Raw genomic sequence first — 130,018 nt, 5'->3', positions numbered from 1 at the left:
TGCTCCTAGCTCCGCGCTCTGAGTGTGAGCTGGTCAGCCGTCCAAGGAGCAGCAGGTGCCTTGCACTGGAGTCCAAGGAGGTGCAGAGCTCACCTCTAGCACCCAGTTCCTAGCTGTCGGTTGAGTTCCTGAGCCCTTCCTTGCCTGCATCCACCCGCCCTGCAAGGGCACCTCCAACGGGGGCCCAGCAAGCCCCTCCCCTGCCCGCCAGCACTTCTGCCTCCACCCTCCCAGCCCTCCTGTAACTGGTTTATTTCTTCACTCAGGGCATCTCAGCTCGTCCCTTTCTGATTCTGCTCTCAATTCTAGGCCGTTAGAGCCAAGGGCTCTGCATTCCTGGCCGCAGTGTCTACCTCGTGCCCTCCAGACTTGGACTGGTCCTCCTTGGCCATGCAGCATTCTCTCAGACATGCCCCTGCACCCGACCGCTGGTTAGGGCACTCAGCTCTTCGGGAGAGGTGTGGCTTCACTACCCACATCCTCCTGGGCGCCAACGCTGGGCTCCAGCCCTAGAGAACAGGGGTCAGATCCAGGGCCTTGAAGACAGTGAAGGAGTCTCAAGGAGGCAGCTTGAGTCCTTGATAATTGTGTCTGGGCCACATTTGGGGTGCACAACTCCACGTCAAGCCCCTGCTGCTAAGGGCCCTACCCAGTCAGGGGGAAAGAAAGGGTGAATCACACAGAAAAGCTGCATGGCAAGTCCAACTCAGATGCTATTGAGATGGGCTTGAAAAGTCAGAAAGACTTTAACATTGTTTTCCATGATTCTAAAAATAATCCATATTTGAAGTATATGTGAAAAACAGAGGAAAGCAAAATGAAGAAAATAAAAATTATCCATAGTTGTATCACGCAGAGGCAACTGCCAATTTACTTCACGTCTTTCTGGTGAGGCATATTTTTTAAAAGAATTGAGTTCATTCTCAATTTTATTTCCCACATAAAATCTTCTGAAGGTTTTTAAAGCCAATTAGCATTCTTATACTTTAATGAGAACAGCCAGTTCCTCACAATTCACACTAATAGATGAGAAGACATTCAATGTCCTTCTAAAAACCACAGCTGGTTTGAAAAAAATCACCTGCTTTGGTTTTTGAGTTGCTTACACATTTGTTGATGAATGTGAATGTATCTCATGTTCTGGGAATTCACTTTATCCAGAAAAAATATAATAATAATAATAATAATAATAATAATAATAATAATAATAATAATATAAAGCTTCTCTGTGCAAGCTCATTCCTGGAGGATCTGGGAAACGGCCCAAAAATAATTTATATTTTCATTCAGCGCCCTCTTGACTTGGCCCTGTCTGGGTCTGGTCCCAGTTCGGTACGTGAGGTTTCTCTCTACCACCGAGCAATTCTCCAGGACCAGTGGGTGCCCCACAATTCACCTCCACTCTGTTATATGTGCCTGAGATAGCGGTGGGTGCTCGGGGTAAGGGTTCAGTCCACAGGACTGCCCCCCACGCCCGTCCTCAGACGCCACCCTCAAGCCCAGGGCATCACCTGTGCTTCTGACCTGTAGATCAGCGGTTCCCACAACCCCTCCTCAGGTTCAATTAATTCGCTAGAGTGGCTCACTGAACTCAGAGAGACATTTTACTTTCTAGATCCCTGGTTTATTTTAAGAGGATAGAATTCAGGAACAGCCAGAAGGAAGAGATGGGTAGGGCCAGGTATGGGGAAAGGGTGAGGAACTCCCATGCCAGCTCCAGGCACACCGATCTCCCCAAATCTCTAAGTCTTCCCCAACCTGGAAGCTCTCTGAATCCCATCCTTTTGGGTTTTTATGGAGGACTCGTTACAGAGGTATAGTTGATGAAATCACTGGCCATTGGTGATTGAAAATCTCCAGCCCCTCTTCCCTCCCAGAGGTCTGGGGGTAGGAATGCCAAGTTCCAACCTTCAGATTGCAGGGTTGTCTCCCTTGGCAACCAGCCAGCATCCTGAGGGCTTTTCCCAAGTCACCTTATTAACATAACAAAATCCACTTTTATTGCTCTCACCACTTAGGAAATTCCAAGGGTTTCAGGAGTTCTGTGCCAGGAAGTGGAACAAAGACCAAGTGCACATCTCTTATTATAAATCACAGTATCACACCCTGAGACCCCCTTAGCTCCTTGACTGAATAGACTGACCTCTAATCAGTGTTCTCTCTTGGGGTTTGGGTTGTAACCAACTTCCTGAGAACTCTTTCATGCAAGGAAGTAGTTACTGAGGAGTCAGAAAACCAGAGAATTTGTGAAGTTGGAGCCATGTCTTTTCAGGAGGGATGACTTATTGCTCCTTACCTCGTAAGTCAGAGATGTCACGTTTTCCAGGAAGCCTAACAGATGGTAAGCATTCAAGTGTTGTCCGAACTGACCTGACGAGCTCAGGCCGCCATGATAAACGACCACAGAGACTGTGTTTCTTACAGCTCTGCAGGGTGGAAATCCAAGATCAAGGTGCTGGCAGATCTGGTTCCGGGTGTTAAAAAAAAAAGGAAACATCAAGCCTTAAATGGAGGCATTTGGCCCCAGCACAGCAAACAAGATTGAAGGATAGCTCCAGCCTCTCCCTGGAACGTGGCCTTTTAAAAGCCCTTATGAAAGGTCCTGATCAGGTCTGGTGAGGCCATCTGCAGGATAAAACCCTGCTGTTGATTCTTCCCCCAAAAGAAGGTGTGCTGGGCTGAAACAAGCCTTTCTTCCGCTGCTAGCTTCTTGCCCACCGTCCTTCCTGCAAACACCTTCCACTGCGTATGGCTGCCGGAGGGGCTCTCCACTCGCTAAAAGGGTTACTACCTGAATTATGAATCACTTAATAAAGCCAATTTGATCTTCAAATTTACTGTCGAACCTTGTTTTTTTAACCCGGGTAATAATTCCCACTGGCCTGTCCTCACGTGATGGAGACCGCCATTCTTGGCCTCTGGGTTCCTCGACCGATGTCAGAATCAAGGTGAGGGAGAGAGCCGTTCCCTTCTCCTTCCCAACTGCAGGAGACCCAGCCTCCACACCCGTCTAAAGGTTTGTTTTGTTGTTTATTTATGTTAAGCTGGGGAACCTTCTCTTGATAGTTAGACATGGTGAATGTGTGTCTTCTTTTGGGGAAATGGGGTCTGTCCTTACCCGGTGGTCCTGGTGAGGAGGGAGCGGGAGGCATGCTGAGGACACTCCACAACCCCCACCCCCGAGCTCCGGGATGGGACACGTGTGACATTCCCCAGGCGGGCGCCCCAAAACTAAGGGAAGGAAAAAACAAATGGTTAACTGATAAAGATCACAGTCCTGCAGGACAGGAGTCCCCATCAGTGTACCGATGCCTTAGTGAGATGTCTTAGTGATTTACAAGGAAAAAGCATTCTTATCTATAGCCTAACTTCCAGAGATCCATAGCTCAATTTCCTGGAGCCCTAACATCACCCTCCCCTCCACAATGCTGTGGGCAGCAGAGGCAAAAGGGAATGTAAATAAAATCAAATGCCCTTATGACCTGCAGCCCATTGACAAGGATCTGTGATAGGCAGAGTGTAACATTCCTTAATGCTTTGTTAGAAGGAAAAACTACCTTGGCTTGACAGTAGCCACGCCCCCAGCATCCCGGGAGTCTTCTGGAGCATATGAAAGTCCTTTTGGACACCACCCTTTTTTCTTACCTGCCCCAACCCCCAAGTGTATCCTCAGCCATTCCTCACAAGCCCATTGCAGCCGCTCTTTCTGCTCACGGGTCCTGTCCTCCTGCACTAATAAAACCAGCTTTTTGTACCGGAGATGTCTCAAGAATCCTTTCTTGGCCATGGGCTCCAGACCTCACCAGCATCCCCAAACTACATCATTGGGATAAGAATAAGTTCTTGGAAACACAGCCCAGTAGGTCCAACATTCATGCCTAGATATGAGATGGGGCAGGGGGAGGGGAAGGTGGGTGGCTAGATCTTCAGAGGCTCATCGAATGGGGAAGGAAAGAAGGTGCCTTCTTCATCCTAACTTTGCACTCAGCCCCATCCAGTGCCAGACACGCAGATGACATGAAGAGGTCACAGAAGTGCAGGGAGCGCAAAACTGATTGAAGCATCCAAAGGGGGGGGGGGTGCCTGAGCGGCTCACTAGATTGTGTCTGCCTTGGGCTCAGGTCATGATCCCAGGGTCCTGGAATCCAGCCCCACATTGGGCTCCCTGCTTGCTGGGGAGCTTGCTTCTCCCTCTCACCTGCTTGTGTTCTCTCACTCTCTCTCTCAAATAAATAAGTAAAATCTTTTTTAAAAAAAAGCATCCAAAGGAGTCATGGAGGTGTTACCAAAGGCATCAGTAGGGAACTGAGGTCTGAAGTATTAGGAGAGGTTTGCCAGGCTGCCAAGCGTTAGGGAATTCATGTGTGTGTATGTTGCCATGTTGGTGGTGATGGTGGGGTGTGTGTGTATGCGGAGGGAGAGAGAAAGAAAGGTTTTATGAATTGTCTGTATTTTAAGGAGATTGAATAATCCAAGACTAGCACATTGAAAATCACAGCAGAATACGTTAAATACAAACAAAACAGTTCTTAGAAAGAAACAAAAACAGAAACAGGGCACCTGGGTGGCTCTGTCGGTTAAGCGTCTGCCTTCGGCTCAGGTCATGATCTCAGGGTCCTGGGATCGAACCCCACATCGGGGTCCCTGCTCAGCGGAGTGTATGCTTCTCCCTCTCACTCTCCCTCTGTGCTCTCTCTCAAATAAATAAAATCTTAAAAAAAGAAAAAAAACAGGAAAGAAAGAAAGAAAGAAAGAAAGAAAGAAAGAAAGAGAAAGAAAACAGTTTCTAAAGAACTCTCTACATCTGTTTAGACCCAGAAAAGGTCTGCATAGACCCAATTCTATTCTTACTCTCCACGGTCCCCCCAGACCTTTCCATTCCCAGGCCCAAGCTCAGCTGCCACCTTCATTTCTAAGAGACAAACCCTCTGTTCTGTCGAACCAGACAATCTATCCTGGGGAAGGTGCCATCTGATTTTCCCCATTGCAGTGGCTGGAACTCTTCCCCGGTCCTCACTTACAGTGGTCGGGGCCCCCAGGAAGCATGCTCCGGGTCCCCAGGAAGCACGCTCCGGGTGGCTGTTTGCTGGCTGGAGATGCTGTCAGGACTGGCACCTGTAGAGAGTGGTGAGCAGAGGGTCTGGGATATACTTGCCGTGGACCCTCCTTGGACGGATCTGTGGGCTGGGACCCTTCAGGACTGGCCGGGCTTTAACTCTGCACGACAGACCAGTTATTGGAAGGAGCTGCCTCCAGAAAGGGGGTGTAAATTTGGTGCCGCAGCTCCCTTTGGGAGAGGATAATTCCTGGGAGGTGAGCTGCTGGCCTCCCACACGCCCAGCGGCTGGGGGAGCGAGTGCCTAGGTTCTGCGGATGGGTCTGCACGAGGCACTGTAGCATTTATTACACCTGTGAGATCTCACCCAAACCCCGGTCGGTGGACGCAGGGCCACGCCTGCCCTCCCCATCCTATATGCCTCTAACACAGGATACCGTGTGGCCACACCCACGAGGAATGTGCTCTGGGCTCCCCACCTCCTGTCCTGACACACTCCTGGTTTCCATGCTGTGTTTCCTTTCTGCTCAACTGATACGGGAATTCTTTCCAGGTTCCCTTATCTTCCAGGCTCTTTGCTACCTGCCTCAGACGAGCTCTCACGCCTAACACTTGGCAACCTGTTCTTCTTACTTGGTGATGCACTTTGACTCTCTTTAAGACACAGTATGATGAATTAATGCTACTCGAAACCCATCTAAAATGAACTCATTAGTTGGTTTAGACTAGACGAAGCTGCAGTAAGAAATACACCCTAAAGTTCGGTAGCTCAACACATGGGACTTTATATTCTCCTGGGAGTTGAGCTACGGGGAGACAACTCAGAGGTCCAGGCTGATTGCATTTTGTGACCCGATCATAAGAGGTGGCTCTGTGATCAGTCCGAGAGGGGTGGGCGGGTTAGAGGTCTTGGAAATCTCCTTTGTCTCAGCCCCAAAAGGACACCCCCACCCACAGTCTATTGAACAAAATGAGTCTTATATCGCTGCCTGACTGCAAAGGAGTTTGGAAATGTGGAGACACACGTGGATATTTAGTGAGCGTGCAATGTCTGCCCACAACTACGTCCCCCTCATGTTGAATATAATTTAATCACTCCTTCAGAACGGAAGAAGGCTTTTTAAATTCTGTTGAGCCACAAGGGCCATATTCTATTGATCACTATAGAAAAGCAGTGTAATAAAATGTCGAAAGAAGTCTGAATCTGCCAGGAGCCTTGAGTAATAGCACCGTTTCTGCCCCAAGCTCGCGGTGCTCTTGGGATTGTCAGAGGCCACTTTAAAACTCGGTGTTTCTACGTGTGTGATGAAAAGATCAGACTCAGCCTTCTCTCTGGTCTAAGTGTCTATTCGGAATCTATGGCATTTGCTTCTGAGCCACATAGAAGTACTAGTTAGCGAGAGTCGTAGAAGACGCGATTCATTTACTTCAACAAATCCTCACTGAGTGCCCAGAACTTGTCCGTCTTGAGCTGAGCGTGGTGGTGAGCGGGGCAGAAAATGTCTGTACCTTCTGGAAAGATGCCAAGGAAAAAAGTCTTACTTTGTTATTGGCATAGTAACCTTCTTCTTTATGATAGTGAATCTTAAAAATAAAGCTCCCAGTGATTTCACCTGCAAAAATGAGTTTATTCAGGAAGAGCAGAGAACTGCGATCTGGGACAAGCAGGCTATGGAAAAAACCATAGGCGAGTCCAGCAAACAAAGGAGAGGAATACTTTTACGAAGGAAACCGGGAAGGTGGGGAGGCCGTTATACACGGAAAGTCCACTGGGGAAACTGGGAGCTGGAACACAATGGCCCCTCCTTGGCTGAGCGGTGACAGCTGGAACACAATGGCCCCTCCTTGGCTGAGCGGTGACAGTTTCTCGCTGGCTCGGCTGCTGTCCTAGAGGAGGGGAGCCTTCCTCCCTCCTGTGCGCGTAGTAAAGTAACATCCGCCTGCAAGGTCCCGCTCTTCCTGCCGGATTTACGACTGACCAGGGGTGAAAGGGCCTGAGAGCTCCCTCTGCCAACCTCCTGACGCCCCTTCGGTGAGGTGTCCCCTTATTAATGTGCACACTACTGTTTATTTTACGACCTTCGTATATGGCATTTTTATTTTTGTCATGACACTAAGGCTCTGCACTGTGGTCAGACGTGGGCACCTTTTCGCTGCATGTATCAGTCTGCTAGAGCAGCCGAAACAAAATACCAGGGGCTGGAGGCCTCAGACCACAGAAATGGATCATCTCACAGCTCTGGAGCCAGAAGTCTGAGATTAAGGGGTTGGCAGGGTTGGCTCCTTCTGAGGCTAGGAGAATCTTTCCCAGCCTTCTCCTAGCTTCTGGAACTTGGCTGGCAACCTTTGTCGAGATTCAGTTGGTGGAAGCATCACCCAACCTCTGCCTTTGCGCTCACAGAGCATCCTCCTTATATGTGTGTCTGTCTTCAAACCTATTCTTCTTATAAGTCACACTGGATTAGGGCCCGCTGCCCTCCAGTATGACTTCATCTGAACTGAGGGCGTCGGCAGCAACCTTATTTCCATAGAAGGTCATACCATGAGGTAGTGGTGGTTAGAACTTCACCATAAGAATTTGGAGGCTCGCAAGTCAATCTACAGCAGTGCTCTTAAGTGACAGCAGGGCTGAATTTTTGTCTCCGCCTGTATTCTCTTCTTTGAAGTTTTGTTTTTCTTCCTCAAGCTATTATTCTTCTTGTTTTGACCACTTATTTCATGTGATAGTAATGTAAGCTTGCTTTTTTGCATCTTCCTCCAGCCTGCCTGGGAAAATCGCTGGAGTCTCGCATTTTTTTCTAGCTCCAAGGGTGCTTGCAGGGCTGGGGGCAGGGCCGCCTGAGGACAGCCCCTCTGCATCCTGTCTTATGTGGACGTTCTGTGCAAGGATGGGGTTATTTGGGATATGTAAGCTGGGGAAAAAAGAGGAGGCCTTTAATTTTTTAAAATATTTTATTTATTTATTCATGAGAAACAGCAAGAGAGAGAGAGAGAGAGAGAGAGAGAGGCAGAGGGAGAAGTAGGCTCCCCACTGAGCAGGGAGCCCGATGCGGGACTTGATTCCGGGACCCTGAGACCATGACCTGAGCCAAAGGCAGACGCCCAACCAACTGAGCCACCCAGGCGTCCTGGGGAGGCCTTTAAGAGGCAGGAGGCAGGAGTGCAGACGAGGGAGCTTTCCCAAGAAGCCCTGAGAGTGGCAAAGACTTGGCATTGCCCTGTGCCTCTCAGGCCACCTGGGCCACCTGGGGAGCTGAGCCTGTGAACGAGAAACTGTGGCCAGCCTGCTCAAAAGGGATAGCGTGGCTTGGAGGAGGCTGTCAGAGGACCTGGCCACATGTTGAGGATGAATACAGGTCACATCCCACATCCCCAGAACCATGAAACCCTCCTGATTCTTACGTATCCCAGCCAAGAGAGTCAGTGGCTGGCTACTCTCTGGCAACAAGGAATTGCATCTGAGTTGATTTTATTTTATTTTTGTAAAAAGATTTTAGTTATCCATTTTGAGAGAGAAAGAGGGAGAGAGAGAGGGAGCAGGAGCAGGGGGGAGGAACAGAGGGAGAGGGAGAAGCAGACTCCCCGCTGAGCAGGAAGCCCAGCTGGGGCTCCACCCCAGGACTCTGGGATCAGGAGCGGAGGCAGATGCTTAATTGACTGAATCATCCAGGTGCCCTCAATTGATTTTAAAAATTAAAGAAATGGTGCATTTTCTGTACTTATAGAATGTGTGATTGCAAATTCATACGAACTGTCTAAAATGTTTTTATTTTAAATCATGTGAATCTTGAGCTGCCCCTAATTTCATGTCGAGAGGAGAAACGTGAGAATGGAATTCCATTTCTCCAGTCTCTGGACCACGTATGGTGGCAGCCTGTTCACTGCCCAGCACAGAACCTTGCCTATAGTAGGTCATCAAAACGACACTTGTTCCACGAGCGACTGATGAGTCAAAAACACTTAGGAACAATAGGTATCTTCTAAAATGGGCTTGACATGACAGACCCTTGGGGGGAGACGGCCCCAGGTCATGACCTGTGAAGGCACTGCACTGATGAGTGGACATGACCTTGAGAGACACAGGCGGCTTGTCACTGGAGAGAACTAGGATGGTCGCTCCAAGGCAAAGCTCAGAGGAGATGATTTCACTCTTTATTGGGTGCTTAGCATGCCCAAGGCTGTACGGAGGAAACATAGACAAATGACTTCATCGCTATCCTACGGAATCTTAAGATCTAACAACCAGACAGTAAGTATCCACAACACAAAGTGTGACAGATGCCGTGATCAACACAGAAACACAAGCTCAATGTTCGACAAGTTCAGAGTTCTGGGGATAGGGGAAGAGGCCACGGATTGGGAAGACTTTATAGAAAACACTTGTGTTTGAGATGCATTGGATGCAAATTACATTATCACTGATGGCGTCCTCGTTCCCTGACAATCTCATTAACGAAGACAGAGTGGGAATGAAGTCGTTCCCACAGGTCACTACGGAAGCACGCACCCATCTCGGTTACACACTTGGCAGAGAGCACGGTTCTGCTCCTCAGCACCCTCCCTGCCAGACGCTTCTTCCCAGCTCCTCTGACATGATATCTACGTCCCTGTTTGCCATAGAAATGGTACCCAGTACGGACCATCCAGCACGGAGTACATGGGCTCATTACCATTCCTGGCGGATTTGCAGACATCCATCTATCTGCCCACTCATCCGTAAGTCCTGTCACACCGGGTCCTGCCTCGTGCCACCACCAAAGTCCAGGAGGGGTGCATACATGTTCTGTGAGGCTCTGACCCTACGCAGAGCCACTCTCATCTCCTGTGGGGAGCTTGGAGTAACCAAGTGTCAGGGTTCTTCTCATGTGCCTATTTCTTTCTTTCTTTTTAAAGGATATTTTTATTTATTTGAGAGAGAGAGAGAGTGAGAGCGTGAGCTGGGGTGGGGGGTGGAGAAGTGTGAAGCAGACTCCCTCCTGAGCAGGGAGCCCGATGAGGGACTGGATCCCAGGACCCTGAGATCATGACCTGAGCCGGAGGCAGACACCTCACCAACTGAGCCATCCAGGTCCCCCTCACTGTGCCTTTTTTTGGAATAATGACACTTCTATTAAGAATTTGAGAGGCCTCAGAGGTCAAGTGCCTGTTCATATCTTTGAGGAGGGGAAATATTTACCAGAATAACTTCTCAATGTAGATGAGACAGATTTATGCTTAAAAAAAAAGATGCTACATTGAGAATCTTGTGTAATTGTTTGAAGGAAATGGGAGAAATAAAAGCTAAACACTATGAAGTCCTTATAGTTTGGCGAATCAGTTATTTTGATACCCCTTTGTGCATAATTGACCTATTTAATCTCTCCCAAGATCGTTAGGACACAGGTACTATTATCACCTGCATTTTCCAGCCTCCCCCCCGCCCCCAAATGGAAGCACAAAGAAGTAACTGGTTAAGCGGGTCTGGTAGTTGAAGGCATTAGAATTCAGAGCCCACAGAGGAGGGAATGGTGTTAAGGAAGCTCTCATGGCAGGTTTTTCCATAATTCTGGAGAAAAGAGTCTATGCATTGAAGAAGGCATTGTTTCATACACACCAACAAGTTTTGTTCAGCTATGCGTGCCTGTCAGGCATATAATTTAACACTTGGCGAACTTGTAGCTACTAAAGGGAGTGGCAAAAATAAATCTTGCAGGAATTCTGCCTTCAACGGTCTTCGACTGCAAGGAGCCAGAAACTCTAAGAATAGGAGGTGGATTGCTATGCCTGGATCTCGGGTATCCGACCGTCCAGGTTGGCTCTCCTCCATCCATCAAAGCAACCAGGTAGTGGGATGGAAAGACATCGCCGTGACGCCTTGACAGCAAGGTCCTCAGACGGCAGGGATAGGGCTGAGCTTGTGCGGGCTCCGGTCTGGCCTGGGGCCGCCTGGGACTCGAGCCCGGGCCGGGCTGCCCAGCCCAGGGCTCTCCCATCACCCGGCTGAGGCTCCAGGGGGTCACCCGCTTCCTTCCCAGCTGGCTGACGCTTCCCCAACCCCGAGGTCGGCGGGGTGGAGTTCCGGCGGCCGCAGGCGAGGCGGGACCCCACAGTTCCCGGGGAGCCGCGGGTAGAGGCGCCGCCCAGGGCGGGCGGAGGGCGGAGGGCGGGCACGCGGCGGGCGGCAGGGGGCGCTGCGCGGCGGGCGGGGGCGCGGGCCGAGGCTGGGCGCCCGCGTCTTTGTGCGGCTCGCCGCCGCCCACTCTCCCCCCGCCGGCGGTGCGCCCCGCTGGAGGGCGGGCAGGGGATAAAGGGCGGCTCAGGCGGGCGCGGGCACGGGAGAGCGCACCCCGCACGCGGCCCCGGACACCCGGCCTGGGCGCAGCGCTCGGAGCCCCGCCCGCGGCCAAACGGGAGCGGAGGCCCCCGGAGCCCCGGCCGCGCGGGACCAGGTGGGTGACGCGCGTCGCTTTGTGTCGGCATCGCGGGAGCGGGGCGCGGCCGAGGGGGACGGAGGGATGTGGCCGCGCGGGGCGGGCCCGGCCGGGGTCCCGGGCGCTGGGGTCGGGGCGGGGACGCGCCGGCTCCCAGCCGAGGGCGCCACCCCGGCCCGGCCCTGCCCCTCGGTGGCCCCAGCGGCGCGGCCACTTGGGAAGCTCGGGTCCCGCGCCGCCCCCGGGCCGGGAGCCGCTCTGCAGCGGTGCGTCCCTGGAGCCCCGGCCGGGCGGGCGGGGGCGTCTCTCGGGCGGGGGGCGGCCGCAGGCCGCGGGCCCCTGGGTCTGGCGAGCGCGAACCGCCTGGGCGCGGGAGGCGGCGGGAAGGTCAGCCGCGGGAGGCGGCCGGGTGCCGCGCGTCCCCCGCTTTCCCCGTCCCCGCACCCGGGTGGCCGCGGCCGCTGCCCTCCTTCGGAGCCCTCCGCTCCTGGGGGTATCGGCACTCCGCCCTCCGGCCGTGGCTCCCCAGTGCCCCGGCACCGTCCTGGGCGCCGAGCTCTGGTCACTTAGGCAAGGCTCTGGTCACGGGGAGGAAGGGGCTACTTATTGTACCTTAATGACCTCCATAGTCAGGTCTAGGATGGTCACTTCGAAAGTTCTCTCTGCCTTTCTTTCCAGTGAATAAAAAAAATTGTCCAACAAATACCCTGTGCTTGTTTTGTGCCAGGCGGAAGTCTGGGTAACGGAATAGGGTTAGAGAAAGCCCCCTGAGAATATCCGGAGCAGGGGCTGCTGCCCTGGGGGAGGGGTGTCTGGCCCCTGCACTGGGAAGACCGCTGACTTGGACACATTGCAGTCAACTGTTCTGGCAAGGAAGCTGTTTCGTGGGAGTGGGGCCTGGGGAGCGGTAAGGACACATTGTAGTGAATGGGGTGGGGTGTGCGGGGTGCCCCCGGGGAGACATGAGCGCGTGGAGGAGCTGTGTTCTGAAGTCAAGGGTAGGGCACAAAGTAAATTCTTGCAGATGCCTGTGGAGCAGGAGTCCCCTGGAGGGAGAGGAGGGTCCGGGCTGCTTTGTGAGGGAGGGCTGTTGAGTCAAAGCTGGAAGGTGGGGCAGGTGCCGTGTGCTGGAAAGGGCATGTGGTGGGAGGGACCTGCTTGGCCGAGCAAGGGGATGGGAGCACAAGGTGTGTGCAGGCCGGAGACCTTACCCGTGGGACTGAGCTTCCCTTCCCCAGTACTGAGATGAGGGACCTGGTCCTTTGTGGTTTTCTAGTGACTTTATAATTTTGGTTTTATTATTTTGTAAAGAGTGCGTAGGAAATCTGAGTGGAGAGGTTAGATGGGGACAAATCATGGTCTTTGAACTGCAGCCGAGTTCGGTCTTGATCCAATGGCAGTGGGAGCCCTTGATGGTTTTGGAGGAGGAGGAGACTGAGTGAGTGAATCCTGCTTTGTGTCATGAAGGAGTTGTTGTGCACTGTGCTGAGTGCTACCTCTAGAATCCGACCCCCATCCCCCACCGCCCACCTACTGGGACATGAGTGTCCCCCTGTACCACTTATCAGAGGTCAGGCATGGCTTGCACACCTCAAGAGAAAATGGGATGCAAATAACCTAATTTTAATGGGATGGGAATTTTCCAGATCCAGCACAATTGGAGTTAGGAAGTTTACATGTTTTAAGGGGCCCTGATTCTAATGCCAGTAGCCCCAGAGAACTAAGGAACGAGGGGTGAACTCAGATGCTGGGGGGTGGGGCTGTACCCACAGGCGGTACATGGATGGAAGAGCGCTTTGAGGTACGTGTGTTTTATAAGCATATTCAGTGCCCCTGGTTTGACAGGGTGTCATTCCTGCATCCAGATCCGCACTAGAGCACGGTGCTTCTCTTGTGGACTTGCTGTGGTTTGGGACTTGGAAGGGACCCCACACACTCTTCCGTTGAAGCTGCTGACGTTTAGCGGGTGAACTTGGGGCTCAGCCAGAAGCTGGGAGCCACGTCGCTTGTTTTTCCCATTGTGGTTCATAATTTGGCCCTGCTGCCTTCTTTTGTTCAAATCTCTCCTCCTCTTGAGAGCCTTTCTCTCTGGTGGTAGAGACAGGAGGAGGCCTGTCCTTGCAGACTGAGAATCCCAGGGCTAGATGATCGCTGCACATTCCTAGCCCAGCTGCTCATTGGGACTCGGAGAGGAGAGAGGTCAGGGACCCCAGCCTGGGGACCGCCACACGGGGCTGTGGCTGGCTGGGCCCGGCATCAACGCAACTGCCTGCTGTTCTGTCTCCTGCTCTGCACTTGGGCCAGGGAGAATGGGGACACGTCAGCTGCTCTAGGGATCGGGTGGTCTGGAGCCACTCAGGGGGATACTGAGGCCTCCGACGCTTAGCAGGGCATCTGACCAAGCAAGGACCACCCCTGCCCCCGGATCTCTGGGCATGGCGTATCAGAGGGAGCCAAGAGGCTCGAGCAGAATGGATTGCTTCTGAGGATGATGGACCCTCTCCGTAGTCACTTGGGAGGCTTCCTACTGTGGCGATCCAAGAACTAAGTTGAAGGTGTCTTTCCTTAGGACTAGGAAAGTCATTTAGGGTAATCAGTCTCACACCAGCTTCCCCAGTCCTTTGTTTCTGCGTTGCTGACACACATGAATAGCTTTTCTTAATTAGCTGAAGACATTAAATTGCACCGACTGTTCACCTACCTGCTGGGGACGAGTCCGGAAGGACAGAGCTTGTACCACCTCCTGCCCCAGCTGTGTGACTGAGGGCAAGGGTCTTGGCGTTCTCACGTGGCCCCAGTTCCTTCCACTGTAAAACTCAGGTGTGGGCCGAGATGATTTCCAAGATCCAGAAATAACAATGTCCGCCTTAAAGGTGATTTCCGGGAGAAGCCGCACTGCGGGATAACTCACCAAACACTACCGATTTTAAGGATTTTTTTGAGAAGAATGGCTTTGCCTACAAAGGATGTGTTGAGAGATAGGCTTTGGAGGGGGTGGTTCTCGGCGACGAGAGTGTCCATCTTCCTTCACTCCTGGAATCTGAAACCTGAATTGGCACGTAGTTCCTCAGTGGCCTGGACCCGGAGAGCAGGGCTTCCTCTGAGGAGTAAGTTGACAGGTGGATGAGATGTTGCAGAGAAAAATCAGCCCCCTGCATGGCGGGAAGTAGTGTGTCAGCCAGCATTTTAGAGTTCACCGGGTGTGTGCCGCAGGAGAGAGCGGACACAGTGGTCAGTCAGGTAGCAGGCCCTGTGGCCCGATGGGGCCCTAGCCGTGGACCCAGTTCTCCAGGACAGGCCCTGCTACTGTCCCCACCGTGCAGAGGACGGAGGTGAAGCAGGCAGTGGTTGGGTTGTCCACGGCCATGCACATGGTAAATATTGAAGCCCGTGCAGGACTCTGAGTCCTCAGAAAAGGATATATTCTGTGACCTTGGGGCCGCCACAGTCTGGGGGTGGAAGCCAGCATGCTTGCAGACTGTTCTAACAGTGGGGTTGGTGTGCTGAGTGCAGCGGGGCGTGGGGAGGGGTGTGCCTGTTGGAGCCGGCGATGCCAGGGACTTGAAGGATGAATCCAGTTAGCCGGGCCACATTGGAGGGTCAAGGTCAGATTCTGGGCCTGGGAATAGCAAGCAATGGCCGGGGTGGGCTGGGAGCTTAGAGCCGGTTGTGCTGCTAGGGTCCTGTTCTCCAGGAGGCTAGCTGCCTCTGAACGCTGTTCAAACCAAGATTCCCGGGTGTAGACAGTTGCTTTTGTGGCTGGTGTCTTTTAGAAGTGTGGGATTTTCCTTGTTTCGTTTTGCAGCCTCTGTGCCTCCATTTCCCTCCCCCCCCCCCCCCCCCCAGTCTGCTTGCTGGAGGAGATTTGCTTCAGAGAAGGTGAGCAGAGCGATGGCAGCAGCCATCGTTTTTACAATCCAGGAACCTGCCCTCTTGTCTTCAGGGCCCCCTGAGCAAGGCCGCTGTGATTGCCCTGGTCGTTCGCGGCCTGTGGCCTGCTGTTGAGAACCTCGGAGCTGGGAGTCAGCCGCAGCAGAGGACGGGGCAGCTGCAGGCTCCCGTAGCTTCTGCCCCAACTGGTACAGCTCTGTGGGCGGGAGCCTGCGCCCAGACCCAGTAGAACAGAGGGGAGCTTCGAGACCCACAAAGTTCGTATTGGCCGTGTCTCTAGTAGGGTTATTGGTTAAGCAGGGTTTTGTGTCTGTGTTCGGAATGCCTCCTACTTAGTGATTTTCTTTGGACCTTTTTGGCTGCCAAAGGGTCAGTTTCCAAGCAGTTTTGACTTTGGGGAAGGCTGCATTTTAAGGTTTTCTGGAGGGAGGTGGGCCTGTGCAGGCTGCATCAACCATGGAGAGAATGCCTCCCGGACTCTACTGACCTCCCGCTGGCCTGTGCACAGTGAGGGAGCCCTTCCTCCATGGTCTGTGTGCCTCTGGACATGAGTTAACCAGCTAGTGATGGGGTGGGCTGTGAGCCTCCCTACCTGCCCTCAGTGGCTGGCTTGTCGGCAGGCAGGCTCTCCTCCTCCCATCACTTGCCCTTCCCCGCCGCCCCCTTCCCCGTCAGGCTTGCCTGTGTCCTCTGCAGGAAGGACAACCTGCTGGTCGGAGAGGCTCTCCCTCTCCCCCGGCTTGTGGGTGATGGGAAGTGTCCCCTTCCCAGAAACGTGCAGACCTCTGCGTAAGGCACCTGCTTCTTCCTTGAGGTAAAATGTTCTCTTAAACAGGTGTTCTGAAGCTAGATTCAACACAGGAATTTTTTTACTTTCTTGGGAAGCTTTGTGTCGACCCCACTGGGGTCCCTCATCATCTCTCCATGGACCTCTTGTCACTTGGCTGCTGGGACACCCTCAGCTACCCTATTGCTTGTTGAGTAATGAGTGTGCCCCTTGGTTGAGCCCTTGGGATTCTTCACCGCTTGGCCCCAGCCCGTCTCTCCAGGGCTGTTCTCCCAGCAGCCTCCAGACAGGGGCCCTGGGGCATTCTCCTGCCGTCTCCACGTGCCCCCTTCCTAGCGGTCCTTCCAGGTGCAGAACACGTATTGCTTTCTTCTGAAAGATGTAGAATCATTAACGTGGGGATTGTGGGGGGTCCACTTCCCAGATGCTGGCATCTTGCAGATGGGACACTGGAGGTATACAGAGCACAGGACCAAAGTGCAGGCCCCTTCCCTCCAAGCCCTGGCTCACTCTCTCCTGTCTGCAGGCCAAAACGTTCTCTCCTCCAGCTCCTTCCTTGGCAACTTTTCCTTCAGAATCTGAGATTGCACTTAAACTCTGTCATCTGATCTTAAGTGATGTATGTCACTGTCTGATTTCCTCTGCTAAATCATGAGCCCTATAAGGTAAGAAGTTACTCATTTCTGCATTACCTTAGCGCGTATTGTGCACTTTCTAAGCACATTTCTGTTAAGTGATTGAATACAAGATCGAGAAAGCTGGCTTACAAGGGAAACGAAGAAATGGGATTCCAGTTTACGTTCTGTCCTCCAGCGTGATCCGAGCAAATTGAGAGATCTGGGTTTTCTCCTTTGGGGGGTGAGTCCACTGAGCAGCGCACCGCAGGACTGTAAGACGCTGAGCACAGAGCTGGTGGGAGGGTCCGTTTGGGTTGGAGGCTGCAGGCTGGAGCGCAGCCCTGTGGGTCAGGGGTGCAGGGCAGAAGGCCCTGCCAGTCCCGGGCCCCGTGGTTGTGTGGGCAGCAGACCTCGTCAGTTCCAGGGTCAGACAAGAGCTTTGGGCTGCCTGGAGGCGGCCGTGTACCCTGGGGCACTCTGTGATGCTGGGGGAAGATGAGGCCCAAGTGGGCCTTGCTCTTCCGATGTGCACAAGGACCATGGTGTGCGACTCCTAGTGTGTGTAACGGGAACTCTGGAGATGGGCGTGAATAAGTACAGACTTGCAGGGCCTGGATAGCGTTGAAGAGGCAGCTCTGGGCTGGCGTGCCAGGAGGCCCAAGATACGGGGCCAAGTGGGATCTGTGCTTGAGGATACGGAGTCCGGGCTGTTGGTCAGGCCCTGCCGGGCAGGAGAGGGAGGTGAGTTCCATCGGCCTTAGGAGTTTGGATTTTTCCAGCGGGAGACTGAGGTGCTCTGGGTAAAGAGGTGGTTGGGGTTCCTAGAAAGAGTGTTTGTCAGGTAGACGCACTTTGCCCATTGATGCACATGGTTCTTCCCACTGAGGAACTGAAGCGTGTCAGCTGCAAAGATCTTAGAGCGTGTGTGCGGAATAACTCATAGGATCCAGAGTATTCTCTGTTTCTTGAGTGCCTTACGCTCTCCTTTGGTCTGTGGTTCCAGTTTCCATTGAAAAGCATCACACAGGGTGTGTGTTCCAGAAGGAAGCTTTGCTTCGTGAAGTGTGAAGTCTTGGGGGGCCCCCGGGGGCCCCTGTTTGTGAAACAAACAGTCCCGGAAAGTAATTTTTCCTGACGCCCCCATTGCCGCACAGTACCCCTAGGTAGCACACACAGCGGTGGGCGGGAGTCCTAGGACAATGGAATAGAAAGGGCTTCCAGAAGACTTTCAGAGCTGGCACCTTGGGATGGGAATTTTTTGGCTACAACCGTGTCTCCTTCTCCCTAATCGCTTGGCAGGCACGGCGGTCCCAGTGCCTGGTGTGGATGAGACAGAGCTGGCGCTCTGCTGAGATCACAGTCACTTCTTTCTTCTTTATGTCTCAATGAAGCGTTAGCCACAGGCCCTGGGAACCGAGACAGTGCGGTTATGGGAGGCCACGGCGTGGCGGATAGGGCCGACGGAGCAGAGAAAAGAAGAGAAAAGGTGTCTGTATTCCCTCAGCTTATGGGGCCCTAAGAACCCGCCTCTGTGTCGGGGTGTGGTCTCCTCCTGCCAGGCCTGGGCACTGACGTCTTCCTGACTCCCCTCTGTCCACGTGCATGGGGGCTGTGTCTACACTAGCGGGCGTCCCCCAAACCTCATCCCCAGTGTGATGTGTGAGGAGGTGGGGCCTTCGGGAGGCGCTTAGGTCATGAGTGGGGAGCACTCATGAATGGGATCAGTGCCCTAACAAACAGACCCCAGAGAGCCCCCCGGCCCCTGCTGCCGTGAGGACACAGTGAGTGCATGGCTGACTGGACCTGTCAGCACCTTGATCTGGGCCTGCCGGCCTCCGCCACTGTGAGAAATCCATGTGTGTTGTTTTCAGGCCACCCGTCTCTGGGACTGGGACTGTGGTGGTTGGAATGCACGAAGGTGGGCAGCCGCGGCTAGTCACCGGTCCGCCGGGGTTGGGCCTACTCTGTCGGCACACGTTCTCGTGATCGCCTACAAAGACCCTGAGGCGGTTGCATTCACAGATGCGGGGGTTAGGAGGCCAGCTTATCTTTTGGGGACGCAGTTCGACCTGTATAACACATTAATTGTATGTCTTTTTCCCGTATGTTTGGCTCACGAGCAAGGACTTAGAGAAGCGGGTTCCTGTTTCCTCCGCGGCGAAGGGAGGGGTGGTTGGTGGCACAGGCGCTGTCCTGCTCTGTGCTGCTCACGAGAACCAGGTTCTGCTCTTTGGCTTCTCTGTCCTCGGCATGTCGCCCTCTGTCCTGCTGGGCGCCCCGGGGTCCTGATGGCTCAGCACCGCTGCCAGCTCCCTTTCCGTGTTTAGGTGGCGGGAGAGGTGGGACAGTTGGGCTGCATCTGTCCTTTCTGTCCCAGAAGAGCGGGCTTTTCAGAAAGCACGGCGGCTGCCTCTCTGCGTGTCCCGGTGAACCGGGCTGCCCAGCACTCGGGGAAGCTGGGGAAGCGAGAGGCCGCGGGGGCCAGGAGGACCGTCCTTGAGCGGACTGGACAGCACAGGGCACGAAGCCCGCTGCCCGTGTGGTGCGTGGCCAGACTGTGCTGCCGTCAACTGCCCTTGCTCGTCTCACCCGCTCTTCTTGGAAAGGCAGGAGTCCAACAGGCTGAGGTCCGGACCGGTGCGCACATGGCTTCGTGGTCTGGGTGTCTTACCAACGTGGCACGAGCGCATCGGAGCCTTGCCTGAATGTTGGCCGTGTCGGGCGTGGCGGGAGCAGGAAATCACTGACTGTCGTGTTCATCTCTGTGCCCCTTAGCGGCTGGCCCGGAGTAGGTGCTCCATAAGTATTTGTTGAACTGAATAGGCCTCTTTTCCCTTCAGAGACACTTGGGTCCAGAAGCAGTCTCGTCCGATCCTCCATTCCTTCTTTTGTTCTTTTGCCCATTCATCCGGCAAACCTCCTTGGTTCCAAGACAGATGAAGGGATGCGCAGTGAGGGCCAGGACAAGGCTTGAGGGAGGGAAGGGGGCTGGGGAGGCCTTTCCAGAACAAGACAGGGTACAGTATTCTGTAATCAGCAGGCAGTATGACCCTCTTAAACTTTTAGAATTTTGTAAATTCCAGTTTCGCTCCAGAAAAACAGATGGTTGGGACACACCGGAGTTCCTTACCCTCTGGCAATGTCGCTCACCCTCCACTTTCCCTATTTGTGAAATAGCTCAAAACTTAGGGTGCATACTTTTTTTTTTTTTTTTAATGCTGAATAAATATTCACTGAGTCCTCATCCAGGTACTGGGCTCTGGAATATGCAAACGTGAGCACGTCTCAGAAGGGAATGTTTTCAGTCTGTTCTTAAATGAACATTCCCATATCAGCTGAGTGGCCAGGGGGACAGTTCTTATCTGTTAATACTTTAATCACTCCCACGACTCCTCCTCCTTTGGCTCAATGCCCTGCTTCCTTGACGGTGACCTTGTTTTCTTTCAGTTCCTGGCCACGTGCAAGCTTGTGGGCACAGGCTTTCTCTGGGGACCAGCCCGGGACCAGCTTGGGCTGTGTCCTTCCAGCCTGGCAGAGAAAGCTGCTGTCTAGAAGATTGGGTTTATCTGGGGAGGGCAGGACCTCTTCCCGGTGCGGCATAGGCAAAGCAGAGTGGACGGGCAGAGGGAGAGAGCGCGGAGGGCTGGGCCGTCCAGCCAGTAGCCGCTGGCTCCCTGGGCTCCGGAGCCCTTGGACTGCGGCCAGTCCCAGGGAGCTGTACTGTGCGTGTGGAAAGCACACCAGGTTTCCAGGATCTAGTGTGAAACGCAGACTATCTCAGTAATAACTTTTGTATTGCTTGCATGTTGACGTGATTTTATTTATTTAAATAAAATGTTACTAACATTAATTTCCCTTGCATATTTTTACTTTTTAAAGAAATGTGGCAGGAGCTCCTGGGTGGCACCGTCGGTTAAGCTTCCAACTCTTGATTTTGGCTCAGGTCACAATCTCAGGGTCGTGAGATCCAGCCCTGTGTCGGGCTCCCTGCTTAATGGGGGGAATGGGGAGTCTGCTTGAGATTTTCTCTCTCCCTCTGCTCCTCCCCTTGCTCTCTCTCTCTCAAATAAGTAAATCTTTAAAAAAAAATTTTTTTAGGGGCGCCTGGGTGGCACAGAGGTTAAGCGTCTGCCTTCGGCTCAGGGCGTGATCCCGGCGTTCCGGGATAGAGCCCCACATCAGGCTCCTCCGCTGTGAGCCTGCTTCTTCCTCTCCCACTCCCCCTGCTTGTGTTCCCTCTCTCGCTGGCTGTCTCTCTCTCTGTCAAATAAATAAATAAAATCTTTAAAAAAAATTTTTTTTTAAATGTGCCAGAAAATGTAAAAATCACAGATGCGGCTCACATTATATCTCCTTGCTGTATCTGTTTCTTTGCCATAATGCTGGTCTGGAGGGCCTGGGCCTAGCATGTTTCTTTGGGGGTTCACAGGGCTTTCGAGCAGCTGCGCCCCTGTGTAGAGGGCCCAAGCGGGTGTGCGCGTGCTGGGACTGGGGTCACCCACTGGTGGGCCGCCCAGTGGGCCGTGTTCTCGTTGTCACTCTGCACCGACAGCGTCTGGAATTTAGCCCTGGATGCTTGAGATTCCTGCTGACATGCCCCATGTGTGCACCCTCTTCTCTGCAGCCTGTATTGTTTGGGGTATTTGGGGTCAACTCTTCAAGGGACTGAGCTCAATTCAGTATCAGTTCAGATGCAAATATCCTTGGACTGTGTTTTTTCCAGTGTATAAAATGAGGAGGTTGGGTTGGACAAACCCAACACTTTGCTTTTTGAATTTTGCCTCGACTCTCACCTTGGCATCAGGCTAATTGCTACAGGTCCTCCTAATTTTGCCCCTCTAGGGTCCCCGTGTCTCTCTCCCAGCCCCCGCTGTGTTTTTCCAGTACACTGACACTCTCCCCACCAGCCTAACAGGATCGAGGGAAGGGTGCCCACCGCCTGTCCTGCACCTTCGGGCCCAGTGAGGGCTGGTGGAGAGGGTGCCTTCCTCGTTGAACCCCAGCTTTTATAGCTGCTCCGTGTTTTCTTCTGCTTCTTGGAAGCCTGTGCCTTTTGCTGGCCGGTTCCATTCTCTGGCCTGTTGTCCCTGGCTGGCTGCATTTCCGGCTGTCACCTGACATGCCCCCGTGTCCAGGGCATCCCAGGGTACTCCCCGCCCCCGCATCACCTGCTTTTCCCTGCATCCCTGCTGCCTTCTCTGCCAAGCATCCTGCCAGTCCCCCTCCTGCCACTTCCTGGGAGCGCCACGTGGCCCCTTGGGCCTCACGGTGGCCCTGAGCTGCTCTGGCATTTTGTGGGTGATGTGGCGCGGAGACAGCGTCCTTTTACTCGCCGGACACAGTAGGCACCGAGCCTCCGGCCTATGAGCTTTGCAAAATGAAATCTTTTTAAATCTTGGAAACCAATATTAGCTCCAAAGTGTTAAAAAAAAAAAAAGCCAAACTGCAGAATCGATGTTGACACACGTGTCTTATTATGTCAACAAACGATAACTGCCATTTAGTCAAGAGAAACTCAAGGCACAATTTTATAGAAATTATGTTTAACCTGAAACAAGGACACTATTTACTGGGAAGTAACATCCCTGACCTAGGTACTGCCCTTCGTGCTTCTCTCCTCTTTCCAGCTCTCCTGGGTGGTAGAGCGGGGACTCAGATGTCCGTGTTTATTTGTCACACTTTCTTGGGGTGCATTGCGGCAGGCTGGGCTCCTGGAGGAAGGGCATGTCTTACTCCTGTCCCCAGCACAGGACCTGGTACACTCAGCTTCAGGCTTTTAAACTTTTAACTCAACTCAATCCATCAAATAAATAAATAAATAAATAAATAAAGGACCTTCAGATCTGCCTGAAGGTTTATGCATTCTTCTTTCTGAAGCATCCCCACAGGGTGGTTTTTAAACCCAATGGCATCTATGAGCTGATTCCAAGTGGCAAACACCCTTAACTGAGCTGCTAACAAGAATAATCATCTGGAAGCTGCAAACGTCGTTCATATGATTTTAGTTTAGATTATATATGGATCTTTCCCTGTATGGACCCTGTATGTTATCTTTACCATACTGTTTATCTAGAAGTTAGTCTGGTTACAATATAACTACCATTACGTGATAATAAAGACCTTGGTTAGTAAGAAAGATTGTTTTGGTAAACATGAACTTGTTATTTAAAAGGATTTCTAAGAGGAATTAGGTAAGAGGAACATTGGCAATATGATGAAGTGGGCTCCGTCAGAGCAGGAAGTGGTTAAGTATAAATCATGTCGGCTCAGCAGGAGGAATGCATTTCTAGGCCCAACCGGGGTTGGGGGGAGGGGAAGGGATGGCTTGAGGATAAATGCTTGATTTTTATTTGCAACCACAAATACTTCGGACAGTGCACTTTGGGGAAGCTAGCTCAAGGAAATGATACTAATGTGGGGAAAAAAAAGGGAATCTTTGTGCACAAATGCTTCTCGTGTGTGTGTGTGTGTGTGTGTGTGTGTGTGTGTGTGTTTAATAGCAGTCCCAAATGGAAAACATCTAAGTTTGGTTAAGTAAATATGCTGCTCTAATTAGACAAGATTTTTGGAGATTGTGGACATGGGAAAATGTTTATATAATATATCATGAAGGGAAAACAACTGTGAGACCCAGTTGCCATGTACAATGTGGTTCAAACCTGGAAAATATGCGAGGAAAGGGATCGTAAATCGTAAGGATTGTGGCATTTTCTATTATTTATTATTATTATTATTTTTTTTTTTTGAGAGGGACAGGGAGAGAGAGAGGAGGGACGGAGGGAGAAGGAGAGAGAGACTCTTATGCAGGTTCTAGGCCCAGGATGGAGCCAACGTGGGGCTCAATCCCCTGATCCTGAGACCATAACCTGAGCTGAGATCAAAAGTCAGACATTTAACTGACTGAGCCACTGAGGTGCCCCTACTTTTGATTTTTTAATTGCGGTTATATTTTACAGTGAATAAATGATTTGGGTTTTAAAATTTATTTCATTGTAAATTTTGCCCACCAACGCACACACATTTTATTATTTCACACACAACAAAGATACATTTCAGTAGATAAATTAGCTGTATCTCCAGTGGTTGTTCTCTGCCGGGGGCTCGAAGACGAACGGGTAATGAACAGGGAGAAAGCTCCTGTTACTGATAAATGAAACAAGCCATCTGAACTCCCACATCTTTCCTGCAGGGCGCTCTTTCGGGGTGGTTTTATGTCACAGCTCTGCACATCTGACCACGGGCAGTGAACATCGGGAGTGTGGCCGTGTGGCCCCAGAGCACCTTACACGCAGCTCAGCCGTGGAGGGCAGGGTTGCAAGTCTGCAGGGAGGGGGATCCGAATCCTGCTCCAGACTGCAGATCCCACTAGGCCTTCTGCTAAGACCTTGAGCCTCTCTGTAAACGTCCCATTATTCATCTAAAAAGTGAGAACAGTAGTCGGATTACCTCCTTTTCAGGGCTTCTGCAAGGATTAAATAAATCGGGAATAAGAAAACTTAGAGAAACCTTGGAAGGCCTATCCGTAAGGCAGATTCACAAGTAACTCTGGCGTTTCACAGGTGTGAGACGTGAGGAAGTGGGGAGCGCTGCCTGCTGTACCCCCGTTCCCTCTGGAAAACACTCTCTGGTGGAATAAAATACTGCCCTTCTGGTCTACGAAAACGGAAACCACTAGAGCTGTCAAGGCTGCTACTCTTTAGCTTTTCAACTAAAACGAGGACAGCCTAAAGGAAATCATGCTGCATTCCTCCTTTCCCTATTGTCCCCTCTTTTAATTGTTGTTTTGCTATATGTTTTCAGTGACGATGCTCATGATTTTTGCCTAAGTTTATCAATTTTATGGATCTTTCAAAGAACCAGCCGTGATTTTGTTGTTTTTCTCTATTTTTCCTGTTTATGATTTCATTGATTTCTGCACCAGTTTTTATTGTGTCTTTTTTTTCTGTTTGCTTTGGGCTTAAATTGCTTTTCTAACTCTCATTTCCTGAAAAGGCAGTTTGGAGGGCTGACTTTAGATCTTTCTGCTTTTCTAATCTATGCATTTAATGTTCCCTGTAAGCACTGCTTTTGCTACGTTGTACTTATTTGGTAAGTTTTATTTTTATTTTCATTCAGTTCAAAATGTTTGGTTTTTTTGTTTTTTGAGACTTCCTCCTTGCCCCAGATGTTATCTAAAAGTGTGCTGTTTAATCTCCAGATAGTTGGGGATGTTCCAATTTTCTGTCGTTGACTTGTTATTTAGTACCATTGTGATGTGAAAGCGAGCTTATATGATTTAGATTTTGCTTTTTTATTTGTTAAGATGGGTTTTATGGCCTAGAATGTTCCCTATTAGCTGGAGGAAAGTGTATCCTGTTGTTGTTGGATGGAATATTCTATGTGTTGGATAAATCAAGTTGATTGTTAGTGCTGTTTTGGCCAACTATGTCTTGACTGATTTTCTGCCTGCTGGATCTGTCAGTTCCTGAAAGGAGTGGTGGTGTCTAGCTATGATTGTGGATTTGTGGATTTCTTCCTGCATGTGTGTCAGTTTTTGCTTCTGTGTTTTGATGCTTTGTTGTTAGTTGCGTATATGTTTAGTGTTATTATGTCTTGGAGGACAGACCCCTTTATCCTTAGGTAATGTCCCTCTTTATCTACAGTGATTTTCCTTGTTCTATAGTTGGCTTTGTCTGAAATTAACATAGCTACTCTAGCTTTCTTTGGATTAGCATTAGCATGGTATATCCTTCTCCACTCCTTTACTTTTAACTGGAGCCTTTTTATTTACAGTGGATTTCTTTAAACAACATAGAGTTGAGTCTTGCTTTTTTATCCATCTTGAAAATCTCTGTCTTTTAACTTTTATCCAGTATATTGAGACTGTTCACATTTAAAGTGATCGCTGACATAGTTGGGTTAATATCTACTGTGTTTGTAATTGTTTAAGATTTTATTCTTATTTGTTTATTTAAGATTTAATTTTATTTATCTTTTAAAAGAGTTATTTATTTATTTGAGAGAGAGAGTAGGAGTGGGGGAGAGGGACAGAAGGGGAGGGAGAAGCAGACTTCCCAGTGAGCAGGGAGCCTGACTCAGGACTCAATCCCAGGAGTCTACACCCAACGTGGAACTCAAACTTACAACCTGAGACCAAGAGTCACATGCTCTACCACTGACCCAGCTAGGTATCCCTGAAGATTTTATTTTTAAGTAATCTCTACAACCCTGAGATCAAGAGTCACAGGTTCCACCCACTAAGCCAGATAGGTGCCCCATAATTGTTTTTTAGTCATTACATCTGTTCCTGTCTTCCCTTCTTTTACTGACTTCTTTGCTTTTGAATATTGTATATAATTCCTTTTCATCTCCTCTGTTAACATATCAGTTATACTAATTTCTAACATTTTTAGTAGTTGCCCTAGAGTTTGCAATATATGTTAAGTAAACTAAGCCCACTTTCAAATAGTACTGTACCACTTGATATGTAATAATGTTATAACAATATTGCTGGGTCTTCTGTCCGTTCCCTTATGACTTTGCTCATTCCTCTTATCCATATGCTATAATTACCCAATACATTGCTATTATTACCGTTTAAACACTTTTCTTTTAGATCAATTTAAAAAAAGAAAAATAAAATATTTATTTTAATTTTAAAAAAGTTTTGTTTATGTATTCATTCATTCATTCATTCATTTATTTATAGTAATCTCTACGTCCAGTATGGGGTTTGTACTTATGACCATGAGATTGAAAGTCTCATGCTCTTCTGACTGAAGCAGCCAAGCACCCCCAAAATATTTTAACTTCATTTATTCCTTCTCTCTCTTCTTATGCTTATGTTGATCTGCGCTTTTGACATGTCACCTTCCTTCTCTCTGAAGAAATTTTAATATCTCTTGTGGTGCAGAACAGCTGGTAACACACTGCCTCAGTCTGCTTATCTGAGAGTGGTTTTGGTTTTTTGGTTTTTTTTTTGTCTCACTTTTGAAGGATAGTTTTGCTGGAAATAGAATTTTAGGTTGGTATTTTTCTGTCAGCACTTCAGATATTTCACTCTGCTCTCTTGATTGTATGGTTTCTGAAGGGAAGTCAGACCTGATTCTTGTTCTTGCTGCTCTCTTTGCGCAGTGTTCCTCCCCCTCTCTGGCTTTTTTCAAGAATTTCCCTCTGTCTTCGATTTTTGCACTTGACCATGATATGACTAGGTGTACTTTTTTTTTGGTATTTATTGTGCTTTATGTTCTCTGAGCTTCCTGAATCCATAGTTTGGTGTCTGTCATTGATTTTGGGAAATTCTCAACAATTCTTGCTTCAAATATCCCCCCCCCCCCCGTTTTCTCTTCTCCTAGTATTCCCATTACGCATATGTTATTTTGAAATTATCCTACAGTTCTTGGATGTTCTGTTCTGTTTTTCTTTTTACAGTTCTTTTTTTCTGGTTGTATTTTAGTTTGGACTTTCCGTCAAACTCTCTTCAGGCTGTTTTCTCTGTCGGCTGTGCTTAGTCTACTGGTGAGCCTGACAAAGGCATTCTTCATTCTTTAGCAGGGTTTTTAGTACCATTTCCTTTGGTTCTTTCCTGAAGATTCCATCTCTCCGCTGATAGAACCTGTGTGCTCTTGCATTTTGTCTACTTTTTCCGTTAGCACCTTTAACACCCGCATCATGATTATTGTAAATTGCCTGTCTGATTATTCTAATATCTGTGTCCTCTCTGAGCTTCATTTTGCTGCTTGCTGTCCTTTCGGATTCTGATTTTCCTTGCTGTTTGGCATGCGTTGTGGGTCTCTCGTTGTTGGTATTTGGTGTAGGAACTAAGGTAAAGGGCCTTCGGTGTGAGGTTTCAGGTTAATCTGGCTGGGAGCTGAATTGTGTTCATTGTGTGCTGAAGCTGTGGGTGCCAGAGGCTCCAGTTCCTCTAGCTCTAGTTTTCATCTGCCCTGTGATCTTTGGGGTTTTCTCCTTGTTGTGCGTTTCTTGCAGCTCTTTCAGCTGTCACTCATTGTGACTGTATGGGACCCCATTCATGGGCAGTACTTGGAGGGGCAGGGGAACATTCTGTACTCTCAGGATGAACCCTCAGTCTCCCAGCAGGCCTGTGTACCCAGCCCTCTCCAGAGTATCTGGGCTATTTTGTCCCTCCTTGGGTGAGCCGAGGAGGATGCAGGGCTGGAGGCCGGTCCCTGCCCTTCGTCAGGTTAGGGGAGGCCTGCGGGATGAGTCCGTGTTGTGCGGACCGCTCCAGGCAGCCTTCATGTGGTGTCTCTTCCCTTGGCCTGAACTGGGAATGGGATTTTCTTGGCTATTTGCTGTGAGAACCTGGTGGGATTCCTAGGGAGGGGGTGTGTGTGTCAAACCACGAAAATGTAGGGGCCCCCTCAATGCTGTGGCTCCTAGGGGTTTCTTTTCACTCTCAAGCTAGTTCAGACTCAGCCTCCAGCAGTTCATGAAAATTATCACGCAGGTGTTCCTATCAGCTGTGGCCCTGGTAGATTCTCCTCCTGGGGAGCAGATCTTGGCTGTGACTCTCTTTTTCTCGCCTCTCTCCAGATTTCAGGGGTTGGTTTGCCCTGTGACCCATTTTCTGATGGTGGCAAGAAGTGCTGGATCGTTGGTTCGTCCAGCCTTTTGTTGTTGAGGATATGACCATCAGCTTCCCCGCGCCGTGCATGTTGGAGCTGAAACCTCAAGCTCCCACCCTCAGAGTTTTATACCCACGTGTGCTCTTCTTCCTTGCTCTTGTTTGTTCATTTACAAGCCCTGTGAAGGCCTGGCCATCGTAGTGGACACAGGGCTCTCGCTGCAGTGTGAAGCCGGCCAATTTTGTGCATGTGGGCTTTGACTTTCTAACCTGTAAGTAAAATGTAATGAGCCCTCTGTTCCCTTCCAGCTTTGGCTCCAACATTCTGTTTCTTCTAGATGACTTATGATACCTTGCAAGATATTTGCAGCGGTTGTGTGTTCAGAATTTTCAGTTGACTGATAACCTTTGCACTATTAGGCAGAAGATGATTATCTGGATAACCTTTGCATGGATTGTTTCATTTCTCTGTCATCTATGGGCCATGATATAATTGGTTTAAAGATATTAGGCCTTCAGATATTTTTTTTTTTAAAGATTTTATGTATTTATTTGACAGAGATAGAGACAGCCAGCGAGAGAGGGAACACAGGCAGGGGGAGTGGGAGAGGAAGAAGCAGGCTCATAGCAGAGGAGCCCGACGTGGGGCTCGATCCCAGAATGCCGGGATCACGCCCTGAGCCGAAGGCAGACGCCCAACCGCTATGCCACCCAGGCACCCAGGCCTTCAGATATTTTTGAAAAAAATTTACAATGAATGACTTGAATAGAATATTTCCAGGAAATATTTGATTTAAGTGTTTGTTTTTCAAAATGAAGTACAAAAGAAGCCAGACACAAAAGGTCACTTATTGTGTTATCCCATTTGTATGAAATATCCAGAGTAGGTAAAACCTTAGAGACAGAATGCAGATCGCTGGTTGCCAGGAACCAGGCAGCAGGGGGTGGGGTGGAGAATCCCTGTTTAATGGCTGATGTGTCTTATTTTGGGGTGATAGAAGTGTTTTGGAACTAGAGGTGCTGATTGTACAACATTGGGAACGTAGTAAATGGCACTGAATCATTCACTTTAAAATGGTTAATTTCATGTTATGTGAATTTCACTTCAGTAACAATATATAGTACATTAAAAATTCAAAAATCTAGCAGTATAAAAGCTTTTATAGTGCAAAGCAATTCTTTCTCCTACCCCAGACCTTTAGCCCCCAATCCATTTCTTACATATACTTGCCTGCCAGCCCCCCTCACCTCCCTTGGTAAATGGGAAATACTGCATATTGCTTTTTGTTACTTAATCTGGAGATTTTTTCCCTTTATCAGCACATAAAATATACCTTATTCCTTTTCAAACTACATAGTCAAAGGAATTATTTTCTAATTTCTTTAAAGTTGGTGTATGCTTTATCTCACCATTCCAATCTTTTTTTCTTCTGTAATCTCTACTTCAACAAGCTTCTTATTTTGTGCCTAATTCCGTATCTATTTGGATAAATCAGTCAGCGCTGTGTGAGCAGGTTTAAAGCTACGAATCCCCTTCATTTTTAGGAGTCATTTCTCAGAATCAGGAATGATGGTGGAATTAGCCAAATGCCTTTTATCACAACAAGAGAATTTAAAAAACAACTCATTTAATTAATTGATAGTCAGTGAGCCAATGAATTTGTTCCATAGCTAATTTCACAAATGTCTTCATTACTGGAGAAAGTATTTTATTTTCCCCCAGAGAAGACAAATGTGGAATAAGTAACTGCAGGACAGCTCTAAAGGGACGCCTGTGGGGCCCTCTGTCCCCCAGCGTGCGCGGCCCTTAGTGTACAATGCCTGTAGACAGAGATCGCTTTCTTGAAGCCAGACAAGACCTCTATTCATGTTAAAGTCAAACAAATCGCGTGTGCGAAAACCTCCACTTACCATGGCTGCTCAGGCTGAAATGCATAGAACTATGTTGATTTTGGGAATAGTAACTTGCATGTTGGACAGCAGCTAAAAGAAATTCTCAACTTGGAAATTGAAAGACTGGGGAGAAGCAGGAACATTGCCTTTGGATTCCTTTTGTGTCTGTGTGTAAGGAGTTGTAGGTAAGTGGGGGGCTTTCTCTTCATGAGCACAGTTCTGTGCTGATGACTAATCGGCACCAAGTCTGAAAGTGCATTCATCATGGAGAGGAGGGAGAGAGAAGGAGAAGGGTGGGCTTCCACTAGCAAATCCCTGTAGAGATGTCAGAGCAGGCCACACTGAGGATTTGCCTCAGGGACCCGAGAAGGCAAAGCAGTGGGGCCTTTTTGTGGGATTTTAATTCGTAGTTGCAATATGTTGTACTTAATGTGATCTTTTGGGGGCCAAACAAAAATAATTTGTTTTCTCAATGTGTATTATCCCATGGGCAATATACTACATCAAAAATCTTTAGCTCTAAAAACTTAGAGTTATAAATGTAGAAATTTTTTTAAAAAGTTCAATTAGGAATAAAATGAAAAGTAAAATTCCCTTTAGTCTAAAGTGATTATCAACGGGTTTTCCCTTTTTTCTACATTCTTCTAGAAAAATTATGTGTGAGTGTATTATTGAAATTTACGTTCACAAATTGGATTGTTGTGTGAATTGTTTTGTACTATGTCTTTTTATTTGCTGTTATGTCTTAGACATCTCTTTATACCAACCTGTGGAGGTCTGGCTCCTTCTTGGCTTGCAGGGATGACACCGTATTATTTATTCACCTTGTCCCTCTTGATGGGCATTTAAGTAGCTTCTCAGTGTTTGCTCTTGCAAAGAATGCTACCACGGATATGTTTTTACATACACAGGATCTATTTTTGCCAGTCTATCTGTAGAATAAATAGGGTGGCACTTGTGGGTCAAAGGTGTGCGTGTTTTTTTAATATATATTTTTAAAGATTTACTTATTTATTTGAGAGAGAGAGAGTGGGGGGTGGGCACAGAGAGAGAGACCCTCAAGCAGACTTCATGCCCAGTGCAGAGCCCGACAGTGGGGCTCGATCCCACAACTGTGAGATCATGACCTGAGCCGAAATCAAGAGTCAGACACTTAACCAACTGAGCCACTCAGGCACCCCTGCATGTTTTATATTTGGCTCTATTTCCAAATCATTTAAAAAATGGCACCCATCATTACACTCCTAAAACAGTAAATGAAAATTCCTGTTACAGCACACTGAACAATATTGAGTTTTTATCCAGCTATGTTGAATTTTTAGTCATTGCTGGTCTGATGGTATCTTTTTTTCTTCTTTAGTTTCGAGGTTTGCTTTAAAAGGCCTCCCCCCCCCCAAATAATTTAGTCTTTTTTTTTTTTTTTGGTAAAGTTGTAGTTTTACCTTTAGGCATTGTTAGGAAACAAGCCTGATTTTTTTCCCCACTTGTAGCCTTTGTCCCAACACTGGTTAATGAAGAACTGGTCTTTTTCCAATTATTTGGAGACACTACAAAGAAGTATTTGAAGTATCTGCCTAGCAGAGGCCGAATGGTAGAGGGTAGAGGCAGGAGCTCTGCTCTGGACCGACTCGGGCTGCCCTGACCGGCTGTCTGGCCGCAGACCAGGGCTTTACGTGTCTTCTCGGGCATGATCGAAGCTCTTGTGCAGTGACTGTGTTCTTGCCAATGCTGCACCTGCCACCGGGTCCGCGAACGTATTTATCAGGGTGGGGTTGACACCTTTTCTCCTCTTTGCTGCTTCTAGCCATTGCTCCTCTTCCTCCCCAAACATCCCCTGCTCCCTTGAGACACGAGCATCAGACTTTCCCATCCCTGTTCCCTCTTGTTTGAGTCCTCTGCTGACCCCCGCCCCCCCGACCCTCCTCCTTGCCCACGGAGGATTTACCAACAAATCCTCTGTCTGCCTTCCTGTTACTGTTTTTGCCATTTGTCCATCTACATGGACGATCATTCTGAAACTAGGATCCTGTTTCTCCCTAGATCTCCTTTCCAGTCATCTTGCCTTCCGTCGTATGTCAGCTGCCGATTCCCGGAGGGGTGCCTGGTGACTCCGACATCTGCGCATCCACCTCCTACTCTGTCACCGTCCTCCCCGAGTGCAGCTTGTCCTTTTGCACCTGGTCGTCAGAAATAGTTGTCCCGACTGGGACCATCAGCCCTCTTTCCTTCTCGGTGTTCACTGCCCCCTTACGTTCTCACTCCCTTTCTTTCTGGAAAGTGGTCCTTTCTCCTCCTTCCGTGGTCACCTGGCAAAACCCAGCTTTGGCTAAAACACAGTTTTCTGCTGCCGTGTCCTTGTGCTTGAGCTGCTGCGTGGGGCTGGGGGGGCACTCATCCTGGTCCCCTGCCGCCCTGTTCTGACCACAGTGGTCCCTCAGCAGGGTCCAGCAGGGTCCAGCGGTCCTGATGCTTATCTGAGGGTATATATGTATGTATATATAATACCTGAGTGTATATATGTGATATCTGAGTGTATGTATGTATATATATGTAATACTGAGTGTGTGTACATATGTGTATATTTATATAATATCTGAGTGTATAGGCATATATAACACATTTCTAAAGTTTTTTTTTTTAAGATTTTATTTATTTGAGAGAGAGATAGAGAGCACAATCTAGGGGAGAGGCAGAGGGAGAAGGAGAAGCAGACTCCCTGCTGAACAGGGAGCCCGATGTGGGGCCCGATCCCAGGACCCTGAGATCATGACCTGAGCCGAAGGCAGCCACTTAACTGACTGAGCCACTCAGGTGCCCCAAATTTCTGAAGGTTTTGAATACTTATCCCTAACCATGTTTCTTTTAGTGATTCCAGCTGTTCTTTGGTGAATTAATTTAACAGGGAATAATCCTATATATAACCCACTAACAGGACCCATTTATGTATTGACAGACATACAGTTGGTGAAAGAAATAAATGAGAATAACTTATTTAATTCATACTCTCGCACCAGATTGGCTTTCTCAGGTTACCCAGACAACTGATTCCTTTGTTCAAAATTCAATGCACTCTTTGTGTTCATATAAAGAAGTGAATTAATGAAATTATATTGAAATGAAATTGAAATTACCATAGGGGCATCCCCTTATGAAATGAGAAGACTCATCTCATGCTTTAATGTGTCGTATTTGCTTCAAGTGGCAAAAACGACTAAAAGTAGTTTCTTCTTTAAGCTCTTAAAGGGTAATGTGTGGATATGAAGATTCCTACAAGGTTTGAACTCCCTGAGAGTTTAAGATTTTATTTATTAATTTTAGAGGGTGGGGGAAGGGGGAGAGAGAGAATCTAAAGCAGACTCGCTGCTGAGCATGGAGCCTGATGCAGGGCTCGATCTCAGGACCCTGAGCGCATGACCTGAGCCAGAATCAAGAGTCGGATGTTTAACCGACAGTGCCACCCAGGCGCCCTACATCCCATCCATTTTTAAGTCTTTTTTTTTTTTTTTTTTTTTTTTAAAAGTCATCTCTACCCCCAACATGGGGCTTGAACTCAGGACCCTGAGATCAAGGAGGAGCCTATGGAGAGTCACAGGCTCCTCCGACTGAGCCAGCCAGGCGCCCCACATTCCATCCATTTTTGTATCACTCCTACCTGGTATCTCAGCAGATGGGGGAGTGCAGAAAAGGTTGATAGCTGAGGACTTACCAGTGGTGTTTCGGCTCCACCACCAGTATGTGCATTCCTGGTGCTCCGCAGGGCTGTGCGCTAACAATGGCAGGGCTTGTGCGGAAATGTCAGGACAGGCACTGTCCGCTCACACTCCCTGCAGCTTCGTAGGCAGGCCAGTGCTAAGAGCAGCGAACCGTGGCTGGAAGCTGCCACAGCTCCCACTCCACATGGACAGAAAAGGCACCGTGGGAAACACCGTGGCACTTTAACTCCTGCCTGGTTGTTGGGCTGGGGTAGCGCACGCGCAGGCAGCTCCCTGGCGGTGGGGCTCCGGGAAGGTGGGGTCAGGGGCTTTGCAACCTGCCAACAGCCTGAAAGCCGCTGGGGCTCACGGCACGCCCCTCTGGGTCGAGAGCTCTGCAGTCAGCCTCCCTTCATACATCTTTTTAAAAGGCAGCTAGAGGGGCGCCTGGGTGGCACAGCGGTTAAGCATCTGCCTTCGGCTCAGGGCGTGATCCTGGCGTTATGGGATCGAGCCCCACATCAGGCTCCTCCGCTGTGAGCCTGCTTCTTCCTCTCCCACTCCCCCTGCTTGTGTTCCCTCTCTCGCTGGCTGTCTCTATCTCTGTCGAATAAATAAATAAAATCTTTAAAAAAAAAAAAAGGCAGCTAGAAAAATCTCCTGGTGCACCAGCAGAGCAGAGAGCTCTCCTTTCCGGCTGAAGATTATAATTCTATCTCCTGGCTCTTCTTGCCTGGGAGAAGTGGCAGAAGCAGGTAGTAAAAGAGACTGTATTGTATTGTGTTTTGTTGGAAGCGTCTGGATTTATTGCCAAGTACAGGCAGAGAATAGATTTGCAAAAAACGGGATCAGGTGTTCTGGAGTCAGTATCTCGATGTGTCAGCACCAACGAGGTGCAGCTTTCCACAGTGGAGAGGCTGGCTCTGTGCCAGAGCCAGGCGACGCAGGGGGCAGGTCCGACTCTCAGCCTTCACGTGGAGGCTTTGGACCCTGGAGCCTGGTCTTGAGCAGGAGTTCTCTGGCTCAGGCCGCGCGTGCCAGCGCTTGTCAGTTTAGTCAAAGAGCAGCAAGGAAGGAGTAGCTGTGGTTTTATCTGCCGGGATGTGTCTCATGTCCACTCAGATTTAAACATTTGCTGCTCTCTGATGCCCCGCTTTGAAGTGACTAGAAGATCTGAATTGTGTTCTTTACTCCCTGACCAGAGACGCCTAAAAATAAGGCAAGTTCAGATTTGGTGTTAGGTTCCTGAGCAGACGCTGCACCTGAGAAAAGAATTTGGGGAATTCAGGGGTTATCTCGCCTTACTCTTTTTAAGCTTTTTCCAGTTGATGTTTCTTTCTTGTCTTTGTTTTTTTTTTTTTTTAAGTTCATTTATTTAAGCAATCTTTACACCTAATGTGGGGCTTGAACTCAAAACCCTGAGATCTAGAGCCAGACGTTCCACAGCTGAGCCACCCAGGCGCCTCTGATGTTTCTTTTTTAATAATAGTTTCATTGAGGTACAATTCACCATTTTAAAGTACAGTGAACCCTCGGACAACACGGGTTTGACATGCATGGTCCGCTTATACACAGATTTCGTTCAATAAATACAATAAATACGGTACAGTTCTGTCCATGTGTTTTATCTTCCTTATGCAAGGAAGATCATTTCCTTTTCTCTACGTTACTCTATTATAAGAATACAGTATATAATACATCTAACATACAAGATATGTGTTAATCAAATGTTGAACATTTTTATGTGCTTATTGGCCATTGGAGTATCTTTTTTAGAGAAATGTCTATTCACACTTTTTGCCCACTTTTGATTTGGGTTATTTGTCTTTTTACTATTGAGTTGTATGGGTTCTTTATATAATCTAGGTAGACACGAGGTCCCTGTCAGACGTAGGTTTTGTATGTATTTTCTTCCCTTCTGTGGGTTGTTTTTTACCGTATTGGTGTTTTTTGACACCCGAAATTTTAAAATTTATTTTTTTATTGTGTGTGCTTTTGGTGAGGTATCTTAGAAACTGGTACCTAATCTAAGGTCACAAGGATTTACTCTTATATTTTCTTTAAAGAGTTTTGTAATTTTCACTCTTACGTTGATGTTTGACCCGTTGTGAGTTAGTTTTTTGTGAAAGGGATAATAAGGTCTGTGTCGTGATTCATTCTTGTTGTGTCTGTACCATTTGCTGAAAAGACTGCCGCTTACCCTTTAAAACGTCATGACATTCTTGTCAACAACCAGTTACTCGTTAATGTATGGGTTTATTTCTGGACTGTCAGTTCTAATCCAGTGATCTGTGTGTCTGTCCCTATGCCAGGGCCACACAATCTTGATTACTGTAGCTTTTTTTTTTTTTTTTTTTTTGACATCAGAAAGTGTGACTCCTCCAACTTTGCTTTTCTTTTTCAAGGTTCATTTGACTATTCAAACTCTCTTGGATTTCCATATGAATTTTAAGATCAGCTTGTGGATTTCAAAGCAACAAAAAAAAGAGAACCTGGGATTTGAATAGACATGACATTGAATGGGAAGATCGGGTGGGGGGCGTTGCTCTCTTAACAGCATTGTCGTCCCACCCATGTGCACAGCGTGTCTTTCCATCCATTTAGGTCTTTGGATGCTCAGAATGATGTTTGGGTAGTTTTCACTGTACAAGTCTTGTACATCTTTTGTTAAGTTTATTTGTAATTATCGTGTTCTTTTTGATACTATTCTAAAGTGGGTCTCTTTTAACAGCGTATTGTTTTACTCCATTCTGTCAGTTTCTGCCTTTTGGTTGGAGTGTTTAGACCATTTTATATGATTACCGATAAGGTAGAATGTATGCCTACCATTTTTGTGTTTGTTTCCCTTGGGTCCTTTGTCTTTTCTCTTCCTTTATTCCTCTGTTGTGACTTTTTTTATGCTAAGTCGTTTTTAGTATACTATTTTAATTCCGTTGTTTATTTTTTTATTATTTTTATTTTTTTTAGATTTTATTTATTTCTTTGACAGAGATAGAGACAGCCAGCGAGAGAGGGAACACAAGCAGGGGGAGTGGGAGAGGAAGAAGCAGGCTCATAGCGGAGGAGCCTGATGTGGGGCTCGATCCCATAACGCCGGGATCACGCCCTGAGCCGAAGGTGACGCTTAACCGCTGTGCCACCCAGGCGCCCCCTGTTGTTTATTTTTTAAAATATATTTTTGAACTATTTTCTTAGTGGTTACCTTAGGGGTTACAATTAAAATAGTCTTGTCTTATTTTTAAGCTTTTCCGTGGACCTGAATCTGTCCCTATAGGAATCCAGTTGGGAGAACTCTGAGGGCTGTGACTGGAAAGGGAGGGGACAGAAGGAGTAACCAGGGACAGTTTGTTATCTGAGAATTATCTGTGTGGGTGGATTTATCTGTTAACTTCTTGGTGGAATTGGGTTGTTTATACCACAGACCTCTCCAGTGAACGGTGATACTTCCCAAATGTTTGATCTGATACCGTTTTTAGTAACCTGATCAGTAGCCTTCCCTCCTGGCTTGGAGATCTGAAAGCCCGGTGCTGGGGTGGTTGGAAGTCAGCATGGTTGGAAGCTTCCTCCTCCTGTAACCTGTTCTCTGAGCTCCTGTGCTCTCCTCACGTTTCCCAGGTGTCGAGCCCCCTGCTGAGTGTGATACGCTCCCAGTCCCCAGGTCTGGAGGGACCCCAGTGCCCAAGACCTTCTCCCACAGCTCCTCATGGACGGCCTGTCTTGAAGGGAGGAGCCAGCTGAAAGCACGTAAGCAGGTCAGGACACCAGGATTTGGCCAGAAGACAGTTCCTCTCCTCCCCTCAGGACTTCGTGGAGGTAATTTTGAATTTGGAAAATGAAGGCTTGAAAACCCTCATTTATGTCTTAGTAGAATCTCAGCCCCTGGGAGGACTATAGCCCCGCGTGGCTGGATTTTTCTGTACCTCCTAAGCTACCCCGTGTAAGCAATTACCTAGTACACGTCTCCTGAATTAATTTTAAGGATGGTTTTCAACATATTATGTTAAGCTGTTATAGTAATTAATATTTTATGAAGATTTCCACATGGGTCCTCATTTGCTGCTTATAACAAGCTGTGAAGTTGATATTGCTAGTCTCATTTGGTAGATCAGGAAACAGGTCTAGAAAACGTGTGCAGGGTCTCACTGGTTCATTAATTCATCGAGAACCGAAGGGCTGTGCTCTTGGGTCCTGTTCTAACTCAGGACACGCAGTGAGCACAACAGACACAAACCCCTGCTTTCATGGGGATCCTAGTTTAGTGGGGGTGTGAGAGGATGGGGGTGGGGACAGGCATGGAGACCGACCACGCAGCTGATGGTGTGAAGAAGGAAATTACATGTTTCGTTCGTTACAAGGCATGAATGTAGTGGACTAGAGAAAAAGCAGACTTAGTTTAGGAGGGTGGGGCCCGTTGCAGTCTTAAAGGGAGTGGTTAGGAAGGTGTCATTGAAAAGTTGACATTTGAACATGGATTTAAGGAGTTATGCTAACTAACCGCTGGGTGTCTGGGATAAGAGCATTGTAGTTAGAAGAAGAGGTGGATGCAGAGGTTCACTGGCGTGTTGGAGAAACACCCAAGGAGGCAGGGTGGCCGGAGGGGAACTAGCAGAGAGAAGTGAGGTGGGGGGTGGTCAGGAGGTAACGGGAGCCTGACCACGTCTAGCGTTGCGTACTCTTGGGGAGTTCTAGGTTTGATGATGGGAAATCAGTGCAGGGTATTAAGCAGAGGGGAGAAAGGATCTGCGTTCCATTTTATGTTTATTTTTTAAAAGCTTTTATTTATTTGACAGAGAGAATAAGCAGGGGGAGGGGCAGAGGGAGAAGGGGAAGCCGTCTGCCTACTGAGCAGGGAGCCCAACGCAGGGCTTGACTCCAGGACCCTAGGATCACGACCTGAGCCAAAGGCAGATGCTTAACTGACTGAGCCACCCAGGAGCCCCTGCATTCCATTTTGATAGACTCATTCTGGCCTCTGTATTGATATAGGATGTAGGGGGTGGGGGATGAGGGTAGACGAGGAGACCATTTAGAGGCCAATAGAGAAATCCATCACAGTAATTCAGACAAGAGGTCACGGTGGTCTGCTCCACTGGTGGCAGTGGAAGTACTGAAAAGTGGTCACATTCTGGGTAGAGTTGGAAGATAGTGTCCTTAAGATGTCCCGGCAGAATGGGTGTGGGGTATGAGAGCAAGGGACACGTCTGTGATATGTCAAGGATTTTAGCTGCTGTAACTAGACAGAGTTGTTACCCAGTGAGACAGGGAAGTCTGCAGGTAACGAAAGTGGGGATACAAAAAGAGATTACAAGTTCGGTTTTGAGCATGTTGGGAGATCCTGAGACAGATGCTGAGTGCACAGTTCTGCACGGACCCCACAGTGGAGCACTGTGATCTGAGCTGGGGTATAATGGGGCTCTTGGGCCTGTGGATGGTATTTAAAGGAGTACGATGGGATGAGATCCCAGCGAAAGGAGAGTTTTGAGGACCAGGCCCTGGGACATTTCTAGCTCTCTGAAGAGCAAGAGAAGAGGAAGAGGCAGCAAAGGAAACCAAGCAGGAACAGCCAGAGATGTAGAGGAGGACCAGGAGTGTGGCGTCTTGGAAGCCACATGAGATCATCTCAGAAGCTGATGGTCCGGGTGACATGAGGACTGAGAGTCCTCTTGGATCAGCGCCATGCAGGTCATTGGTAGCTTTGGTAAGAACAGTAAAATGACAGGTGGGTCTGGTGACCATGACAACAAGAAATGCCATTGGAGTGGGTTCAGAGGGAAGGGCGAGGGGGAGGAGTTGGAGACAGATTGCTACAGCCGTCTTGAGGAGCTTTGCTGCAGGGAGCAGAGTACGGGGTGGTGTCTTCTGGGGTAAATAAGGCCCAGAGCATTAATTGTCAGTTGGAAGCATTAGCATTGTACTTAGAGGCTGGTGGCGATGCTTCAGTAGAGACTGGAAGATTGATCATGGAGGATGGGGCGGGGGTGGGGGGATGCTGCAATCGCTTCTTGAGCAGGTGAGAAGTGCATCTGTGTACAAGCGTACTTGCTTTAGGAAGGTGGCGGGGGATAGGCTAGCGACAGATACGTGGGGGCCCAGGTGTGCTGCCCACTCTGCAGTTTTCTCCTGATTGTGTTTATTTTCTTTGTGAAATAGGAAACAAGGTGGCTAGCTGAGAGGGCTGTGGTGGAGAAAGGGTTGCAAATTTGGGGAGACAAGGGAAGGAGTGAAAAGTCCTCTGGAAAGAGTGGTCACATGGTAGCATTAGGGGACACACCTGCAGCAAGACCCCTATCCGTGTGATTGTGTGTTTCCTTAGACAGCTCAGCAGGGGAGGCGAAGGCACCCAGTAGGTCAAGAATTGAATTCTCGTTTGGCCATGTGGAGGGGCCAGAATGAGAGGGTGGCCTGAGTTGACAGTGTATGCAGGAGGGAGGTGGGCCCCACGGAGCTTCAGATGCCGATGCAGGGGGGTGGCAAGGAGAGGAGGTGCAGAGGAGGGTCAGCGCTGTCGGGTTAGGGCACCTGGCAGGAGTAGCTGAGGGACACCGGTGCTGGGCTGCAGTTGTGCAGGGAACCGGGGACCTGGGACATTGGCGGGTACCTAAACTCCAGCGTTCCTCCTTGGAAGCCTCCTTGTTACCCTCCCTGGAAGCCTCCTCGTTACCCTCCCTGGCTCCCGCTGCCTGACTTCAGAGGGCCTGCCCGAGCCGCCCCGCTGAACCCCGAACGGCAAGCCTGTAGCCAATCCGCCCCGGGAGCGGTGCTGGGAGTGTGTGGCTAGCAGCACGTTGCTTTGTGCAGGCAGAGGGAGGTGTGCGGAGGTGTGCGGCCCTCCGCACGGTGGAAAGGGAAGAGGAAATGTGGACGTTGACATTCACAGCTGCTCCTCCCCTTCTTCACGTGCCTTGGAAACTATGTGCCTGCTAACCTTTTGCTTTTTAACCTTAACTTCAACATGTTTGGGTGATTGCATCTTTCTGTGCAGTGCACGTACCGGCCCGGAGATCTGGAGCGCGTCCTCAGGGTGAGGGAGACGGGAAAGCCCCCTGGAGAACATGCATTGCAAGGCCGGTGGAATGGCCTTTTTTCCTGCCCACAGCCACCCCCCAGGACGCTCTGTTTGGGAGTCTGTCTCCAGCAAATTCCAAGAGCTGTGAAATGGCTTCATAGTCACAAAAGATCCATGTTGAAGAGGCCAAAATACCAGAAAATGACATTCCAGCACCCGCAGAGCTATTTTTAAATGTTTAGGATTTATAAAGAGAAACAGTCTTCATGGAATATAAACCACCCCCAGTTCACACTTCTGTGATTGAAGTAGCTAAATCTGAAAGATAATTCTGGTTTGTTTTTCTCTTCAAGCGGAGAATGTCATTGGTGAAAAAAAGATGTCTTGGGCTGAGCAGCTCCGACCCGACCTTGGCCGTGACCGGCGCCAGGAAGGGCCGGAGCTGAGCGGGCTGCAGCTGCGCCCCTCTGCCCCGCGACCTCTGCCCTGGGCTAGTGAAGCTTTAGGGCAAAGGTCGTTTAAAACACTAACTAGCATCGAAAATATCAGTACCCTGCTTGAGTGCTCTTGGCTTCGGAGTGGCTGCGGTGGTTCAACGAGCAATATTTTTAGAAATGGGAACAGTTGAAGATGCTGTTGTGATTTGCCGTGGCTGAAGGCTCTGTTCAAATAAATCCTAACAACCGCATTTTCCACTTGTAACTCAGTTGCCGTTTCTTTTCATTTATTTTTGTCCCTTTTTTGTTTGCTGGAGAACCTTGGGCGGCTTTCGTCTCTGCTGCTCTCTGAAGGCTCTGCAAGCTGGCAGGTGTGTGGCCCGGGCCCGGACTCTGCAAGCACTCTGGGTTTCCACCTGCCGGGTTTGAGGGTTCGAGGGCTCGAGGGTTCGAAGGCTCGAGCGGCAGACAGAGAGAGAACGCATTCCTGGGACTGCAGGCCTCCTGGACAGGTCAGCAGCTGACGTCCGGGGGCCATCGGTTACGTGCAAGGCCATGTGTGGGGCTGGGAGGGGCCGGAGAGGGTAGGCGTTTCTGCTTTAATGTTTCTCTTTGACTGAAGTTAGCGAGCGTACCACGTGGAACTCTGTTCCCCAAAGGGAGGCAATGAGGAGTGGGTGCTGAGGCTGGGAAGATGCCCTGCCCACTCAGACCTTGTGAGCCTGCTGTGGGAAGGGGACGGGGACAGAGAGGACAGAAGTCTCAGGAACCACATGTGCCAGACCCTGAATACTTGGACTTAGAATCTGTCCCGTGGCTGGTGGAGAACCATTAAAATTTGTGAAAGGTAGTGATAGGATTTTTCCAAAAAGTGTTGTGGAGAGATTCACTGGGGGCTATTGTGCTTCCAATGTGAAGAAAAGTTTGGAAGCAGTGAAAGAGTTAAAAGGGAAAGTTTGATCATGTGACCTAACAAAATTAAGGGACTTCCCCTCACCCCTCACCCCGATTTAAAAATACAGTACTTTTTTTGGTTATTCCTAAAAGCCTACCAACAGAGCCTCATAGACACATGCATACACATTTACCAAAGAAATCTCATGCCTTCTCTTGTACTTAGAGTTGCATAAATAACTTATGATCTTAGCTACATTTAACATTGCTTGATTAAATATCAATGAGGAAACCATTTGCATCAGGTCATTATAATTTATTATCAAATGGATAACATAATTCAATTACCTCAATCTCATTTTCATTCTGACTTTGCTGATTTTAATAATTGATTTTACGAGTGTGTTCCATAATTTATTTCTAGTATTTTAAAAAGTATCTCTCTATCAACACATTTATTTGAATTTAATACTAAGGTGATAGAAAGGAAGTCTGATTGGCTGATTGGTTTGGCAGTGAAAAGGGTCTTTGTCTTTTAGAACAAACTAAATATGCAAGTAATATGCACAAACATGTAATTGAAGCATTGTTATAATAAAGTCATGCATTGAGATATTTTATATGGAAAGGCACATTAAAATTTATATTTTTTCAAATTCTTTCTGAGTATGTTGGTTTAAACAAGGTACCTCTGTGAGAAAATGTAATGAGTACAAATAAGCAACATCTATAGCCGTACTGACGTACCTCCCAGAGATTGGACCTTGAATGATTGAGGTCTTGATAATTCATTTTCTTACAGATCAGGTGGTTTCCCAAGATTTTCTTTTGTAGGATGATCCAGTGATTAAATTATTGGCAGTTCACTGAAACTAGTTTTAATTTTATTATTATGTGATTTTTGGCATATATATGGAAGAAGTTTCATTTTTACACACATGATCTGTTCTCGTATATGTACTTATGTACAAAACTATCTTGAACTGGTGTTCTGTGGGAGTCCCGTTAGTAACCATGCCCAGCTATGGGAGCAGCCATATGTGTTGCAATCCGATGAATTATTTGCTGAGTTTAGGACTCATGTGAAGACCATGAATGGGCAGGGTTGGTGTGCAGGTGAGGAGGGGTGCCCATGGGCTTTGGGCATCCATCCCTGGAAGTTTAGGCCATGCAAGATGGCCACACAGTACCACATAATTTTGTTCTGGGTCCTCTTTGTCCAGTTCAAGTGCAACACTGTGGTGTAAGCTGAAGGGAGTACCATAGAATATAACCTTATCACCCCCCAGTAAGAAAATCAAATGCACTGTGGAGTTTTGAAAAATCGGAATGGAGAGCATTCTGTGATCTCTCCACTGTATAAGTAAGTCAATGTGAGGATTAACAAAAGCAGGATGTTTTGTGTGTAACAGTTTCAAGATGGGGAAAAATCATATTTCCTAATCTTTGAAGAGGGTGCTAGCCTGGAGAAAGCGTTTCACAATAATTTTTTTCTTTTTTTTAAAGATTTTTTTAAATTTATTTGACAGAGATAGAGACAGCCAGCGAGAGAGGGAACACAAGCAGGGGGAGTGGGAGAGGAAGAAGCAGGCTCATAGCAGAGGAGCCTGATGTGGGGCTCGATCCCATAATGCCGGGATCACGCCCTGAGCCGAAGGCAGACACTTAACCGCTGTGCCACCCAGGCGCCCCAACACAATAATTTTTTTCAAAGGAATCAAGAAGTTTTCAGTAGAATAGAGAATAAATCAAAAGTGCATGGTCTGAGGATGATTTTTGTTCTGTTATAGGACAGGACATGAAGGATGTCCTCTCTACTGAGGATCATGAAATCATGGATGTGAAGAGCTGGTGTTGGAGTTAAGTCTGGACCTCTGTAGGCTAGAGCTGCCTCTGGTGGTGGAGCTGGAGCCGTGGGGAGGGCGTGGATATCGTCCAAGACTTCTGTTCAGAGATCTGGCCACCAGCCCAGCTAGACCATCCATGTTCTCGTAAATTCATAGATGGTGAATCAACAGCGGGCTTTCTGAATCCATCCAGGGTCTGTCTTTGCTCTTAATCTCAGAATTCAAGTTTTTAAAATTTACCAGTTAAGCTGGTTCCGTAATTTTTAAATAAGTACACATACATAGTAAAACCATTAAAGTAAAACTACAGAAAGGATATTAAATAGCAAGTCAAATTGCCTCTTTGTTTTCCCCAGAGAAAACCAGTATGATTTTTTTTTTAGTTTACCCATCTAGAAAAATTTAGTACTCATGAAAAGATACCCTTTTTATCTTTATTTATTTAATTAAAAAAAAAAGATTTATTTATTTTAGAGAGAGCACATGAGCCAGCAAGTGGGGGCCGGGAGGGACAGAGGGAGAGGGAGAATCCTGAAGCAGGCTCCCCGCCGAGCGTGGAGCCCAGTGGCACAGGGCTCGACCCAGGACCCGGAGATCCTGACCTGAGTCGGCCACTTAACTCACTGAGCCACCCAGGTGCCCCAAAAGATACCCTTTTAAAATCTAAACCAGGTAAGCCATTGGACCATTCCAAAGAGGGCTTTTAAAGAAATGTCAGGTAGGACGTGATACATAGAAGTCCTGGTGTCTGGGAGTTACGAAGCACATGTGATGACAGTCCGTGAGCCTGTGTCTTACACAAAGACGTTGTCATACTGTGGCATCCCCGTGAACGTTCCTCCCACGTCTGACCGCCCTCGTGCCCCCCCCCTCCCCCCCCCCCCCCCCCCCCGAGCACCTTCGAATCTTCCCTTGCTGGTTTAGGTGGTCTGTGTCTCCCTAAACTATAGAATTTTACTCTTAGAAATGGGGTCATGCTGTGAGTAGACTTGTTCCCTCAGTGCTGTTTCTGCGACTTAACCACGTCGCTGTGTAGCTGTGTGTATTCACCTTACCGTTCTCTGATATTAGATCGTGTGGACACCGAGCATCCATGTGTCTTCCTGCCGGTGGACGTTGGGTTATTTCAGTGTCCGGCATAACACATTCTGCTTTTGATATCCTGGCACATGTCTCTGCTTCTCTCATGTATCTTTTTCTTGATTATATAGTTAGGAGGAGATCCCGGGCCTGAAGAAAGGCTGATTCATGACCAACTTAACGAGGAAATACAATGACTTTGGAAGTGACTATACCAGGTTGCATTGTGATCAGCAGTGAAGAGGTTTCTTGTAAGATTCCTGCCTGTCTTTTCCCAACACTTAGTATTCTTAGGCTCCTTAAGTTTTGCCCAGTTAATAGTCAAATGAGTGTAATGTGCCCTGGGCACTGAGCTTTCTGCGCTCTTAATCACCACCTGTTTCCTCGTCGTAAAAACACCGTTCTTCTCTTTGGTCTCATTTTCTGTTGGATTGGATATGTTCTTCTCATTGATTTGAAAGCATTCTTTATATATTCTGAAGACTAATATAGGTTTCTTGTGTTAAAATATTATCTCCCAGTTTTTGGCATGTATTTTCACAAGATATCTTTTGATGAATAAAAGTTCTGGATTTTAGTGTATTTAATGTGTCAACCTTGCCCATTTATGGTTACGGCCTTTCATTTAAGATACTCTTCTGTATCTTGAGGTCAGAAGTTACTTTTATATTTTCCTTTACCAGTTTGAACATTATATGGAGTTCTTTTGGTATGTGGTGTAGGAATCCAATATGATTTTTATCCATAGGAAAAATAATTTACCTAGTACCATTTATTGAATGTTTTCTCCTTTGATCTGAAATACACATTCTGTAATGTATTCTGTTTCCATATGAGCTTGGGTTTCTTTCTCATCTTCTGTATTTATGTGTTCATTAATTTGCCCACCTCTGTATCAAAGCAGCATGCTCTTTTTAAAAATTATTTTATTTACTTGAGACAGAGAGAGAGAGAGAGAGAGAGAACAAGCAGGGGGAGGGGCAGAGGAACAAGCAGACTCCCCACTGAACAGCGAGCCTGGAGGCAGGGCTCCATCCCAGGACCCTGAGATCATGACCTGAGCCAAGGGCAGACGCTTAACTGACTGAGCCACCCCAGGCGCCCCATCATTCTGTTAATTATTGTAACTCTCTTCTAAGACTTGATATTCGGTCCCCTCACCCTTTTTCCTCTTATTGAGTGATGCTTGGCTGTACTCAGGCTTTTGCCCTTCTGTAGAAATTTTAAAGTTAATTTATGAAGCAACATTTCATATTTTTATTTTAAGTTAATGATGACAATTATAACAGTAAAACCTTTTGGGTGTTTGCTTGAATTGCATTAATTCTGTACCTCCGTTTAGAAAGACTTTACTTTTTTTATATTGAGTCGTATTCATGAACATTGTATCACTATCTTTATATTTGTCTTCACAAATGTTTTTTGGTAGTTCTGTACTTTTCTGTAGCTGGGTTCCCACCTTCTGTGTTCTCCTAGGTACATACATGTTGTATCCATCTGCTCCTAGGTGCCTTAGTTTGGGACGCTTTGGGAGATGGCATCTTTGCTGGAGTATAAAAATGTAACTGGCATTTGTATTTTGATCCTGCATTTAGCAATTTTACTGAGCCTTCAGTATTTCCAGTATTTTGACTGTAGATCTTCATATACAGAAAGTCATGTGTGACTAAATAAAGTATTGTTTGTTCCTTTTCAGTTCTCCTATTCTCTTGTTTTTGCTGTGTGAGTTTGGGCCCTTAATACAATGTTGCATTGAAGTGATAGAAGATGTCCTTTCCTTGTTCCTGATTTTTTTTAAGGAATGTTCTAATTTAATTAAGAATGATGTTGCTGTTTTTTTTTTTTTTTTTTTTTTTTTTAGTGTTCCTTATTAGGTTAAGGAAGTCCCCTTATGTTTCTGTTTTGCAGAGTTGTGTTTTATGTTTGTAATCATAAATGCATATTGAGTTTTATCAGAGGCGGTTCGGCGTCCCTTAGGATGACCATGTGGTTTCCACTGTTTTTCTCTTACTGTGTTGTATTACAGGTATTCCAATGGTAAACTCTGTTTACTCCGAGGGTAGATCTAGCTTGTTCAACTTTATGGTTTTTCTCCCCTAAATACAATTCTGATACACATCTGGATTCTATTTGGTCTTATTTTGTTTAAATTTTTTTTTTCTTTACTCATGACTGAGTTTGCCTATATTTTTGCTTACTCTTACTGCTTTTGCCTGATTTCGAAAGAGTTTTATTATTTTTTTCTTTTGTTCCTACTCCTAGCAAGATTTTGCGTATGATTTGAATTATCTGCTCTTGAAATTTTGGTAGCACTCAGCTGAAAACAAGACCTAGTGCTTCGCGTGTGGGAAGATTTTTATCTGCTCGGTTTTTTTTCAAGGCGTATAAATTATTTGAACTCCTTTTTTTTTTTTTTAAGATTTTATTTATTTATTTCTGCAAGAAAGAGTCAGAGGGAGAGGGAGGGAGGGAGAGAGGGTGGGGGTGGGAGAGGGGCAGAGGGAGAAGTAGGCCCCCTGCTGACTAGGGAGCTAGATATGGGGACTCTACCCCAGGACCTCGGGGGTCATGACCTGAGCCAAAGGCAGACAGCTAACTGACTGAGCCACCCAGGCTCCCTGAACTCTTTGCTTTTTGAGCCAGTTTTCTTAAATGATATTTTTCTAGGAGTATATTTAATATGCCCTATTTTCAAGTTAAAATCTGTACGAAATTTTTATTTAATTTTAAGTCTCTGCTGTTTGTGTTTCATTACACATATAGTTTATTTGGGCCATATCTTTTTTTCTTGACCAACTTGCCAGAGTGTATGTTTTATTATTATTTTCAAAGAAAAACACTTTTGACTTTGTTGACTCTCTTTATTTGTGTTTAATTTTTATTTTTTTCTGTAACGGGTCTTTCCTCCTGCATGTTTATTCTGTAGTTGCTTTCCTGACTTCTTAAGCCTCAGACAGCTCAATCATTTTTAGACTTCCCTTTTAATAGAAACATTCGAGATGATGAATTTCCCTCTCAGTACTGCTTCAATGGCATCTTAACTTTTGTTAAATAATATTCTCATTATTTTTCTGTTCCTTCTTCTGAACCCAGTGAGTTATTAAGTCTTTTACAGTTCTCGCAGTTGGGGACTCTTTTCATCATTGATGTCTGTCTTGACTGCACTGAGTGCAGAGTGCCTGGTCCATGCGATACCATGATTTGAGATTTGCCAGGTCATTTTTTTTATGACCCTGTGTGATGTCAGGTTTTGTAAATGTTCTGTGTAGCTTGAGAAGTTTGTGAATCTGTTTGTTGATTAGAAGATTTATGTGTTTATTAAATTTAGATTAATACGACTTTTTATATCTTTCATATTTTTACAAATTTTGTATGTTTGTTATATTAAGTAATGTCTAATCAGTTTCTCCTCTCATTGTGTATTTGCCATATTTTCAGTGACTCTATCAGTTTTGCTTTTTATATTTTGAAGCTATTCGATATATACAAATTTAGAATTATTATGGTTTCATAATGAAGTAGACCTTCTGTTGTGTAGTTGCTTTCTTTTTTCTAGCTATGCTTTTTGGTTTAAATGCTAGTTTTCATGTTCAAAATCATTAGCCATCAGGGAAATTCAATTCAAAACCACACTGAGATACCACCTTACGCCAGTTAGAATGGCAAAAATAGACAAGGCAAGAGACAACAATTGTTGGAGAGGATGTGGAGAAAAGGGATCCCTCCTACATTGTTGGTGGGAATGCAAGTTGGTACAGCCACTCTGGAAAACGTGTGGAGGTCCCTTCAAAAGTTAAAAATTGAGCTACCCTATGACCCAGCCATTGCACTACTGGGTGTTTACCCCAAAGATACAGACGTAGTGAAGAGAAGGGCCATATGCACCCCAATGTTCATAGCAGCAATGTCCACAATAGCTAAATCGTGGAAGGAGCCGAGATGCCCTTCAACAGATGACTGGATTAAGAAGTTGTGGTCCATATATACAATGGAATATTACTCAGCTATCAGAAAGAACGAATTCTCAACATTTGCTGCAACATGGACGGCACTGGAGGAGATAATGCTAAGTGAAATAAGTCAAGCAGAGAAAGACAACTATCATATGATTTCTCTCATCTATGGAACGTAAGAACTAGGATGATCAGTAGGGGAAGAAAGGGATAAAGAAAGGGGGGGTAATCAGAAGGGGGAACGAAGCATGAGAGACTATGGACTCTGAGAAACAAACTGAGGGCTTCAGAGGGGAGGGGGGTGGGGGAATGGGATAGACCGGTGATGGGTAGTGAGGAGGGCACGTATTGCATGGTGCACTGGGTGTTATACACAACTAATGAATCATCGAACTTTACATCGGAAACCAGGGATGTACTGTATGGTGACTAACATAATATAATAAAAAATCATTAAAATAAATAAATAAATAAATGCTAGTTTTCTTTTGGTTAGCATTTCCCTGGATCACCTTTCTCTGTCCTTTGACCTCCAATCTTTCCAATTTCTTAAGGTTTTCTGCATCTCCCTCCCTTTCTTTTTTACAATTCACTTTTATCATTTTTTTCTTTTGGCTGTCAAGCTTAATCTGTCTCTTTCTTACGATCTTTAATATATTTGGATTTTATCTCCCAAATAACTTTTATACTATTTTCTTTCTTTAAGTGCATGTTCGTTTCTTTGCATTTTTTTTATTTTATAACTTGGCAATTATGCATTCTGTTTTTTTTTCTCTTAGTGGATACTGCTGAAATTTTACCATGTATTATACATAAAGTCTAAGATAAATCTCGTAATTCCTGGGTGTTTAAAATACACAAAGCTTTAGAACACTGTGATTGACTTAGATTTATAAGCTACATGTGCTTTTTTCTTTTTTTTTTTTTTTTTTTTTTGGTTCAATATTTTAACTGGGCTTTAGTTATTTTCCAGTGCGAGGGACCTTTATACAATCTGATTCATCATATTGAGAGGAGTGGCTGTTTCTCATTTTTGTTTTAAAGTAATTACATCTTTGTTGCTACTAAAGCCATAGTCTCTTGAGTCCTAAACCCGTTTGGGTATTGGGAGTACCCAGCGGGTGCTAACCCCTTCACGGCCAGGAAGGTTTTCATGACTCCCATGTAGACGTCAGTGGAGCGTGTGCAACGAGTATTAGTGTGAAGACATATTTGTTGGTCAGTTCAGACGAGGCGAATGATGCACATCATCGTGTATGTAAGTAGAGAGGCTCCTCCATCCATTATGCAAACATAAGGAAAGGACAGTGTTAACAAGGTATTGTAGATTTTTTTAATTCTGTAATTCCATTTTACTTTTATTTTCTCTAGTGTATCAGCACGTATAGGGAGATTCAGGCCATTACTGCCCACGAAAGAAAAGGCCCATAGTATATATATATTTTAAAAGAAACCTCTTTGTGCCATGTTTTTCTCAGGGACTTGGAATTCTGGGCCACATCAGGGTTTCATTATCAAATGTGTTTCTGAGGTGTCTGTGGCACGGTGCCAGACCCTATTAGGGCCAGATCAGATGTGCCTTTTCTCCTGAATGTCTCACGGTGTGGCAACACCCGCGTGTCTGGATACGGCATGGGGAGCCTTCAGCTCAAAGGAAATCGTGGAGCTCTGAGGTACAGCGGTTTCCAGAACTGTTTTGGGGAGGTGGTAATAGTGCAGTGGCCCTTTCTTCAAATAAGTCTCATGGAAGCCTGATGTCTTAAAAATAAATGGAAATAAAAGTCAGAGCAGACTCAGATTGGAGCAAGCTTAGGGCACCAGTGGCCCGTACTAGCTAAGGCTTCCTCGGCCTGGCCTCCCGGTAGAGCCAGGACCCACCGACTGTCCTCTGCATTCAACCCCTTCATCTCAGCAGGAGAGAAACGGGAAGCTTCAAGGGAGTCACGGGTTGACTGGTGGCTGGAGCAGAGTTCGCTTCTTCACGGCCCCTTCTGGGCTCTGCAGCCACCAGCTCGTTCCCACAACCAGATAGAGTGGCTACTCCCCGGGGAGCCAACTAGGACATGAGTTACACATTTCCGCCGCGATGATTTCTTCAACTCCAGATCCTGTCTGTCTGGGCCTGTTGCTTGGGTGACCCCAGTTTTCCAACCAGACTTGCCATGTCTCCTTAATCCCAGTCCCGGGTGTGCTGTGGGCTTCCTGGGGAGCCTGCCAGACCGATGAGAAGCCTGTCGATTGGCCCGTAATAGGGACAGGGCGACAGAAAGACGCGTCTCTTCTGTCTTCTGTCTGCTTCAGGCTCCTCGTCTTCTCACTGTTGGTCACAGAGGGATCCGTTCTTTCAAGCAGACAGACCGCATGCTATTTCTGTGCTGTAAATTTCCAGAGCTTCTTCCCCGTCCTACCTCTCCAACCACACGCCGAATAAGCAGTGTGTTTGCTGCTATAATCAGCACACTTAAATACTAGTTAAATTCGTAGTGAGTACAAACTCTGTACAGCTCTTGACTTCAAAAGAACCTGTAAAAATATCATGTGGCCATAGCCTCCGAGACCTTTGACAACGACGTGATCCCTGCAAACTGTGTTAGGGCTTACGGGGTGTTCCAGAATAGCCCAGATGGCATGTGAAGGGGCTCTGGTTCAGAGAGAACTGTGTCTGACACCGAGGAGTCTCGGCTGCCGGCGGGCGGATTCCAAGTTTCTCTTTTCTTGGGGTAAGACACAATCCGAGCCGTTTATTTTCCTGTAAAGTCCCTGAGGACGACACCTGCCATAATCGTCCCCGCGTCCTCTGTGTGTACCTGGTGTGGCTGTGGGCAGCCGAGCTGCAGTCGGACGTGTTCAGAGCCTCCGGCTTCCCCGCCTTACTGCTCATTCGTGCGCCTCTGGTGTTTCCCCGCTCCTGTGCTCACGTAGTCTGACTGTCCCCGTGACCTCCCAGACAGGTGGTGGTGGGAGGCTTGCAGGGCGGGAGGGGACGAAGTGTCCGGGAGCTCCGGAAGCCAGCTTGCCGTTGGCTCTTGAGTCCGGGTCTGCTGAGTCTTACCCAGAGATGCTTCCCATTTCACTGCTGCCTCCGGGGAGATCCTCAGAGATGCTCCGTTTGGATCTCCTAGCATCTGGGGACACTGTGCAGCCCCACTCAGCGTGTCACTTCTGGAAGGCTCCATCGTGCGTAGTTCACTCCCTTGCTTATTATCTGACAGCGTCCACACACTATGGAGAACATGGAGGCCGTTTCCACATTATTGCTGGTTTCTCTGCCCTTAGGCTCTGGAGTAATTGCTCTAAAATGGCGAACATGAAGACACTCTGTTCAGAACTCCATCAGCGGCTCCCAGGGCCTCGGGGGCCAAGTGCAGACTCTGAATGTGGCCTGACTGCCATCTCATACTCTTGGCCCCCGTCGACCACCTGGCTGGAGTCCAGGGGTGGTTTTTCACTAGTTCCTCCCTCCCCTCGGTCAGGGGTCTGCAGGAAGCTTGTGCTGGGACAAGTCTGGTGCAGAGGCCCCTTCTCTGTCCCCTGCACTTGCTTCTGTCATAGCCCCCGTACCTGGGCCCTGCCGTCACAGATTTCCTTAGTGGTGACTGCACTGTGAGCTCAGCGAGGAAAGCCTTGCATCTGCTGGGCTTTGAGAGAGCACCTGAAGGTCGCTGAGTGAAGGAGTGGCAGTGATACAAGTCCCTTTTGCATCCCCTTGTAGCCGTGCAACGTGTGGCTCTGTGGAAGACTGGTGCGTGGGTGGGAGCAGGGTGCCGTGACTGCTGGGAGGGGGACTGGCCTGCCCGCTGTCCGCCGTGGCATTGGTGGTCCCGGCTGCACGTGCCTGAGGCACAGAGTGCCCCGGGGTCTGGGGGGGGCTCTGCACTGTCGATCCCTCTGTTCTTCCCAGCAGCTTCACACACTTGTATTTATGGGATTAAATAACAGTGTCATTTCTCTAGCTCCTCAGACTGTCTGGGGGTTCTGGTTCTGGGCATCCTCTGAGACCCTAGAGAACACCTAAGGGTATATTTGGAGCACCAGCTCTGCAAAGGCTTGAAGTAGAAGACACGTCCTTTTGTGCTGTACCCCTTCACCAGTCTCTGAAGGAGACACCACCTTGTGGTGCTGTGGGCATCTCTACCCCCAACCCTGTGTGTCTGGTTTTTAGCCACCTGATCCTGGCTGTGCCCCGTGAGGCCATCACAGACTCAGGTGGGCGGTTAGGATGCAGGGAACGTATGGACCGCCGCAGGGCTCCTGTCACGTTGTTCTGGGAGTGACAGATGGAAGCACACAGCCGTCTTGCGGAAGGTGGTCACGTGCCCCTCCCGTGGGGTGCTGGAACCCGGTCCCACTGCGCCTCACCCCGGCTGTCCCTTTGCAGCCTCACTGCTCCGACCTGCCGCTCCCCTCGAAAGGCTGGCCAGAGGTCCAGAGAGTCAAAGGGGTGTTTCAAGACAAAACCTGGCTGGCTTGCTAACTGCTGTGGCAGAGACAGACAGACAGAGGAGAGGACAAGCCTTCCTGCTTTTTCCCACCCCCTTAGCTACACCCCCGGTTTGGAAGGAGAGAGAAGTTCTGGTAGAGCAGCCTATTAAAGAGAAAGTTCCAGACCCAGATGGTCTAGTTGTGTGTAGAAAGTGACCCATGTGACCCTTTCTGAAGCCCCTGGTTGGCGGAGCTGCAGGCGCTCTGGGAAGTCGCAGAAGTCAGCCCTGACCCGCGCCTCAGCCGTCGCACAGCCACCTCCTCCTGAATCGTAGGGGTGCGTTCATGGGTCTTTGATGTGGCTCTTCTGGCCAAGCCGGACCCTCCTTGTCCACTATTCTGGGAACGTGCCTGTGACCATAAATGACTTCCCAAAGGGTTGTGGGCTGGCCGCACCTTCCCAGTGGGGCAGTTGTTCCTGGGAGTGTGGGCAGGGGGCCGTGCAGGGCTGGGGCTGGCACGTGGACGCAGACGGCCGCTCTCCCTGCTTCTGCGGCACGTGCCTTCGAGCACCGAAGTCAGAGGAGCCCGTGTGCCATGTGCTCCTTGCCTGCCTCGTTCTGGCTGGCAGGATAGGTGGCATCTGGCTGGCAGGATAGGTGGCATCACCAGACCGAAAGCCTGTGCACGGCTGTGGGGTGACCGTCCAGGTAATTCAGACCCGCAGGTGCCTGAGCGCTCACACAGGCCACGTGCTTGCAGAATGCTTTTGTTTCGGCAGCAGAACGTTTTCTTTGTCTTTTGTTTTCAAACCAGCTGGTGCGTGTGGTCTGAGCCGGGGTAGAGGACTCGGAACCCTGTTCTCTGCTCCCGCGAGGCTGCGTGGGGTGGCCGGGCCCTTCCCGCATGAGGCCGGCTGGCTGCTGGCGTCGCAGAGCCCCGGTCTGCGCTCTCCCTGTCCTCCAGCCACACGCCAGGGGTCCTGAGCTCTGCTTAATCTCCGTGGACATTAGCTCACACGTGCCAGGAGCCCCATGGACTCCAGGCCACGAGGGAGCTGAAGCCCGGCCTGTGTCCCCTGATGGGTCGTGGCCTTTGCCCGTGTGCTCAGAAGGGCGAATTTTGTCTGCACCTGCGCAGCGAGGGACAGACGGCCCGCCCACTGACCGCTTCTCAGAAGCATTTGCACTTCACGTGTGACGTGTTTTATTAAATGTTCGAGAGCGCTGGTGTCTTTACTTTGAGAAGTTTGAAAGCTCTCTCCCCTTCAGCTCTGTAATGAGCTCATGACTGCAACTGCCGTCACTTGTGAGGATTTCCTTTGTCCAGGCCCTGGCATTTTGCACATGTAACCTGCTTTATTCCTCGCAGTGACCTAGGAGGTGGGCCTTTCCAACTTGTTTTGGACAGGAGGAAGTGGAGACCCAGAGAGGTCGCGCTCGGTGCCACAGGGTGCTTACGTGGCTGACCCGTACGTAATGTCCAGTTTGCCCGTCTCCAAATCCTGCCTGCCTTCCTTCGCATCCCCTGTCCCCTCATGGGGCAGTCAGGGTGTGCTGTCTTCTGCTGGGAGGTCTTTGTACATGGGCGCCTGTTCCCCCGTGGCCCATCCTGTCCCCCTGTGGCCCGTGCAGCTCAGCATATGAATCTGAGGCTTCTGTGTAGCGAAAGGTCAGCTCCCTCACAAAACCCTCTGGGGAGAGGTTGGGAAAGAGGGCCTGGGCCGTGACCAGGGTCGGGTGTCCAGGGTGCTGCTGGGGTGGGTTGTGAAGACCACAGCCGAGAGCCAGCGGCCTTCTGCAGGCCCTTGGATACAAACTGAGAGTTCTCCTTGACTCCGTGGCTAGCCCCCAAATGATGCTTTCAGTGAGCCCACGTGTGGCTCACGGTCATTGCCCAGCAGTGCTGGCTGCCGGCTTGACCATTTCCTTAGTCCTCTAGGGCGGAGGACACATGATGGTCCCACTCAAGTACCCTAGACCTATTCCAAGCACACACCACTCCCCGTGGGAGGCCACGGCCCCTGGATCCTGCAGAAGGCACTGTTGTGGCCCAGACCCAGCTCCCGGTGAGGCTGGTGATCTCCACTGGAAGCATCCCAGCCAGCCTGTAGCTCCAGGGAGCTCTCCCGCCCATGTGCCATCTGGGAAGCCTTGCCTCTTTCACGGCCTGCTCTCTAGGGCAATGCCTGGGGATTGCTGGGGGCGGGAAGGTAGAAAGGAGGCAGAAGGACTGAGAGGTGGGGGCGGGGCAGAGAACTTTTGCAAAGTAGTTTGATGGTTGATTAAGAACTTAGAGACCCTGGGGTCCATTTGCTTGCCCACATTCTGGGGAACTATGTGTGGCCAGAGCAGCAAGTGGGGTGCCCGTGGCTTGTCTGGCATGACATAGGTCTCCGACCTCAGTGCCTGCTCTCACGCAGGGCCCACACAGTTAGCTCTGGGTCACTTCCTCGCTGTGACCCTTTGTTTCCCAAGGCCCCCACCGCAGCCCTCCCGTTCTGGGATTCTAAGAATTGGTTGTTCTTTAGAAACACACAGATTGGTTGTAATGTCTGGGAGGATGTTCTGTGACCTTGGAGGCTGGTGGAAAACTACATGGAAATGTAAACTGTGTATTGTTTTGGTTTTTTGTTCATTGAAACGCTTTGATTTTATTTTCTTCTGTTTCTCCCCCGGGATGGGCTAGGATGTGCAGCATGGACATTTGTGTCTTTGGAAAGAAATCTTTACAGCAGAGACGAGCCTCTAGAAGGTTCCCAGAGCAATGCTTAGAGTCTGCCTTAAGTTCTTATTTTTGAAAACTTAGCAAAAGTCTGCTTCAGATGCATGGAAGGCATGCGTGGAGGGAGCCTGTGCTTTTGTTTTGTGAGAGCAGTGGGGTGGAGTGAGGCCCCCAGGGTCCCTAGATGCTACTTCGTCAGGGCAATGAGAGTGGCCGGTGTGTGTTCTGAAGGTGATGACCGACATACACCAACTAAAGGAACTTGACCCAGTCTGAGAGGTGAAGAGAAAGCAGTCATGACTCAGAAATGCTCGCATGCAGAGAGGTTTTGGAAGTTAGAAGGGCTTTTGGCTTGTTCTGTGCATTCATTTCTTCTCACTGCTCCCAACCTCCTTGTCTCCAGAGGGCACGGTCCTGCCTGTGATCTCTGCGCCCACGTGGGGTCCCGGTGTGTGCACCGGCGAGTGTCACGGGGTCCCGGCACCGCTCCCGGATTCACGTTCACAAGTGGTTTGTTTACTTCAGCTGAAGGAGGAACGGCCTGCGTGTTATTTTGAAATTGGCAGCAAAGGGATTGTGTGAGGTCACTGGTCAGTGTAATGCCAGTTGAAGGGGTGTGTGTGTGTGTGTGTGCACACGTGTGTGTGCATGTGTGCTGCTTTGGTGTTTGAAATAAACCTGGTCCCCTTGATATCTTTCTTGGTTTGTGGGTTTATCATGTGTCTTCTTTGTGCCCTTTGTTTTATTTTCCCTGTTAAAAGATCACGTGATAGTGCACTCATACTAAAAATTTGGAACCATACAGAGAAGATTAGCATGGCCCCCGCGCAAGGATGACACGCAGAAACATGGGATTCTTCTGCGGGTGGAAGAGAAATAATAAATGTCTTTCTTTTCCTACGTCTAATGTTAAATCAGTTCCTGGGTGTCTTACTGCCCCGATCACATCACAAAAAGGTTGGTTGCTTTGTACGTATTTGATTTATATTCCGATTACATTGTCTTCCTATAGCTGCACTCAGATGTTAAAACGATAAAATGCAGCACAGCTCTGACCAGGAAAGAACAAATTATTTTTTGACGGTTGGAGGTATTTTTATTTTTGAGATTGGACTCCTATAAAAGTACATTGTCTGTCTCAGGATGCTAACTGTACATTTAATTTCTGTATTAAGTACTGACTTTGTTCAGGGCTCTGTGAGTGCAGCTTTTGGGGCTGCAAAGAAAGGCGTAGACCCAGCCCGAAGGAGATTTTAATGTACAGAGCAAGGACCCCGTTAGCGTTTCTTTCAGCGAACGGGAGCTCTGGCGCGGACGGGCTTGCCGTGGGTGGTTCCGTAAGGCCAGGCCTTCCCGTGCAGAGTGTGGCTGGGACTGTTTCTTGTCTCTGGTTCTGCCTGGAATCACTTTGCTGTCACGTAGCAACATCGGCCCGATCCCGGGGGGCCCTCTTCCATGAAGCATTCCTGGTGAGGCCCCCTGGAAACGCCACCTCCTCCTGGAGCTGCTGTCCCTGGAGGGCGGGGTGGACGTGCCACTCGTCGTGTCCGTTGGCATTCGGAAACTCCTTATCACTTACTATAAACACATGTCCTGTTTTCTGTGAACTCTAACCTTCTGGCTCAGTGTCCTCACCTGTCAAGTCAGGGTAACACGTAGACATCTCTTTGGACTGGGTTATAGCTGCATTCATGTGATAGGTGGGCTTAAATAGGTAATACTGGGCAGTCAGTCAAACATTAGTCTTTCGCTTCTGTTTTATGCAGTTAATTATGCGTGTGCGTTATTTTATCAATGACATGTAAGCTTCCTGAGGTGGGGTGTCCTTAGCCGGTGCCCAGCCCAGGCCCTCACACACAGAAGGTCTGCAGTTCGTGACTGGACAGCCTCATGCTCTTCCCCTGGCTGGTGCCATCATGAGGCCTGTGCTGAACCTTTGGGGGTCTTTGAACTGTGCTGGGGTTGACCAGGGAAGAGAGACCACGTGAGCGTAATGATTTTATTTTATTATTATCTGTTTAGAGAGGGGGAGAGAGAATGGGGAGGGGCAGAGGGGGAGAGAGAATCCTAAGCAAGCTCCATGCTCAGCACCAAGCCCGGCATGGGTCTCGATCTCACAACCCTGACGTCGTGACCTGAGCTGAAATCAAGAGTTGGAAGCTTAACCAGCTGAGCCACGCAGGTGCCCCAGCGTAACGGTGGCTTTAAGAGATGGTTGAATAAGGGGACTGTCCTGCGCGTGGAAGCAGGGGCCCGGGGAAAAGTTGTACGTAGACTGGAATGAGGCTCACAAGGCCAGGAGAAGCAGTTTGACGCCTGAAATCCAGTTTCTGTGTTTGAGATGTGTGAGGACATTGCTTTCTGAGCTGCGCCTCCCAGACACACCGGGGGTCTGGAGAGAAGGGGGCAGGTAACCTCGAGAGTTCTCAGCTGAGAGGAGCATGAAGTATTTCAGGATGGAAGCCTGACTTTTGCTGGGGCTGATGTTCGCCCTCACTGGCCAAGCGAGGAGTCTTCGGGTTGCAGTCGGCCCGTGCGTTTTAGAGATGAGAGCACGTCTGCTGGGTTTGTCGTTGGGGCCCCGGAGCTAACGCGTAGCCGTCCCGATCAGTTGCACTGCGTCGTGCTGGCCGCGTCGTGCTCACCGCGGCGCTGGCGCTTCAGCCGGGGAGCGTGTCGCCGTCCCAGCTCCCAGACATCCCTCGTCACGTGGTAAACTGCTCCTGGGCGTCTTGTGCTCTGCGAAGCCACTTTGTCTGGCTTCGTTCCCTGCTCAGAGCGAATGTGTGTCGCTGAACGTGTGGCTCCACGCAGACGCCCTCTCCCTGGAGGCCTCCCCCAAGAATGACAGGATGAAAGAACGTGACAAGAGAAGAGGCTCAGATAAACCAAGGAGTTTAACTTCCTTCCCTCCCTTCGTCCTCCTCTCGTACTTCGTGTTGCTTCTCTGCTCTTCTTCCCTTCCTTGTCCTTCCTTGTAATCGAAGAGGAGAAACCTTCTCACTGGTTCCTGACGCGTCTGGAGGTAAAACTCAGGGTTTCTGGGCCATGTGTCCTTTCTGTGCAGTCGCTGGGTGAGGCATTGGGGTTTTTAAGACGAATTTAATATGGTTTCTGCCCCCAAGCAGCCCCACCTGAGAGGAGGGTGTGGGGCACGCACTCTGCATGTGGTAGGGAGCTTTCCTTTCGAGAACTGTCCCTCCGGGAGCTGCACTGGGGGCTGGTGGCTCGAGTCTCGTATTCTCCCATGGCCCCCATGACCAGCTCGGAGGCAGAGCTGTACAAGGACTAATGAGGGGGCGCCGACAAGAGGACACCGTTGCAGGAGGAGCAGGGATGTAGAGGAACGAGCAACAAAACCAACAGCCAAAGGGCACACGCCCTGCGGTCTGAATTCTCCTTCCGTGGAATCCTCGTCCTGTGGTTTGAGATCGAGAAGATTGCGAGGAGAGTGGGTGCAGAAGTTGGATCCTGCGTCTGAAGGAGTCCTCCGAGTACTTCTGCAGGATGCTTCCCGTGGAGTGGCGCATAGACGAGAGGTCCCTCGGCTCCGTGGGCCGGGCGCTGCCAGGATGGAGCATTGAACACTCTGTACACAGTGGTTTGTGCTGTGGCCAGGAGGGGACATGGGACGCGTCCTTGGTTGCTGCAAGGGGGTGTGTTGGAGGCCGTGGCGGGAGGCTGAGCTGCTCGGTGGTGTGTGTGCAGGGCCAAGCTCGCAAGGGCCGGTGGGAACGTCGGGTCAGAGGGCTGGCAGCCCCCAGCCCCTCCTGCAGGGAGGGTGTTTTCTCTCAGTTACCCAGTTACGGAAAGGTCTGTGTATTTAGGGCTTTGATGCATTTCGGGGACCATTATGAGGGGTTGGGTACCCCGTTACACTTTTGGACACGGACGTGAATTCACTCAGAGAGCAGGTGCGTGTGAATGCGACTTCACTGGAGCACAGAGTGGACGGCCCGTGGCTCCGGGTTCTGGAAAACATTACAGGGCTTTGTCTTCCGGACTCTGTGGATGAAGCCATTTCCCTGTCATTTCCAGATAAACAGTGAAATAAGCACAGCATTTTTTTTTTTTTGGTAATTAATTTTGTAATATTCAAAGGAAGTCTCTGTTTTCACAACCACTATGTGTTCCCTGGGGTTTTCATTTATTGTTTCCCATTTTTATTTTTATTATTATTTTTAAAAATTTTATTTATTTATTTGACAGAGAGAGAGAGCACAAGTAGGCAGAGAGGCAGGCGGAGGCAGAGGGCGAAGGAGGCTCTGCTGAGCAGGGAGCCCGACGCGGGGCTCGATCCCAGGACCGTGGGATCATGACCTGAGCCGAAGGCAGACACTTAACCGACTGAGCCCCCCGGGTGCCCCGTGTTTCCCATTTTTAAACAGGATGTCCATTTTAGTTTTGAGAGAGTTAAAATTTTACTGTTATTTAAGAAGAAAGAAAGAAAGAGGAAAACACCCCAAACACCACAAGCACACATTCAGTCGGAGAGAAGGCATTCACTCAGCAAACAATTGTGTGCCCCGTCCTGTGAGGCCCTGAGTTTGCCTTGTTTCTTAAGCCCTATATTTAGTAAGACAAAGAGGTGATGTGGTCGACTCCGTGAGTCTCATCATGACGCATTGGCCAGGGCGGCTCTGGAAGATTTTAACGTTGGGCTTATTCCCCACATGGTGGATGTTGTCTTCCCAGGGCACAGAAACCAGAACAGCGGAGCACACGGACGGGACCGTCTCTGGTCCGCAGGAGCGGCTCTGGCCTTCCCAGAACCTGCAAGCCTGTGCTTTGAGGTTTGTTTTGGGAGAAGGACAAATTGCCACTGTCGAAATCCCCAATTACCAAAATATCCCTAACAGCCTGTTATAGAAAGAACATTTTAAGGTAGAGGTTACTAGTAGCTCGATCCCTTTTCCGTGAGGGCCTCCTCCCTTGGCATTCTGCCGCACAGTAAATAGTGCTTTGGAAGCTGGTCTGGGGTGGTCTGACCCCCTTGTGCAGTAGACTAAGAACCGCGGGGTGTTCTGTGCGCAGGACTCGGAGGGAGCCCGCGGTTGGCCGAGCGCCCGGGTTCTGCACGTGCCCTGATCCCCGACGGGCACACGGCCAGGTTCCCTGCCGCAAGCCCTGTGGTCACACCTCGCGGGCATTGCCTCCTGGGTGCCTCTGTTCTTGCAGGTGCGTGTCTACCCTGCACAGGCTCCTTTCCCCAAATCGACCCTTGAGTTCCTGCCTGTTTTCTGCTAAGAGGGTCATGAGTTTTATAGCCATCTGCAGGACATTTTGGGGACCCCCTCCGTCCGTGTGTCCTCATGCACACCCCCAGTCCCCACCCCTGCTGGGACTCCCTGATGGTCCGTTGTTTGCTCCATGACCCGAGGCTCTTAGCAGTTCACAAATGGAGTGGAATACATTCTAACCCATCTCTGTGCCTTTGGGCCGTTCTTCCTCCAGTTAGAGCCACTGACAAATGACCGCAAATCAGGCTCTGAAAATGTTCTGTGGAAACTGGAACTCCTCATCCACAGAAGGGCCCGGCTCCTTGTCGCCTTCCACAGGGGAGCTTCCCGGAAGCACAGGGCTCGGGTGCGCCCAGCCAGGGAAAGGGCAGGAGCCCCACGGCCTGCGAGGACCACACCCCTGCCCCCCAGCACCCCCTGGCCGGCCGTGGGCACCTGCATCTCCTTGCCCGAGGACTTGGTCTGAGGGGCAGCAGATGGGGAGATAGCACCCAGCCTGGCCTGGAGCAGCCCCTGCTCACGGAGAGCTGTCTCCCTTGCCTCTAGGATGGGGTGACGATGAGCAGGGAGTGACAGCAGCCCCCCACCTTCCCCAGAGGGATTAGCTTCCACTAGCTGCCCTGGCAGCTGCTGGCTCGCGGGTCCTTGCTGGCCGCCTTTCCCAGCCACCCTCACTTCCCCACAGCAACGGCCGTGCTTCTGGCATCGCTTCCTAAATTAGCTACTTGACTCTCTCGGTGTCTCAGGGTCTGCTTCTGGGGGAAGTGAGTTAAGTTTCTTCCATAGATTTCTGTTTTCCTGTGTGTGAAACGAGGAAGAACCCGGGAGTTTGCTGGGAGAATCAGATCAGTTGAAGGACGTGAGCACACTTTTGAACTCAAAGCACGAACTTGTTTGCTTTTGGAATCCATATTTTGGGGGGGCACCTCTTGTTAGCATTTCAAGGAACACTGATGGTTTCCAGAAATGGGTCACTGCGTGCCATGAGATACTGACGTCTGTGGCTTAGGGGAAATGGTTTCCTCTTGAAAGGAGTCTTAATTCTCTAGGATTTGTTGTTTTCTGCTTTTAGATGTGGGCCCCTCCTGCTGTGGGGCACTGCAGCCGTGACGTGGAACAGAGGGGACTTGTGGGGAAGGCAGTGTGCTGTCGGCTGGGACGGCGTGAGGCTAAGACAGCAAGGCCTGGGCTGACAGCGGCGGGGGTGGTGGCAACGGGAGCTAGCCCACCTAGCCCTGCCTGGGTCCCTTTGTCAAGTGTCTTCTCTCGTAGCCGCTCTGGACATACGTTCTAGAACCGTCTGGCTTTCCTTATTTGCATTAGAAAATACAGAATGAGAATATCCTTCGGGATGACTCACGAGTTAAAATATGTTGGCAAAGGACATTTGTATTTTATTTTGGTTGAAGGAGGAGGACAGTGAACATTTAGGGCACAGAAGGAAGGCAGGTCAGAATTAATGCCAGAACAAACTTCTGGTTGGCAATATCCAACCTAGCCAATTGCTAGTCACATCCTTAGCCAGGGCAAACCAACGGTTTATTCTGGGAACATGGCACACTGGTCCAGTAATTACAGTGTGGCCGGTGGCCCTGGCAGGAATGAGGCCCCGGGCTTCCCAGCAGGACTCCTGGGGTGGAGGACCCCCTCTGCTCCACAGGGCCAGCCTGGTCTCCTCACAGGAGACAAACCCACTTGACAACTTGGTCATTTTCTCCAGCCGTACAAAATAGCAGCCAGAATTACCTGTAGATTTGTCTTTTATAAATCAGTTGAGCCACAATGTCTAGGGAAAAACAAAGTAACTCTTCTTCAGGACAAAGGATTCACTTTTGGACCCGATAGGGCAGCTGCCAATGCCTCCGAGAATCACCCTCCTCAAACATCAGAACGGGCAGTGACTGCCATGCCGCGTCCTCTGAGCGCCTCCCGCTCGCCGGCAGTGACGTTATCGGAGCGTGGCTCACTCCTGTCGGTCAGATGAGGTCTCAGGTTCAGGAACACCATGGCCATGGCCTCGTGCACCTTGGGTCTCCTGCCTGCTGGCCCGCGAGAGTCATCACGACCACGGCAACCGTCATCCTTCCTTGCAGAGCACTGACTGTGTGTCAGCAGCGTGTCACATCTGGTCATGTGTCTGGTCCTCGTGACAGCCCTGAGCACTGCTAAGGGCTGTGTGCCCCCAAATTCATGTGCCGAGTCCTGTCCCCAGGACCTGGGAATGTGCTATTATGTGGAGACAGGGCCTTTCCAGAGGGAATCCGGTAGAATTGAGGTCACTGGGGTGGGCCTTGCATGAGCATTGCAGGTGTCCTCCTGAAAAGGGGGAATTTGGAGGCAGACACATCAAAAGGGAAGATGGTGGGAAGAGACACAGGAGGAAGACAGCCACCTGCAAGCCGGGGAGAGAGAGGCCTGGAACCGATCATTCCTCGGAGCCTCTGAAGGAGCCAGCCCGGCGATGCCTAGTCTCAGACGTCAGCCTTCAGAACTGCCCGACGGTAAATCGTATGCACCACCCGGTCTGCGGTCCTTGGTTCTGGCAGCCCTCGCGAACTACAAGTGTCACCATCCTTTTGTAGATGTGGAAACTGAGGCCCGGCTTGGCTCAGTGACTTGCCCAATCCCCTGGAGAGCAGGGGCTGCAGGCCATGAGGTACCAGGGTCGGTGCTCGGCCACCAGGCCTGGGAAGCAGGCGATGTGAGTCTTCTTTCTGTACGACCTCTGGGGCCGCGTTTCCTGCAGTGACCGCTCAGCCGGCCTGGTGCTTCCTGCCCTTCCCCCAGCCCCTCGTCCCTGTTGGAAGTTTTGAGCCACATTTACGCCCCCACAGCCATGGCCCACACAAAATTTAGTGCACACAAATGTTTCTTAAAGAAAATGAAGAAACAAATTTCGAGGACATGAATTTTGTGCCCTGAAATCACTCCTGGCTCTACCTTATTTTCCTTAACGTGTCTTTTCTCGTTGCCGCATTTTCTTACCTGTTTTATTATGAAGGAGAACACGCGCCCTGTAGAATATTGGGTGAGTGTAGAAAATCAGAAACACTGATCACCGTTTTATTTTACTTTATTGTTGTTGTCTGCTGGTTTCCTGCCACCCCATTGTGTTGTCCGTGTTCCAGAAACTCCAGCTGGCTTGAGGTTGGCCCCAGGCCGGAAGTTCCCCGGGCCCTCTGGGAGGGCTGTGCAGACGGGTGTTCTCTCTCTGTTCCCTCGATATCCAAGAGCCTGTGAGGCATGGCCTTCAGTTGTCTGGTTTCTCGAGTCGGCCTGATTTCTTTGGCACCGTGAGATCTGCCGGGGGTGGGGAGGCCCCCGCTGACGGGCCTGTCTGGCATATGGGGTAATCCTGATCTTGTTCAGCGTAGATACCGGGAAGATCCTGAATGTTGCAAAATAAACGACGCAGCAGCTTTTGTGATGGGATGACGATGACCGAAAAATAGGTGGGGCTCTTAGGTGGGGTCTGGCTAAGAACGAGAGAGTTTCAGGATGACGGTGTGTTTTCCCTGACCCTTCTCTCTGGCAGACATCCTGCTTTCTGCCCAGCATTTCAGCCACATGGAACAGCTCGCTAGGAATGGGCCGCTTTAGAATAAGTGCAGGCAGCCCTGGGATCTCAGTGGGTGGCCCGGCAACTCTGACGATCTGGGCGTTAGGAGGCCTGTCTTCTGGCTTGATTCTGCCACTGGGCTCCGTGGCAGTGGAAGCCTCTTGTCTCTGAGTGACGTAGAGAACAAGGGCTTGGACAATAGGATTCCCAAGGCTCTCCCTCGCTCTTTTACTGTATTTTTCGCGTGGATTCAGCGCCTGGTTCTCTAACCTGCACCTGTACCTCCACCTTTGAAATGAGGCCTTGAAAGTTTCCTACTGCAAATGAAGAGAGTACAAAAGGGCTATTTCTAGCTTCCTGCTTGGCTGCTTTTGAACGGAGTGCAGTTTTCTTTCTGGTCTTTTCTTACCAGTTTGCAAAGGGGTGAGGGGGTGGTGTCCTGGGAGGGATGGCTCTCCCCTCCATGCCTACCACCTCGTACAGGTAAAAGCCAACCAGGCTGGAGCCGGTGGCATGCACCTGCTTCCGTGGAAGCCTGAGCAATGACACACCCCTCAGCAGAGTCTAATTTTAACTGGTCCCCCTCCTCCTTCACCTCCCCCTCCTCCTCGTCCCAGGCAGGTGTTGTGGGCACATGCTCGCTCATTTGCATGGCGGTTCTGCAGGGAGATTGAGTGACAGTGAAATGCTGCCATGCCCCTTTGCTCGTTTGTCAGACTTTGGGAGACAACTTTCCCCCAACCTGCAGCAGGGGTATTATATAACTTCTGGTGTTCTCCCCCACTCATCTTCTTAAACTGCACGTCGTCATATGCTTGTAACTTATTTTTACCTTTAGAAGATTTTTTTCGAGTGGGTTGGGTTGAGTGGAAACAGCCCCAGGTGGTTTCTTCTATGGGCTAATAGCTATTTCTTGGAGTGGAAAAGTGGGGTTCGACTCCTGTTGGCACCCCTTTCCCGTCTAGGTCCCCCACTTCCTAGCCCCTCTAGCTTATGACCACTCCTACCTGAGAGATTGGCTGCTTACTGCAGATGTGTCTGGTGACCGTGGCTGACAAGGCAGCAGCTGTGTGTCTCCAGGGTGTGTCCAACCTGTACAGGCTCCTGAGGCCAAGGTCAGGGGTCCCATTCCTGGGCTGTATCCTGGCTGAAACTTCCAGAGGGACACGTTTTACAGATGTTTGCAGCTGGTAAGGCAGGTGATCAGGCAGGACGGGGTCATGAGATCAGTTCTCCAGCTCACCTTAGCCCAACAGCACACACCTTCTACCAACGGGGGCAGAAGAATCCCAAAAGCACATGCTGAATGATCAGCAACAGGCAGACACCATCGCCAGTGGCGCCCACGAGGCCATGGGTTATGGTTGGAGCTGTGAGATCTGCATGGCTTTGGTGATACTGGGCTCCGATATTTAACACGGGAGACTTTGCGGGACTTCAACCTCTCAGTCTTCTTATCTATAAAGTGAGGATACGGGTGTGCAGTTCACAGCCAGTGAGAGGGTTAAATGAAGCAGTATGTGTGTCATGTTGTTCAAGATGGCACTACAGGAACCATGAGCCTTGCGGGACTTGCCACAGTAGCGTGCTGCCATGGTAACGTGGTAGCTGAGCTGGGATTCAAACCCAGTGGCTTCTAGTCCCAGAGACACACACCTTCCGTGAAGGATGTTGTCTCTGTCAGGCTCCCGTGGTGTCTTATGCTCCTTGGGTAAAAGAGACTGAGGATCTTTTCTCAGAATCACATTCCCTGTTTAACCACAGACTGGCTGGGTGCATTCTGTGGCATGTCCTAGGCCTCTCCGCGGAGATGGGCACAGTAAGGCCGCCATGTTGTCATCAAACTTGCAGAACAAAAGCTACGAAGAGTCAGGAGCATGAGGCCAGGTGGCGTGGCTTTGACCCTGAGAATCTTGTAAACTTACCGTGGAGGTAAATTGTGGGTGGGGTCCCTCAGACACGGGGCCCATGAGATTCACACGGGGCCCTCAGGCTGGTGCTGTGGGGGTCTTGGGAGATGCCTCCAGCGGGCTCGTGAGGGATGGACGCAGATTCACTAGGTGGAGAAGGAGAGGGGTGGTTGTTAGTGCCGTTGGAGCAGGGCCAGTGAAGGCCGTGTGTGGGGAAGGCCCAGAACTTCCGCAGGCAACAAACACTAGGGCGCGTGGCCAAAATCAAATTTTCTTTCTCGCTGTAGACTGGGTTTGAGTGCTGTGAGGCTACGAGGGCGGTGTGGGGCTCTGAGGATGAGGTTGTGACGTGTCTCCACAGCAGGCTCAGGCATTTTGGACTGGAAATGAAATTTTAGGGGCAAAAACTTTGTTACACGAGTCAACTGTGTAGAGAAGGGGAAAGGTTGGAATGGCGGGCAGGATCGTCACCAACCGCGTCCAGTCCGCTGTGTCATGGGTGCATGAGGGAGGGGGAGACTTACACCTGTTCTCCAGGAGTGTTGTGAGCAAACCAGAGAGAGTCCTTCAGAAGCAAGAATGCGTTAAAAGCATGATTCTGCACGTGGCCAGCAGTGTCACCACCTCGTGACACCTGTGGCTTCGCAGAGTCTAGTTTCATTTGAGACGAGAGAGCCCTGTGGGCAAGAGAGCGGGACCGTGACCATCTCCGTGGCGGGCCTCCCTGTGCCCAGGACCCTCTGCCAGATGCGGGAGGAGGCCAGGTGGCCGAGGGGTTCTCAGTCAACAGTAGCTATTATTACTATTTCTTAATTCTTATTTGAATTAATGCCACTTTTGTTTTTTTTCACCTTGTGGGAAAACCAAAAACTCTCCCCCAAAGCCTGGCACTGTGAAACCCTTTCTCCTTGAGCTGACAGGTGCCTGTCTGAAATCTCAGCTCTGAGAGGCAGCCCGTCAGAGGATGTGGAACCTCTTGACGACAAAATAAATGTCAGATCTTAAATTCAGATGAGACATGTAGGAGAGCAGAGATACACTGACATTTTTGGAACTCTGAGCCAGCTCCGAGAAGAAAAATGCTATTAAATATCATTCGGAACTTTTCTTTAAATTTATGTAATAGTGACGTACGTTTCCTAACTTTAAGTAGGCGAGCAGGTGTGTCAAGTGAATAGACACTATCCCTTGACTGAATGAAGACTGGAAGAGAGACCCTTTCTTTATCCTAAGCTATCACGAGTATATTTAAATTCATTTTATTAGAACGTTGTAATCTTAACCTGTGTGCTGCCGAAGCGAGCACAGAATTTTGTAATTTAAAACAGGGATGTCCACAGTGTTTACAAGCAGATTTATTTAAATGTAAATATGGTAAGTTCTCTTTGCCTCTGTGCCCGGCCATCCTCTCCACCCTGAGCCTTGCCGGCCGCGTTAGGAAGCTGTTTTAATTAGGATCCAGGGTATTCATCCACCCTTTCTTTATGCAAATAAAAATAAATGCAAGTATACATGAAGTTCACACAGTGTTGGGGCATAATACATACCTCTGTGTACTTGGCTCTTTTTCCTTAACGTGTCTTGCAGAACTTTCCATTTTCATGCTTAGGAAGCCCTCTGCGCTGTCTGCTGTGGCCCCGTGTCCACAGCGTGGATGCCCCGTGTCCACAGCGTGGATGTCCCATGGTTTATTTCACTAGTCTGGCTTGGATTGGTTTTCATCTTTTGGTGTTTGAAACAGGACCGCCGTGACTAACTTCATGTACCGCTCCCATGCCCACAAGTGGGGTTTCTGGGTCAATGGGTCAGCGTAGGTAAAGGTTTGTAGATTTTGACCAAAAACTCTTCTCGCGGGCTGTATCATTTTGAACTGCAGCCGGTGCACCTGCACTTTTCCATTCTTCTGCTTCTACGGGTTTGAGAACCTTTTAAAAAATTATGTTTATGCACTTCAAGTTTAACCATGTTCTAGGAAATACCGTAATGAACATTTTCGTGCCCCTGATGTTTTTAATTCTGTGGGTGAATTCCTAGACGTGGGGCCTCCCTATCAAACGTTTTAAACACTGTTCAGGGCATCGGTGAATGTTGCCTATTGCTTGTCCAAAAGGCTTCTCGTTACATTCGCAATGCAAATGGATCCGTTTCTCCTTAACTCTAACCAAGTTATTATAATTTAGGAAATGTGCAGTTGATTTTTACAGGTGGAAAATGAACCCTATCATTTTCTACGTGCGTGCATCGGAGCGCCGAGCCCTTGAGGTCTGCCAAGGTCATGGAGCTGGCTGAGGGCAGAGCTGAGGCCGGGAGCCAGCGCCCTGGTTCCCAGGAAGAGAAGCCTGGCACATTTTCTGTTCACACCATGGTCCTTTGGGCAATTTTCACATCAATTTATTGGGCCAAAATGAGTGTTTTTATTTCACTGTAGAGAAAATCACACTTAATTGCTTGTAGTTACTGAGCCATCCACTCAGCAAATATTGACTTTCCACATAGCACACATTATACCAGGTGTAATGTCGAACATTATACCAAGTAGTTGATGTTACACAGGCGTAAGATTCTCCCTGTTACTAAGGGAGCTCCTCGGATAATAGAGGAGGTGGTTCTTTTAGCACCGTTACCCAGCTTTCCCCCGGCAAGGAGTTGTGGAGTGTCCGATCGTGCCGACCTGCTCTCGTGGAGTGTGTCTGCCGTGAGTACTGTTGCGGGACGTTTGGTTACAGGAGTGAGCGAAGCGTGTGGGGATTGCTGCCCTCAGGGAGAGCACATTCTAGAGCGGGACAGAATCCACAAGACAGTGATAAGTGCCGGGGAGGAGAAGAAAGCCTGGAGGGATGTCAAGAAGTGTGGGGGGGGGAGGTTGAGGAGACCCTCAGTTTCCAGGGGGGGAAATCTGATGTGGTCATGGTGCTGCAGGTGCACAGCTGTGGGGGGGCCCTGAGAAAGCCCCCCTCAGCCCCTCCCTTCGTCTTTGTGCAGGTGGGGGGGTGGTGAGCTGGCCCGGAGAGGAGAGGAGGCGAGACTCGGTCTTACACAGCCCTACAGAACTCGGGCCTGCTTCCTTCTGGAATGCCAGGAAATTCGTGCACGGCTGTGGGTGTGTCCGAGGCCAGTGCTAACTTGTGAATGAGGAAAACATTGGTTGGACAGAGTGGGTTCTATTATTTTTGGTCCTGTGATTCTATCCTAATGATTCTCAAGTGACCGAAGAGTTTTACGTCTGTAGGAGAACACAGTCCCATTAGACCCATTATCGCTTCAGCAGCTCTGTCCTTCCCTGAAGCCGACGTCTGCGGCGGCTGCGTCTGTGCTCCGCGGCCGAGGGCTCCGCGCACAGGGCCTCCGCTCACCAGTCCTGGGAGGGAAGACCCAGGCTGTCACGCCAGGCTGCCAATAAACACGGTTTATAGACTTGTGTTATTATGGGTATTCCCAGCAGGAATGCCTCCGTTTGGAAGCCTGCTCCCAGCTTGTCGCTCCCAGCTGCTCACTGCTGTTTTCCTGGGAATAATCTGAAGTTCGCATCTCTGCTTCCCTTCAGGAAAGGTTGCATCAGTTTATTTGATTATGTTCCATTCCCTCGGGGGTGGGCTTTGAACAAAGCTTCATGTTCAGGAAACAATGAGCGGGTTTGAGGTTGGAGCACCGACCCTGGTCGTCCGGGGCTTTCCTTCTCTGAGTTGAAGCTCTGCTCCTGCCCCGCGAATCCACGCCACCATGTCAGAGCTCATTTTGAGTAAGTTTTGCTGTTTGTTTTTCTATCTAGTAGAGCTCCCGGCTGCATCTGGCAGACAGATGCAGCGTGGGGGCGGGTGAGGCACTGGGAACAGGTGGGGTGTGGAGGGGTTCCCAGCATCGCCACCATCACTTCTCTCCATGATGACTTTGGCGGCTCTCTGTCCACCTCGTGAGCTCATCTGCACGTGGGGTCTCCCCGGCCAGGGCTGAGACAGGGAGATTGGAGTGGCCCTGCCAGAACGTGAGTTCTAGAATGGCGGGTGAGGGGTTGAGCCTGGGGTCTGGATATGCAAGTAATGTTGGGACTCGTCTCTGACTTGGTGGGATGGAGCTGCGGTGGGCAGCCCTTCCTGACCTGCTGGTGGTCCTGTGTGAGGACACACTGAGGGCCAGCCTTCCTCACGGCGAGGTTAGGAGGCTCACGTCTGAGGAGAGATTTTCCCCTCTGGATACGAGCATTTGCAGTCTTTGACATTGACTTCAGGGGAAGACAAGAGCCTTCATGTGGTGATGACCTGTCTTCTCATTAGGGAAGTTGAGTGCTGGATTGACTCCTGCATTTTAGCCAACTAAATGGTTTTATGGTTAGCCTCATTAAGCCAGATGCCTCCTGTAACACCTGGAGGGTTCTCTGTGATGAAAAATACTCTTCTCAGGCGGGAAAATTTAAAGCATCAGTGGTCCATGTCCTCAGAGGGTGGCCTCTTCTGGTTTCTACAAACTAGGACAGTCAGGTGAGCGGTCGCCTCTTGTGTGCTGTGGACGGGCGGGCGGGCGCCTGGTGGGGGAAGGAGCCCTTCCAGGCTCCAGCAGGCGGAGCGGTGGGGTGAGTGGTGGGGTGAGGGCTTGGGATCTGGTGCAGCCCGGGCCTGTGGGGCGGGAGGGGACTGTGGACTTCCCAAGTCAGGAGACTCGGGGTGGAATCCTGGAGTGGCCGCTTGCTACCGTGGGACTTCGTGCAAATCGTTAATCTTCCTCAGCCTCACCTCTTAATGTGTTAAGTGAAGGTAATTGAGCTGACTTCCTGCCTCTGTCGTGTTGATTGAGCGTTTAAGGAAGAACAGGTGGGACACAGAAGCCAGAAAACAAGGTGGCAGGTCCCGAGGGCATCACGATATGCTGTTCCGAGTATTCGATCAAAAACAGTTCTGTGGGAACCTCCTCTCTCCTGTCTGTGCGGGCGGAGTGAGCCGTCCTTTGCTTGACTCCTTGGCTGTTGGGGAAGGGGATTGTCCCCCAATGAGACCTTCATCACCCCATGGAGGTGGGGTTTTCCTACCTAGTTAATTAGGCAGTAAAGGAGAGAACAAAATCACGTATGGCAGTGTTTTCCTTAGAGTGTCAAATGGTAATACTGACCCTCCTCCTGGAGCTTACGTTCTTAAGGGGGAAGAGAGCCAATAAAACCAGATGTGCTCGTAGTGCATGTCAGAGCGTGCTGTGGGGTGCCAGGGAGGGGAAGGTGACAGGAAGTGATGGGCGGTTGGGGTGCGGGCGGTTAGAGGGTGTGGGCGGTTAGAGGGTGTGTGCGGGTGGTTGGGGTTGCGGGCTGTTTTACATGGGTGATCAGAGGATTGTAAGGAAGTGGGGGATATAATGGGTTGTAGGCCATTGTGCTTTGGAAAACATAAAGGTCAGTGGCGTGATTGTCACAGTCGTCATACTGCAGGGGTGACACACCATCCCTTAGGCTTGTTGTGCTTGTTTTCTAAAAATAGAGCCCTTAATGACAGTTCTCAGACTGTTAGGACACGGGGAAGGTAGTTGAGGCCTATGGACCAGAATGCCGTGGACGCTGCCCAACTCCGTGCACAGCGGGTCACAATTTATTAGTCATTAACAGTGAGCTCCGATGACACCCAAAGATAGCGATCCATTTGGAGCTATCACAGGAAAGATCTGGGACAGGTGCGATGAGTTCCAGGTCAGGGAGAACCAGCCCTGTTCTTCAGGTGGGACTCGCCTGTCTGTCCCCTGCCTGCGATCGGCAGGTGTCACATGGTTCCGCCTCCAGATCTAGAGACATGGAGCCTGAATGTGGCCGGACTCCCATGAGGGCTGCAGGGCTTGTGTGGGGGACCCAGTGCGAGCTCCTGGCCGTGCTCCCAAGAGCAGCGGACCGGGGCTTTGGAGGCTCCTGGGGGCTTTCCCACGAGAGGTATACCCAAGGCTCAGGGCGTGTGGGCTGGGCCCCCTGGCCCATGCTGAACTCTTTCTAGAACACATCCTGGGAGCCTGTGGGTCTCAGCGGGCGGGAATGTCCTTTACAGGCTGCACCCCTCTGCCATGAGTCCTCGTCGTGTCCCATCCTGGGGAGGCAGAGGTCCCGGCATATGGGTGAGCGGTCACACTTCTGCACGTGCTCAGTGGCGTTTTCAGGACTCGGGCTGCTCCAGTCCCTGCCATGGCCCTGACCTGGAACCGGCTCTCGGGGAGGGTTTCCAGAGTCTCTGTGGGCCTTGTTCAGGAGCCCTCGGTTGGCCGCATGTATGGAAACCGAGTTACCCACCGATACGGCAAGGGTCAGTGGACTTTCCTGGGAAGGGCCAGATAGTGAGTATTTTAGGTTTTGCTGGCCTACATTTCTTTGTTCGCTTGTGATTTGGTTGTTTCATAATCTTTAAAAGTGTAAAAAAAGTATCCTGAATTTGAAGGCCGTCCAAGGAGAAGGCCTGGCCCTTGGTCCACAAACCAGGCTCGGAAGGCCCTGGGGAGCTCTGTCTGGCCCGGCGCCTGCCTTGTCTGCCTCATGGGGAAGGAGGGGGTGGGCTCAGGGGGTCTCACTGATTTTCCCACAACCAGTGGGCAGATGCTAGAGAGCTCTGAAACCACCCAGACCTGCTCCCCCTGCCCCACTTCTGTTCTGTCTGCTTGGTCGGAGCCCGGGGGCCGCCTGACTGCCCTCGCTCACACTTGACTGTTGGCCTTTTCCTTCAGAGTCTGTCCAGAATGTGAGCACTTGTCATCGGCCGTATTTGTCGTCGTGCCCTGCAGGACAGGCCGCGACCTCTGACCTGGATTGTTGCAGCCGCTCCCGACAGGCCCCCCTTCAACCCCCCCCCGCCCTGGTGTAAGGAGCACTCGCCCCCTCTCCCCATCCCTGCTGAATGTCCCCCTCGAACACACAGTCCTGGCTAGCACCCACTTACCTGATTTATGTATTCCCCTCCCCCCCCCAGCCACGGAGTGTAAGCTCCCAGAGGGCGGGGCCGTCTGTCCATCCGCTCAGGGCTGACATTGCCCATGACTGGAGCAGTGCTGGAACCCGACACGGTGGGGTCCCCTCGGTTGGTGACTGGGTGGTTGGAGGTCCCCGCCATCCGTGGCAGCAGGTGTGAGCTGAGTAAGGTTTCCTCCACCCCAGCAACATAGATCCGCATTTCAAAAATTCCAGTGTGTGTGTACACGTGTTAAAAGATGAAATTCAGCCAAGTAAATTTGAAGACCTAATGGGCTTTCTTGAGCAATTCCTGAATCGGGCAGCAAGTGGAGAGATGCTCCAGCAGCGGAAGGTGTTTGTGGGAAGGACGGTGGGCAAGAAGATAGCAGCAGAAGACAAGAAAGGCTTGTTTCAGGCCAGGACACCTTTTTGGGGAAGAAAGAACAGCAGGATTGTTTTGTTTCATTTTTTAATATTTTATTTATTTATTTGAGAGAGAGAGAGAGAGCAGGGGGATTGGCAGAAGGAGAAGCAGGCTCCCCGCTGAACAGGGAACCCCATGTGGGGCTCGATCCCAGGACCCTGAGATCATGACCTGAGTGCAAGTCAGACTTCTTCACTGACAGAGCCACCCAGGCGCCCTGCAGCAGGGTTTTATCCTGCAGATGGCCTCACCACAGCTGATCAGGACCTTTCAGAAGGACTTTTAAAAGGCCACGTTCCAGCGAGAGGCTGAAACTGTAATCAAGTCTTGGCTTGCGGTGCTGGGAGCCGGTGACTCCGTGTTTGGCTTCTTTCTTCTTGTTAACAACATATACCTTTTCTGGGTGTGCAGAGCCCGTATGTTGCCGACCTCTGGTGTGTTCTTTGTCCTGGCCTGCCCGTGCACCACCAGACCTAAGGCTGGGGCCATTTATGCCTCTTGGTTATTTGAGACACATGGTTGGGCCCCAGTGCCTTGCTGCTGATGCTGTGTCTGCCTTCCTCACCGAAGGCCCTGCCTCCTCTGGCCGCCAGGAGAGCCGGTTCCTGCCTGTCCTGTGTTTCCAGGGCCCCCTGCCCTCCGTCACCCTCCCCATCCAGCTCCTGGACAGAAGGCAAAAACAAACTCTAGATATACCTGAACTTAGAATATCAGTGCGGTAAGAAGTCTTTGGAAGCTGCAAATCTTACTTAATTTTCTGGCTGAAGTAGATCACATAAGTTAAAACCTCAGCCTAATGTTGATACGAAGGTGATTCCTCTTGCCTTCCCGAAAGGTTCTTTGAACAGATTCCTTGTCCTTTTCTACCTTTCACTTGCTCCCTTTTCTTCAGGATGAGATCTCCCAGGGAAGGTGCTTTAACCAGAGGAAGAAGGTTCTGGTTATCAGTCAGTGCTTCTGGCTCTTGCAATCCCATGTCTAGAACAGTGCTTAGTACTTGTGGAAACCTACCGACATTGGCTAACTAACTTACTGCAGTGAAAGGATTGGGGTGTGCAAAAAAGGAATAGGAGGGGGAGGGCCTCTTGAGGTGGAACTGGTTGCTAAGCCAGGAGGGTGCTGAATGCTTACAGGATCTGATGGACAGAACAGGACTCATAGGCGCGGGCACATCATGTGCTCGGAAACAGACCCCTAGTGGCGGGGTTTGATCAGGGAACGTGCTCTCTCGCATTGAGACCCGTTTCCCACCTCCGGGAAGGCCTTTGTTGCTGTGGCAGCAGCAAGAGTGGGAGGCCTCTCTCGGGAGCAGAGTTACACCTGTTCAGGTGGGTCAGAGGAGCAAGGGGCTCGCGGGCCTCAGGAATCCCGGAGGCGTGAGCTCTCACAGCCAAAGTGGAGGTGAGGCCATTGGTCCACGGAGGGATGGTGATGGGCCACAAGGGTTGCATGGTCAATGAGCAGCAAAGCCAGTTTCTTGACTCTTCCCAGAGGCCGGTTCCCACCCCCCTGTATGCTCCTTACTCCATTACATCTTAATCCCTGAATTCAAGGGATTGACAAAGCCCCAAACACAGGAATTTCCCAGGCTCATCATTCCAGCAACAGGGCTTCTGCCTGGTGCCTCAAAGGAAGCACCCGCTGTGTCTGACCTGCCGCCCACGTGAGCTGGCCAGAGGCGTGCTCCCAACCAGCAGCGACTTACAGGAGCAGGGAGTCTGCCGGAGACGCCGTGAACCGGCCTCCCGCAGCCCACACGTGTCCTTTGCCGGATTGCGATTAGGGTCAGTCTGCAGCAGGGACCCGGGTGGCTCCCTGCTGCTCAGGCTTTATCGTAGATGTCCGTGTCTTCTGCTGCTCATTGCTGTGTATCCTTACCTGGAGGAAAGAAAAGGGACATAATGACTGCATCACCCGCAGGGTTTGGCAAGAATACATTAGGGAGTTTATTCTCAGGTAGAAGGAAGTGGTGTTGGTGTGGGGGTGTGTGTGACCTCTTAGCAAATCCCTTAATGGCTCAGAGTAAGGAAATCCTCTCTGAGAGGACAGACAGTCGGGTCGCCTGGGTGGCTCAGTCGGTTAAACATCTGCTTTTGGTTCAGATCATGGTATCAGGGTCCTGGGATTGAGCCCTGAGTCTGGCCTGCTGCTCCCCATGCTTGTGCTCTCTCTCTCTCTGTCAAATAAAAAAAAAAAAATCTTGAAAAAGAGGACAAACAATCCAGAGACCCCCTCCAGCCTTATGGTGTAATGATTTTCTATGTTTGACTTTTAAAGCGTCACTTGCTGGTAGCCAAAGGGTAATGTTTATGTGGGCAAATTGGAGTCAAAACAATAGGTCCTTCGTGTCTCCTCTGCATTTCACTCCGGGACAGCGGTCAGAGCAGCAGACTTGTCTGGGCCGTCTGTGGAAGCCGATTGTAACGTGGAAGTTACCACGACATTTGAACCTTGCATGTGGAGTATTTTATCCGCCTCGGCAATGAGAGCGTGGGTTCTCTGCCATGAATGCCGACTGTGGCCCAAGCCAGGCCTCCCACCAGAGAGGCAGCTTCTGGAAGCCAGTCTACAGACCCGCCCAGCCAGGGGAGGGAGAGTCTCTAGGCCCTAGCCCTGGCCGTCACTGGAAGTGTCTCTGGGCCATTTTCAGCAGGAATCTGTCACGTCTGTGTGGGTTTCCTGGGGGTTCACTGTCCGGTTGTTGCTGCTGCAAATGACGGAGCCGCTCTTCTCCCTCCCTGTGCAGGTGTGTTTGAACAGGAGCAAGCCCACACAAGCTGCGCGTAAGGCGTCTGTGGCTGTGTCTCCCGTGGATCAGTGAAGAACGGGTCCTCTGCACGGTGGCAGCCCAGACAGGCTGTGGCCCTCTCTCCGGTCTGTGGCTCCTTCTTTGTTGATTGTGTCTGCTCTTCCCCACTCCCCTGCAAACTCTGAGTGCAGGGAAGCTTGTTTCGGGGAAACAACTAAGAGCACCCCCCCACCCCCTCGAACATTGATGGTGTGTGGTTGCATCTGAGTGAGTGTTTGCCCCTCACACTCCACGCCCTTCTTGGAGCCTCACTGTGTTTGCCAGAAAGTTAAAAACCACAGGGAGTTTCATGGTTAAAAATAAACAAACCTGTCCAACTAGATTCACACAGTATGTCTCAGATTTTTAGTGTCACCCTTGATAAGGCCATTTGGGAAAACAAACACAGGCTTAAAAACGTTACTCTTTCCAGTTGACCCTGCATTTCAATAGGCTTATTTGGGTTTCAGTGGAAAAGTAAAGTTGGTTTTTCTTTTTTTTTTGCTAATAAGTGTTTTATTTTCATGCAGTTCAGATTTAGATGTACAGATTTAGATGAGATTCGGTTAGCAGATTTGGATTTCAGTTTTTTTAAAATGACGCAGATAGGAGGGACGGGGAGCTCGCCCGCGCCCGCTCCCCTGCCTGGTGACGTCCACGGGAGCCGCTGCACTTGTCACAGCTCGTGACCCGGCCCTGGAATGTCAGCGATGGAAGTGCACACCTCACTCCCATGTCCGTGCTTTTTACCCAATGTCATTCTCCGTCCCAGGGCCCGTCCCTTCCCGACACCACAGTGCATTCCGTTCTCCTGGCTCCTTCGGCTTCCCATGCCTCTGAGAGTTTCTCCGACTCTCCTTGCTTCCCTGACAGTTGTGGGGAGGGCCAGTGGGTATTCTGTAGCTGCCTCTCGAGGGGGTCTGTCTGATGTGTTCCTCATGATGAGGCTGGGGTTGTGGGTTTTGGGAAGAAGACCACGGAGACACAAGTGCGCTTTCTGTCCCGTCACATCAGGGGTCCATGCAGTCGTCGTGACTCACCACGGCTGATGCCGCCTGGATCACCTGGCTCAGGTGTGTGCCTGCTTTCTCCAGCGTGTGGTGACTCCCCCCTCCGTGTCCACACCGTCCTCTCTGGAGGAAGTCACCCTGCGCAGCCACACTTAGAGTCGGCGTTAGGCTCCAGCTCCTGGCGGGGAAGCCACAAAAACTACTTGGATTATTTTCTGCTGGAGAGAAGTGTATTTACTCTCCCACTTACTTATTTTTTCAACCCTTTATTTACATCAGTATAAGCTTATGGACATTAGTTATTTGCTACTTTGTGTTCTAATCCATACGCTTCGCCACTCGGATCGTTCCCGTGTGAGGCGCTGGGAGGCGTGTGGCTCCCCTGTGGCTGTGACGGACGCCCAGCAGCGTGGCTGGTGGTGCGTCCGAGCACTTCCTTGACTTGTGGTATTACAGGACGTTCCACAATCAGCAGGAACATTCCTTGCGCAGGTCCTTCAATCTGCCATTGTACCCTCATTCCTTTTGTCGGAGCGTGGCCTTAGGAACTGAGATCTGGGCACGTGGTGTGCTGGCTGCCGGCGGGGGTGTCCTTGTGTAAACATGTGACTTGCTTCTGTGCCCTGTCAGCTGGCGGAGCGCGGAAACAGCTGTGTGCCCAGGAGCCTGCGCGCACGCACGTGTCTCTAAATGGTCCTGTTGGGAGCCGTCTGCACCTGGATGAGGCGAACCGCGAGTTCCCGCTGATGTCTCCAGCTCTGATCAGGACCACGTGGGTCATTCCAGCCGCCTCCCCTTGCTTGTCTGGGACCTTCCACTCCCAACAGAGAGAAACCTGGCTCCTGCCTCCTGCCGTCCGCTTGCGTATTTGTTGATCCCAGTGTGCGGGGAGAGTAGTCTCAGCATCGTTGACCCACTCGCCTGGGGAGACGGCTCTGTCAGCGAGGGCTCAGGGCCTGTAGACAGTTCTGTCCGCACGTGGCCTGCCAGATTCCACTCGTTTCCAGGTCAGCACTTCCCCCGCCCCCGCAGTGAGGTGGTTGTGTGCGTTTGTGGTAGCATTGGATTCTGTCTTCTCCGCCTGCATCCCGTCCCAGGATGCCCTGACTTCCTATTTTCTTTTTCAAATGTGCATGCATCCAGGCTCACTGTCTGTGCTGTGAAGTTTTGTTTTATGGGTTTTGGTAAATGCCGAATGGCATATGTGTATCATGGCAGTATTATACAGAATACTGTCCATGCCCTAAAACACCCCTTGCGTCCCACCTATTCCGACCTCCTCCTCCTCCCTCCCTGTCCCCTGTGATTGCTGATCTGTTTACTGATTCTGCAGTTTGCCAATTCCAGAATGTCACATAATTAGAACCATACAGGATGTAGCCTTTAAAAAAAAAGAAGAAGACGACTTTGTTTCTCAGAGTTTTAGGCTCATAGCAAAGTTGATGGCAAAGTACAGAGTTGCCGCATACGCCCTGCCCCCATACACGCACAACGTCCTTCACCTTCACTGGTGACATCCCGCCCCAGAGAGGGCATCTGTTCCATGGATGAAAGCGCACGGACACATGAGAATCACCCGAAGTCCGTCGTTTACCGCATCAGCTCAGGCTGCATTCACAAAACACCGTAGACCAGGCGGCTTAAACAACAAGAGTTTCTTCCCCCAGGTCGGAGGCTGGAAGTCTGAGATCATGTGCTCATGCGGTCAGGTTCTGCAGAGGGCCTCTGTCTGGTTCCCGATGGCTGCCTTCTCCCTGTGACCTCAGACGCAGAGAGAGGCAGTGCGGGGAGGGGGAGGGAGAGACCCAGATGGTCCTCTCCTGTAAGCCCCACTCTGTACAACCTCACACAGCCTTAATGACCTCCTAAAGACAGAGTCACATTGAGGGTTAGGGCTACAACATCGGAATTTGGGGAGGAGGGACACAGTTCTGTCTGTAACATGTACAGTGGGGCTCACTCTTGCTGTCGTACATCGTGTGGGTTTTGACGAATGTATAATGACATGTATCATTTTTGACTATGTATGGCATGTCTGACATGTTTGACAAATGTATAATGACCGTGCAGTATCGTTCTGAATAGTTTTATCGTCCTAAAAAAAAAAATCCTCTGTAGCTCGGCTTTCTATCCCCCTGCCCCCTGGCAATCACTGGGGGTTCCCGAAGGTCCTGTAGTCTGAATCAACAGTATGCAGCCTTTTCCGATCGGCCTCTTTCCCTCAGGAATATGCATTTACGTTTCCCCCGTGTCTTTTCATGGCTTCCTAGCCCATTTCTTTTTAGCTCTGAATAACAGTTTACAGTTTATTGTCTGGGAACACCACCAGTTACATAGACTGGTACTGAAGGTCATCTTGGTTGCTTCCAAATTTTGGCGTTTGTGAATAAAGCTTCTCTACACATCCCGGTGCAGGTTTTCCTGGGAATGCAAGTTTTCAGACTAGTCGGGTAAATTCCTGGCAGCCCGGTTGCTGGACATCGTGAACTTTGACCCTTGAGCTGTGGTCCTCTCCTTGGGAGGAGGTAACATCCACGCTTCTTCCTGAAGGATCACGAAACCGTGCATTTGGATGAGTCGGCGTCTCTACAGTTAACTTTCTCCTCAGCTGCCATTCTCATGTTTCTGCTGCCGCTGACAGCCCCAAATTATGAGGCTGCAGCTTTCCACCGCCTCTGCCAAAATGAGTAAGGCCCGGGGAGCTCGGAGGCAGAACTGAAATTCCTTTCTCTTGTGTCTTTGCAGACCGAGGAGGCCCCGTTCTCCTGTCCCCCAGAAGGAGATACAAAGGAGGTCTAGCAGGGTAGTTCAATGCCCGCGTGTTCGTGTCTTACACACTGCTAGTCAGTGGTTGTGCGTGCTTGAGCCGGTTACCCAACCTCTGTGCCTTGGTTTCCTCATTTGTAAAACTGGAATAATGGCAAACTACTAAAGTCTCAGGGTCCTCATGCAGATACATGAAATAATGTATGAGTGACTAACATAATGCCTGATGCACTTGAAGCAATCGAGATGTGTGTATATACATACATACGTATAGACACACACATAAATAATACGAAGATCTGCCTATGGCCAGCACTGTTGAGAGGACAGGAAATAGCACTTAGCCTTGAGTAATATATTGTCAAGTTGAGGAGATGAGCTAACACACAGCCGACGTGGAAAGCCACGCACCCCCAGACAGACATAAAAGACAATAAGTGAAAGTCAATATGCAGAGTCTAGCCCAGAGCCTGGCAGACACGGGCGCTCCATGGTGGTGTTTGAGGGGCGATGCCTTTGTCGGGCTTCAGCCCACATGGGCTTTGGAGCCAGTGGACCTGAGTGGGGAGTGCTGGCATGACGCAGACCAGGGACTCTCAGACTTCACTGTGCGTGAGGCTCCCCGGGAAGGCTCACGGAGACATAGATTGCTGTGTCGCTCCCTGCTCCCCGCTCCCCCACCCCCGCGAGTTTCTGATTTTGTAGGTCTGGGTTGGGGCCCAAGTTGTATACTAGCAAGTTCTCCTGCAGTGCTGATGCTGATGTTTTGGGGGGCGTGTGTTCAGAACCAACCGACCACAGACAGCAGAGACTCTGAGAAAGAGGGCACAACTGAGGGGGTGAGAGAACTGAGGGAGACCTCACAACACCAGGGGTTAATGGGGGCATGGAGGGCTGGGAGGATTCAAGCATGTGGTGGGGACGGGGAAGGGGTGCGGGTGGGAGGGAACGGGCGAGCCTCAGCCAGCTTGGGCGAGCGGGAGCTTGTCAGAGTCATCAGGAGAGGGACAGGTAGGCAGTGACGGGCCGACAGGTACCCTGCCTTCCTGTGCTGTCTTTGCAGGGGTGAAGGTGGGGAGGATAGGGACGTGCACAGCCCCATAGGGGTGGGACGGCTCTGGCCCCGTCACCAGGGTTTGCTTGTGTTAACATGCAGACTGCCTTCCCTTCCAGCCTTTCTCCTCCTAGTCCGTGCATCTTGCACCGCAGTGCCCACTCTGCATGACCCAGCAGCACGTAACAAGTTGCTTCCCTCAGAAACACTTTGAATTACTTACACTGAGTAATGCTTATGATTGACCAGATGTTCTTAAAATAGTTGGCTTCATATGACTTGACCTTCACATTAGAAAACAAAGACTGTTTTCTCTTTTATTGTGCATTGTGATTTTCTTAGCAAATTCCTAGTTCAAGTTTGCAGCTGTTCAGTGTTTGCAAAATCATATTCAGCCCATCCTGTGTGCAAGGGAGGTCCATGACAGGCTTAAACAGTATCTTTTTTTTTTTTTTTTTTTTTTGGAAAAAATGTCCCGTTGTCTACGTTTAAATTCTGATTTGGGGCGCCTCAGAGAGTAATCTCGAGGGGAAGAACGGTGATGTGGTGCCAGGAAGTCAGAATTTGACCTGCTTCAAGAGTAGTTCTTGGGCAGAGAAGTGAGGGGCCACGGCTGACATGTGCCCAGGGCAGCAGGAAGCCACACTGTCTTGAGGTCAAGTGGAAATCATGGTCCAGGAAGAAAGGAAGCCAGAGGTCAAGCCTGCAGTTTGTGCGAAGGGTCACGTCTTCAGAGACGCTGTAAACAGGAAACAGAGCCAAACCCAGAGGCTGGGAGGAATGAGGAGAGTCTGGGAGCAGACGAGCCAGGAAAGGACAAGTGGTCCAGCGTGGCGTCAGAAGCCCTTTCTGGGGCAGCCGAGCACTCACGTGGTGCACAGTCTGCCCAGGACTTGCGGTTGGGCCTGCAAGGATTGTTGAAGGGTTCGTCCCTAGATGCCCCCCGTTCTGCTGTGCGTTCTGGGGTGCTGTCCGATCGGACCACACTGACGGCGGACAGTGAAGCAGGAGGCTTCGGGGGCACCTGGGGGGCTTAATCAGTTAGGCGACCGACTCTTGATTTTGGCTCAGGTCCTGATCTCAGGTGGTGAGATCGAGCCCTGCGTCAGGCTCTGTGGTCATCGTGGAGTCTGCTTGGAATTCTCTCTCCTTCTGCCCCTCATGTGTGTACTTTCTCTCTCTCTCTCTCTCTCTCTCTCTCCCCCTTTCTAAAATAAATACATCTTTAAGGAAAAAAAAAAGCAGGAGGCTTTGGTTTTGGTTTGCTTCTTCCAAAGATTTCCACCATCACAGGGTCTTCCTGAAAGACTGAGTTTACCCTATAGTTTCTCTGCTCAGCCTCTTGTCTCTCCTGTTAGTCCGTATGCGTTCATGTCCAGGGTCTTGAACCTGACATATGATAGTGACTTCCGTCTACCAGGCAGGTAAAAAGTCCCAGAATTTTAAATACATTTCTTCTCACTCTTCACAACAAGTGTACGTGGGAGGTTATGGTGTTTAGTTTTAAGAAGTAAAAACACTAAAGTTCCTAGAGGTTATGTAGTTTCTTCAAAGTCAATGACCAAGTTGCAGAACAAGGGTTTGAACCCAGGTCTGCTCCCTTCCAAAGTGGGAAGCTCTCTCCCCTGAGACCATTGCTGTAGTGCCTTCCAGATTCGGAGCCTGGGCCACAGCTCGCCGCCAGGTACCCCCAGCTCTCCGGGAGGGACACGCCCCTCAGCAGCCTCTGCCCCAGGCCTGCCATGCTTCTCGGACAGGTTCTGATCCCTTTTTAAGGCTAGCTAACATTCATAGTCAAAACCTAATTGTCAGTCTGGACAGTGAGCTTTAAGCAATGTTACATGAAAAAAAAAATCGTTTAGGAGTCAAACAAAAAAAGATGTAGAGGAATATAAAGAAAAAAAACTCGGGGCGCCTGGGAGGCACAGCGGTTAAGCTGTCTGCCTTCGGCTCAGGGCGTGATCCCGCACTATGGGATCAAGCCCCACATCAGGCTCCTCCGCTGGGAGCCTGCTTCTCCCTCTCCCACTCCCCCTGCTTGTGTTCCCTCTCTCTCTGGCTGTCTCTATATCTGTCGAATAAATAAATGAAATCCTTTAAAATAAAAAAAAAAAAAGAAAAAAAACTCACCCTGACTCATGAGCCCAGGATCTAGAAAATGCTGTGGACATCTAAAATAATAATAATAATAATAATAATAATAATAATAATAATAATAAATACACATAGATTCAAGGTGTGGAGGAGTGTTCCAAATGAAAATGAACTCAGGGGAGTGCTCCTCTTGACGCTGGTTCCCTCTGCACCCCCAGATAGCTGAGTGACCCCAGATCATGAGTGCTGGTCCCGTTGGTGGCAGGTCAAATTATGAGGCTTGTTTAAATTATTTGGAAGGCTCCAACCAATCCAAAAGTTATTTGAATTTGTTTCAAAAAGAGTTCTTTTCTAACAGCAGAAAGTACACCTTAGACTAAGGTGTTCCTGGTTATTAGTGTCCTGGGAGGGGTCCCGAGTCATCCTGGACGCTGGCCCTTTCCTGCCCTGAGGCTGATCTCCATCCGTACTCCCGGTGCCGATTCCAGCCGGGCTTCAGCAGCTGCCCTCATTTGCTGGGGCTCTGCAAGCTTATCTGCTTGTCTGGGAGTTCACAGCACTGACGTTCCTTTGTTCTTTGTCACCGTGTCTTACGTCCTCCGAGGCGTTCAAGACTGTGCAGTATCTTCTCCCCCACCCTGGACGCCCAGTGTGGAGTCCACAGAGCTGTGTCCTCCCTGAACACTTGCTGAGTGATACCCAGTGAGCTCCGACTGACGAACCCTGAGACAGGGATATAAATGCATTTCCAGAAGTTCTCCTGACGGCTCCTTGTCCCTACGGATAACGTGTACAAATGGTGGAAATGTCTAACACCTCAGAGTCTTTCTCGCAGATCCGTAAAAGGACGGCTGAATGAGACCTTGCAGGGAAGGGGGGGAGGGGTCTTTCCTGAGCATTTCCTGTATGTGCCAGGTCCGCACAGCCACCCTGGGGGACGGGGTTGCCTGCCCCATCACACACACGCCGCACCAAGGCCGGTCACGGACCCGCAGCTGCTCCCACTGGTTCTGGGCGGCCTGTTTGTCGCAGGGCAGAGAGTTCCTTTTGCTCCGACCGCGGGGCCGGCACACTCTGTCTGGTGAGCGATGTTAACGATGCCTCGTGAAGTGTCACCTCCCTTCCAAACTCAAGCTTCATCTTCCTCATGAAGCTCTTCCGTTTTGACGGTTCTCCCCGACTTATTCTCACCTTTACCCCGTACCGGGAGCATCGGTTTCTCACATAAACCATATCCTGCCTTCTAGGATCAGTTAACTTTTTATTTGCCAAAGAGTGTTTCTGAACTGAATCTGAAGACCCGAAGGCGGGGATTTGTGTCTCCTCCGGCTCCGGATCTTTCCAAGACGCTAAAATCCTTTTGTGTACCTTCCGGTCGTTCACTGGTGTTTGGATTTGTCTTTCCTTCGTGTGTTCCATGTCTGTCATAACGTGTACCTGCCTTTGCTGCTGTCAGTATGTAGCTGGACAAGACAAGCGGTCCTGTCATGGCCTCGCCAATAGCAGGGAATGCAGGTACCTTCTGCTGTCCACAGCCTTTGTCCCTCAGTTCGAAGGCAGGGTTGGACAGAGAGGGACGCCGGGTTATCCAAATCTGTTTGGATCCTGAGAGCTGGATAGCAGGAGCTGCCTCTCGGCGTTCAGATGGCCAGGGACTGGGTCTGAAATTTTAGCAGAATCTGACTCAGTTCTGAGTGTGGGGGGCAAGGGGCACGCGTACCGATTGCAGGTGCACAATAACTCTCACGGGCTTCAGTCGAGTGCCCGGGGTTCAGGGTGAGAATGCATATCCCTAGAGGCAAGGATTTGTTCGTTCACGCGACAGGCAATTGTGGCGAGGCCATCGTGGGTCGGGGGCTGGGCTACGAGCTGGAGGCACACACCTGCCCTGCCTCCCCAAGCAGCGAGCCATGGGAATCAGTGTGGTAAATATAACTAGAACAACCCACGCTCTCAGGAAGCAGCCTGTGGGCAGGTTAGGGAGTAGCCGGAGGATGTTTCAGGAGGACGGGCAAGTGACGGCAGCTTTTATTCGTGCGTGTGGGGTGTCTGGTAAACATCGGGGACTGTTAGATGCACTTGGCCCACATGCATGAACAAGTCTGCCCTAAGGCCCTTGCCCCTCTGAAGCTTACGTGTTAGAGAATCTGGCAGAGCGTAAGGAGGCAGTGGTGTTGGGCCGATTCTGGAGGGTGAGGTAACACCGGGGCAGTGTGGCTGGAAACCAGTGAGGAGAGGCGCCGTCCGTTCGGAGGGCACTGAGGATGAGGAGGGGGGCTTCCCGCACTGCTTCCCCTGGGATGTTCCTACAACAGAAATCAGAGAAGAGTTTTATCTGATCAGACTGTTGTAACAAAAGCTTCTTTTCCACATTTGCTAAGGTTTTGCTCTTCTGGTCTAGGTGCTTGGTTGGTGGGAGGGGTCTTACTCAATGCCCAGAGGAAGGATGGAGGGACAGAAGGATGGAGAGATAGAGGGAAGGTGGGATGGGATGGGAGGGTAGACACAATCATTACCATCAGCATAGGAAAGGGGGTCACCCACACACACAAGTCAGGAACCCTTGGTTACAGCTCAGAGGACCCCAATGAATTGTCCAGAACCGTGGGCTCCTTCCCGTGGCCCCAGCTGCAGCCGGAAGAGATTCCCGCCTAGGTTCTGCTGGAGAGTTTGCATGAGGGGGTCTGACGGCCTGCGCTTCTCTCATTTCAGACTGCTCTGCCATGACCACAGCGCGGTACCGGCCCACGTGGGACCTGGCCCTCGATCCGCTGGTGTCGTGCAAGCTGTGTCTCGGGGAGTACCCAGTGGAGCAGATGACGACCATAGCCCAGTGCCAGTGCATCTTCTGTACCCTGGTTGGTCTTTCTGGGAGAAAACAGCTGTTTAAACCAGTTTCAGGAGAAGGCTTCCGTGTTTGCTTTTAGTGACCTCAGACCCCACTTTTGCCAGGGACGGAGTCTCTCATGCGGTTACTGAAATCAGTCAGGCACCCAAGTAGATTTCCATCGCAGGTGCTCGAGATGCAAAAGTTAGTCGTGAAGCAGAATTTTAGAAGCTGGTAATGCAATTGAGAAAACCTGATCATGACACGTGCTTTCCTTTTCAGAAAGAAAAAGCCTTACCACATCTCATTTTAAATTTAACAATTACGTGCTTGATTGAGATTATAACAGAGTGCTAACCTAGTGAGTGTGCAGTGAGAATATTTGGCTTTTCATGTTGGCTTGCACTGCTGTCATGCTACAGGTGATGTTGAAATCACATTTAAATTTCTGTAAGACCTAACCAGCATTATTTGGGGCCAGACGATCTGCTCTTAGTGATTATAGGGACTTCTCTTTTCATCAGGCCTAACTCAGACCCAGCATTTCGCCCGTCAGGGAAAATGAAGATATGGGGTTTATTTTCAGTTCATCTTATTGAATTCCACTGGATTTTTCTTCCCATTCAAGGAATAAAAAAGGAAAAGTCCAGAAAAGAAAAAAAGAACTGTTTTCTTCCAACTATAAAAAACCCCAAAAAGTTGCTTCTGAATTTAACTGTGTTATAAATGGACCATCTGGGTGGCCTGCCTATGTATTTTTCAAATGTCTGGGTTAACATCTGTCACTAGACAGCCTTCCCTACCCTTTTGCAGAAGCCGTGTTCTCCCTTCCTGCCCTTGTTTTATAGACCTTACTTTGTGTCCCCTGATGGCCCTGGGATGTGGGCATGTTCCATATTATCATGTCCATTTCGGGGATAGGGAGATGGAGCTTTACAGACCTTCATGTCTCCATCTTCTGACTTCTGACGCTGGCTTTCTGGGGGGCAGGATTCTGTACCCCTTAAACACCTGGTCTACTCAGGACTCAGGATTGCTAATCACTAGAAGTTCGCTGGATTACAAGGCAGTGAGTCTGCCTCAGTGTTATCTGCAAGAGATGTGTCTCATTAAAGCCTCAGGAAAGTCACTTCAACCTGGAGGGCAGGACATTGCTTTTGACATTTTCCTGAGATGGGAAAGGATGGCAGGGAGAGAGCTGTGGGAGAAGCAGAGAGACAGACCTCCAGCCAATTAACACCCTGAATGGGACGCAGTTGCATTTCTAGAGGAAGAACTAGGATGGGGGAGCAGTGGGCAGGGATTAAAGAATTTGCTTTATGCAAATCCCCTTCCCCTTGCCTGAGGGAAAGTCTTCTGTGGTTTCTGTGGGTGGAGTCCCTCCCCTCTGCCCCGTGCCCTTGGGGAGCTGGCTGGGTCTCAGTCACCTGCTCTTCCCCTCCCCCCACCTTTCCCCTGCTCTCCTTATTTCGGTTTTGTGTTTCTTGAGAATTGGAGTAAAAGCAAGTAAGTAACTCTAATTCACATCAAATGCTTAATTTGAAGGGAGGGGAATAGCACTGTCCCCTCAGAGACGGGCATCTGCACTTCTAAGAGAGAGCAGGACGATGGAGATGTTTTTTTCACAACCAGGTATTAAAAATGAAAATGTTGAAAAAGAAAGTCACGCTTGTTTCTGCAGCATGAACAGAGGAAGCACCTGGCGTTGACAGACCCGGAGTGGGGGTGGTGCCCGTCCCCATTTCTTCCCTGTGTGTGGGCCTCAAGTCACCCAGCCCGCCCGCAGCCAAGGCCTAGGGCCAGAGGAGCTGTAACTGCCCCTTTCCTGGGGCACAGACAGGAGAAGGTGGGAAAGAGGAAAGAGAGAAAATTGTCTAAGACGGAGGGAAGCCCTCTTTGTAAATTAAGTCATCACTGGAGAATTACGGTTAAGTTCCTAACCGAGGGAGGTTGACCTCGGGGAAGGAAGGGGGCCCAAGGGGAAATCAGGATGGTGCAGTCAGGCATCTCTGCCTTGAGATGCCCATTCTGTTTCTGACCTCGCCGGCCTCTTGGGCCTCCTCTGTGTGTTGCGTCCCCCAGTAGTTAACGGTGGAAGCCCATCGTGGAGGAAGCCAAGACGTGGGATTTGTAGCCGAGTGTTCTTTCCATAATGGCAGCCATGGCTCCTGAGGCAGACGGTGCCACACAGACAGTTGGTCTCACTGGAAAATGTACCCACGATCTGGCCCCCAAGCTTTCTGTGCCCTGTGTGGCTCTGGCCTGGAGGGGAAGTTGAGGACGCAAGGCTGCCTCAGAGGGGCCACTGCCTTTCTGGTCTCATGTCCCCCCAGGCCCTGCCAACTCTGTCAGTGTTATGCTTTAGAACCCAGTGGAAACCCTTCCTAGCAAAACCCTCCCAGTCCGGCCTCCTCATCCCATGACACCCCCACTTTTGCTTGACTCTCCGTGATGGCTCTAGCCATTCACGCTATCCTCAATAGCTAGCTCAAATGACCCCTCTGTAGTTCAGACCCTCTTGGGTGGAAATGCCACCATTTAATCGGGTCCCTGCCTTTATCCAGGCTCAGAGCTCATTCCCCACCCTCTCCGCACATCCTCAGTCCCTACATCAACTGTTCCAAACTACTGGAAGCTTCCAGCTCCTCTTATATCTGGTTCCTTTTGTCCCACTGTGTTGTCATGATGTCTGCTTACCTGTGGCCCCCACTAAAGGAGCCAGGATTTCGTTTTGTTTCATTGTCCCCTAAAGTTTGGCACATAGTGGTGCTAAAAAAAATGTTTGTCACCGGAATGGTCATTGCTTGAGTTGTAAGTGGCTTTATGTCGTTCGAGCAAGATGTTACTCTTATTTTTCTTACTTCCGCTATTGCGACTGCTCTTGCTCTAGTTCTGCCTCTCCTGCTTCTCTGAGACGTGTCTAAGAAATAGCGTCTTCAGATGTTGGGGAAGCTAACTCTGGCTCACCACATGGTAAGAGGGAATCCTGTTGCTTTCAAAGTGTCCTTCAGCTCAGGGTCTCTACTCAAACAAAAGTCTACAGGGGAGACTAAACTATGTCAAGTGGTTGAAAGCAGGCCTCTGTCGGTGTGGAGCTTGGGGGCCATGAGCCCAGTGAATTATCTCTGTCCTGCACATTGGCTCCTGGGGACTCTGAGCACCCTGGGGCTCTGTGGGGTACAGCTCCCCAGCCTCTGCTCTGTGGGCTGGGATCCAGCCGTGTAGAGGGTCTCGTCCTAGTCTTGGGTCTCTCGATGGGGAAAGGCATACTTGCAGGGTGAGTTGGCTTGAGGTCCGGGGCTGAGAACGGACCAGAGGGCTGGGGCTTCCAGCTGCCAACATGGCGGCCACATGGACACGTAGCTCAGCGAGGCCTTTCTGTGTCCCTGTGGCAGACCTGCTTCCTGATCCCTCAGATTCTCTGCCCACACTGCTCACAGGCACGCCACAGTGGTTTTTGTCTTTATCTCTGGCTTTTAGTTCCCTCTAAAACTCTGCCTTGTGGGTAGAAAAGGATGGGGAATAACATTTGTTAATTGCTGGTGACATACCACATTTATCTCACTTGTCATAAAACCCTGTGAAGCGGGCAGAATTCTCCCATCTTGTGAGGAGACACCGCAGCTCAGAAAGACGAAATGGCCTGCTCGAGAATGCTCTCCGCTTGCCTCCAGTCCAGCGCACTTGTTGCTTGTGCCCAGATCCAATGCTTATCTACTAACGGCCCCTAAGAAAATGTGGACTCCTGGCATCTGCTCTGCTGGGAGACTCCACACAGGCCTGGAAGGCTGCTCTGGAGTCATTTGAGGGCCACACTGCAGGTCAGGGGCTGGGGCCTTCCTCCATACACCCCTGGGTCCTGGCACCTGAGGAAGCGTACTCGGGGTGTGCTTTCTCTCTCCCTGTTTTGTGCACTTGCTCTCCATCCCCCAGCCCCCCTCCCTGTTCCCACCCAGGAGACCCATCCAGGTCTCGTGCAGTTGGGGACCTGGAACCCTGCCCCGTTGTTGTCAAGGTATCCCAGTGGAGACACTTAATGGTCCCCTTCTGCCCCCGGCCCCTTCTTATCCACGAGGCAAAGAACAAACACACACACCGTTGGTTTCTCCGATCGATGGGATAACCTTCCATTCTGTGGACAGTTGAGACAGCTTAGCGTAATGAGGCGAAGCGAGTGGAGCCTCCCTCCATTGGAATGAACCCTCAGACATCCCGATTCTGAGTAGTTGTGCATGGACTCACTGTCCCTGCCTGGGCCTCAGAGTCACATATTGGCTTCCCCTTCTGTCTCCACACATACACGGATCCCACAGAACCGCACATAGCAACACACTGGCTCTCCCGTTAGCGGTAGTCCCCCAGTGCTTCTCTGCTCCTCTTAGTTTGGGCTACTAGACTTTGGGTACAGAGCAAATCACTGTTTGTTGAGTGGATGACGTGCTGGCTTCTCAGTGCTTCTGTGTCTAACGGATGCGTGTTCATACCCTCCCACCGCGTACCTCTGACCTGCGTTCCACTGGGAGGTCGTCGCGATGGAGGTGAGGGTTGCTTAAAGACTCCTTTTTGCTCCTCTGTGACTTTGGTTTTTCACAGTCAGCAGTTAGAAAGCCTTGTCCACGCTTGCTGCTTCTCTTGCAGCTTGTTTACAGGTGTGATGGGAGAGGTGGGTGCCCCCTGCAGAGGAGGTTGTGCCCCCCCAGGGAAGAGCCTGTGCCCCCCCAGGGAGGAGCCTGTGCCCCTGCAGAGGAGGCTGTGCCCCCCCCCAGGGAGGAGCCTGTGCCCCCTGCAGAGGAGGCTGTGCCCCCCCCCCAGGGAGGAGGCTGTGCCCCCTGCAGAGGAGGCTGTGCCCCCCCCCCAGGGAGGAGCCTGTGCCCCTGAAAAGGAGGTTGTGCCCCCCCAGGGAAGAGCCTGTGCCCCCTGCAGAGGAGGCTGTCTCCCCCCCCCAGGGAGGAGCCTGTACCCCCTGCAGAGGAGGGAGAGCTGCACTCTCTGGGATCACCCCCCTCCCCACTGGTCTGTGCAGCCCCTGCACCAGGAGAAGGGGGTCCAGGATTCCTGGTCTCTGCAAGAGCAGAACGGACAGCTTCAACTCTAGGCTCTTTGGTCTATGGAGAGCGGTGATGCCAAGGCCCGTGAATCCCCAGAAAAGCCCCCAGGTTGTCAGAGAGGGACCAAGTCCTCTTGAGACCGTCCTAACCCTCGTCTCCCGGTCACCCCCAGCCTCACCCTGAGCTCCACTCTGGGTCCTGCCTCATCAGCCTGCCCGTCACTGACCACTCTGAGAACAGTCCTCCTGCACTCCGTCAGCAGGGCAGGTGACCCCTCCCCCTCGTGCAGGACTCCCCAGGGGACACCTCGTTTTGATGGTCGATTTTTCCAGTCCCTGCTGGTTCTAGGCCTGGCCGTAGGATGTGCCCAGCTCCCCCCACCACGAGCTGCCATGGCTGTCACTTCCCGAAGCCAGGGCCACACACTGCCCTGATGGGGGCTGTTGGCCTGAGCCACCTTACCTGGTCTCCCTGACCCACTCAGGTTTACCCTCACGCCGCTGAGACTGAGTTCTTGTGGCGTGGCCTCTGCTGGGGTAAATCCGCTCCAGCCCCCCGGGGAATGAGGCTCCAGCACCTCCACATAGGAAGCCCCCCTGCTCTGCGCAGACCAGGCCCCCTCCTGCCTCTCTGCTCCCCCCGGGGCCTCGCACCAGCTGTGGTGTTTGTCACACGTGTGGTCCAGCCAGCCCTTCTCCTGGGGTTGCTGTGCTTCGTGTGGACCCGACACAGGAATGGGCTCTCTGCTGTGCCCACACTGAACGTGCACGCCCCTGTCCAGCGCCGTCACACGTAACCCGCGGCTGGCTTGTCTCTCTCTTTGCTTTGATTGTGGTGAAGGAAGGCCCCTCAAGTCTTGCCTCCCCCGGCACGGCTCCAGCATGGCCTCTCACGAAGCAGGTGCTCCGTGCCTACCGACTGAATTGACCCAGAAACCCCAAACAGGTGACAAACGCACACCTGTGGGCTTCCGACTTGGTGCTCTTAAAGAGAGTGTTTCACGCCAGATCTGTGGCTCCGCGTCCTTACTGGGCATCTGTGGTCACAAGCCTGCCGAGGGCTCTGCGTTCCCTGGGTCCCTACCTGCATGCGGGCCAGTCGTGCACTAATACTCGGGGTGGCGGTAGCTGTCGGGGCTGCTGTGCTGACGCCCATGGAAAGCACGTGACGCCTGCCTGAGCAAGTGACCGTAGCCACCTCAGGTCGGTGTTGTGGCTGGAAGGGGCCTGGTGGTGGCAGGCTTACCTCCTCCCACAGCACAAGGAATGGGGGCTCCGGGAGGTGAGGTTCCTTGTGCACAGCTGGGGAGCAGGTAAGCCGGGATTCAAACCCAGGTTTGTGACTCCAAGGCCCTTGCTCTTCAAACAGTGTTCACTGGGGTCCCGCCGCAGTTGCTTGGACCTGCCTGTTCAGAAGTCGTGGGTCCCTGAGCAGCACAAACTACTCTGGCTCCTTGGAGCACAGTTTCTGAGCTGGTTTCTGCTCTCAAAGTCTTCAGCAGCCAGCAGGCCTTCAGGTGGGAGAACAGACACCACTGAGACTTGCCGTAGCCCAGGCAAGGCCGCTGACTCTGTGGCCCACTTTTCCTTGGCAGGAAACCGAAGCAGGGGTTTCGTAGCAAGTCTGCAATGCTGTCTCCTCTTTGGAACTGGGTTTCAGACAGTTGGAAGACAAAACGGAAAATGAAATGCCTGGAATGTTCTGTGGCTCTCAACACTTCCCCTCCCTGCTTCTGCCCTTTGTGCAGTGGATGCCCCCTTTCCCGGGATGTCCTTGTCCCTCTGGTCAGTGTGTCGCCTCTGGGAAGACTTCCTGACCTCACGTCGGGGGGGGGGGACCCCTACTCCCCACTAGGGTGTCAAGAACAGGGTGCCATCAGGACCTGCAGGAGCATCTTTTTCCCGCAGTGGCCATGGGGGGCCTGGTGTCTCAGACCATCGTTGCATCCAAGCTTCATGGGCCTGTACAGGTGCGTTCCAGGGTGACTCGGACTTTGCCAGTTTAATGTACATACAACAGGGGTGCCTGGGTGGCTCGTTCAGTTAAGGGTCTGACTCGATTTCAGCTCAGGTCTTGATCTCGGGACGTGAGATCAAGCCCGTCATTGGGCTTCATGCTGGGCGTGGAACCTACTTAAAAAAAAACAAAGTACATACAATTCCGTGTTCTAGTAAATAAATGTAGGAGGTAACTGAAAATATGTACTCAGGGATCGCATGTGAAAGAGTTCTTAATTGAGGAAGAAGGCAGAAATTAAAAACAAAACACAAAAGCCCCCCTCTTTGGAGTCAGGCACCTGTGAGCCCCAGCACCTCTACTTACAGAGTATGTCTTTGGGCCCGATCTTAACTTCCCCGAGTCTTTGTTTCTCATCTGTAAACGGAGCCATAACGCCTGGCGATTCTCGTGGCAGTGGGCTAACGCCGCTCAGGTGAGGACAGCTGACCCCTGAGCTCCAATCAGTATGATAGGAAATCCAGCGATACCTGCTTTTGGACTACGTTTTTATTTTTACAGAAGTTTCTCTGCCCATTCTTTTGTGCTCCTTTTAAGCCCTCTTTTTGCTATTCGAATGAAAAACATGGCTTGTGAGTCATGACCCACTTCATATCTGGAAGGAGACTGGGCTGGTTTTCCGTGGATGGTTGGCCAGACACTTGGATCCTCATCTCTTTTTATACAGTAAACAAATCGATACTCGCAGAACATAGTCATTTTGCGAATTGTGCGGAGGCCTCTGAGTGATCGAGCCAGACGTGACACACTAGTTGTCTTGCTGTATGCCAGTTCTTGAGCAAGGGTGCTCAGAGTCGCGGAGATCCCCTGCCGTGGGTTTCCCACAGGCGTTAGGTGTTGTATTTTCTTCTTGGGGAGCACAGATCTCGGGGTGCACTGCCCCGCCCGCATGGTGCTGTGAGTGTTCAGGGCATTCCCGTGTTCTCCAGAGATCCCAGATAGACAAACTGATGATAAAAAGTAAAATCATCATCTCGTGGCTAAGGTTTTGATCTATTTTTATGCCTCGGACTCTAGGAAACATATCACACAGACAAAGCAGGGGTACCAACGGTTGCAGTTGGCAGAGCTGGTGCTGTGTCCTGGAAACTGTGCCAGGTGCTTTTACGTGCTTTCTTACAATCACAGAAGCCCAGCAAGGTGGCCATCCCGTTCTATGGTCAAGGGAGCCGTGGCCTCCGCCTTCAGTGGTGCCATGAGTCTGTCTAGCTCCAAAGCCTGCAGTCCCTCCCTCCTCACATGTCACCCAGCCATACACAGCACATTCCAGGTTCCTCCCGACTGTAACCACACCATTGTTGCCAGAGTCGTAGGCCACCAAACCACAGTGTGGCTGTCTCCTCCAGATGGCTGCTGTGGCTCTCAGAGCCGGCAGCAGGCCTGCTGGCGGCTCCGTGGGACTGCCCCCTCCTCTGTCTGCTGTCCTGCTTCCTTCTGGTGTGGGTTTTGATGAGTGTACCTTTGAGACCTCAAACAGCCCTCCCACATGGGGCTCATCCATACTCGGTTCTCTGGGAGCTCTCCATAACCATTGTGCTGGCGAGATGTCAACGGTCTGTGTACCGTGGAAGTTCAGGGTCTCTGCACTAACAGGGAGCCCTGGGCAGGACCAAGAAATGCAGGCCGAACTCGGGGCCTGTGCTCTGGGCGTCCACGTTGCCCTTGACGCATGAAGCCTCACGTTCTGTTTAGCGCGCTTGAGAAAGGCTGTGGGAAATGACTCTTTCTGAGGATTACCTTGATTTGTATTTTTAAAAGAAACAGCTACCTCGTGTCTCCAGTGGATGAAATATTCTGATGTGCTAGAAGGGTGGGAATTACCTATTTAGATCAAATTATTATTTATATCGTCAAGCATACACTGTTTTCCGTGTTGTCTTCTAGATTCTCTTGCATGAAATTCTTACAGCTCCACAGTGGGGTGGGTTAAAGCTCCCCAAGTGCAGGTGGGGAAAGTGAGGCCGGTAGAAGGAGGGTAGCAGACGTGTTCCAGGCATAGGCATGGAGCTAGCAGGAACTGCAGCTGATTCCAGTTCTCGCACAGCTGTTAGTCAGGACCGTGCATCCTTCTAGGGAAATGGAGTGCACATTGAGGGGAGGTAGAGGCTTAGGAAACATAGCTAATGGGCTTTTCTTGATGAATCACTATTTTTTAAAAATATTTTATTTATTTGAGAGAGAGGATGAGTGGGGGAAGGGCAGACAGAGAGGGAGACAAGCAGACTCCCCACCGAGCAGGGAGCCCAACGCAGGGCTCGATCCCAGGACCCCGAGATCATGACCTGAGCTGAAGGCAGATGCTTAACCAAGTGAGCCACCCAGGCGCCCCTAATCGCTATTCCTCTTAATAGTGTTATTATAACAGGGGTGTTGGCATCAGGACCCCCAGATGACTGGGGCTGTGATTGCAGTTGATCTGGCGATGCTGTTGAGATGGTTTTTACTGGTTTCTCCACTTAGCGGCCCCAGTTTCTGTGCTCTTTGAGTTCTCCTGTGAGCGTTTCAAAGTCTATCTCTTGTTACTTTTGGTAGTGAGCCTACCAGGAGAGGCTGTATCTTTTCTTCTAATTGTGCTTTATAATGCGCTCTTTAGGGGAGCGTGGCCTTCCCAGGCTCATGGACAGAGGCACGAGTAAGTCACTACTGTGTCCGGCCTCATCCTCCTCGATAGACTCTTCTGTGTCTCCCACGTTTTCTGTCTCACTGACCTGAGACTTTCAGCAGTCCTTCAAGTAGGTGAGGTTGTAGTAAGTAACTCGTGGGGACGTGGGTGTCAGGGGTAAGGGCTGGCATCTCTGTGCAGGTTATCGGGGAACGTGGGGGCATTTCCAAGGTAGCCAGGCTGGGCTTGACTTGGGGCTCTGCCCTTGCTGTCTGGGTCCACTGGCAAGCCCCTTCTTTGGTGACTCAGCATTCACACCTGAAAGGTGAATCTGTCCTAACTTTCTCGTAAGAATGATCGAAGGCGTCCGTGAAACGATGGAATATAAAGGATTGAGTACAGTGCCTGACGTCTGATAAGCATTTGACAGATACTCCTTCCCGACCTTCCTCTTTGTCTTTCCTCCTACTGTTAGACTCACGGGTGTGGTGTTTGCAGGGATCCCACCTGCAGCCTTTGTTCTGTGGCCAGCCGGGAAGGGGGGGCACCCCATAAATATTCAGCGAGTGAACAGAACCTCTACTTTGGTGTTGCCGTGGGCTATGCCGGGAAACTAGGAAGCTGTGATGGGACGGTGTGCTGGATTATGCATTGCTGCATCTTTGCCCTTAAGCAAGTAAAGATGTTAACAGATACTTCTCTGTTCTTTGTTTTGTTTTTTTTTCAGTGCCTGAAACAGTATGTCGAGCTCTTGATCAAAGAAGGACTGGAAACTGCGATTAGCTGCCCTGACGCTGCCTGCCCTAAACAGGGCCATCTGCAGGAGGACGAGGCATGAGCACCTGAACAAATCTGGTTTTTAATGTGTGCAAGGGCGCCCGGCGTAGCTTCGCCAGGGGTCGTGGGCTCTGCTTAGGCCGACCTGGGCTGGGTTCTAGCCCACAGCTTGTTATACTTGTTTGTATTTTTTTTTCTTCTTAGATTGAGTGCATGGTTGCCGCCGAAATTATGCAAAGATACAAAAAGCTACAATTTGAAAGAGGTAGGTGCCCCGGCGTGTTAGTGCGTTACGATTCCCGCGGTAGAGTATGGATACCTCGGGGTGGGGGGTGGGGGATGGCGCTTTTAGCGGATAGGATTGTACATTGTTTGGCTGCAGTGGAAGCGAAAGCATCGATGTAAATTAGATTTCTGAAATGTCATTGGCATTGGAATTCTCTGCAGAGCTCCCAGTTGGAAGGCCTTTGTTGGGGTTCCATTTGGTAACAAGAACGAATCCTGAAGCACAACTCCTTTACAGGGATTTGGGCATAGGGGGTGGTTTAAAGAGATCTGACCCTCATGGGGCATGATTATTCTCCAGCCAGGTTAGGGCTAACAGCTCGGGGTCTAAATTCTTAGTGCAGAATTTAAAAGATCCAAAGGCGTAGACGGCAGTTGGGGGGCCACACGTAGGTGAAAGTGTGATGACCGGCGTCCTGACAGAAAAGTATAGCCTGTCCCTTTGCACCTGGGGTGGCTCTGGACATGTGGGCACCTGGTCCCAAGTCCCTTGTCTCAGGAAGTATCCTGACGGCCCTGCAAGCTTGTCCCCTTCTGTTAACATGGCCCCCACAGAGGCTGACTGACTCGCCCAGATTTCCAGCTCTAGTGGCTGGTGGGACGCAGTGGGACCAGATCTGCCCCCCATCCTGAGTGTCCTGCACGCCCTCTTGGCAGAGCCAGGCCCGCTGCAGAACTTAGGGTTCCCCAGGAGCGCGGTGTGGCATGTGCGGAGCGACGACTGGCCTTGCCAAGCATTGAAACATGTTGGATGCCCAGGACCAGTCTTTGGCTTGGCTCTCTGAAGTGTGCCAGGGTCATAAAATGATGTTTTAAAGAGTCTCTGGCTTCCATTTGGCTTCATTCTCCTATATATCCTGGACCTTGGGCTTCACCTGAACAGAAGCAGAAGGACATGTTTCGATGGTGCTCCTTATGCACGACTTCACTGTGAAGACACCGCAGCCAAACTCTGACCTTTTTGGCTCCGACTGTCACCATTCAGGTGTGCTGTCCCCTCTTCCTGCTCTGCTACGGAGCCTTGTCTGCCATCAGACGCTTGTACCGAGATACAACCCTGGGCTGCCTGTGGACAGAACACCCAAGACGGGAACGGGACGCAGAACACAGCAGAGGAAAGGATCGAGAGATTCTTAGCTTAGCTGAATGTGGAAAGGCCGCCTGCCTGCCTTCCTTCCTTCCTTCCTTCCTTCCTTTAAAGAAATGCTAAAGATAGTTGCATTTCCTCTTGGGGCTTACTTCTGGGGGGAAAAAAAAGCAGTGTGTGGCCAACTTAAATTTAAAAAATCAAACAGGATCCTGATGGCATTGAAATTGTTTTCAAGAGCTTGTTTATTTAATGGCATATATCATTTGGTTTGGGGCGGTTTATAGTTTAAATGTAATACCATGTGATACAGAAGTCAGCGTGTGGAGCTATAAAATGGATGAATTTGGATTTCTGAGACTTTCAGGCTCTTCTGAAAATATTTTGCAGAGAGAATCTCGACAGAAACTGGTAGTTATTTGGGTTATAAGAAAATTAACTTTCTCTGACCTTGAATTTCGTTTAAAAATGCAGCTGGATAAATTTTCCTACCTAATAATTTCAACTTTGTACTTTCAAATACTTTGTCACTTCAAGTGCTTTGGCTCAAAGATTTTTTTTTTTTAACTTTGCATAAAAATGAAGCCAACTTGACTTAGGTTAACAAACTCTCTCAAGCCTGTTACTTGAGAACATTTTGCCAGCATTATGTGAAAAGCAACAAAAACACAAAATGAACTCAGACTTAATGTGACCGAAGACCTGAGTGAAATGTTAAACTGTTGGAGCCGAAGTAAAGCAAGTGATTCTAGCTCGTACATCGAATAAGTTTTGCGATATGATCAGAAGATGAGTTTCAGCCTTTTCTGTGAGTCTGAAATGCAGTCAGGGAGGACCACCTGGAAGAGAACCCAGCACGCAGGTCCTCCGACAGCACTTGGTTCCTAATTAGTTTATTGCAAACATTGTCTCCGTTGGGTCTTAGAATGTCTCCTCTGATGTAACAGCCTTGATCTCTCTTTTTTATAATCGGAAGGACGGTTGACACACAATGTTGTATTAGTTTCAGATAGAGCAGGCTTGATTTTCATCCATCTCCTCCACTCCTCCAGTTGGGGTCTTTGGCAAGGAGGCTGTGGGCTTGTTTTGCCTTCTGAGTGCCCACTTGCCCATGGGGGAGACTCCAGAGGCCGATGGGGGCAGGCTGTGCAGGGGGCTCACTCCCTCGCATGCCCCACCTTGCTATACCCCTACTCCTGGCTGAGCAACGACCGTGCCAGGCTGCAGCTGTTTCTTGGCCCGTCCCTCGCTCCTGAAGCTCCTGCCATCCAGAGGCGGGCCCTGCCACCTCCTGCATTCTTTATCCTTGGGACGGCAGGTCCGGTGAATGCTGAAGTCAGGTTTTGTCCTGCGTGGTGTTGACGCTTTCCGCGAGAGTAAAGCCCAGAGTGATGAACTCACTTGCCGAGCTGATCCATCAGTAAGCAGGCCTGACCGGAGCCAAGGTCTCCCCGCAAGGACTCCCCACTGGGGTGCAGCCAGAGCGCGAGCCTGGCCAGCCACGTAGTGAGAACCGGAACCCCACCTCTCCTAGCACGCTTCTCCAAGAAAACCACACTTAAAAAGAAAAGCACCTTTTTAAAAAATCTCGGGCTTTTTTATAAGCAGAGCTATTAGGGACCTGCTTCCTTACTCTATTATAAACGTGTCTTTGGGAGATGGGAGCTGAGATTCGTTTCTTCTGGTGTGCCAGAAAATAGTCTGCTGGCCTTGTTTGAAAACCTCTGCTCTATGCAGATATGTCTATAGAAGACATTCGATATCATGTATAGAAGATATAATGTGCCTAATGTGTATTATTAGGTATGTATGTGATTGATCGCCCTAGACGTCTGTACCCACATACTTCCTGAAAAGCAGAGCTCTCTGGTGTTTCCTAGTGTGGATTTCCTTACTGATCGGTTCCTGTCTTGTACACCAGCTGGTGGAATTTGGCATGGGGGTCCTGAGGGGGATGTTAGTAGAAGTCCAAGGGAAGAGCCCCGGGGCTGAATTGGCAGGGTTTGAGGTGTCCTGGCAGCGTGGGAAGGACATTTGCCTTCGGCAGGTTGGGACAGATTCTTTGCCCTTTACCTCTCTGATAGGGAATCTCTCCTCTGGGGACAGGCAGTTCCTGTCACAGCTCCGAGGACAAAAGTCACAGAATTGAAGTCATTACCATGGAAACCTTAACTGGGTCTCCTTGCCCTGTGCTCCATAATATAATTGGGCCTAGTAGCGGCATTTGCTGTGTGAGGAGAGTGAATGGGAGGTGGGACATGGCCACGCGGTGCGTGAGGAAATGCAGGGGCCACAGGCTGCTCACAGTCCAGGCAGGGGCCCAGGGCAGGGGAACCCGTGTTCACTGACGCTCTCAGACCAGCCCTAACCAGTGTCACGATGGGAAGAGAACAGAGCAGGCTGGGAAGCTCTCTCCACGTGGTTAGTGTGCCAAGTGCCCACACCCTGCACTGCCCTTCCACAGATGCTGTGCTCATAGGGGACCCCAAAATCTAGTTGGGGCAGAGCTGGGCTCCCCCAAACTACTCACTAGCCCCGAAGACAGGGAGCCGTGTGGGGACCGTCATGAGGAGGTGAATCAGACCAGGGAGGGGAGGGCCATGGGGTCACCTGCCTCGCTTTCATTCCCTGGGGTGTGGACCTCCATGGGAGGCTTCTCTCCCTCCTCCTTTCTCCTGTCCCCTCAGCTCAGGTGAGCTCCCCACACGTGTGCATCGGGGGCAGCCGCTGCGTTGCCCCAGAGCAGCCCCCCAGATCCGATGGCCACAAACATTCCTAGAAAAGCAGACCCTGAAACTCAACTAATGACAAGAGCTGATTCTCCTCCTTCCCTTACAATGAGGACCATCACGGAGATTTTACATTACTGTAACGGAGATCAGCTGAAAAGTAGCCTATTTTCCTAGATTCCAGAGTGCCTTTATGTTAGTGGATTCTCCTAAATCTTCCCAAGACCTACCAACTTGTAGTTCCCTGCCACTGATTAATTCTCCCTTCCAAACAACAGGTCAGGGGAGGAGTTAGACTGGAGTGGGAGTGGGCCAGCCATGGCCAGTGGCCCAGAGTGGCCCGGCCCATGGCCTGGCGTTGTAAATAAAGTTTTATTGGCACACTCATTTGTAGGTCAGCATGGCTGCTTTTGGTTACAATAGCAGAGCTGAGGCGTTGGAGACAGACCACACGACTCTCAAAGACTAAAATATTCTCCCTGTCTGCTCCTTTGCAGAAAATGTTGGCTTGTTCCTGGAATAGAAGACCGTTTTCAGGGTTGTACCTGACACAGCTTATTCCTAGAGGGCTGAATCTGGCTTCCCGTTTAATTGGGGAACATGGCACACCTACGCGTGTCCTGTGGCAGCCCGTGTAGGTGAAGTCTGGGCGCACGTCCAGCCCACGTCCAGCTCCCAGGCGGTGGTAGAGCCCAGTGCGTGCAAATCCTGTTTTCAGTGCAGGTGAACTTAACCCACCCCTGGCTGTCGGTCGGTCACACGGCCAGGAAGCTCATAAGTCCCTTTCATGGCCTTCCAAGTTTCCTGGCAGAGTCCAGTGGTCTCTGGTTACTTCCCCAGAGCCACGCCTGAAAAGCTTACAAACCAGTGGCCTACTTGAAGGCCTTTGAAAATAGCCCCAATCCGTTGGCCTGTGAGAGCTTTTTGGCAGAGCCTCAGGATTCTGTGTGGTTTCCTGTTGGGTTCTCGCTGCCACGGCCCCTCGCTGAGGATTCGGTGTCACCCCGGACAGGCGGTGAATGAAACGATTAACCAGGTTCGCGAGGAAGGGCACCTCGGGACTGATCAGGACTGGAGACGTGAGGGTATCCTGTTTTTCAAAATAAACTCCGTCACTAACTTCCTGTAATGGGCTTCCTTAGGCAAATGAGCCATTTGATGAGAAGAATGTGGCCGTGTTCCTTCCCTCCCTCCTTCCTTCCTTCCTTTTTTTTTTTTTTTAAGATTTTATTTATTTATTTGAGACAGAGAGAGAGAGAGAGCTTACAAGCCGGTGGGTGAGAGGCAGAAGCACACTCCCCACTGAGCAGGGAGCCAACATGGGGCTCCATCCCAGGACCCTGGGATCATGACCCGAGCCGAAGGCAGACGCTTCACTGACTGAGCCACCCAGGCACCCCTCTTCCCTTCTTTCTTTCCATCCTCCTCACCAAATGTCTGAGGACCCGCTGCGTGCTGCACTGGGCCAGGCTGTGAGGCAGCAAGAGTGAAGACGCAGGCCTGACTTCAGGCAGCCACGTCCTGGGGAGGCAGGCAAGGGAGCAGAAGGCACGCCTGGACCTTGGCCTGTGGGCATTCAGAGAGAACCCAGACCGGCCGTCGGGGGGGGGGGGGGTGCTGCCCAGGAGCCACCGGCATTCTGGGTGCTGGCAGCAGCATCTCTAAAGGACTCTGGGTGTGTTTGGGTGGGGTCAGAAGTGGGGAGTGTCTGGAGGGGAGGAGAAAGAGCCAGACAGGCACCAGGTCATGAAGGACGTGGAAAGACTGCATGGTCTGGACATTCCCTCCCTGTTAAAAATACACACTGATGTGATCCCTCAGTCCAAACACCCCATGAGATCCCCCGTGTGCAGATGCTGACTTGCCTGTTTTTGTCTCCCTGTGCTAGAGGTGCTCCTGGACCCCTGTCGGACTTGGTGCCCGGCGTCCACGTGCCAGGCCGTGTGCCAGCTCCAGGAGATGGGGCTGCAGACCCCGCAGCTGGTGCGGTGCAAGGCCTGTGACATGGAATTCTGCTCCGCCTGCAAAGCCAGCTGGCACCCTGGCCAGGGCTGCCCGGAGACCATGCCGATCACCTTCCTTCCCGGAGAGACCAGGTACCGTCCGCACAGCTACCGCAGAAGGCGTGGGCAGAGGGCTGGGGAGAAGGAAGAGAAGGAAGTCGTTCTTCCTTGAATGTGTCTCCGGAAGACATGACTGCGTCTGCATCAGTCTCTTCCTCTTGAGCCTCATTTAAACCTGGGCGGATGGGTGGGTGGGTTGATTATTTTTGAGACCCGATTATGTGTCAGGTACTGTGCAAAGCAGTGGCGCTATAATGACGCACGGGAAGCAGACTGCACTGTCTGTCCGGAAAGACAAATGTTTGGATGTTTACTACCGTCAGGAGTTTGAAGTCTTGTGCACCTAAAGTTTTCCAAGACTCCGTTGTGTGGAAGGTGATCTGGGACGGGGATGGAAACAAGAGTAGGTGGGCAGTGGTTACAAATACAGAGGAACAAACTGAGGGCTACAGAGGGGAGGGGGGTGGGGGAATGGGATAGGCTGGTGATGGGTAGTAAGGAGGGCACGTATTGCATGGTGCACTGGGTGTTATACACAGCTAATGACTCATCGAGCCTTACATCGGAAACCGGGGATGTACTGTACGGTGACTAACATAATATAATAAAAAATCATTATTAAATAAAATAAAAAAAAACCCAAAAAACAAATACAGAGGGATCGCCAAAATAGGGGCCTGAGAGCAAGGGGCTGCACTTCCCTAGAGGAGCGGGCCGGCAGGATGATGGGGGCACGCATGGCTGCAGCTCTGCCCTCTTGTCCCCTGGTCAGACCCTCAGGCCGATGCCCAGGTGGGCCCTGCAGCATCCGTGTGCGTACCTTGCAGTTCAGTAGGGTGGGTCATAAGAAATTGGTAATATTCAGCTGTTTATGTCCTATAAAGTCTGTAGTACAGATGGTTCCCCAAGGTGGTGTTGGCCCTGTGCCTGTTGAGACCAAGTTCTTGAAAGGGGGACTCCCACCGGCCACCAAAGGTGTGGTCACCAGCTGCTCCCTCTTTTCCTCTCCCCATTCTGCTGCCCCGCCCCCACTCCCCACGGTTCCACCTGCAAGGAGAACCTCTTGGCCCATCCTTCCTGTCCCGAGTCTGCACATTCATACCTGGGCCTCACACCTCCTCCTTTCCTGGAGACTCCTTGCCATCCTCGGAGACAGGCCTCCCGTCCCGCCTTTGTCAGGCTACCCTGATCCCAGGGCAGGGCTGCTGACCCCACCCTCTGTGCCCCCACTGGAGATTGTGTGTGTTGGTCACAATACCAGCCATATTGTGCTGGAGCTCATGTGTGTGTGTGGCCGATTCCTCCACTGGGCTGAGCTCCCCACATCACGGGCTGTGGTTGCTCGAACTTCGTCACCCCATATCCTGGCATCCAGCCAGCACTCAGATGCTGGAATGAATCGCCTACCTCCTATATCCATGTAGTAGGTTTGCTTTACGTTCCTTCTCCCCTTAAGCCAAGTTCCCATCCACCACCTGACCAGCTTCGATTACTACGATGTGTCTGCCCCGTGTAGATTGCGAGGAAGCGGTCAACGACACCTTATCTACGTTCATAAATTTGAGTTCATAGTAAGGGTTGTTATTAATAATAATTTGAAATATAATTCAGATGCCAGGAGATGTTTGAAAACCATCGTCCATACCATGTAAATTTCTAGGCATGCCACACCACACCAGAACTTACGTATTTGAACTGTTTCCATGTTAAAGTCTTCCTGAGAGATGGTCTTCATTCTCCACCGATACTCTGACCCCATTCATGGGATTTCCTTCAAAATGAGCTTATGAATCACATGAGGAAATTAGTTTCATGACTTTAGGGTCACAACTGGCTTTCAAACCAAAACAATGTTATCTAACCTGATAGCCAGCCTCCGTCACTGGATTTGGTGCCTCGTGACTTTTGGGCTCTTTGCAGCGATGGGCGGGAGGGCACAGCTCGCGTTTGCGCAGAGCTCACTCTGCTCCCTGGGCCCGCTGGAGGCCCTTGCGTGGGACCGCCCGGGCTCATTCGGACTCACGTTCTGTGCAGCCAGGTTGCTGTGGGTTTTGCCTTCACATTAGACGAGAATTAGAGCAGGAGAGAGTGTTACCTTCCAGGGAGACTATAATAATTGCCACTTGCTGAGTTCTCACTGCCCCAGGCCAGGTCCTGGGTGTGTGTACTACGTGCACGGAAACCCTCTCGCACCCTGACGTGGATGCTGTTAGCCTCACTTGGAGCAGTGGATGGGCTCCCTAACGCTGCTGGCACCCGAGCCGCAGGGCCAGGGCTTGTCTGTCTCTCGATCCCGTGCTCCTCACGGCGAGGACACCTTGCCTCCTGCCGGCTTGTGCTCACTGGTCACCACCTGCTAGTGAACAGCACAGAGCCACATTCAGCTGGAGCCTCTCCTAATTATCAGATAGCTCATACTAAAGGCAAACGATTTTTAATCGTTATGTTTACTCTGATACTTGGGGAAGATCCATCCGCCGGAATGCACTCCAAATGCCAGAGTTTGCTCACTTTCAGTGAACGTATGCTCCTGAATGCATTAAGTTCTAGAAGGGCTGCTCACTCCGATGGGAGATCCATTTTTCTGGAGATGTCGGACTGATGCAGGGAGTTCAAATAATACAGCAAATGCATTCCCATAATCAGAGGTAACTTCTTGTAGCAGTTTACCATTTATTCTTGCAAATGTTCCCATGCATTTTTTTTTTTAAAGATTTTATTTATTTATTTATTTGACAGAGATAAGCCAGCGAGAGAGGGAACACAAGTAGAGGGAGTGGGAGAGGAAGAAGCAGGCTCATAGCGGAGGAGCCTGATGTGGGGCTCGATCCCAGAACGCCGGGATCACGCCCTGAGTCGAAGGCAGACGCTTAACCGCTGTGCCACCCAGGCGCCCCCCATGCATATTTTTTTTTTAGCTTTCTTTTTGAATTTAAGGGCATGGGATGGACATTCTTCCGGAGTCACACCAAAATATGTCATCTCTTTACGAGCAGCACGGAATGACTGCTGTCATTTACGGGCCAGCCTCACCCGTGCTCGAGGCTGCAGTGTGCTGTTGCCACGTGTGAATGTCCCGTGCACTCACACTGAGAGGGCTGAAGCCCAGGGTGGCTGTCACGCGGTCAGTTTGCAGAGCACAACACGGGACCCCAGGCTTGCAGCCCCCGTCATGCTACCTACTGCAAGCCTCAGCAGACTTCTCAGGAAAGTGATTCTGTAAAGACAGGCCGGTAGGTCTAACTAATCGATGAGCACGTATTGGTAACATTTATTTTTTTTTCTGATAACAGCAAAGTACATAACAATGATCATCGATCCTTTGGAAATTATACAAACATATGAATAAGGACATAAAATTTGACCATAATCCCATGACGCAGACACCTTCCTTGTAGGCTTTGCCATAATTTCTTTTGTGCGTCTACACATGTCTAAACTTGAATACATACTGGTACTTTTCCCCCCTTAAATCTGACTGGTTGATCCACAGGTGTTTTTGGCGATTGTGTTACGGAGTCTTAGTTTCGTTTTATAACATTTAACCACCAGTGGCCGTGGCCCTGTAGTGGCGCGACTCCCGCAGCTTAGCTGGTGCGGACGGCCCCGCCCAGGCCGGCTGAGCCCGGCGCTGACCGACTCTCTCCCGCAGCTCCGCGTTCAGACTGGAGGAGGATGAGGCCCCCATCAAGCGCTGCCCCAAGTGCAAGGTCTACATCGAGCGGGACGAAGGGTGTGCCCAGATGATGTGCAAGAACTGCAAACACGCCTTCTGCTGGTACTGCCTCGAGTCTCTGGACGTGAGTACGGCCTTGAGCTCGGCTTTGAGGTTCAGCCCGGGAGCGGGAAGCACATCAGCCGTTCCCTACAGGGCTTAGAGAATGTGGCTGGGAGACAGACATAATGTTCTCAGAGGCTCTTCTGTGCTCATGGACATACGAATTCACCAAGTGCAGTGGTACCAGGACTTCTGGGGAGCAGAAGGTCAGCTCAGGCTTGGGGTTCAGCCCAGGTGTCTTGGGTCTTAGGATCCGGGGTTTTGTCTCTGGAGACTGTCTTAGCTCAGTCTGCTGTCACAGAACACCAGAGGCTGGGAGCTGAAACAACAGACATTTAGTCCTCACAGCTCTGGAGCCTGGCAGCCCAAGATTAGGGTGCCGGCAGATTCGGTTCTTGGCACTTGACCCCAGTGCCAAGAGAGACAAGAGAACCCTCCTCTTGATTTACAGATGGCCGCCGTCTCACTGTGTCCTCATGTGGCGGAGAGAGAAATTGGTGTCTCCTCCTCATTGTGTAAGGGCACTACTCCCATCATGGGCCCCCATCCATCTCCTGACCTCATCTGAACCTACGCACCAAAAGACCCCACTTTAGTTACCATCACATGCGGCTTGGGGGATTCGTCTTCAACATATGAATCTGGGGGATGCAAACGTGTAATGCATAGTAGGGACTATAAGTGGAATAGGGAGGATAAACAGAGGCAGGGGACAGGGAAATGGGGTGGTGGGGGCACAGTTACTTCAGTGACCTTCTCTCACCTTCAGGGCGGAAAAACACACTCTGAGCCATTTGGCAGAATGGAAGTTCCCAGCCTTACATGGCCACGTTCTCGCAAGCATGCCCTGTGCTGAGTGTTTCTCAAACACTCTGTACCACAGTGTCTCTGCACAGGCTAAGTTCCTCCTGAGAGTGCCTGGCCCTCCCCTCTTGAAGCACCTGGTTTTTTCTGGAGCTTCAAGGCCAGATGTGAAGGACACTTCTTTTCAGTTCCATATTCTCCTTCCTCACCCATATTAGGAGAACGGGCATCTTGCCAAAGTGATGACATTCTGACTTTAGTTTTAGAAGAGTTTATTTGTACATAGGTTTCCCCCCCCCTTAAGATTTATTTATTTATTTGAGACAGTGCATGCAGTGGGGAGGGGCAGAGGGAGAGGGAGAGAGAATCTTAAGCAGGCTCCATGCTCAGAGTGGACCTGACGCCGGACTCTATCTCATGACCCTGAGATCATGACCTGAGCCAAAACCTAGAGTCAGACGCTTAACTGACCACGCCACCCAGGCACCCCTGTACATAGGTTTTTAAAACTACAGTTAAGTAGCAGAAATAATCCTCTGTTAAAATCATTGTTTGTGGTTAATGACTGTCAAAGCATATCAAGTTATGTGTCCTGTGTATTTACATATGTCTGTCCTGTACAGCAAGGATGACTCTGTCCAGCTCTTCCAAAAATAGTATTAAGCCATTAAGATCTAACTAAAATAAAGGAGGGTTGCCACAGATCCCTGCTTTATCTTGTTAGGAGTTCACTTGTCTGCAGCCTGCCCCTGCGTCCCTAACTCTGTGACATCAAAGCGCTGGTCTGGGTAAGTGTCCCTCCCAGGGGCCACTTCAGAGCAGTCAGCTTAGTTCCTGAGGGCCGAGAAGGGCCACCTTCTCAGGGCTGCCAAGGTGAAGGAAAAAGGGTCCCTAACGGTGCGCTGAGTGGAGTAACTTTGAAAGTTTACCTCTTGTCCTCAGAATGGGCCTGCAGATTGTCAGGAAGAAAGTAAATGCCTGTTTGAGATGGAATCTTAAAGAAGGTAACAGGTCTCTAACTTAAAGGCCACCTTTAAAAATATTAGACAGATTGATTCATTTGGGTATTTTTTTTTGTTGAGAAGTCTGTTGTTCCTTTGTTAACTATAAATTACTAAATGTACAGTAGAACCGTGTGTAGCTGAACAATCTTGGGAAGATACTACCCTTCTGCTATCCTGGAGGCTTCATTTTCTTATCCAAGGCAAGTTTAATAAATCAGTTTGGCAAGATTAATCTTCTTTAGCTTAGATCCAAACAGGCGTGCTCCGTGACCTCGTGTGGTGGGAAGAGATGGTTAGAAGGATGTCTCAAGCCCTACAAAGTCCTTAGGGCCTTAAAGTGTTCATAAACGTGTACTATATAAGTATACAGTGTATTTATATATATATATATATATATATATATATATATATATATATATATATGTGTATTTTTATATATATATATATATATATATATATATACATATAGTCTTTTTCTGTAGTATGTATATAATTTTGTATTTTACCATATTCCAATTTTGGGGGGAAGACTGATTTTTAAATTAGGATCTGGTCAGCAGTTTGCCACTCCTTATAGCTTTTCCTGAAGGGGAACGGAAGGGAAATGTCACTTTTACTCATGTTGTCCAGTCTCCTTGAAGAGTTTTGGGGGAAGTATTGGAAACAGGCTGACAGAAGGTGTAGTTTCGGGGTGATCACTGCCCTGCTTTGATGAAGCTGCAGGACCGGGAGTGGTCTTCACGGAGCACAAAGCTGTTGACCTGGCTCTGGTCCCTGGACAAACGCCTGGCCGGCTGGCTGGCTGGCTGAGTTCTGAAGCCCGGCCATCCCGACTTTGCCCGAACTAAGGACACGGGCGCCACCCTGCCCTTTTCCACCTGGAAAGTCCTCATCCTCCTGGCCAGGCGTTTCCTGTTTGCCTTTGTAAACGAAGAGCTGCTGAGAAATGACCCTGTGGCCATAGAAAGCAGATTCTCAAGGAAAGGGAGTCTGCTGGTGGGCAGTTTATCCAGGACAATCCCCGTGATTTAAGACAAGTGTCTGAACGTGTGGCTGGAGGCCAGCAGGGCTTCTAAGACAGGAATGCACTCCACTTGTCTTTCTCTTGCGCGTGTATGCACGTCAAGGAGTCACAGATCCTGTGAGGCTGCTTGCTTCCATCATGTGCCTTCTCCCCTTCTGCGCCTGGCCCGGATCCTCACGGGTGCACCCGTCTCGCTCCCCCGCTGTGATGCCCCCCCAACCTTGGCCACACAGTTGCAAGGGACACTCGCACTTGCTTTCTTCTATTTTTTCGGGGGAGTAGATAGATCATAGTTATTAAGGTAATTGTTTGGTACCCACGCTGTAAAATTGGTTCTACACACCCATTTTATTTCATACATGCATTCTTTCTGTGAGAGTTGGAATTATCTCCTTTCCCCAGGGGGAACCCAGGAAGATTGAACAGCCTTTCCTAAAAGTACCGAAGGAGTGAGGAACGAACCAGCATCCACTCATCTTTTAGTCTCTAAAAAACAACAGTTTGGGGTTAGACCGGCCACAGGCCAGAGTTTGACACAAAAGGCCCGAGGGGATTTATTTTTATCTTTGGACGTCTCGCTGATTGCAGCTTTCTGTGGTGCTCCATTGGTCCTGTTTCCAGCCAGGGGCCTAATGAGACTTCCCTGAACAATAGTCAAGACAAAGGGTCCCTGTCCCAGAAATACACCTAGATTCCTGGCAGGTCCTAGGGGTTGTTTGGCCCAAGGCCTTGCCAGTAAACTTAAAGTCACAACGAAATCATGTATATTTTGTAAAAGCATCTTAGAGTGCTTTTGTCAGGTATAAGAAAGGTACCGTTTGAACAAGCTTCCGTTCTGTCCAGGAAGCCTGCCAGGCCCCATGGACGCCTGAGCGGCAAAGCCCATGACCTGGCGGGGCTGGGGATCGCCCTGTCCATTTTTTTGGATTGTGTTTCAGAAAACAGATTCAGAAGCTGTTCAGCCTGCACTGCAAGGCTTTGTGATGGGCAGTCTGGGAAAACGAGACGTCGCAGTGGACTATAGCTCATCTCCGTGGATGAGTGAATGTCCGTGGAAGGGAAAGCAGAATTAAGAGTTTGAGGAGGGGCGCCTGGGTGGCTCAGTCAGTGAGGCCACTGACTCTTGGTTTTGGCTCAGGTCACGATCTCAGGGTTGAGCTCAGTGTTGGGCTCCGCGCCTAGCTGCCCCCCCGCCCCCCGCTCACATGCTCAATCAGTCAATCTTTAAAAAAATTCAAGGAAGCAAGGGTTCACAGTGGACAGATGTTGTCAGAAATCGCTTCGGAGAAGATGAAGCTCCAGATAGGACAGGCTTTCTCTTCATTTATGCCTGGGCTTCCTCCCATGGTCGAGGGGAGTGGGTCAGGGGGGTGAGGCAAGGCTTCCTGCCGCTACCCCAGAAAAGCCAGGGTTTCATGATGTGCACTGCGCACTCTGGCACCAGAAGGATGCCCTGTACGATCCGCGGACTGCAGGCCAGCACCGTTGTCCGGAGGTTCGCCAACTGTGGCCCCCGGTCTGGTTCCAGCAGAGCTGATTTTAAGGGCAGACACCAGGCTGTATGTGCGGCATTCCTGTGCTCTCGGCGACATTGGGCCCGGTGCTTCTTTACGTATTCCTTTCTCAGGAGGAGGCTGTCTGTTTACACCGTCAGTTAAATGAGGAAACAGCCCTCGGCCCCTCCTTAGTGCTCTTTACGGAGCCGTCTTCGTGTGTGCCACGGGAGAGAAAGTGGTACTGCCCGTTCGGTGGGCGGGGAGCAGAGGGGTCTGGTAGAAAGCCCATTCCTGCACAGTCAGCCTGTGCTCGCTCAGGGTTGGCGTGCCAAGCACTGAGCCGGGAACACAGTTCGAGATGGTCCTCAGCTGAGGGTCCCAACTCTAAGAGTCCAACAGCGGCTGGAGGTCGATGGGAGGTGAGGGCGTTGGGAGGGCGGCAGAACAGGATGTTTCTGTGAGTCAGAACTCACTCGAGAGTCACAGGAATTGTAGGTGGCAGATGGTTCCCAAGCCAGTTGGTGCTGAGTAATGAGTACGCTTTCGTGGTCCGAGCTGAAAGGAAGAAGCTCTTCACAGGTGAGAAGCCTGGCAGTGATGGAGGCGGGTGACCCAGAGATGAAGGGAATCCTCTCCTCCAGGGGTAATCCTGCCGGCGGGCGGCGGGAAGATGTGAAGGCCGGCGTGCTCCCGTGGAATCAGACCCAGCCAGGGCCGGGAGCAGCTCCTGGGGTAGCAGGAGCCTCTGACCTACTTGTTCACAAGCCCTGCATCACGGTTGTCAGCCTGCGAAAGCGGGAGGCTGCAGGCTGGAGCAGGGCTCCCTCTAGTGCCCGAGGCCGCGTCCCTCTGGGGATGCTCCAGGGAGGATGGGGGATCCCACCAGGCCCCCCAGCGCCCTGAGTCCTGTCATTCCTCTGCCCCCCACTCCCTCTCATACTCCCACTTGCTTTGGGCCTAAAGAAAGAAACGCAGCCCTGGCAGGACTCACTCACTGAACCGAGAGGAACCTGCCATCGACCCTACTCTCTCTCTCTCTCTCCTTCGCAGGATGATTTCCTCCTGATCCATTACGATAAAGGACCCTGCCGGAATAAGCTGGGCCATTCCAGGGCATCCGTCATCTGGCATCGGACACAGGTAGGGGGTGACTCACCGGGAACTTTGATCTCCTGGAGAGAGAATGTGTGCGCACGCCAGTGGGTTGGAGACACACTGTATAGAAAAGCAGAGCTAGTCAACACGGCTCCCGCCTGAATTTTTGTTTTTGCTCTAAGATCATGCTGATGGCAGCCCTGGCCCAGAGCTGTAGTAAATATGCATCGTGTTTAGCACGTGACAGCTCCGTAACGTCACACTGGAGTACCTGCGTCTTACCCAAGGCTGGGGGGAGCTTTCTCTAGAGGCCTTGAGGTAAGCAAGTTAGTCCCGGAAAAGGAGGACAGAGAGAACGGAAACAGTCCCTCCCTGGTAGTGTCTGAGCAGCCTGTGGGGTTTACAGAGGGCCAGTGCATTCATGTTTATTCATACTTTGAACACGCACTTATTTCCTGCCGCACGCCGGGTACTCTTCTAGGGGCTGGATGTACTCCAGAGAATAGGATCGATGCGTCCCTTTCTTGTGAGACCTGCGTTCTGTGCAGGAACAGGGAAAACAGGTGCTCGAAGTTCAGCTGGAGAGGTGATGGGATGGCGTGGACGGGAAGGGCCGTTGGAGGTGGTGCCCGTGGCGGAGTGCTGAGCGATGGTAACCCTAAAAATAAAACATCCAGCTATTTTACCAGCAGAAATGGGTTTATTTGGGAATAGAATAGGAATGCCACTTGGGACAAGCGAGCTACGCCTAACCATGGGCAGTTCTGGAGAACAAAGGAGAGCAAGTCTCTTTGATAGAAGAAAGGCAGCCGTTGGGGAGGCTGTTAGAAGCATCAAAGGTCCTTCGGAAGAAGCTGGGAGCTGCAAATGTCGTGGCTTCTCACTGGCTCGGTTGTGAGCATCCCTCAGTGGCTGGGCTGTTCCGGGGGGAGTGGGAAGGAGGACACCGTCCTTCCTCCTGCTGGGGAAGCAAAGGAGTAGCTAAAGTAGTGACCCAGTGCGGTCCCTGTTGGGTCAGCCTTTGAGGACAGGTGAGCTCCACCTGCTGGCTCCCTGATGCCATTTTAAATGAGGTTTCCTTTGAATAATCTTCATAGTGATGAGGAGGGGCTGGCTGTGGGAGGGGGGGATGGGGCAGAAGGGGGACAGTCCAGGCAGAGAGGGAACAGTCAGACAGAGGGGGGACAGTCCAGACAGAGGGGAGACAGTCCGGGTAGAGGAGGGACAGTCAGACAGAGGGGAGACAGTCCGGGTAGAGGGAGACAGTCCGGGTAGAGGAGGGACAGTCAGACAGAGGGGGGGACAGTAGACAGAGGGGGGACAGTCCAGACAGAGGGAGACAGTCCGGGTAGAGGAGGGACAGTCAGACAGATGGGGGACAGTCAGACAGAGGGAGACAGTCCAGGCAGAGGAGGGACAGTCAGACAGAGGGGGGACAGTCAGGCAGAGGGAGCAGGGCGGGTTGGCAGATAGATCCGTGGAGTGAAGGTCTGAGGGGACGGAGCAGGGGTGAGGTGGAGTGGTCAGAGATGGTGTGAGAGGACAGATCTTATCTGCTGTCAGGTTCTCTGCACCTGTGCCGTGGGCTGAGGCAGGTGCAGCAGCCCAGCTGGGGGCGGAGGGGCTGGTTTCAGGGCAGATGTCCCATAAGTGCCTGACTCACCGTCACTACAGCCCTCATGGCGGAGCTGACGGGGGTCCTCCGGCAAGGGCCCTGTAGCAGATAGTGTTCTCTGTGGTGACTGTCCCATGTGCCCGGTGGGGAAAAGCAGCTGTCGACAGTATGCCAGCCCAGAACTGTGGCTGCTTCCAGAACAGCGCTAAGAAGGCAGGCGGTGCACCTGCCCGTGGCGACAGTTGCGCAATCTAAACCCAAGGAGCGCCAGGGAATCGCGCACCTTGCTGGGTGGGTGGGAATGGCTGTGGAGCGTCTGGCCCAGGAAAGCTGTTAGAGACCTGGTGCGGGGCCACAGCGCTGACCCGGGTCTGGACAGCTGCTGTAGCTCCGTGCCCACGTCCTCTCCCCCTTCCCCCTCCCCTCCCCCTCCTCCGCAGGAGCACAGAGCAGCAGAAGCATAATCCTCCCCGTTCTGGAGCTGAAAGTCTGGCATCGGGTGTCACGGGGCCACACCCCCTCTGAAACCTGTGGGGGACTCCGTGCCCTCTCTTCCAGCTTCTGCCGGTGGCCGTCAGTCCGTGGGGCTCCTCCGCTCACAGATGGGTCCCTGCTCCCCTTCGCCTTGGCGAGGGCATCTGTCCTCCGTGCTGCTCTGTGTCTGTGGCCAGATTTCCTTTCTGATAAGGACACCAGTCATATTGGACTAGGGCTCACCCTCATCACCTCCTCTTGACATGATGACCTCCAAAAACATCCCATTTCCATATAAGGTCACATTCTGAAGTATTGGGGGTCAGGACTCCACCAATAGCATGTCCGGGGTCATGGTTCTACCCGTAACAGTCTCCACACCCTCACCCTGTACAGTGACAGGAACTGTAGGGAGGCCACGTTCCTCCTTCGCTGCGTCTGTGGGACGGATGTGCATGGGTCTGGGCGCGCTGCCCGCGCGGAGCCGCCACGTGAGCGGAAGCTCCGTGTGCATCCACACAGACTCACTGGGAATCAGAGCAAGGGAGGACTTGGGGATCACGTTGTTCTGCTCTGGCCTTTTCTGTGTCGGGAATGAGGACCAGCGGAGGGAAGGTGCCTTTACCCGGAGGTGGCGTTTGCGCGTGACAGACCTCTCGAGACGCACGGGCTTCAGAGCCTCCCGTGCACCTTGTTCACGAGTCTGCCGCGCCAACGAGGCCACACTTGGCATTAGTGGGGGCGGAAGTGCTGTCAGTGTCGTGGGGACATGGACGTGGCTGCTGGAGCTCAAGCTGGAGCTCCTTCACGTGCGTCTCCACGCGGCCTGAGCTTCCGAGCCCCAGGGTGGCTGGTGGCGAGCATGACACCCCAGGTGAGCGCTGGGGCAAGGTGGAAACCGTGTCACCCTTTCGACCCTGGCCTGGGTGGTCACACCTTCTCCCCTGTGCCTGTTTATTCAGGCGAGTGCACTGCGTGTCCCTGGGGAGTCCTGGGCCGCACTGAGTTCTGGTAACAGCCATTGGCATCATCGAGAAATACGGGTGAGAAGTACAGAAACCAGGACACAAGGGTCTGTGCCCCGCACTCTTGCTCAGGAAGGAGCCTGGAGCACCTTCCCGCCAGCTCCTTCTGGCTTCTGTGAGCAGCTCCGAGGCCCTGGAGCCCCCGGCTGCCTGGATCGCAGGGGTGCAGGTTCTCGCAGGCCTCTGCTGCTCTGTGCGCGGTGCTCCCAGGACGTGAGGGCTGTAGGTAGAGCGGGAGGCTGCCCACGAGTGAGCGTTAGATTTGGGGAAAGTGGTAAAATGTGAGCGGACCAGCATCAAAAGGAAAATGCAGGTCTTCACGAGAAGTAGCAGAGCGTGGGAGGTATGAAGCAGGGACGCGGAGGCCTGTCGCTCGGGACTCGCTGGGGGACACGCTGTGCGGCGGCAGACGTCACTGGAGCAGACAGTCCTTCCTGGGCAGACCCTGAAGGCCCAGCTCTTCCCAGCCTCAGTTCTGACGGTGAGGACCGGCCACCCCCACAAGCTGTAGAAGACCCTCCTCCAGAAGACGCTTCTGCTCCCGTGGCTCGTCTTTCGGGGGCACATTGGCCTGGACCCTGACACCCGCCTCCCTTCCCGCGTCTCCTGCCTTTGGGTCAGATGGGGCTGTCGGTTCCCATCCCCTTCAGGTGGGCTCCTGCTTGGGCTCTGCTTCCCTGCGGGCTTGTTACCGACCCTGGGCTGGGTTATGTTTAGTGCAAAGCTGCTGCGGCAGAAATGCGGGTGTTACTGTCCCCCAACAGTTTGTGCCCGGAATGTCTGGTGAGCGTCTGAGAAGCACCCGGCGGGGGGGGGGGGGGGGGATCGATGCCCTGACACTCCAGGACGGCAGGTGGGAACCTGGTTCCAGGGCCCGGCAGGTGACTCCCTGCTCTGCACTCACCAGCCTTCGGGACGGTGGTTCTGCCAGGCCTCCCTCTCCCTGCCTCTGCCAGGCTCTGGTGTCCTCCCGGTCTTCATGGCTCTCTTTCCTCTGCTTGTCCCGGCTCGGTGCACGGAGATGCTCCCCTTTGGCTACAGCCTGGTTCAGGGCAATGTACTCCGTGAACCCCCACCCCGCCTGTCACCAGACCCGCCTCCCTCACCCCGGCTCTGCACATTTCTTTCCACGCCGATTACTGCGACTCCCGCCAGTCTTCCCCTCTTGAGCATGTGTCTTACCTCTTAGGAGAGCGAGACTGTCCTCCATAGCAGGGACTTGTTCTTGCTCACCTTTGTGACCCTGCGGCCCTGGCCCCACGCCTGAGCCAGGCACATGCTCCGGGAAAAAACTTGGATGGAAGCAGGAGTGATCGGTTTGGCTATCTTGTGACGGGTTCACAGCCTCCGTCTGCAAAGCCAGCAGTCTCTGGAGGGACCTGTCCTTGCTCCCTCAGCTACTTTTCTCTTTGGGTGGGACAGGAAGGAAAGGGGCCTGTCTGGCCGGCCCCTGTTCTCCGGGAATCCCATGGGAGCGGCTGGTGTCCAGGCTGTGCTCGGGGGGGGGGGGGGGGGGGGGCAGGATGGTGGCCGGGACAGGCCGTCGGTTTGTGATCAGAGAACATACCGTTGGTGTAGTTGGGAGGTGATGTTACTTGTCCCTCTCCAGGGGACACAAAAAGCTCCTGCTAAGAAGAGAGGACTCTGGACCTGGAGCAGTTGTGTCTTGTCTGGAGCTCCTGCCCAGTGTCGGCGTCATCCGCTCCTTGGGGAAAGGCTTCTGTCTCTGCCGCCAGGGCCTGGTCCAGCGCAGACCTCAGCAGCGCTCCAGACATGGCCCTGAATTCAGTGACCCGTGGCTCCCCAGAGTTCCTGCTCCTTAGCTGTCCTGCTTTTAGATGCGAAGTTGGGTAAAATTGTTTTAAGAGACTTTTTTATTTGAGAATGGTTGAGTGCTTCCTCGTGATCATTGTGGGCTGCTCTCAGTATTTTTGTGGGAGTAAAAATATTACACACCACATACGCTTACCTAGAGCCCTGTCAGATGGGGTTTCCTCGTGGGGTGTCACGCCCTGAACAGAAACGATGGGTCTTTGTCATGTAAAGGTTTGACACAATTCCATTTTCCCAAGTGACTTTGTTTTGTTGGCTGTTCATAACAGAGTCTTGTGCTGAAACGGTGCTCTTGCACACAGGAAGGGGCGGTCGTGGGGTGGCTTGGAAGGCTCTGGCTGCAGGGGTGGGGGAGATGTCCTACTTACCACCAGCTGCGGAGTCCTAGATGTGAGCGCAACACGCTCACGGCCCTGCTCGTCCATCTGCTCCTTGCTCGTCATTTGAAACACGGTTGCTGTGAACCGTTTGCCCTGTTTCTAGTGCTGGCTCAGAGATGAGAGGTGCGTTTCCTCTGCCCTAGATAAATCTACGTCCTGAGGACGCCGGCACCTGACCCGGGAGGGTCTTTGCCACCCTGGCTGTTCTTCGCTTCCGAGCAGGGAATCCTCAGACCCCCCTCACAATGAAGGGAGGCTCACTTTTAGCCAGAGGATGGCATTGAAGGTAGCAAGCGGATGGCCGGTCTCTGGATCCACACGTGTGGATCCACACGTTGGAGCTGAGCCACGAACGCCGGCGGGGGCCGGGCTGAAGGGTGGGAGTGCGTTCCACAGACACCCCTGTCCCCGAAGCCTCGTGCAGGGAGCACAGAGCTCAGTGAGATGGGCACGAGTCGTCTTGCACTTGACCAGGATGCCAGTCCCTTCTGTCTTAAACAAATTTCAAGACTTGGCATCGCTTCTTGGCCACAGATTTTGCACTTGTGAAACAAGACCAGTGGAGTGGATTATAATGCAGGGGTCAAAGGTGACTTACTACTTTGTGTTTATAGGGAGGTGGGACCAGCCCTCGTGACCCTGGCGATAGGGAGCCCTACTTGGGTATTCCCGGCCCCTGCCGTGACCACATGGCCCCCTCGGCTTCCATCCGCCCCTAGCTATCTCTGTGTGGGTGTCAGAACATGTATGAGCAGAACTTAGATTTTCCCTTGAGATCCCTTCCTCCTCCATGTCCCCCTCATTTCAGGACGTGCTTCTCCAGCCTCCATGTTGCTCAGACCAAAGGCCTGCGTGACCTGGACCCCCCCACTTCCTCCCGGGCTCACTCCCCTGCAGCCAGTGTGTCTCCTTTGTGTGCCCTGAACCCCATTTCCAGGCTCGCTGCCCTTCCCACTTCCCCAGAGGCACCACCACTGCCCGGCACTCTAGGAGATGTGTTGGTTCGCCCGGCCATGGCCGGCTCTCTGCCCCGTGGAACTTGTGGCCCATCTTGCAGGCACCTTGTTGTCTGGGTCCCAGGAGCAGCCGCGGTGCGGAGGCAGAATGTGGGTGCCCCAGAGCCCTCTGGAGCCCAGAGAGGAATAGAGGGAATTGAGGAGAGGCCTGTCTAGAGGATGCAGGCAGCCCGTTGGGGGCACCCAGAACCAGTGCGGTGGGACCCGAGTCTCCTGGAGAGGGGTGCTGTGAGTCCAGGCGTCCGTCCCCATGACGGCTGTGTCAGCCCTCCCTCCCTCTCCACTCCACTCAGGGCTTCCCTGACACTCAGCTCTTCCTGACTCTCCTACAATCCTGGGCTCGCTTCGAACTGCACATGTACCAAAATCCTACCATCCCGACACTCCTTCCTGGTGTCCTCCTTTGTTAGGGGCTGAATTAGGGCCCCCAGAATTCATGTCTTGCAGCCCGCAGCCCCAGAGCCTCAGAACGTGACTGTATCCGGAAGCAGGGCCCGCAGAGAGGTGGGTAGGTTACAGCAGGGCTGTTGGGTGGGCCCTGATCCAGTGTGACTGGTGTCCTTCTAAGAAGAGATTAGGACACAGACAAGTGCAGAGGGACAGCTGTGTGAGGATGCATCTTGGTCCCAGGCTCCTCGCCCCTAAGGACCGTAGAAAGACAGCTGTCCGGTGTTTGGGCCGCATCTGCGGTGCTTGGTTCTGGTGGCCTGAGCCGATGAGTGCCTTCGAGATGGCCTTCTCTTCTGCACCCAGATGGTGGGAGGGCTTAATTCGGTTGCTTTCCTCAATCTGTGCTCCCTCCCTGGGAGGCAGTCGTCCACTTGAACATCTGTGTGCCGAGGGTCCTGAAATCTGCCGGCTTCTCCCCGGATTTCGAGATTCATGTGCCCACTGCCTCATAGATATCTTCATGAGGGTGCCCGCGGGTCGCTCAAACTCAGAGTATCCAAATGGAACTCATCGTTCTTCTCTTATTACCAAGATGGCACGTCCGTCCCCTCAAGCCGAAACTGAGTGCAGGGTTCTTGGATCGCCTCGAGTCTTGCAGATTTTGCTTTCTGAACATCCTTCTGCTCTGAGCCTCTTCTCCATGTAGTCGTCCTTCCTCCCACCTGCCAGGCTTGCTGGGAGTTCTAGAAGGGGCTCCTGTCTCCGTCTTCCCTCCCGTGGACCCATCCTGCACAAAGCCCCTGGAACTCACCCGCCTCCTTGGTTTCTCAACAAGACGAACGTGAAGCTTCTGAGTGGGGATCCTGCGCTCCCTGTTTTGGCTCCGGTGGACTCCACCCCGATGTCCTGTCTGCACGCATCTGGTTATCTGTGTTCCCTCTACTCAACTAGACTGTCCTACAGCCGGTCTGAAATTCTTTCTTCCTGCCAGCTGGAGTGGCTGCCTCCCCGGGAAGCCCCCCTGAGCTTCCCAGCGTCTATTTTCTGCATCTTGAATCTGTATTTGGGCACTTTTCACCCCTTTGTCATGACTGGCGTCTGCCTGTCCTCCCACCAGAACCCATTCTTTCGGAGAACAGAAGCAGATCCTCATGGGTTCAAAGCAGCAAATATTCATCAAGCAGAGGAAAGAGGAGCTATTAGCAAAGGCGGGCAGGAGGGAGCTGGGACCTGTCACCCAGTGAGCGTCAGTGTAGACTCGGCCCGCTGCCGGCTCTCTTACCGCATGGAACCCTCGCCTCAAGCGCAGACCTCCAGCCACGTGATAGTCAGTATTTAACTGCTGGCTCCCGGGCCCAATCTGCAGTGTCGCGGTGTCGGCTGCTTCCTGTGGTGTAAACACTCCCTTGGTGGCTCTTTCAAGCTCCCACCATGATGTCACTGCAGGGGGAATTGGGAAGAGACATGTGAGTGGCCACAGCCCTCAGTCCCTCACCCGTCCCTGTCCCGGTCTCTGCCCCATCTAGCCTGTGCTTGGCAGGTGTCGATGCCGTGTGCAAATGCCAAGCGTCAGTGAATTAAGGACGTTCCTTGCATTCCCCTTACTGTATCTTTGATTTTGGCTTATTGTTCCCCAGCACTGGGGTAAGGGTTGTAGAACTCTCCAGAGGAGAGGATTCAGAACATACCAGATTCGAGGCAGCTGGTTGGTCTCCTAACCATCTACTGCACGTTTATTATGGGAGATGCAGTGGTCTGTGCGTGCTCAGAGAGCCTGTGCTCCATCCATTCAAGCTGCGATCTGAGTTTGCGAAGCTCAGCCTGAGGGGTCAGCCGGCCCTTGAAGTCTCAGAAATTGCCAGTTTGAACAGGGCTGCGCTCTGCCGTGATCGCCTCGGGAGCCTGGTCCTGCCGACCCGTCCGTGTCTCCGGCAGCATATAATCCAGTGCTTAACACACATTTATAACGTGTGCACTGACTGGTTATTTTTGTTTTGTGATATTTGCTTCCTATCTCATTCTTTACCATTGGCTGCTTTCCTCCTGGCAATATCTGTGTCCTCCTGTCACCAGTTGGTAAGAGATTGGTAACCTTGCTTACGAAATGGCACGCAAAGTGAGAGGCAAGAGGGTGAAAATGAAGGTGTTATTGGCCAAGAATGGGAGCATTTGGTCAGGGATTTTGGTATGTTTTTGACTGCAGGGACTCCCTGGCTGCTTTGAGACTGTATCTTCCAAGTAGTTGAGATTGTACGAGGGCCCTCAAAATAACCCCTTCCTGGCATTTTCATGTATTCTGAAGTATCGGTGTGCACGTGATTTTAACAAAGCCTGATCTGATTTCACATCCCGTGAATCCACCATCAGCCTTACGTTCAGACAAGTGGACTTAGCCGACTGGGCGGGAAGCATGGACTCCTAGCCTTAGCAGTGTGATCTGTAAATGCAGTGTGGCCTGCGTGCGAATGTTTTTAGGCGGAAATCTAAGGGAAGGTATATTTTCTTTCACACATCTGGGAGTTCCGTAGCCTGGTATCACACTTCAGAGCTGATCATGGCCCTTAGAGAACTTGTACCTCATTTGTTTATTTTATATTTGAGAGAAATGGGACACAGAGAGAAGGGAACCCGCAAGTCTGCATTAGAACGGAGTGCTCTGCACGTTCTTGTATTTATCATTGTGAACACTAGGTGGCGGTCTGACTCTGTGCTCAGATTGCAGGTGGGCGGGGCTCTGCCTGGGAGGTGTGCCGCCAGTGCGGGAGGCTGTCAAAGAGGAAGCACCCTGCTTTTTTGACCAGCTGCACTGCCTGACCTCACTGGCAACATGTCTACATTTACTCGCACCTAGGCGTAGGCATGTGTTATAAAACAAAGTCAAAAAATGGGAACACTCAGTTTTAAAAGCAGTCCTGGGGTTTAAACTCTGGAAATGACACAGATCTGCTTCCTCCCTAATGGGCTGTGACTGAGTCTCTCCCGTTCTCCCATCTGGAATGCCCTATCCTAGTCCTTCCCATGCACTAACCACCTCCTCATCTTCGTGATCTCAGCCCCCCTTCCTCTTAGCAAATGTCCGACCCTTGGTCTCCCTTTATACCTGGAACGTGATGGCAGTTTCTGTAAAATGTTTTGTCAGTTGGTTAAATCTTAGTCTCTTTCCAGAGAACGGGGTGACCCTCTAGAATCCATGATCTGATGCGTTTCTGTATTCGTAATACCTAGTACAGCGTCCGGCTCAGGGAGGCTTGTTGGCTAATTGGATGTATAAATGGATGGCGGTTTGGGTGCTTAGATAGAGGGAAGGGGGGAGGAAAGGGAAAGGAAGAAAAAAAAATGAAAGAAAGGGCAGGGGAGTGAAGGGAAGGAAGTGAAGGGAAAGGAGTATTGGTGGATGGGTGGATAAATGAATGGACAGATGATGGATGGATGGGGAATAGAATAGGTGATGAATGGGTGGATATAGGGATAGATGAGGATGATGGGGGGTGGATGATGTATGGATGGGTGGATGGGAGGATGGAAGGATGATATATGGATGGATGGGTAGATGGATGGTTGGGAGGATGATGGGGGATGGATGATAGATGGATGGATGGGAGGATGGATGGGTAGATGGATGGTTGGGAGGATGATGGGGGATGGATGATGGATGGATGGATGGATGGATGGATGGATGGATGGATAGCTGGGTGGATGGATGGATGGATGCATGGGTAGATGAATAGTGGATGAGGGATGGGTAGACGATGGGTGTACGGACGGATGGTTGATGGATGAATGGATAGCTGGGTGGCTGGGCGGGCACCTAAATGGATGATGGATGGGGAGAGGATGGGTGGGTGGATGGTTGTGTGGCTTATACTTCAGCTATGGAACCTGCAGACTAGCCACCTTACCCTCTGCTCCTGTGTTTCCTTCTTGCAGGTCGTGGGCATTTTTGCTGGATTTGGGCTCCTGCTGTTGGTGGCCTCGCCTTTCCTGCTCTTGGCCACTCCGTTTGTACTTTGCTGCAAGTGCAAGTGTGGTAACGGTGATGACGACCCGTTACCCCCCTAGAGGCGGGCACGACGCTGGAGCAGGACCCCTGCCTCTGGGAAGCGTGGCTCTCCCCCACCCCACCCTGCCGTCCCCTCCCACTAAACATCTTTCTTGCCTTATGTGCCCCATTGAGCTTCACAGTGTCACGCCGGACGCCGTGATTTCAGGGACTGGTGTCGGAACGCTTGCTGAGGCCCCGGGTGCAGTGACCTGGGCGTGGGGAAAGCAGGCTGGCGTGGGCAGGGCACGTCGCCGCGGTCCGCCTCTGCCGACTTGACAAGGGAGGTGCTGCACGGAGCGCGCCGGGCGGTTTTCTCCCAGTGGGGATAGACTAGGAGTGTCTGGTGGTTGCTTAAGAGACCCTCTCCTGCGGAATGTTGCCCGTCTCCTCCTTGGCCTCAAGGTGGCGCCACATTGCTGAGAGAAGAAGTCTTTTGAGGATTACAACTCACTTCAGACAGAATCCGATAATTCTGACTTGAGAAAAGCACTCTGTGTATGACAACTGTTTTTATTACTAATGGCATTTAGTAAAATCCTTTTTAGAAGGTGGTTTTTTTTTTTTCCAATTGAGTAGTGAAAAATCAACAAGGTGCACCTACACCATCCTATGCCTTTCTTGAAATGTGCATTTTAGGAAGATATCGTTAAATGACTTTCCTGGCTCGGCCACTTTTCAGGAGATTTAGAAAGCCTTACGCGCTCTTTGTGTTTTTCTTGAAGCTTGTGACGACGTCGTGAGCACTATAAGCCGTGTACTGTTATAAAAGTGGGTTCCTATGTTGTTGCATTTCTTTGAAAATACTAATGTATTTAAAAGAGTATCTTCATCGTTAGATTTTCCTTTTTCTTCCCCTCCTCTGTTTTGGGGCTTCTCTCTTCTCATCCAGGTATGAGCAAATATTTTTTAATGTCTTTGGAAACCAAACGCTTTACTCGGGAATCATTCTGCTGGGAGTCACTGTGGTTGGCTGCTCGCCCCCGCCTCCTCGTGGAGACAAAAGAGAACAGTGCTCTTGGTCTTCACCAACGGGGCTTCCTGGCAGGACTGGAGGGCTCCCGGGGACTGGGAGAGAAGCTTCCCAATTTTCAGTTTTTGAAATGACTTCCCAATTTTCCATCCAAAGTTATTTTGGAGTAATCTGTGTCTTACACATTTCCAAGCCCTGTCGCTAACCATTTTGCCCCGTTGGAAAAAACTTCCATTTCACTTAGTTATTTCGATTAGGGGATCTTACCATTCAGCCTCTCCCAGGCTGTGGGTGACTGTTACCGCGGCAGCGGAACGCGCGGATCGATAAGACACGTGGTTCCATCGGTTGACTTTAAAAAGTGGAGAAAGCGTATTCTTTACAGAGAGTTGGCTTGAATAGGACTTTTAAAGCCACCTGTGCTTTTAAGGAGCAAGCTGATTGCATTGAACTTGGGACTTCAAAAAGTAACAGAAAGGCAAATGTAGATTTATTATAGTGGAGCTTTTTAAAACTTACTACACGTTCCACAAAGGAGTGAAATGGAAACAAAATCAGACTTGTTTGCTTGTTGCAAGCACATTTGTAAAATGTGGTGGTTTTTTTGTACTCTTGACTTCTACGTTTGTGTGTTGGCCTTGGGTCCTTGTTTGCTTGCCTGTGTAGAAACTTCTTCCTTGTTTCTTAACGTTTGATAGGTTAGAAGAAACAGTATCTGTTCGCTCCCCATCTGTAGTATTTATTATCTTTATGAACCTGAAGCCATTAGGAAGCTAGTCAAAGTCACATTCAGAACATTCTCCTTACGACCACGGTTCAGTTTTTAATTCAGTAATGAAACAAGAACACGCCTAAGATCGTCTTTTCAGAGGAGCCTGGGCAGTGAGTCTCTGTAGCTCGAATTGTTGCGACAGTATTCTGGTGGTAGATGGCTTTCTGGAGAGGGTGACGTTCCAGGCAGGAGTCCTAGGATCCAGTCGGTAGCCCAGCCAGACCCTTTAAAATGCCTGTCAACGACAGCAGCAGGCTCGAGGCCCAGTTCCCAGAGTCCACGGGGCAGGCCTCGCCCCGTCCTGGTCCGCCTTTGCTGTGCGAGCTGTTTCCCATTGCGTGTTGTACAAGTCCGCACAGTAGTCATACCCCTTTCCTTTGGGGTGGAACCAGAGCCTTCGGGAGGGGTGCATTCTTTGGGCTCAAGCTCAGATGTCTTTATTCCTGGCAGATTGGGCTGTTCGTCTAGCCTGGAGAAATCCATAAGCAAATCACGCATATCTACAGCCTCAGCCATCCTTGTGCCTTCACCTCTGACACGTTTCACAAGCGCGTGTTTCGACCCAGGTAGGGGCCACAGAGATTCTGGGGCCGGCCGCAGCCAAAGTCGCACCTGCTTGCTCTGAGTCTTTGCACCAAGCATGCCTCTGTTTGCTTGGTTTGATTTCATAGTAACACACCTAAACTCGTCCATTCCTTAGGAAGATACCAGCAGGATTGCATTGAGGTCTTACCTAAATTTGCATTTCCCCCACTGATTCCTTTGATTTCAGTCGGGAATGCCATTCCCATCGTTCATGGGATGTAGTATTAAGCACGCATGATGTACAATGTAAGCAGAACGTGGGAAGATGGCCCGCGTCTTGGATTTTAACCTTACCATCACTCCCGGGTGAGACTGGGGGGTTCTACGCTTGGTAGGGGGACTGTTCTATGGCAGAGCTTGTCTTAATTGAAAATCACATTCACTTTCACGGATGGTTTTCATTGCTGATGTTCTGGAAGCACATGTATGTTTATTTCTTTGGAGGCCTTGAAATCCTGGAGGGGAGGAAGGAAGACCCTTAGACTGTAGCTGACTCGACTGGTGTCTGATGGGAGTGGTGCCGGAAGCTGCGGCTGACCTTCCGTCATCTGTGTCCCTCTGACCCCGTCGTGCCGTTTTACTGGACGTGCCTGGTCTCTGGGTCTGACTCTGTCGTGCACCGTGCAGCCCGGCCCTTGGGCTTTGAGACTCACGGAGGCCAGTGCCCCCCGCGGAGAGGTGCCGCAGATGTGCACGTAGCAGAGATTGACTCGGGATCTGAGCATAGTCAGATCCTTCGATTGCATGAGCCGCTGGCGGTCCAGCTCCGTTCTTCCTCACCCCCCAGGAGTAGCCGGAGACTGGGGAACCAGCATGTAGCACCCTTTCAAAGGGGAACACATTCTCTTTACAGCATACGATTCCATAAAACCAGTGTAGGAACCAGGCTGCTTCCTGATAAGAATGCAGGGCCCACGGGGAAAGGGATTCTCAGCTACAGAAAACTTACTCCAAGATGAGTCTGTCTCTTTCATCTGTATTGCAGAGTTAAAAGTTGTTTAACAGATTTGAAGAGGACATTTTCCCTTGGTAGTCTTTAAAAATTAGGGGATTGGAAAGAACCAGGGTGGGCTTTTTGTATATTTCTCAGATTCTCATTTATTAATAAATACCCCTGTATATAAATATAAATATATATGTATAAATCACAGTGAAATCATCAAGGGAAAACATTTTGCATGTATAAAGCTTCATGAAGGTCTCTTTAAAAAATACCAAAGCTTGTTTATTCCTTCTAATCAACCCAAGCCCTTATGGAAATACACGAAGTGAAGCGATTATGACTGGTGTTGCCAAAAATGCCACACGGAACAAAGGGCCTGCACTCAAACATAGTTGCTAACGCGTCAGTACCAGGAGAGCATGCTGTTCGGGTAGGTCAAGCCCACGGGCTCCGTTCTTCCTTTGGTTTGTATAATCCTGTCTTCCACACTTCTGGGAGCCTTCGGTGGGGTAGGTACCTGCCACACACCTGACCTTTCCTTCACTCTTCGCTCACTTTACCATGGGTGTATTTTAATCTTGTATAAACATGCATGAATGGGTCACACACGTGTATACAGTACGTATTTGACAAGCGGTGGTAAAAACAAAAGTTCGGTTTGTGTTTTTTGAAATGTCCACTTTGTGCCACTAACACTGTGATGTATAAAAGAGCTGTTTGAATGCCTTTTAATGTTGTGTTTTGTACTTTGGAATCACATGGAAAAGTTTGATTTGTAATTTCAATACATATTTTCAATGTATTGTGTCTTACGTAGTTTGTCCCCCCTTTAGAAGGGATTTCTTTTTAAAAGAGATTTTGGCTGGAATACAGGTTACTTTTGTAAATCCTGTCTGGCTCCATCTTTTGTATGTTCTTCGTTGATGCCTGGCCTGGAGATTGAAAATAAGACGGTTGGCGGGGGAGGGGGAGGAAGGCTCTTCCACTACTGCGAGGAGCACTTTTCTGTTCTGAGGTGTTCCCTGTTGGGAGTGTTCTCAACTCTCAGAGCCACAGGGATCTGAGTGGCTGGGTAAGTGGCCACGCACCCACCTCTCTTCCTCATGGTGCCAGCCCAGTAACATGGCGTCAGAAAGCATGTCTACACTGGCTGCCTCCCTGCCTGAGACAAATACTTACAGTCCTATCAGAATTGATGGGCAGCATCGTAACAATCAACAAGCATCCTTTTACTACTGGGGGAAAAGAGAATACACACAGATGCTGTTTGCTTTCTTAGTAACTCTGATAACTCACCTTGATTTTCATTCCCTTCGTTTAAACTTCACGGGAGAAAGTCTACCTCATTCGTTAACATGAAGCAGCAGGCTAGGAGTAGGCACCTGTTCCTGGTACCGTGATTACATCTTAAAAACCATCCTTAGAATCTTGAGGTACAGATCAGAGGAGGTGTATTTTGTTAACCAGTGATTCGTTGCTGGCCACAGAGACACTGTGTCTAGTCACTAGGAGCTCCTGGTCTGGAGGGGAGGCAGATCTGCCGAATAGCGATGAGAATAAGGTGTGACAGGTGCTGGGGTGGGCATTCGCACAGCCCTCAGCCAACGGGGCAGGTCAGAGGAGGCTGCTGGAGGATCCCATGTGTGACCTGGGTCTTGCAGATAAGTAGGTGTCAGCTAAGCAAAATGCAGGGCAGGAGCGTCCAAGGGAATGGCCAGTCCGTTGGTCCAACTGGTATACCTGGGGCCCCATTACTCAAGTGTCCAACCTCGAGGGCACAGTGTGCAGAGCTCGGGAGCTCGGCCTTCATTCTAAAGCTATGGGGAGTGTGGTAGAGGGCTGCCATACAAATTACCACACACTGGGGGCCTTAACCAACAGAAATTTATTCTCCATGGTTTTGGAGGCTGGAAGTCCAAGGTCAAAGTGTCAGCAGCATTGCAGGTGAGGACCATATGGAAGAAACTGTTCCCGGCCTCTCCCCGGCTTCTCCTGGCTTGCTGGCCATCTTTCATCTTCCTTGCCTTGTGGATGCATTACCCCGATGTCTTTCATCTTTGCATGGTATTCCCCTGTGTGCGTGTCTGTGTCCAAATTTCCTCTTCATGAGGACACCAGTTATTGTATTTGGGCCCACCCTCGTCCACTATGACCTCATCTTAACTTGATCATCTTCAAAGACCCAATTTCACATTCACAGGTCTTGGGGGGGGGGCAGGACTCCAACATCTTTTCTGGGGACATAACTCAGCCCATAACAAGGAGCATGGCCCACGGGTGGACAGTCCTGCCCCAGCGAGGCCAATCAGGGAAGGCAGACAAGAACAAAAGGTGAGGGCTTGCCCAGGTGGGGTCCAGAAGCTCCCGTTGCTGAAGCCCCCTCTCCCCAAACAGTCCTTCCCTACTCTGGGTGGGCTTTGATTCCTTGAGCTAACCTGGATTGAGGGAATAGCCCCAGAGAACACTCTGCTGAGAAATAATGACTTTAAAGGAAAATAAATCTGTGTGTTGTGTATATAGGCATGCGATTTGTTCCCCTCCTCCCCGCCAAATTCCCTCTGTGGTGGCATTTACCAACATTAAAGACTCAGAGGAACCCCAGACACTAGGCACCAGAGGTGGGGCTGTGATGATGGGCAGCATGGGTGCGGGGAAGGTTATTCGGAGTTGAGCTCAGTGTCTGCAGGCATCACTCGGGGGATGTAAGTTTCAATGTGGCCAGACCGTGAGACAGTTTCCAGTCCTCACTTTCGCCGGGCTGTCCAAGCCAGTGAGTGACTCAGCCATTTAGAAATAGCAGTCACTGCTCATCACTTGGTTTGTGCAACCTTTTCCCTTTCTTAAATCGCTCAGGTGTGCATTTTAGGGATGGGGCTGACACTGGGGGGGAGGCAGAGTGGCAGGATCAGGAGTGGGGCCACTGCGGGCAGGGCGGCCTGGAAACACGTCCCCGATGTGCTACGATCTGGGCACGTGACCACCCGGGGCATCTGTTCCCTCATTTGAAAACGAGGGTAAAAACACCTCATAGCATCTTTCTAAGGATAAATGGGGAGGTTCAACTCAATTGTAGAGGAGAGTGTTTGGTAAGATGTGAAACCATTAATGGGTCCTGGCAATGCTGGGGATGACGGTCCGAATGCCCGCTCACTTCCTCTAACTCCCAAACACTCCCCTCCAGATGTTGTCTTTCCAGAGCCCATGAGTCCGACGGGGCCTGACCACTTTCCTGCTTGCATCACGGTCCACGCTACCGGGGAAGCTAATGAGTGGCTGCTCACAGCTGTGGTCAACACTAAGGAGAAAGGGGTAAAACT

The 130,018-nt window shown here is 50.8% G+C and overlaps 1 protein-coding gene and 1 pseudogene across 4 annotated transcripts; both read left to right on the top strand.

Annotated features, from left to right (window-relative positions):
* Window positions 1-11,241: 11,241 nt before the first annotated feature.
* RNF144A (ring finger protein 144A) lies at window positions 11,242-127,588 on the top strand. 4 transcript variants are annotated; one of them, XM_026518307.4, is made up of 9 exons: window positions 11,242-11,484; window positions 37,528-37,725; window positions 86,734-86,879; window positions 97,242-97,346; window positions 97,496-97,556; window positions 103,281-103,488; window positions 107,108-107,255; window positions 112,612-112,701; window positions 123,317-127,588. In XM_026518307.4, exons 3-9 carry the CDS (start codon window positions 86,745-86,747, stop codon window positions 123,446-123,448), a joined length of 879 nt encoding a protein of 292 aa, XP_026374092.1. In that variant the 5' UTR covers window positions 11,242-11,484; window positions 37,528-37,725; window positions 86,734-86,744; the 3' UTR covers window positions 123,449-127,588. The 4 variants fall into 4 exon arrangements, with proteins under 4 accessions (XP_026374092.1, XP_026374116.1, XP_057164961.1 ...); XM_057308978.1 differs by lacking the exon at window positions 11,242-11,484 and adding an exon at window positions 11,910-12,373; XM_026518331.4 differs by lacking the exon at window positions 37,528-37,725.
* Window positions 57,040-57,136, top strand: LOC113247695 (U6 spliceosomal RNA; annotated as a pseudogene).
* Window positions 127,589-130,018: the final 2,430 nt, after the last annotated feature.

This window comes from Ursus arctos, unplaced genomic scaffold (assembly GCF_023065955.2).
Source record: "Ursus arctos isolate Adak ecotype North America unplaced genomic scaffold, UrsArc2.0 scaffold_8, whole genome shotgun sequence".
Classification (NCBI taxonomy): Eukaryota; Metazoa; Chordata; class Mammalia; order Carnivora; family Ursidae; genus Ursus; species Ursus arctos.
This window is presented reverse-complemented; position numbering and strand designations above follow the sequence as displayed.

What these genes read in the sequence shown, in the direction of transcription:
- RNF144A (XM_026518299.4), top strand. An exon ending in AGTGCATCTTCTGTACCCTG is followed by an intron (nt 86,880 to 97,241) that starts GTTGGTCTTTCT and finishes TTTTTTTTTCAG; the next exon opens with TGCCTGAAACAGTATGTCGA. An exon ending in TCATCTGGCATCGGACACAG is followed by an intron (nt 112,702 to 123,316) that starts GTAGGGGGTGAC and finishes TCCTTCTTGCAG; the next exon opens with GTCGTGGGCATTTTTGCTGG.